General features: G+C 45.1%; 3 protein-coding genes across 4 annotated transcripts; 1 reads left to right on the forward strand and 2 right to left on the reverse strand.

Annotated features, from left to right (window-relative positions):
- The first annotated feature begins 8,997 nt into the window (after window positions 1-8,997).
- On the forward strand, window positions 8,998-14,189 carry LOC139055937 (uncharacterized). The gene is made up of 3 exons (XM_070533598.1): window positions 8,998-9,274; window positions 9,450-11,726; window positions 14,179-14,189. Exons 1-3 carry the CDS (start codon window positions 8,998-9,000, stop codon window positions 14,187-14,189), a joined length of 2,565 nt encoding a protein of 854 aa, XP_070389699.1.
- A 9,395-nt stretch (window positions 14,190-23,584) lies between these two features.
- Window positions 23,585-25,325, reverse strand: LOC135899362 (uncharacterized). Of its 2 annotated transcripts, none has more exons than XM_065428612.2 (3): window positions 25,168-25,325; window positions 24,797-25,017; window positions 23,585-24,514 (listed from the first exon to the last, which is right to left on the reverse strand). In XM_065428612.2, exons 2-3 carry the CDS (start codon window positions 24,980-24,982, stop codon window positions 23,765-23,767), a joined length of 936 nt encoding a protein of 311 aa, XP_065284684.1. In that variant the 5' UTR covers window positions 24,983-25,017; window positions 25,168-25,325; the 3' UTR covers window positions 23,585-23,764. The 2 variants fall into 2 exon arrangements, with proteins under 2 accessions (XP_065284684.1, XP_065284685.1); XM_065428613.1 differs by having other exon boundaries at window positions 24,797-25,036; window positions 25,168-25,315.
- A 7,563-nt stretch (window positions 25,326-32,888) lies between these two features.
- On the reverse strand, window positions 32,889-115,388 carry LOC135899363 (nose resistant to fluoxetine protein 6-like). The gene is made up of 16 exons (XM_065428614.2): window positions 115,366-115,388; window positions 92,474-92,787; window positions 77,828-78,039; window positions 73,817-73,928; window positions 73,066-73,150; window positions 72,882-72,973; window positions 66,415-66,594; window positions 62,438-62,531; window positions 61,319-61,405; window positions 56,866-57,037; window positions 55,056-55,138; window positions 53,372-53,494; window positions 43,130-43,250; window positions 40,528-40,717; window positions 36,289-36,431; window positions 32,889-33,332 (listed from the first exon to the last, which is right to left on the reverse strand). Exons 2-16 carry the CDS (start codon window positions 92,772-92,774, stop codon window positions 33,036-33,038), a joined length of 2,292 nt encoding a protein of 763 aa, XP_065284686.1. The 5' UTR covers window positions 92,775-92,787; window positions 115,366-115,388; the 3' UTR covers window positions 32,889-33,035.
- Window positions 115,389-144,179: the final 28,791 nt, after the last annotated feature.

The raw sequence follows: 144,179 nt of genomic DNA on the forward strand, positions 1-144,179 counted from the left end.
AAATTGGCAGTTATCCAACGTAAATTGCGAAAACAACTTAAAACATTATTGGTCCCCATGCAATGGACACTTCCATGCATTATCATGATTGCTAAATCTCAAGCTGCACGCCACAAATTTATTATTGGCATGTTAAGCATAGTAAATACCAAATATGGCTAACAGCGGATGGAATATTAATTTTGTCTACTGCTCAACAATAGAAGCCAGAAGGTCATTCTCTTCTTTTCAAAAAATTTGTTTGCTGCGCATAGTGTGACGTCTATATAGTACTCTTAGCTCATGGGTGTTCCTACTTGCTTATATTATAAATAGGAATGTCTTGTCATTGCAAGATGAGATTAATGTGTGACTGGGCTGTTCTCATTTGAAGATACTTTTTGTCATTAGCAATGATATTCTAGTTCCAGGCACATTGACCCAGTGCTAGTGGCACATAATCTTGGGGAAGTGAAAATATTCTCAAAAGTGATTCTCAAAAGAACTGCCCCTGTTTGGCAGAGTGGTCAGGGAGGTGGGACGTTCTGTGGAGGTGGGTCGTTCGGCCACTTTTTTGTTATTTTTCTAAAATACTGAAATGAAGCTTAGCATAGTGCTACAACTATACACATATTTGTCGCATGTTCGTGCCTGCTAATACATTATGGCTGAATGTTCATTACACTTTTTGAAAATTAATTTCAATTCTATTTTGCAGGCTCCACCGTCGTCCATTACTAGACGGACCAAATGAGGCTAAAAACTAGCCTTTCCTCGCTCCTTTCCTGGGAAGTGAAATAGCAGGTGATCATGTAAGAATGAATTTGCCACATGTGAGCAGTAGCCAAAGCTCCATAAAGGTCACGCTGGTGGTGGAATGCTGAGAGAAACCGCAATATGTATTTGTTTACTTATTCATTTAATATTTATTTATTCATGCCTCATGAATGCTTTACAGGTTTCCAGCAAGGAATCAGGTAAAATAAAGAAATAGTGTTGCATCAAAGTAAAAATGTTATTCGAAAAAGCATAATTCACGTAGCACAGTACCACGATGAAACGTTTTGAGCAACTAGTCTGCTTTTGATACGAGTTCACGAAAACTGCAAAATTTGAAGAAGCAAAGCTGTAAGGTTAACAAATCTTACTCATAAGTAAAAAACGAGATCACATTTCTATTGGACCTAATACCATAACTTAAGCTGGCAAATTTGAGATATCATATGCTGCTCTAATATACAGTCACTAATTTGTGAGTAGATGCGCAAAACTCTCTAATAGAGAGTTTTAGAATAGGGGCCCCAAAAGTTTTGGGGCCCCAAAAAAATAGCGTCGAAGCCACTTCGCATGCGCAAGACGCAAACTGCCTTTGGGTTTTGCGTTGGGAAAGCTATTTCACCGATTTAGCGGGAGCCCAAATAGCGGCCCCAAAAGTTTTGCGTCGGCAAACATGGCGGCACCCATCGAAGCGACGGCTCTAACCTAGCACCAAACTAGGTTCGATTCGCGGTAACGCGTGAAGTTCGCAAGCTAGGAGAAGTGACTGCGGTTATCGCTTTCTCTCAACTAGCGTGTGTTATGAAGATTGACTCATTAGACGCCGCTGATATTGAATTCGACTGTGGAATTTATGGCTCGTAGGCCTAACACGGCTAAGCTTCGTTGGTGAAGGCTAGTAAAGTTGGTTTGCTCAAAACTTTAAGTGCAACTAATTGTTTGCTCCTTACAGAATAACCTCTAAATTGTAATTAAATGCGAATGCACGAAAGTCAAAATTATTATTCCTATCATAAAATGGTATATTTTATTAAATTATTTCTAATAGCTTTTCTTTGACGCCGTAGGGGCGCTGTGTCAGCGCAAGATGCTACCCGCAAACGTAAAACCCTATTCTAAAACTCTCGACTCCTACGTGCCCCAACGCTAACACCCGCAAAGCTCTTTGGGGCCCCAAACTATTGGGGCCCCTATTCTAAAACTCTCTAATATCGCAACAATTTCATGTAAGCTGTAAATTCATATATCAAATTTTTTGACTTTAGACATAGCAGATGGAGTCTGCAGAACTGCGATATCTGTTTTTGGCACAGAGACGTAGATTGTTAAGCTTCGTGGTGTTATTTTTTTTAAACCTGCCAATTTTCAATAATTTTTACCTCTAGGCTCTAAATCAAATACAGTGAAAGCTCGTTAATTTGAACTTCAATAATTCGAATTTATGGATAATTCGAACTGTACGGTTTGGTCCGGCCAAGCTCCACAGAAGTCTATGTATAAAAAAGTCCGTTAATTCGAACGCGAGAAGGTTCCCTCACGGATAATTCGAATTACGCTCACCTGGCACACGGCCAGAGAAAAGCGCCTACTGCCTACACACAAGGCTGTATTGCCTCCGAAACGGAGAGAACGGCGAGAGAAGGCAAAATCGGAAAAAAATCTAACCGACGCGGGGTCAGCCAGAAGGCAGTGGCGGCTACCGCCTCTCCGTTCTACGTAACCTCCAAGACTTCTTGCCCGTTGCGAATCTCGGAGGCTTTGCAAATCTTGTACAGCTGCTAATGTTGTGCGGAGATGGCACGGCAAGCACAAAAACACAGCGAATCAAGTACGTCGCAGCTGCGCTTGCAATCAAGAACCAACGAATCAGGGTCTTCGCCACCTTCAAATGTTCAGCGTCTTTGTCTTGGCAGTCTTCATCGCTTGTGCACCTCTGTTTTCAGCTTAGGAGGTATCGGCCGTTGCGAATCATTGTGATAGTGTTAAGCCTCGGCTAACGTTCGTTTCGGTGGACATCGGTGGTGTGGCACAGTCGGACCCAGAGCTTCGACTTGAAGATGGCGTGTGCCCGCGGCACACGCCATCACTTTCTGACACGCCAAATTTCTGACATGCCCTATTGCTTCCAAATCGCAGTGTACTGTTGCTCTCCTTCACTTTCATTAGTTCGAACTTTCGTTAATTCGAACTGAAGCGGCTTCCCCTTGCGGTTCGAATTAACGAGCTTTTACTGTAGTTTTCCTGCATTGAGTAGAAGTTAACTTTCTCAAATGCCACAAACCTAATTCAAATTAGTCATGTGGTTGTCTCAAAGGTATTTCTGTATTCTGGATGTATTTGAGTAGGCAAATTTACAGAATTAACGGAATTGTGCTAGTTCTTTTTGTAATTTACAGTTGCAAACTGAGTAAGTTCTTTTCATTCAAGGTGCGATATTCAGCAATTTTTAATAAGAATTGATGGCGTTAATGTAAAAACTATGATTTAAAAATTTCTAAATGTATCAAACCACTTCAAGTTTGGTCCCATAGTTGCCAAGAAAAACGATTTTACTTTTCATGTGCATTGCATAGGAGCTCCTGAGCTAAATCTTTTTTTTTAGGCATTCCATGTGTCGGTATGGTTTGTATTTCTCACCCTAATTTTAGAATATTGGCTTTGACCTCAAAAATTTTTCCCTTACAACGACATTCAAGCCTTTAAACTTTATGATATATGGTGTACTTCTATATGAAGACTACTATTTGCCACATTTTGGCAGGGACTGCCAGTGCTAATTTCACACATAGACACTAAAATTATGTTGTTTCGGTCTATGGTGTATTTATCTATGACGACCACTATTTGCCACAGTTTTTGCAGGGATTGCCAGTGTTATTTTTGCACTTAAAGATAGATTAAAATGCTGTGTGATTTCGTCAGGCTCACACATTGGAGTGCACATTCATATCAGTCCAATTTGAAGCTTTAGTATAAAACCATTTAATGTGCACTGATGGAACTGGCGGTCCTTTTGCAGTTTTATTGGGAAGGTTTCTTATCCTATAGTCAAGGCTGTTATTGCCAGGTGTCAACTGTAATAGAGTCTACAACTGATTTTTTTACCCCATGTTTCGTGCGTTCCCACCACCAGCTTGACCCGAGAAGCATGTTGGCAGCTACAGTTTGTGTGTTGCAAGTTCCAGTCTGAAGCGTGTGTGTAACTTATATGAAGCATGCATCTAGTCTGAAGTGCAGTAAGCATTTCAAACTGAATACTTTGCTGTTGTAGCACCAATTTTTTTGACACTGCATATACTGTAGTCCTCATTGCCTACAGTACAGTTCTCTAGAACCTTGGTAAATTGCAAGCACATTACACACATCGGCCTAGCTTCTATAGGCATTTGCCTGTAGGGACTGAAAAGCAACTGCATAGCAATATTCTCTAGAAACTTGATTTAACTTCTCTAAAGCAACTAGATCGAAATATTTTATAGGAATTTCTCTTTATCATCTCTAACTTTCTGTTACGGATAATATAAAAAGCGCTATAGATGCCGGTTTCTACGCAGGATCACTTTTTGTCGATTTATCCACAGAATTTGAATCCATGAACCACGTCATCTTACTAAATTACGGGTAGTAGGCGTCGATGGCCCAGCATTAGCACTTATAAGAAGTTACCGAACAGATAGACAACAAACTGTGTATTTTAGTTCCTCCCTTTTTGATTTCAGAATAACCAATAGAAGGGTCCCGCAGGGGTCTGTACTTGGCCCACTACTATTCCTGCTTTATATAAATTATTTACCTGGTTTTTTAACCGAAACTAAGGCCTTCCTTAACGCTGCCGGCACTAAGCTAAACACTGATCTGAAAAATATTTTTAGCGTGGTGCCAGCTTAACTCACTAAGAATAAATCCTACCAAAACGTCTTCTATGCTTTTTTCATTCGAATCATAGGATACCAGAATTCATTCCCACTGTCAACCTAAACTCTCTTAACATCAGTGCAGTTGATGAATGCTCATTTCTTGGAATAATTCTTGACTCAAACTTAAAATTTGCGAAGCATATCGCCTATTTGAAGCACAAGATTTCTCCCGATATTATAATTTTATATAATCTAGATATTATTTAAGCAAAGCAACATTGGTAACCTTGTATTATTCCTTTATACACAGCCATCTCAATTATTGCATTACAGTATGGGGTAACACATATCCAACTCATATAGCACCACTACAGCATTTGCAAAATCAAGTCATCCGGATATTGTCGTTCAGCTCGTTCTACTGCAGTGCTTCTGATCTGCTTCTCAACCACAGAATACTTTCAGTAAAAAAATCTTGGTAAATATAAAATAGCCGTAATGTTATTTAAGGCAACACGTAATCCTCCTCCAGTAAATATATTTTCTGAGGCTACTTTGTTTAACTTAAACCGCACAAGATTTGCAGCTAACAATAATTTCTTATTGCCACTAATACATAATAAATATGCAAAACAATCTGGATATCTCGCAGCATTATCCACTTGGAACGGCCTCCCACTAGATGTCAAGCGCTCTTCGTCTTTAGCTTTCTTAAAGAAAACATTATTCACTTTTCTACTAGATACCCAAATTAATCCACATATCTAAGCTATTCATTCACTCCTGCTCATTTCCTTTCCGTTTTTCCTTTTCTTAATTTTTTTTTCATTTCTTGCCTTTATAAGTATTTTTGGATTGTTCTGTTGCGAATGCCCTAAAGTACTGTTTTAATTCTACGACTAGCTATTGACTTTATATTATTTTGCACTTTGAACTACATTTCCTTTGTATAATCTTCCACTTAGTGACTACTGTATTTTTGTTGTATGCTGTGTATTTCCTCTAATGTATATATTGTCTGACAGGAGGTCCCCTTTCAGCCACAAGCTCTGGGACCTCCTTCTGTATACTTGTGTAAGCATGTATGTCTCCTCCTTATTAAAGAAATAAACTGAAACTGAAACTCGATAGAAATGTTCTACAGGAATTTGTCTTTAGGATCTTAAAAGCAACTACATAGAAATGTTCTATAGAAATGTGTCTTTAGAGTTCCTATAAGAATGCGGTGACCGAATAACTTTTGGAACTCTATAGGGAAATTCTATTGGCAATCAAAATATACACAATAGAGTTGTATAGAACAAATTCAAGGCTTTCTAAATAAACGCATTAAAAATTTTTTTAAGGGTACACTCTTTGATATGCGTTGGTTGGCTTGATGGGCAGTGCGCATGCACGATCCTGGTCTGCTGTGTACTTGGCCGTTGAAAAACACAACAGGAAATTTTCACAGTCTGTCGTATTTTGGGACGTTGTTTCTGTAGTTCTGTTGTTTTTAGTGTGACGTCCTGTAGTAGAAAGTTCTGTAGTTCTTGATCAATATTTAATTAATAATTGACAGAGACCTCCATAAGGCTATGTAAATGTCTTAGTACAAAAAAGAAAAATATAAAAGTGAAAAAACAATTTAAAAAAATGGCTGCGCCTAGGACTCGAACATGCGACCTCACGATTCCGAGCCCGGCATCTTACCACTGCACCACACCTGCCGTGCTTTTCGAGTGTACATTTTGGCCATGTCAATAGTACGACGTGCTGATGCGCTGATGTTTACATTTGCATTTTAAGAGCCAAGATCCGCTATCACTCCACCGCGTCCAGTGCCGCATCTCTAGAAGAGCAAGAGTGTTCGTACCATCGACAGGTACATCGTGGAGTGCTAGAACATCGATTTCGATGTACGATATCCATATTAAATAAGAAATTCAGAAATAGACAACGTTGACTTTTAGGGTTATTACTGCTAGTTTCGACAGTTGTCTCTCGTTCTTTACAATTTTTAGCGCGCATATACTTCGTGTGTTCAATGCAAAATAGCTACATAAACATTTGTGAATGAGAGTTCTTTCTGACAGCATACTGGCTTTCACGGCAGCACTGTACCAGATTAATGAGACCCGAGCGAGACAGCTTTTCATGGAACTTTGTGGAACAACCCTAATCTTCTTTTCCGCTTCGCATAAGCTTGTGAAATATTCCTGGGAAATTAACTAATGTGTCAGTGTAACAGCACATGTAAGTCCACAGGCCTGTGTGCCACATCTTACAAAAAAGAAAAACGGATACGCAGCCATTCCCGCAGATGGTATGATTTTGATCAGCGGCCGATTTTAAGGAGGCCGGTAGGGCGTTGTTGGTGCCGCGTCGTCACGGCACAATTATAACTATTCGCCACGTCGACTTTAATACCGATGTCGGTGCCATCAGCATTGCCGGCTTCAGAGAAGCGCGATTGAATACCGCGCAAGAGAAAAGCACAGTGTACACCACTGATGCGAAACTAAAATACAATTTTAAAGGGCCGCGACGGAAAGCGCTTCTGTTGCGACTTCAGAACTCTTGGCCGTCGTGACCGAATGTTTCTGCTGCGACGTCAGAATTGGTGTCGTAACGTCGGAGTCGCTGTCAGGATATACAGCTGTTGTTCCGACTTCAGAACTCTTGTTGTCGCGAAGGAACGTTTCTGTTGAGACTTCATAACTATTGGCCTTCGCGACAGAATGCTTCTGTTGCGACACCTGAATTTCTGTCGTAACGTCAGAAATGTCTCTCAATTAAGAAATGTCAAGAACTTCTGTCGTACAACAGAATTTCTGTAGTTGCGACAGGAATTCCTCTTGTCTTTATCAACTGGGCACTACAGAAGCTTGTCGCATCGCACAATTTCAGTGCACTTCTGTTGTCATCATTGGGTACATGTTGCGACGATAGGTTTCCGTTGTGGAACAGTTCTCTGTAGTACAACAAAAGTTTCTCCAATACTTCAGGAACACTTCTGTTATGACAACTGGGGGCCTGTTGCAATGATAGGTTTCTGTCGTACAACAACATTTTTCTGTAGTACAACAGAAGTTGGTCGCATTACTTCAGGAACACTTCTGTTGCGACAATTGGGGGCCTGTTGCCACAATAGGTTTCTGTAGTATTTCAACAGCTCTCTGTAGCACTGCAGAAGTTTTTCGGGTTACTTCAGGAACATTTCTGTTGGGACAACAGGGTGCCTGTAGTGACGACAAATTTTTCTGTAGTACTACAAAAATCTGTTGTAGAGCTTCAGCTTTCTGTTGTAACAACAGACATACGACAGACTGTACTTCTGTAGTCACAACAAGAAATGTCTGCTGTACATCAGAAAAGTCTCTCGCTCCATCAGGAATCTGTAGTTACTACAGAAAAATCCTGTTGTACAACAGAAATTTCTGTAGTACTGAACAAACCTCTGTTGTCATTTTCAACTGGGATATATACATATATATATATATATATATATATATATATATATATATATATATATATATATATATATATATATATATATATATTGTAGTACCACTCAACGCTATTATGACGTTCATCAGGACAGGTTGAATGACGCTGTCGATTTTTATTGTAGCAATCCCAAATAAATTACACGGGTATTATATTTGTAGTGTGCCGAAATAGTTGTCTCGGTTTTACCTATCCGATTGCGTCAGTAGTATGTAGATGATACAAAACTATGCTTTCTCTTATCAAGCACTTCTATCTGATGTCCCATAGGGCAGCTTTTTAGGGCCACTTCTTTTCAAGGCGTAGGTTAACGATATTGGGCAGCCGCAAATGTTGCTTTTCTGTGTGCTATGCGCTGGTAACCCCATTGTTGAGAATTGCTAGCGACCGTCGCACGTTTCTTGCAACCGTTGTTGGGGGCCCGGCGACGCACCAAGAGGGAGCCGGCGAACGGACGAGGGGGCGCCCCGCTGGGCTGGCGTCCCGACCGGCGCCTCGACCCACAACCTGATCCGTGCCCCGTGTTTTCGGCGGACCGCCTGCTGGGCGCGAATGGCCGGCTCTTCCGAGAAGAACGAAGGCGTCGGTGCGGCCAATGGACAACTTGGATTTTATATTTTCTTTTCTCTTCCCTTTCTAGTCACTGCGATGTCTTTTGCAAAATAAACGTTCAGTCTTGAAGCGAACCCCGGCGAGTGAGAATCGTTCCTTCGAGGCTCCTGCGTGCGCGGCCGCTGTATACGCCGCCGCCCGAAAGAGTCTCACGCAGCAGCAGTTTTTGTAGTCGCACTCGCGAAGTGACCTCCACAGAGCGTTGGTCGTAGCCTTTAATTATTCTACATTTTCTGGTGCCGAAACCCGGGAGTGCTACATCTGGAATAACTTCGCCTGCATCATGGAGCGACTACAAAGGAAGCAAGCGGCCCTGCGACAAGCCATCGACACTACCATCGCAGCGGCCAGCACCTTACTTCAAGCGACAGAAGCACCAACCGGTGAGCTTGAAGAACATTTGGACATCCTTCTCGAGCAAGCTGAAGAGCTTAAAGCAGTCAACGGCGCCACAGAAAAGAAAGTTGACCTACAGGAGCTCGACACCGTATTAACAGAGTGCGCTGCGTACAGCTTGAGAATTTGCACCTTGAAAACAAGGATAAAAAGGGCACTGAGAGGTGGAGCCGCGAGCGAAATGAGATCAAGTACACCATCAGAAACTAGAAATAACTCTGATCACGTCGCACAGTCAGGTTCCGTCCAGCATGCAGTTACGACGACTCTTCAGCTACCGTCGACAACGACAAGACTTCGGAAGCTAGATCGCCAAATTCTACGGAAACCTGCTCTCAGGGCACAGATTCTGGAATCAGTTCGAGTCTACCATCCATAAGAGTCCAGCTCTACATCCAATTGACAAGTTTCAGTACTTGACGAGCTATCTCACCGGCAAAGCAGCAGCCGCTATTGACGGGCTACCACTCAGTGACCGAAATTATGAAATTGCAGTGAAGACACTGGTCGAAAGATTCGGAAAGGACGACGTTATCATTGAAGAACATATGTCGAGGTTGCTCAACATCCGACCTGTCCATAACATCCTCGACACCGAGTGGCTGCGGACCCTTTATGATGAGGTACAGACGGGGGTTCGGAGCCTCGAGGCATTGGGTGTGGCGTCGAGCACTTATGGAGTGCTTTTAATGACAGTCCTACGGAAGAACATCCCGAATGAGCTTTGCCTCGGTTACTGTAGACAGAAGACAACATCTGCAGTCGTGCCAGGAGATGACCTTGAAAATTTCCTCAGTTACCTCAAGACCGAAGTAGAAAGTCGAGAGAGAGCCGAATGTGGAACCCGTCAACAGCTGAGCACCGACAGGCTGAGTCACCCGATCCGTAAGGATATTCCTGAAAACAAGGCGTCCGCGTCGGTTTTAACTGCCGTCATGAAAGCTGAAACACAGTGCAAATTATGCGAAGCGAGCAGCCACTCAACCGCCGACTGTGAAGTTGATTTGACTGCGGATCAGAAGAGGAGAATTGTGCAGCGGGAAAGACTCTGCTTTAGGTGCGCCAAGGCAGGTCATCGAGCATACGAATGCCGCACCGCAAGATGGCTTAAATGTAAGAGATGTTCCGGCCGGCACGTTGCAGCCCTGTGTAACCTGAATCGACCACCAGCAACAGGAAAGTCGGAAGAGAAGACTGTACTCACTGAGACAATCGTACAGTCTTCGCTGCAAGTCGAAGGCACCAAGAAGAGAACCCGTGTCCTTCTGCAGACGGCTCAAGCGTGGGTTCAGGGTAGGGAGAAGCGAGCGATGGTCAGGCTGATGATTGACGGCGGAAGTCAGCGCACCTTTGTCAAGAAAGAGGTTTCACAGACGATGGGACTGCGTGTGATGGGAGAGGAGACCCTGAAAATAATGACATTTGGCAGCGACAAGCCGCCTTCAGGAATGAAGTGCCGCCGAGTGGAGTTATGGCTGCGCAGTCGACACAAGGAAAGAAAGATCCGCGTTGAAGCGCTCGAGATCCCAGAAATCTGCTGCGACATTGTGCCAGCACCTGAAGCTTCCACCGTCAACTACCTTGAAGAGCAAGGCCTCAAACTCGCCGACAGTACGCAAGAAGGAGCAGAGATAGGGCTGCTGCTGGGATCCGATTTTTACTGGGAGGTCACAACCGGTAGTGTTAGGCGCCTGGACAGCGGTCTCGTAGCCGTGGAGACCATTTTTGGCTGGACCCTGCAGGGGACAACGCACACCACAGAATCAACAGCAACGTACGTGTCCACTGTGGGAGTGTTGCGCGTAGCTGTCATCGGCGAGGAAGACCAAGGCGACACTGCTGCTCAACTGAAATCGTTTTGGCAGCTCGAGCACATTGGCATTGTCGACAAAGGAGAGGCGGACGTGGAAGACAACCAAGTTTTGCGGGAATTTCGGGAGAACGTCTCCAGGAACAACTGCCGATATCAAGTTTCCCTTCCCTGGAAAGAGAATGCTGGCGATTTGGCAGACAACAAAGCCACGGCTTTCAGTAGGCTCAGGCCGTTGACGACAAAATTTGTGAGCAACAGAGTACAGGAGATACAAGCTCTAACTGATCCCGCTGTTTGGAAACATTGCCCGGGGAGAGAAAATCCAGCAGATCTGTTGACACGGGGCATGCTGCCCTCCCCTTTGGTTGTCAACGAGAGCTGCTGGACGGGACCGAAATGGCTAAAAGGTGTTCAAACGTACGACGCGATGCCTTCACACGTCCCTGAAGCTGAATGTTGCACCGAAGAGCTCCGGAAAGTTCGCGTGCTGAACACCGTGACGATGGTAGACAAAATGCCTCTCATGGATTTTGCGCACAAGAGCTCAATGACACGGGTACCCCGTGTCACCGCATGGGTTATGCGCTTTCTTCATAACGCACGGAACGCGTCAGAGAAGCGAAGGGGAAGCCTGTCAGCGGAAGAGTTAGCACAGGCCGAGAGTTACTGGCTGAAAGTATCACAAAGAGAAACCTTTGAGAAGGACATCCATTCTCTAATCTCTTCCGGGACACTTATTCCTAAGTCCGCCATCGCGGGTCCGACTCCATTCATCGACAGCGACGGCCTATTGAGAGTTGGAGGTAGGCTACAGGATAGCGCGCATAAAGAAGAGACGCGGCACCCAGTCATTTTGTCCGCTGTGCATCTGTTTACACGCTTATTGGTGGCCTGGGAGCATAGGCGGCTTTTACACGCTGGAGTAAGGGACACTCTGACTCAGCTTCGCGAGAGATATTGGATCCTTCGAGCAAGACAGGCCGTCAAGAAAATAATTCGTCGTTGTGTTCCAGGTCAAGGACAAAGCAACCGCCACGTGGGTGAGCCGTTTGCACCGCTCCCATACGACCGTATCCGCGAATCAGAGCCATATGAAATTACTGGAGTGGACTTCGCAGGGCCAATATTTTATACCGAGCTTGGGAATTTCTACAAGGCCTCTATAGCCCTGTTCACATGTGCCACCACGCCAGCTGGGCCGGGTTGTCGAAACGTTTCCTGGAGGGGAAGGCCGAGTTCGAGCGTGCAAGATTTCTCTGCCAGACCGAAAGCTGCTGAGACGACCGGTCCAAGCCCTCTACCCGCTTGAACTAGGGGAGGAATGAGCCGACGCTCATTGCGGGGGAGGTTGTTGAGAATTGCTAGCGACCGTCGCACGTTTCTTGCAACCGTTGTTGGGGGCCCGGCGATGCACCAAGAGGGAGCCGGCGAACGGACGAGGGGGCGCCCCGCTGGGCTGGCGTCCCGACCGGCGCCTCGACCCACAACCTGATCCGTGCCCCGTGTTTTCGGTGGACCACCTGCTGGGCGCGAATGGCCGGCTCTTCCGAGAAGGACGAAGGCGTCGGTGCGGCCGATGGACAACCTGGAGTTTATATTTTCTTTTCTCTTCCCTTTCTAGTCTCTGCGATGTCTTTTGTAAAATAAACGTTCAGTCTTGAAGCGAACCCCGACGAGTGAGAATCGTTCCTTCGAGGCTCCTGCGTGCGCGGCCGCTGTATACGCCGCCGCCCGAAAGAGTCTCACGCAGCAGCAGTTTTTGTAGTCGCACTCGCGAAGTGACCTCCATGGAGCGTTGGTCGTAGCCTTTAATTATCCTACACCCATATTAACGCGATAGCGTTAAGGAGCTCGTGTCGCAGAAAAGCCGGTGTCGTCGGCGTCGGTGTCGGCGTCGGCGTTTTGCGGCGTTGACCGTGAGCGATAAATCACGGCAGGCACTCCATAAATAAAAAGCAACTTCCAAGATGGGCTGGGTGGGAATCGAACCAGGGTCTCCGGAGTGTGAGACGGAGACGCTACCACTCAGCCACGATTTCGATGCTTCCAAAAGGTACAAACGCGCCTCTAGTGAATGCGGTGTTGCCTTCGAAACGAGCCGTGGAAAGTTATACTGTGGTGTATATCGGTAATTATGAACATGTAACTTACAGAAGTCGCAATTACACGAGTAGCAAAGTGCGTTTCGCTGCATTTCTTCTGCGCTTTCCGCACACGGAGAGCCATCTTGCGGCAAACACAGAAGACCCCCTCCTCTCCATGTACGGCGCTGCCCCGACAGATGGCGCGCCACGCGCGCATTGGAGCTGTCGCGGCTCGGACTCTCTCCCCTGACAACGCTTCGCCTTGCTCCCTCTGTAGAATCAAGCGTCCTTCCTTTCTTTAGATCACTATCTCTCTATCTCTCTGCCCGTGCCGATCACGGCGTTTGGCTGGCGTGCATCATTTCCCCCTCCGGGATACCGAGTTCTTTGGTTCGCTCCGCTTGCTCAGGAGCACGTTTCGTTGCTGCGCCGAACGCCGCGTTGCTCGACCATATGGCTCGACGCTCACCGCGTCTGATGCGGGGCGCCTCGTAAGTGATGGCTGCCCTGTAGCCCATTGTCTTACACCCATTGGCGGGTCGACGGGAACGCTATCGCGTTCCACTCTTGAAGGCGAAGCTTAAGCGTCCTCCAATTTTTTTGTTTGTCTCCGCTGGTGGTACTAAGAAAATTCTTCAAAAGGCTAGCATTTCACTTTCTGCCTTCTCTGTTGGTGTTGCCACCGATTGCTGGCAACAGGTCTTGTTCGAGAACAGCGGAAAATAGGCCCGTCTAGATCAAGAGTTCTGATTAATGCAGTCTAATTAGGATGGTAAGTCAGTCTAATGTTTTAGGCGTTGCATATTCCACGGATATGAACTGGGGTAGCCAACTTAAATTGCTAGCAAAATCATTGTCGTGTGTGACAGGTTCTCGGTAGCATTGTCGTGATTTGTTTCCTCCCTCCGGTTTCAGCACCCAACCGCACAGCAGCAAGGCATTTCGGCCCTCCCCGAACGAAATTATCGCAGCAATGTGCATAGCACAACAGGCGAAACGCGCGCTCTTCGCCCGGCGCGCAGGAACTTTCATGGCGGCAAAGGGACGGAGCAAGGTCCCATGTTACCGATCAGCCTATCGCTGGCGTCGTCGGCTGGATCAAAGCCTTTCCGTACTTTAAAATCATTGCGGGACTTTACCTAATCTTTAAATCGATCTGCGATGTTTGCAGAGTGCCCGTAGTGCCGGTAGCTTCGTATGCCCTGTGCTTTCGATGTTTCTTCGCGTTGAAGCGAGAGGTGCGCAAAGGTTAATTCGATTTTTGCTGCTCCCGAGATTCCTCACTCCAGCATTTGGATAGCGAGTTTCCGCACTCATCGAGCGAGATGTAATCATATTTACCTGCGTGCAAGTGACACCGTGCGTGTTAATTTAGTTGAAACACGTTGGCGGGCTAGTTGATTTGAATCTATGGTAGAATGCGTAAGAGCGATTGAGCGAGGACGTAGAAAGGAAACCGACCCACAGAGACAGCGCTGTCTCTGTGTGTCTGTTTCTTTCTACGTCCTCGTTCAGTCGCGCTTGCATATTATATCGTTGTTAATGTAGTTATTAAAGGCACCCTGAAACGATTTTCACGATTTCATACAAACGTAATGAGCCGTTATAATAGGTCCTTCTGATCATTCATTGATGCATATAAGTGCTCCGGGTAAAGCGTGTAATTTATTATAAGGTTTTAAAGATGTACATCGCTGGCGATCGCAGCACACTGCTCGGCTGAATTTTCAGCCGCCCCTACGCTTTCACGTCATTCACCCTATTGACGTCAGTAAGGCGAGCTATCGGATTGGCTGACCTGGGCACGTCATCGATAATTTTTCGAACTTTATGGTGAAAAAATGTTCTTCGTAATAGTTGGAATGTGAGTTAATTTGTTTCTATAAAAAGAAAGTAACAGAAATAGAATGCACAAGAACAATTTCTCAGTACACTTAAGCAACTCCGGCACACAGCAAGCGTCCTCTGCTTGTGTTACAACGTGCTTCGTTTTGACGAGAGCTCCGCGATCAGTGTCGGCCTCAGTCTTTTCGCTTGCGCCATGATTCGCCTTTGTTGCGTTGTGGGCTGCAAACGTGGCGACTGGCAATATGTCAAGATGCGACATCGTGTCCCTCTTCAAGGCAGCAGACGTGTGGATGGCTCCAGCGCATCGGACTGTTGCTATACAATATCGTTTCGCGAGTCCGGTATTTGTGTAAACGCAAGCGCAAGGGCATAGGTCCTGGCCGTTTGGCCGTGCCATTTCATGGGATGGGCATAAGCGCAAACGTGAATGGTCGGCATGGTGCAGCCACCTGGTGGCACTCAGCAAACACAGCAGCAGTAACGAAGTGTATTCTTCTTTGCTGCTGGTGTAAGTATTTCGTAATATCGCAATCGATAACACGTTGTTTTTGTAAATGTTTAAAATGTTTTACATTTGCTTAGAGCAATATTAGCTCTCTCTTTGGCTGGTTAATCTCTGCGCCACCCGGTGGCTGGACCGTGTAGACCGATCAGGCCGCTCACCTACGTCTACGCTGAAGTTCCTTCATCAGGTTGAGTTTGTGCCTCCACCGCTCCATCGAAATACCCAGCTCGCCTGTGGTTACCGGTGTACCAGACACGTTCGGCGCTGTGACAGAATGCTCACAACACACGCTGCTTCGATAGAACTCCCTTGGGGTCGACTGCCAAGCAGCTGGCGGAGAGGTTGGAGAGGTTTCGCGCACTCGCTCGAACCGGAAGTAGACGACACGACGTTCGATCATGACGCAGAGCCAGTGAAGGCGGAGTTCGATCCTCGTTCCCCGATCACTCGGCGAACGAGTTGAGGAGAAAATGCATGGCTATGGAGGAGGGTAACTTGTAATCTTCCGTAACTCTCTTAGTATGAGACGCTTCACACAAATTGTGGTGCGAATGATTAACTTTAGCTGTACCCTACGCGTCTACAAAATTTGACCCAACCATTTCAGGGGCCCTTTAAGCGAATGTTTATAAGTCTACACGGCCGATAAAAGTACTATCCTTACTTCATGTAGCTATCTACGAATTTGCTATCGCAATCGATGCTTCACCTTTCAGGCGAAACTGCGACATTGTTTTGCTAGTCCATGCATTAAAAGAAGAACAAAGTCGGCACGGTAGCTTAATTAGTGGCAGTAGTGACTATGACATTGGGCTTCTAAATTGAGCTTACGGGTTCAATGCATGCTGTGGAATTTCATGGGCACGAAATGAAAAAACACTCGTGTACTTATATTTAGGTGCATGTTAAAGAACCCTAGGTGGTGAAAACTCAAACGCTGCGGGAACATGCCTCATTATGGTATGATCGTTGTTTTGCTACGTAAAACCCCAGAACTTATTTAAAAAACGAAGGTAGGATGTCTTCCGGCTTTTTTCTAGGAGTTTAAACAAAATGAAATTATTTTTGAGTTTGAGGGAAAGGGGCCGCTCCACGTCGAATAGAACCAGATCGAGATCCAGACCCAAGACCAGTAATACCGAGTCTACCAGAGCACAGGGGGGAGGAAGATCGCAGAGCCCAAAAGGAAAGAGCAACGTCAACGACCCCGCAGGACCCTTACAGGTGAGCTGGGCGGACGCGGCTTCCGGGGCGCGTGCGGAGGCACAGGCTGCTTTTCAAAATAGAGTTAAGACGCTAGAGAAAGAATTGGCGCAAATCAGGCAGAGCAATGTTGCGTTCATGGATGAAATTAAAAAACTCAGGCAAGAGAACGACCGTTTGAGGAGCGGGAAAGTGCCACGCAACGAGGAAAGCTCGCGAGTTATAAGGGAGGAAAAAGAGACAGCAATGGAGGAGGACGTAGCCCTCACCGCCATTAAACGTAAGACCGAGAACGCTCCGATTGAAACCGGAGTAAAGAAACCCAAGCCAGCCACGACGCTCCAAGGAAGACAGGAGGAATTTGAACAGAAAATCGAAACCAGCATCAAACAGAACGAAACAAAATTTGAAACTAAACTAGAACAACTGGAAGTGAGGCTTGAGGCGAAGATAGAGGCAAAGATGGAGGCGCTAGGAAAGGCGATACTACAGCAAGTGCAACAAATGATGGCTGACTTCGAAGCCAAACTAGCAATATGGGGACCGCAAACAAGTAGGGGGGGACCGGTTAAGACGGCCATTAAGCCGTACACTAGGCCGCCCGTACCTGCCGAGGGATTGGAGAACCTGTAACGCCGCCATGGACAGACGAACTAGATACACGATTTGGCAATGGAATTGTAGAGGATACGATCGAAAACGATACATTTTGCAACAACACCTTAAAGGCAGAGAAAACCCGGATATTATAATGATGCAGGAAACAAACGGGCTGGCAAAATTGTCGGGTTACAAGTCCTTTGGTAGAACCGAAGGGGAGACGAAGGCGCTAACGACGTTGGTAAAGCGAAATCACTCGGTCGTTCAACACGGCACGGAAGTTAAGTCAATCGATCACATTTTATTAGAACTCATACCCATGCGGAAAACGAAGGACAGCCTCTTTGTATTAAATAATTATAGCAGTCCAAAGTGCAGACACCATAAATTTCGATCGCTCTTTAAAAAAACCCTAGCCATAGCGGACAACCGAGCGGTAGTGATCGGAGGCGATTTTAACGCCCAACACGCGGCGTGGGGTTACAAAATCGAAACTCAAAAAGGCAGGAACCTATGGCTAGACGCGCAGCAGGAAGGTCTGACCCTCGTGACCGACCCATCTGTTCCCACGAGAATAGGTACCAGCGTTTGCGCGGGTACTACGCCAGATCTAACATTCACCAAGAACATACGGGACGCGCAGTGGACAAATACGCAACACGACTTTGGGAGCGATCACAATATACTAGAAATGACGGTAAGGGCAGGACCGCGCAAGACAAAGGGTAGACCACTTAAGATTGTCGACTGGGACAAATTCAGGAAAATAAGGGAGGAGGCCGACGACACGACACAAGGTATTGAGGAATGGACCGAAAAACTAAAGGGAGATGTGGCGGCAGCTACGAAAATGGTCCCGCCGGAGGCGCATCTAGAGAACGTAGACAGTAAGCTTCTACACATGTGGGAAGCTAAGGCAGGGTTGCAACGGAGATGGAAAAAACAAAAACACAGCCGGACGCTTCGTAGAAAGATAGCCAAATTGAACAGGGACATAGAAAAGTACGCCCAGCAGCTATGCAAACAACAGTGGGAGGAAAAATGCAACAACATGGACAGTCAGATAGGAATGGCAAAAACGTGGAACATCCTTCGATATTTGTTAGACCCGGACGGGACAAAGTCGGCACATAGGCAAAATATAAATCGGCTAATACAAACGTACCGAGGGACAGAGCAGGACTTCCTCAAGGAAATCGAGAAAAGATACATCTCGCAAGTGCTGCCCGTCATACACCCTGACTACACAGGGCAGGTAAATGACGAATTAGACAGCAAAATCGGCGAGTCAGAGGTCAGGGCAGCCCTGCAGAAACTCAATACCAAGTCGGCACCCGGACTAGACGGTGTAACGAATAAAACGCTAAGGAACTTGGACGATGAGTCTATAGCTAAGTTAACCGAATATATTAACGAATGCTGGGAGGCAGGGCAGATTCCGCAGCAATGGAAGACGGCACAAATCGTGTTAATACCTAAACCGGGCAAGCGACTGCAAATTGAGAACTTGAGACCCATATCTCTCACTTCTTGCGTGGGGAAACTCATGGAGCACGTGGTCCTAGCTAGGATGACCACCTACCTCGAAGACTGCGACGCGCTCCCGTCCACGATGATAGGATTCAGGAGAAACCTCTCAGCGCAGGACGCTCTGTTACAACTAAAACATCAGATCATAGACGATTCGGGCAGATCGACAAAGGCAATTCTCGGGTTGGACCTAAAAAAGGCCTTCGATAACGTAACACATGCAACGATACTGGATAGAGTAGGCGAACTAGGACTGGGAAAACGCACGTACGATTATGTACGCAATTTTCTAACCGGCAGAAAGGCAAAGATCACGATAGCGGACCTAGTTTCGGAGGATATCGAGATAGGCAGCGCAGGTACGCCACAGGGCTCGGCCTTATCACCGATGCTATTCAATCTGGCGCTTATCGGGCTGCCAGCCAAGCTACAAGAAATCGAGGGTCTAAATCATACCTTATACGCAGACGATATTACCCTATGGGTGAGAAACGGAAGTGACGGGCAGATAGAACAAACGCTTCAAACAGCGGTCGAAACAATCGAAAAATATCTAGAGGGGACAGGGCTAACATGCTCGGCAGAGAAATCGGAGCTGTTACTGTACAGACCGACTCGCAGAGGTCGCAAACCAGGCAACTACAGGGAAGAGCTCACTCATAGAGAGGAGATACAGTTAAAGACGGCCGATGGGAAACCCATACCCAAGGTCGATAGGATCAGGGTATTGGGGCTCCTCATTGAAGCCAAGGGCAACAACGGAGAAACCCTCAGAAGATTGGAGGGAACTGTAGCGCAAATCATGAGGCTAATCAGAAGGATAACAAATAAACATAGCGGGATGAAAGAGGAAAACACGATCAGGTTAATACAGGCCTTCGTAATAAGTAGAATAGTGTACGTAGCGCCGTACTTAAAATGGCAGGTCGCGGAAAAGATCAAACTAGAATGCCTCATTCGGAAAATATACAAACTAGCCATAGGACTACCGATCAGCACCAGCACGGACAAGTTGCTGCAATTAGGCCTACACAACACTATAGACGAGCTCATTGAAGCACAATGTACGGCACAATATGAACGCCTCTCTAAGACTAGAGCAGGCAGACACATCCTAGAGAGATTAGACATAGGTTACCACACACAGCATGGTGTCAAGGTGGACATCCCGAGAGATACAAAGGAAAGATTGGTAATACCTCCCTTACCAAAGAACATGCACCCAGAACACATTGAGTACAGAAGAAAGAACAGAGCGATGCAAATACAGAAGAAATTCGGCAGCGACAAGGACGCAGTGTTCGTAGACGCGGCTCGACACAGTCGCAGACGGGGATTTACGGCAGCCGTAATCGATAGGGATAAACGGTGCAAGACATGCGCGACGATACGCACCACAAGTAACGAGATAGCTGAAGAAGTAGCCATAGCGCTCGCAGCAGCTCAGACTAACGCAACCGTGATAGTCAGCGACTCTCAGACGGCAATAAGAAACTTTGCCAACGGCCGAATCTCCTCGGAGGCACTACGAATTCTTCTTGCAGGAGGGCAAAATTACAAAAGAAAGATATATATCACCTGGACACCCGCTCACACCCTCGCGGAGGACGGCAACAACGAGGCGGCACATGACGCGGCTCGAGGGCTTACGGACCGAGCCGCAGTCGCAAGTGACGCCCCGACACCCTCCGGACGTGACGGTGCGGTAAATGAGTGGGAGTGGGAGGACAGAATGACAACATATAATGACATTACGAAACATTATAGGTTACAGAGGTGCATATTCCCGCGACCTCACGCAAAATTGACAAAAAAGCAGTCTGTCGCATGGCGGCAGTTACAAACTAGGACGTACCCGAATCCTGCGCTCTCGCACATCATATATCCGGATGTATATCCTACGGACAATTGCAGAACATGTGAATCCAGAGCCACTCTGGAGCATATATTATGGGAATGCCGAGGGCTAAATAGCAATAAAGAAAACGCGGTCTCTAGCAGCAGCCTTCGCACGCGCTGGGAAGCCGCGCTGCTCAGCCCCGCCCTCGAAGATCAATTATGGGCCGTCCAGCGGGCCGAGGATGCCGCCAGGACCCAAGAACTCCTGGCCGTCACCTAGGCGGGCCCTTTGGCCCTCCCCACCAACTCGCAGGGCACACAATAAAGTTCTTTCCTCCTCCTCTGATTTCCCACAAAGACTGGTTACGGATATCTTATATTTCAAACCTGCATGTAATGCCGTTCCCAATTGCATGTCTTGCTCAACTGAGCAGCTTGCATATAGTGTTTCAGCGAGCACTTCCCAAATCTTTAAAGGTGGCTTGTGGCAGATAGCGCAATTCTGGTTCATGAGGTGGTCTACCCGAAGCAGCGGACCCTACTTGCAAAAACAAAAAAAAATGGAAATGCAAAAACGACTAACTAAAAAAAATTAACGGATGACATTTTTAACTAATTATGTTATCACTCATATTGCAATTTACAAATTCCAGCCGTGAAGTTAGGAAGGCGGATCCACTTGAAACGAATTATCACAACGATATCGGTCTCGATATATTAATTCCCAAACTTTGCGGAGAAATGCATCGGCGTTGCAGTTACTTGTGTGCTTCAATGCATAAAACGACGTTTGTTAACAAATTAACTAGAACGCCGGTGCATCTCTCCGCAAAGCTCGGGAATAAATATCTCGAAACGGGTGTCATCATGAGAATTCGTTCCAAGCGTATCAGCCCCGCGAACACCACCCCTAGAATTTGTAAATTGCAATATGGGCCATAAGATAATTAGTTAAAACTCAATTAGTGATTTTTGTTAATTAGTCGATTAAGCAGTTCAATTTTTTTTTTCAAGTAATGTCCGCCTCTTAGAGTATACCAGCTCATGAACTAGAATTGCGATGTCTGCCAGACGCCCCCTTCGAAGATTCTGGGTTCGCAGTGTTCGCTGAAACACTCTGTATATAAACAGCCGCTTTCAGGTATCCGGTGCACTATCATAACGACAATAATGAAGCAGATAACGGAAACGACTACTCGCTCGTATCTAATAGCGAATTCAGGAATCGCATACCATCTGAATAGCAAATAGCATTCGATGAGACTTCTATGTTTCTACTTCATTTCACATGCTGGCCCATGGAAGATTACCGGACCAGCCATGGAGATTACGTTGGTGTTTACTTTGCAGTCACCCCGATTCAGTCTGAGTACACGTAGGTAATGTTTTTCTCTCAACACTACTGTTCATGTTAGCGTGCAATCATTGCCATGATTCCATCTCTCGGAAAGCCCATTGGTATACGTGGGGTCGGTTCCCTCTAGAGTGCACTGTAAATGTTGTGCACTTTTGTTGTGATAAGGCTCCAGCCACACTTAAGCTGACATGCGCGCTCCCATGAAGAAAGGTATGGTGGTGCCATGTTTGTTACTGCAAGCACGCTTATTACCTTTCAAATTAGTGCATTTACAGTATGTGATATTTTTTATTGTATATATTTATGTCGTGAATATGTTTATGTACTATATGATTTACCTAGAAGTTTAGTAATCCGTTTCTCTTGTTCGCGCCACGCACTATAAATAAACCTGTTTTTTTTTCGCTATAATATTTTCTCCGATTATTGTGCGCACTCTTTAATATTCCAACAAGAAGAAGCGGGCGGGAAACAACACGATGAAATTTTCTTACGTAGCATCATGTTACAGATTGGTGGCTGCTGTTACTTTTAGAAATCTGTGTTGAAGACAGCTATTCATCGGGCTAAGATTACAATTAGTAACAGCCAACAAAAGCCATAGGCGCACCAAAGCAAATATAGACTTAAAATATATACCGTATAGGCTCAGCGGGCGCAACGAACGCCCGCTGGTTAGCAGACGACGCACTTCATAACGACAGCAAGAAAAAAAACGTTGAGTTGTATAATCCATGACTCTAATGTGCATGTTTGTCAAAATGGTGCGAGCATAAATTTGCAATTGAAACGAAGCACTAGATCACGTGCGTACAATGCGCAGTCGGCCTCGGCGCCCCCAGCGACAGTACGTTGAACATGCCTCGGAGCGCGTATCCGGCCCAATCCAGTTTGCTCGCGGCGCCCTCGCAAATTTTTTTCACACGCAGCACCTCAGCGGGAAAGCGCCGCCCGGCCCGCTAGACCTAATTCAAAGTTGCATGTAGCTGCGGTCTGCTACGCAGCGCAGACGTCGCAGCCGCAACGGGGTGCCGCGGACGAGTCCGCTGATCGAATGCACTGTGGCTCGCTGAGGACAATCGTGTTTGGCGCGTCAAATTTGGAAGTACTGGCGTGTACGTGAACAGCCGAAATCAAATTTGAACCACAGAACTTTTAACTGCGTGCCACAGTGACGTTCAGTAGGCGGAGCGTTGGGCACGCCCCGCTCCGCCGTAGCCTTCGCAGTACCAGTCATCGAAGATGGAGCGGAAGCACAGCGTAGCAGACGTCCGATTGCCAATGCCTTTGCTTCTGCTCAACGGATTGAAGAACTTTTGCGGTAAAGCATTTCTGAAACAGTCTAATTTAACTTCGAATGCACTTCTCGACTTCGATAAAAACTGGTTCAGGGCCTTTTTAACGTCGACAATAATCGTGAAATGGAGTACCCCAGATATTTTCACTGTGGTTGTGCGATGTGCAGAGAAAGCGGTGGAATGAAGAGGGACATTGCGAAAATATGGTGTCATAGGTCTGTTTATAGCCTCTTGTTAGACACCCCCCGCATTTTTTTAAATGTATGGTGATCGCTCACAGTTCCTATGAGAAGAGGCACGTTCAGCCCAGTCCCTAAGTGCATAATTGTTGTTCACTGCAAAAAGAAAGCCACCCGTTCAAGAGTATAGCAGAGAGCCGAGAAATCTGCTGACTGTCTCCATGACGTGCAATATTGCTTTATTAAAACCAGCATTGGTGTCTTGCGGTAAAAAATACACACGGATAGCCAGCATGGCGTCCTGGTCCTATAGGGGAAAGACACGATACAAACAGGAGCGTGGTTTCATTGGTGAAGATTCTTAACGTTGCTTGCCTCCTGGGAGCACCCCACCTGACTCAGAGGAAAGCCTTCATTCGCGGTTGACCTTCGTCATCGGAATCACCGCTAGTAGGCTGTGAAATTGTCCAAGCTGCTGATTCAGTGGGAGTCATGCCCTGGCTTTGATTCCCACGCTTGATGTACTGCAGAAGCAAACCGAGTAAAATAAAACCAAGCACTGCCCCGACGATGGCGATACACCAGATTATCGGAAATCTGTATCTATGAAACCAGCCGCGGCTACGGGCGTGACAGTAGCGCACGTAATTACGGGGCAACCAACCCACAGGTAAAGTGTCATCCTCTGGGTGGTACGACTGAGTACTAGCTACGTCCATGTCTTCTGCAATGATCCATGAACTACTTCCGCTGCCAGTTACTGTCGACTCCCTACCCGCACTAGTCCCCCTGGGATGCCCACGTGGGTTGCGCGTGGACGGCGTCGCGCTCGCCGTTTCCGCCTTCTCGAGATCTTCCTGTTGCACGGCAGCCGCTGTTCGAGCCGCAGCGGCCGGATCCAAGGGCAGGCCCTCCGCCTCAGCACGTTTGCAGGTGACCTTGATTACCCTCAGGCGTCGTGCTGCTAGATCGATCTGGCTGTCCGAATAGGTCTGCAAGAACGGCTCGCGCATGAGGTCCTTGGGCATGGGCGGCGCGGTCGCCGGGCGGCCTCCAAGAATGCTGTCACGGCTGCCTCCGGCGGCCTCAGACTGGACGTCAGCGGAACTGCAACATGATGTTGGACTCATTTCTTGAGAACATCCGGCCTGCGTTAGAAGACACAGCTGTTGGCACAGTTGGCGCAGGCCAATCGTACACGTAGTTTACGGGCTCGCTATTTACAATTCAGTTGAATTGCACGTATATGGCCTACCGCAGTCCCCGGGCGCCATATTTTTTTTTTTCTTGTAATAGCAGCAGCCCTTAACTGACACTCGCGTAAAATTAGGTATAGTTTGCGTCACTATAATTTGAGGCGCAAGCTGAAAAGACACCCATGTGCTCATCTCGTGCAAATCTTCAGCTCTGAATCCTTCCGCGATACTCACCTGCGGCAACGATCGTTCAGACTGCGCGGAATCTGAGGTCAGCTCGCGTTCGTCCTCTTCCGGCGTGTGTGAATGCCGAGGTCGCGTTGTAGAGCTCTGATGGGTGCCGTGTTCCACGCTGCCTGTTGGCGTCCCCTCGTCAGAGCCACTGTTGCTGGAGTCGTTCTCTACGGTTGGGTTATCCATGTGAACACAGGCGAAGGTCTAGGCTGCGTTAGAACCTGGTTGGCAGAAAAAATACTGAGCACTAGTATTTTAGGCATGCGACCCTCACTCGTGCCCTCCGACACAATGCAAGTCACACGCGGGCATACGCGCGAATGACCAAGCGCGCCCCTATACCTTTCATAATACGCAAAACGAATACGTACCTATATAGCCCTAGTTTCGATAAAAAGCTTTGCAGGCAGTGGCTTTCTGATCGGCAGAAACTTTCGCTGGACGCCTTTGCTCTGCTCACAACGGGTGCTGAAACGCTGTGACACTGGACACGTTAGCCATTCCTATATATCCACCTCGTTCGCGGTCCTATCTTGCGGATAATATATCGCGGCCTCGATTGGCGGTAACGTGACGCGCCACGACCAGCGCTCTGAGTGCGCACCCTTGATAACTGCACGATTTCATGCAAGGTGTAACTGCTATGTGCGGGGCATGGTGTAAGCAGCGAAAAAAGATATGCGTGGTGTCATTTGCCCTTTGAAATTCAGCATTGTCTTCATGTATGCGACGCGCGTGCACCTGTTCCAACTTCGGAGAAGTATTGGACGAAAAAATTTACACTGATCCCTCGCCATGTGAAAATCATTGTTTAGCATTTGCGTAATGACGACCTGATGCGTTGTGCTATAGTGTCATTGTCGATATTCGTTGATGCCGAATTTCACGTCTTCATTCCAACGCGATATCGAGCTCTTCCGATGCTGAATTATTAAACTCTCGGGTTTTACATGCCCAAAACATGATCTGATTATGAGGCACATCGTAGGGGCGGACTGTACGGACTGCGAAATAATTTTGACCACCTGGGGTTCTTTACCGTGAACCTAAGTATACTGACACGAGCGTTATTGCATTTCGCACCCATCCAAAAGCGGTCGGTATCGAACCCTCGAGCTCACCATCTCAACGCCTATAGTGACTAAGCGAGCGTGGCGGGCTTGTTCCGATACTTTTCACCCCGAACTTCTAAGCGTCGACGTTTTGTGCAGCAATTGCACGGCTGCACTTCGCAGTCCATCGCAGGTGTGACAGCGAGGCGTGCGTCGGTGCATCGCAAGCGATGTGTCTGTCCATTGCCGTGTACAGCACAGAAGTGCTACAAAACACGCAGCGCCGGACGCGTCCTTTCTGCCGCCGACGTGGCCCGATCTCGCGTGCGGTAGCCCGAAATGACCCGTAAGAAATGACCTGTTTTGCAGGCGCACTGGTGAGGCATCGACCGTCCACAATGTCGTGGCCAAATGTTTTTATAGCATCGAGTACATCGTTGCAGGGTATATATTTGATATAGGATATAACTCCAAACGTTGACGTGACGTTTCTTCTACAACAGAGCTGCTAATGCTATTAAGATCCCTTATTAAGTTAGAAAAAAAGCGCCAGCAATTTTAAAAAAGAAAAAAAAGAAGCATGCCCACTGAAATTCAGGACAATCTTATGCGCCCGAACGGGACGAAGCGTCATTGTGTAAATATGAGTGAAATGAATTGTGGGCTATTACGCACGAGAACCACGATTTGATTATGAGACACGCCGTAGTGGGAGACTCTGGATTAATTTTGATTACAAGTGGGCCTTTAACGTGGCCCCAATGTGCGGGACACAGGCGTTTCTGTATTTCACCCTCATCGAAACGCTGCCGCCGCGGCAGGGATGTGATCCGGCGACCTCGTGCTTAGCAGCGCAACAACATAGCCGCCAGGCCACCGTGGCTGCGTTGTGTGTATATATATATATATATATATATATATATATATATATATATATATATATATATATATATATATATATATATATATATATATATATATATATATTGGAAGGGAACCTTACAAAATACTGGTTCCAGAGCCCCACTTCCAACTACGGCGCCCCATATATAATCGCATCTTGAGTGCACCATTCCTCTCATAACAGGGATTTTAGAATATTTTTATACCATTTAACATTTGCGGTGGTAGTTAACAGCCTTCTCTTGCCATTGTTTTACTACCTGTCTGTATACTTTTTTGTTTTCAAGGCCAATAATAATATACATCATCATCGTCTACCATTACCGCCCGGCGTACTTTGTCCAAATCGCACAGGCTAAATCCTCAGCTGTCCTGCGAGGTGCAGGTGCCACGCGACTTACACCCCCTCAACAGTGAACAAATATCAAATTTATGTCTGAAAGGTTATATTCATAATTAGTGGGAATGCTAGAGTCACTAGAAAAATAAGTTTCACTGCATCGCATTCGTTTTCCGCGAGTGAAGCATGCTGACGGGAATTGTAATGCCGTCTTCGGTTATTGCTATCGGGCTTACTCGATAATTGGCTGAAACTACCAGTGCTTATACCTCTGCTTCTTCATGTCCGGCTACTGCGTGTGTGGCTCAAGCAACAAGAAGGAGGTCGAATGTTTTCTTCTGTTTTTTTTTTTTGTGTTGCTCTGTCTTTCATCTCTAACATGTCAATTTTAAAGTTGTAGAGCGCCTCAAATAACCTCGAATTCAAGCATTTTTTTTTTCGTACGAAATTTTTCTTGGTTGTTTCCGCCGAGGAAGAAAAGCCCGCGAAGTACGAAAAACAACAAAAAAAACGTGCTATGGGTGAACAAGCACAGCTGCAGCTCAACTGTGGCCGCGGGTGACGGGGCGTTACGCCGGTTGTAGGCATCTAGGATCTGGGCCTACTACAGCTGTTATCGCATAGCGGCGCAAATGCATGCTACCGGCCGAGCGCTTCCGAAGCGATAAAGCGAAAAAGAAAATAAAAAGCTTTTCATTCTGTTTCAAGGAAGGAAAGGCTGAAGCGTGTGAGAACGATGGAAGGTGATGGCTACTATAATCATTTTGGCCGTTGGGTAAACATGACCTGATAAGTTCCTACGTCGAGTGAACTCATCGAAACGAGAGACATAGTAGACTTTCACACTCGTACTGCGGCCGTGTTCGTTCACCCGTTACGCGCTAGAGAGCAGCACAACAACAGCCACACAAACGCCCCACCACGTTTTTTTTTCAATTTTTCGCGGGCTTGTATTTCTTGGCAAAAATAACCAGGAAACCGCACCAACGCCCCATCACGTTTTCTTTTTTTTTATTTCGTGGGCTTGTATTTCTTGGCAAAAATAACCAGGAAAATTTTAGCATGAGAAAAATGCTTGAATCCGAGGTTATTTGAAGCGCACTACAACTCTATAACTCACATGTTAGAGGTTTAAGCAATACTAAATGTGTTGACAAAAAACAGTATAAATAATTAATGTTTTGCGATGAAACAAATCGAGGTAGTAAGTAAGCATGGCCACCGCTAATTTCCAGATTTTTCCAGAGTTCTTGGAGTTTTTTTTTATTTTTAAATCCTGGTCCAACGTAGCAGGGACACCCAGCATAAATATATATTTGTTAGAAACGGCGACAAGTCACAAACGTAGCTTTGCGTTTTTCGTGGTACGACAATCGAGTGACGCTCTTGTTTCCTGCGCAGCACTTCCGTTTCACTTGCTGAGATGACTGGGAACGAAATTCCATATAAATAAAAAAATAGCAAAAAAATAGTACAATAGAAAATTCTTGGGTTTCATTATAGATATGATTTCAGAGAGCATAAGTTTAGTTAAAAATTTAGTTACTGAAATATCTGGAATAATTATAATTAATTAGAAATCGCTGATTACTGTACACCAAAGCACAGAATCCTAGACTTCAGAGACCCACCACGTGAGCGCGACTTTGGGGAAATTCCTGGAAACCCGGGAGTAAAAAGCAGATGTAATGGCGTCATTAATGACGACACACACGAGAAGGTGGCATGATATTTAACCGGCTAATTAGTGGAAAACAGTTACCTCCGAGTTTTGTTTGTGCGTTGCGTTCGCCTAGAGTTAACCTAAATACCACCGGCGCTTAGGTGCGAGTGCCACTAAGAGATACCTAAGTCAAAGATTAGGGTCCCTTATCATTTTCTTTTATTTGCGAACTTCTGCACTGAGCGCTATCGAAGCATTGAGCCATTTCGGCCTGCATTGAAATTTGTTTTGCGCTCTGATAAGATTACACGCGGGAGAGCAGGCTACGGCCCAGTGAATGGCACAGCACGCGCACAAGCACATTAGGATGCTCGCCATTTATTACCCAGTGGTAATGATAATTAGGTAAAAAAAGTTATGGGGCCCCTGGAATGAACGTTTGCCACACTGCAAGCGTCTAGTCTTGTATTCCAAGGCAGCGTCACGTGACCACACGAACGCTCATCGCCGGCGCCACACTGCGACTTTCCCCTCGACCGACGACTGTGGCAAGTGTTTCAGGATAGATTTTTAGACAAACCAGGTAGGATCCGCCGAGCTCCCCCCTCAGAGCCGGTAAGGTCCAAGGGGTATCGTGCACCACCGCGGCAACGCGAAAGTATGGAGGCTGAGGAAAAGAAGATGCTGGAACTATATGTACAGCCTCCAGAAGTTTGAACTATATATATCGCGCAAGCGTCGACGAGACGGTATACATCAACGCCTTACGATGGTGATAGTATGCGAGACTTGCTGTAGTACGCGCAGGCGCACAAAGCACTCTTCAGTACGAGCGTCGGCGCAGACAGTAACGTCACGAAGCTTCAGTTTTGGTAAGGAATGCGTCAGCCTGAAGGAAAAGAATACACCGACGATTACGATACTCCATAATGTGAAATTTGAGTGCAGAACATGCGCAAACAGTGCGCGTCCTGTCGTCTTTCTTGTCCGTGTGAATTCAGCGATATGACCTCAATTACTGCGACGAACGAACTGGCCGAAAAATGTGCGCTCCTGTATTTCAATTCTAGATTTGTGGGAAATCAGCGCCATGTGACGTGTATGTAAAGTTTGAAGTCTGTAGGTAAACTACAGCATTTGTTGAAAATTACTAATAGGACATTTACAGAACTTTACATGGGTATTTTTGGAGGAAGTTTCATCAATGTCTAGAAAGAGCTCAACGTCCCACAGAGTTGATATTTTCATGGAATAGGGGCGCCTGTTGCCTGTGGTGCGTGGGGAAAGTTTCAAGAGCGTCGGTTATTACATCGGTTATTACGTCGCTTTACAAAAAAAAAATTCTTTAGCTTTAGCTCGGGTGCTCCTGTCTGAATACATGTAAAAGGAGAATTCGTTTTTTTTTCGGCAACCACTGCACCAAATTTGACGAGGCTTGTTGCATTTAAAAGACAAACTGAAAATCTAGTGACTGTTTGTCTTGAATTTTAAGTTGTCAGTTTTTATTATATATTGTCAAAAATTGAACATTTTCAGAAAACGACACGATCAAGTTAACAACTCTGTAACTCAGCAAAGAAATGATGCCACAATTCGGTGAATTGCATCTCATAGTACATCTAAAGCGGACAAAATTGATATGTTACACATAATTCTCAATATATTTAGTAATATAGAAATACAGCTTTTGCAGAACCCTTGTACACAACGTGATAAATTCACGTAACATAAAAAACGACTAGACAAATTTGTGCGCTTTTAATAATCATCTAATGGATGTCGCTTACACAACCGCGATATCTGTTGTTGATGCAGAGATACTAATATATAAACTTCGTGCGTCTATTTTTTTCGAACTTGTGAACTCTTTAAAATTTTTTAAACAACATTCAGGCCATAACCCGAAATTAAGCTTCCAACAGTCACTACAATTTAAGTTTCACTCTAAAATGCAACAAATTTTTTTCAAATCTGTCCAAGGGTTATCTCAGGAAAGCGTTTTCGCGTTTTACATGTAATTGAATAGGCCGCATCGGAGTTGGGCCCGAGCTAAAGCTTTCTCTTAAGCATGTACTTGAAAGCGTTATGCATCCTTTATTCGCAACGTTTTCCAATGTCCAAGGAGAACTGTACATTATTTCAAGTTAATATTCGACAAATTTCGATGTTTCTAGCGTAATTATAATTGTCGGAAGTAATTACTGAGTATATTTCTTTTGTGCCTGTTTTCATGCATTCCACGAGGCACGTATTAGGCTCCCCAATTGTCAACGGCGAACTAAAAAAGGCACGTTGTTTATATTTGGTGAAAACAAAAGGAAAATGTTATGGGTTATGTGTAAGCTAAATATGAGGTAGATGGTTTGGTTACTGCCTTCGCAGTAAATTATGTATTGAACTTTTCCGTAGAGTTACAAGTGTGCTTTACGAACGGTGCGTAATTTAGGCTGCTTCCGGGAAATAACTCAAAGTGCCATCAACGTCACATTTGATGAAGCTGGGGCAAGCGTAATGGCCCAGGATATATGCGAAGTTATCTGCGTGTGGTTAAATTACAACCTTTGCAAACAAAAAACATTTTATGAAGTGCTAAAAAACGCAATGCGGCCATTATCCGCTACATTAGTTCATTGTAAACTTATTCTATAGCTTCGTGATATTCGAGCTGCATGAATAGCAGATTATCTTTCTCATCGCATGCAGTTTGTTTCACTTGATGGTAACAACTCCAGGGCAGTGTTCTGGTGCCATTGCTGCTTCTATTGTGCATTAATGATATCGTCACCGCTGTCACACGTGCTACATAAATTGGGCTTTTGGAGATGAGTGCATCTTATATAGCAAAATATTTTCGGTGTATGACCAAACTGAACTTCATTTAAGTTTACAGAGCATACAAAAACAGTGTGATGAGTGGGGCATGGCTTTGAGCAAAGATAAAACGGTCTGTCTTCGCATGACACCTAAGAAAAACCTGCTAAAACACGAGTACACGCTGGCCTCTGTCCCGCTAAAGCAAGTTGAAACCTACAAATACCTAGGTCTAGCATTCACTAGCACCCTTTCTTGCAATTGACATATTAACAATATTTGCTCTTCTGCTTTCCGAAAACCCTCTTTTTAAGACACATGCTCAGAAATTCCCCTGCAAGCGTTAAATTAGTTATGTCACTTTTATTACACCCAAACTATAATGTGCTAGTATTACATGGGATCCATGCACTAAACTCAGCATTTAAACAAATACTGAGAAAATTCAGAGAAAGGCTGTTCGTTTTATCTGTCCTAAGTTCAAACGCACCGATTCCCCTACACAGCTAATGGTCGCAAATAATGTACCCCTCCTCCAAACACGCAGGCACATGCTTCGCCGGAATATTTTACACTCGCTCATTAATCGCGAAATATCCCCAGACCCCGCTTGATATGTGTTCCCTCTATCCCCAAGGCACATACGTCACGATCAACCAAATGCACTCACACCGTATTTTTGCCAGGACAAATACAAAATTTGTTTCTTCCCTCGCACAGTATCACCGAGGAACTCCCCCTGCCGCGCTTACTAGCTAACTTTATAAGCGAAGTACTTTTCCTATGCTGTGTGTGCATATAACTGTGTATTTTAGTAGCATTTGCTTGACACTTTGTCATTTTCTTTATTTCTTTTGCTGTTTTTATTATTTACTATATTGAGTTCCTGGAGTCTTGCAAGGACAAAATGTTGGTCTCCGGTATGTCACAAATAAAAAAAAATTAAAAAATAAGTTCCCACACCCATCGTCACTGTCTTCCCTATAACGAATATTTATATTAATTTAGTATATAGGCCAACCAACAATACGCTGCGCAACATCATCGCATCCGCGATCAGGGAAATCTTACGGAAAATTTTTCACGACACTTCAAGGCTATCGTTCTTGCAATAAAGGGAATGCTGCAGCTAGCGGCAATTATATGAACCTCTTCAGTGGTACATAAGTGACGACAATCAGTATTTAAATGGTGGCGTGCCACTGCAATGTAAATTGCACGTTGTTGCAAGTTTCTTCACTGAAGATGCAGTTTGAATACACATTGGTGGATGCTTATGCAGCATGAAATACATGTTAGCTTCAGCAATAATAAACAGAAAGGTTGTTGATTCTTCACGTTTATTTATGCCGTAAAACACATCTGTCTTTCAAATTCCGGCTTCTTTAATTGGGGCTATCTCATGAGAACATTTGTACATAATGGCTTCTTGAGCATTTATTGGTAGGAACTCCACTGCAGACAACGAAACTATAGATGGCAGCTTACGAGACTACTGTTGCCGCGATGAAAACTGTCCAATACACTTATGGTATCCGTCTTCGTTGCAGTTTCCTTTTCGGCCTTGTGGAACGTTGCGCCGATGTGCGGCAGTGTTTCTTCGGAACCGAAGACGATCGGCAGCTCGTCACCGGCTGTACTGTCGCTCTTTGTACACCGAGCCTTGAAGAGGAGCTCCGTCAGTCTGCACGCTGGCGCCTCGCAGTACACGTAGAGCAGGTAGGTAAGAAGAAAGCCCCAGGTGAGTACGGCCATGGCGAAGGACGTCTGCCAGAAAAGCAAGAGAGAACGTCATGGTTAACTGAAACCGCAGTGGAAGGAATTACCGGTGGCCTAAAACGTGAGCCGAATTCACACAGCTTTTAAATACTGGGAATTCTTCGTCATAGCCCATACGATTTGTGTGTTGACACTGATCAGTGCGAACCGGATTGTTTTTTTCCGGAGCAACGATAAACGTTAAAGGTACTTCCGTAGTTTGAATTGATGTACAGCGTTATGAACTTCTCTGTACGTACGTGGAGAAACAAAACAAAAAAAAACGCTCTGTTCAGGGTTCAATTACGCGTCTGTTGCCTGCCAGCAAGGAGTACAGTGGCAGTGCGGGTGCTTGTGGTTTCGACACAAAAGTTCCTGGAAGACGATGCAGGGAAGCATAGAATTTATGGACATCCACTTTGAAACGAGATGTTACATAATCTCATCCGGTCGTTATTTTTACCCTTGTATTGGGTTTATTCTCCGTCCCGGCAATCTCTGTTTTGTGCTAATAAATCTACGAATCAGCATTAAGGCAATTTACTTCCATAATAAAATAATGTCTTTAATGTCTTCGCTTCCTGGCTTTACGCCACGTGTCGTTTTCCCCACTGCCAATTCAGTCACGTCTCCTTGCTATCTTTAATTTAAAAGGCTTCAAGTAATGTGACTGCTTCTTCATTTACCCCTGGATATGTAATGCAACATGCTAACATAACATGTTTAAGAGAACCTGCGCTGTTTACGCACGCTACGCGTCAATAGTAGTCGACCAGTGGCGAATTTTCAATATCACCTCTTTCTCCGGCACCTTTATCTGGCCTCGAACAATGCAGCACTGCCATTCAAAGTATCATGTAAGTTTTCTCTTTTGATTTCATGCTTTGCTGTTTAGTATATAGTTCCACAGCTGACGTGCTCTCAATTGTTTCTACCCAGTGAGACACACTGAGAAACAGCACATTTGGTCAGAGTTGGAAGCTGCATTAGTTGGTTTTCATTCAACATGACGAACAGCGCAGACGTGCGGTTATCTCTTGCCCGGTCGTCTGCGCTGTTCGTCATGTTGGACGAAAACCAACTCTGACCAAATCTGCTGTTTCTCAGTGTGTCTCTGAAGTTACATTGTATGTCCTTTTCCTTGCAGTTATCCACGCCGTTAACGCAAAAATTACAGCTTTGTTTCTCGATTCTTTGTCGCCCCTGTGAGTCTACGTTTCCGGCGGTTTCATGCGGGCGACAAATTGTGCCGAATGCGAGACTCACTAACAGAGAAGAAAGAAGCCTTTGGTGCGCTTCTTTGGCTTTTTGTACTAGGATAAATATTCAGGCCGTTCAACCTGTCGAATGTACTGCGAAGTGCGTTGCACTGGTGACTTTTTTCCCCCGGGAGAATGCCTTGTATCATGGTGCCTTGATTGTTCCGTGCTTGCTTGTTTCTGGATATCTCTGCTGGCTGCAATTAAGCCGCAGGATCGAAGCGGAAACGCGAAGACATAAGCGCACAGCAGCAGCCACTCTAAACGCCGCATGTGCAAGTAGCGACTGTCGAAGAAGTACCCTGTTGAGGTCTAATTGGTTCATACTGAACGAGTAACGTACTACGCCTATTACAAGAAGGGAATAACACAGACTTTCCGCCAACGTTCTCTGCGCAGTACGAGTTACTTGTATGGTGACTGTGGTGCGTTTTTATGTTTCTTTCGGATCCCTACTATTGACGCTGCGATGTTATTTAGTGCATTGCTAGGGCAACGTCACTTCTTTTCGGTTTCTGTAGTAACAGTAGAACGTTACTCTTCATAGGTAATTAGTTCTATTATTTTTTTTCTCTACAGTCCTATAATACTAAAGCAACAACCTGCCGCTCTAATCCCTCCCACCCCTACCTCCTAAGTTTATCTGAGTAGTGTCACTTAAAAGGAGATTAAAGAGGAATATTAAGTTAAACTGTACAGATAAAGTGATTCTCTACAATATCAGAACAGCCACTCCTACCATAAGAGAACGCTTTGTAAGCTATATGAAAAACCGCATTCGAGGGCGCCCCGCCACTGCAAAGTTTGAGCATGAGCTAGCTTTACAAAGCACATTTTGACAGAGCTCGCTATAATGCAGTTTGCTGTTTATCGTTAAAGAAAGGTAGGCATTCTAATCCACATGAATCAAAGACACAAGCTATAGCAAGCTTTGAGACCATTTCCAGACCCAAAATGGCACGAATGCAAAATAATACCGTGATGATACGAACGTGAGAACGACGTGCCTGCGCTGAGGTTTCGGAAAGTAATTCAAGAAATAAACGTCTGACCCTGATTTTTTTTAGTAGTAGCACTCGATCTTTTACTGCCACGTAAGGAAATGCAGAGTTTTGACATATTAGTGTAACCACCTAAGCCGATGTACGGTTGGTTCTGAGTCTATTGCCGCCGTATTACCTACATCACCTCAAAACTAGCATTCGGTGTTTAATTCAGAGGAGCTTCGTAATTCTTACTTCAGCGTAATATCTACTCTCTCTCTTACGTTTAAACGTACTTTTCAGTTTGTTGCGCTATTAAATACGGCATTGTTGTATATATTTCTGCAAAACTTCTCAACTGTATTTGGTTGTACTGGCGCATACGCGTATGTATACATAATGATCATTTATTCGTTTCAGTGTTATCGATTGCAATATTGTATTACTTTCCCTCGATGCCATAATACAAAGGATGAGCATCCGCGCACCGAAATAACTAAATCAAATACAATGGAATTTACAAAAGGCCCCTAACTTTAGTGTCTTGCAAGAGCACGCCTAATAGTAAAACTACTTCATAGCAGTCATTTGCTTTTATATACTGACACTTGGGTTCCTTAGTGCAGTTTTCGTTTCTCGCTGAGCCACAAATCATTATACAAATCTTGCAACCTCCTCTGTGTAAAAATAACGCAAGTTCAGACGCACAATGTAAGCACTCACCACGAAGAAGTGCGAGAAGAACATCCGTTCCCTGGAAATGTTCAGAGTGAACTGCATGAATGGCATGTGCACGACGTACATGCCAAAGGCCAGCCTGCTGAGGGGACGAAGGGCGCGCCAAGAGAGTAAGGAGGTCACGAAGCCTGTGGAATCCCAAAATAAAGCAAAAAAAGTTAGAGAGAGACAGCAACGAAAACGTTTTTTGAGATATTCACTTCAGCAGTACCATTATCGGTAAAAAGAGTTTTTTGACCGTGTTTACGGCGAAACACGTTTCAACAAACATGCGGGCCGGTAGACCTCTGGAGCAGGTCGGCTGTATGCTTGAAATGACTCCCTTAATTAAACTCTGAATTATTTCCCCAGGTGATTTTCACATGTGTTCATGTGTTCAGATAAAAAGGTAAATTAAGGGCAGCGATATTAATCAAGGATGAGGCCATGTTGGGCTAATTTGCATTAATGGAAGGGAGAGAGAGGAAAACATGTAGCGAGTGGCGCCAAGCTTATACGTTGCAGCGTGACAAGCAATCAGGATAATTACGCTCATTTTAACTTATGTTTAACATGGCACTTCTAGACGGACTAGGAAAAGTGATATGCAAAATAGCGAAGGTTGCGTTACTGCAGTCACTCTGGAAGTGGAACGTATCCCATCGGAAGCTATGTATTCTCGAAAGGTAACTGCTTCCATTCATCTTAAAACGTTTTGTGCGCAAACAAACAGGGACGAAGAATAGGAGCAACACAATGACAGCACCTTCTAACAACTGGTTTTATTTTTGAAGACCCACCTGCTTAAATACCCATAGATCTGCGCGATCTAGTCAACAGAGCACGCCTATAGCGCATAAATACCCATAGATCAGCGCGATCAAGTCAAGAGAGCACGTCTATAGTTCATATAACACTTGTGATAAAAAGACGTGGACCAAAGCCACCCGGTCAACATAAAATCAGCAAGGTGCATGAAACAACCACCTACAATAACATGCGTCAAAGATGTGATGATAGAAGCGAATTTTCTTTATCCAACAATGAAACAGAAGGATGGCTTATGCATTTTTCTTTTGGTATTTCAATCCAGTGTGCTTCCACAATTTCCCTCGCGGTTTGATTCCTATGCCTATACAAAATGTCGCTGCTACTAAGACATGGTGAGCAATCATGTTCTAGGAAATGCATCGCCAAATGCGTACTAGGGCGGCCTTTCAGACTAGACAAGTGTTCCCTTAACCTCGTTTTAATGCATCTCGCAGTCTGCCCTACGTAACATGACCACACGTCATAGGAATCTGATAAACAACGTTCTTCGCGCAATCAAGAAATCGGTTCTATCGCAGATGTTTAACACTACATTCTTTCTTTACATCATCCTTACTTTCGAACTTATTTGTGACCTTAGAACACACACTACCTATTTGGTTTTTTGCCGAAATACCACTTTTACTGCGTAACTACCAGCCACCTTTTTAAGTCTGTGTGAAAGGCCGTGCACATACGAAATCACTGAAACCTTGGAAGCTACATCCTTCTGCTTTGATTTTTTGTGCATTGTCCTTTATCCTGTTTCATTTTTTTCATTAGTCCAGCGCACGACGCCAGCATCACAGAGAGCGGGTAACCAGCCTTTCTTAACCTATCAACTTGCTCAAAAAATGCGATCTCTACAGTGTAGTGGCATGACTTCAACAACGCTGGCCGGAAACACGAAATGACTATCCCATTCTTCGCAAGCCTGGAATGGTTTGAGGCATAGTTCATTAACGGTTTTCCAGCTCGGGGTGAGAATGACCAACACACATGTTCCGGTAGGAATTCTAACTTGACATCACGAAACTGTAACTTATTATCTACCGGTACTTCCGAAGTAAATGCTAAGCCCTTGCCCAGAGAATTGAAGGCTTCTACAACCCTATTCCTGAAAGCACCATTGTCTACATGACAGCCTAAAATCAAGTATTCATCGACATATCTGTATACCTTATTTACTACACCTTCTAAATCTTTGGCCAACTCTCTGTCTATGCTTCCCAAAAAATGCTGCTTAGGATGGGAGCTACCTCTAACCAGATGCACACACCCCTTGCCTGTATATACGTTTCACCACAGTATCCTACATGTGTATTCGCTAAATAAAAATGCAGCAGTTCAAGAAAGGATTCAGCGGCCATGCCGCCCGGGTTACGGAATGACACCTCGTCATTCTCATTTGTTATGCAATCTTTAACACTGCACATTAGGGGCCCATGCGGTAAGGAATAGTAGAGATCTTGAAAATCTATGCTGAATCCCCAGCTGCAGCTTGTACTATATTATGCAAGAAAATTCACAAGGCCTTCAAAGTTTTTCAATAAGTACGGATTCTGTACTTCTAAGGAATTCAACATTTTTTGCAGGAACTCTGCGACCAGAACCTGCCAACGCCCTCGCTCGGACACAATTGGCCTAAACGGAATTCCTTGCTTGTGGGTTTTTGGTGTAAAAAATAAAAGAAGGCGGTGGAGCTATTGAAAAAATGTCTCCAAGAAAAGCTTGCGTCACATGTAAAGAACTCAAAAGGAATGAAATTGGATATATTTTTTTGTTTGCGCACAAAACATTTTAAGATGAATCTGTTCCAACTAGGCCGACTCGCAGTTATGCTTCCATTCCTAAAGGAGAAATTGTTTTGTCTAATGCGGAAAACAAAGAAAGCCGGAAATTTGCTGTGCTAGCTCGTAATAAAGCAAAAGAAGCAACGTATGACTAACGAGCATGAGATAGTTACATTGTGCCCGTTGCCTGCCTAGAGGGATGAGGGGCGGCATTTGTGAATAATCGATCGTGGTTCACGACTCACTGCCCGCTCATTCCCCATAGTGAACGTTCGCCAACACTTGCGGGGAAAATACGAACCAAGTTTAAGTAGTGGTGAAAAGTCTGACTATTTTTGTTACACTCAGGAAAGGAAAACAGATTTCAGTACAATTTGAGCAGGGGAGGATGTCAAGATCCCCACATCAAGTTCAAGCGAGCGTACTAAAAAGAGGGGTGTATATGGGAGGGTGGAGAGTGCAAGGTGGTTTTTGCTAGTTTTTTTTTGTTTAGTTTTAAACGACATGCAATATTGCAATAGTACTCAAATGCCGCATAAGTAAGTAGGGAAGCCGCGAATCCATTCTTATTAATTTGTTGATTTTATTTTTCTTCCTTTTAGTGACACATATATGCAGGAGACCTTGAAATCAGAGTGATGATGGCTACTACTTCTCGCTCAAAGAATGCATGCCCAAGTTCGGTTGGTTCAAACAAACAGAACGAAACAAATAATAATAAAGTAAAATGCAAATTATAGTCGGATCAAGTCGACGCATTGTTCATAGAAAGTTGGAGTAAGCACTTTGTACGTCACACCAAACACAAACAGCACAGCAAGTAATGACAATTCCTAACGGCACAAATCAAGTAAAAAATTGTCGCAGTCAGTTCACATTGAGTTTGAGTAAGCCCCATTGCAGCACAGGAGTGTGCATGTCAGAGTAGTTCATAGAGAACCCACATCGCTGTAATTGTCAGTAATTTTTATCCCTTCAAGGAATTCTTCATTCTAGAGTCTCCTTTTCGTTTGACACTTTCATTACGTCTGCCAACTATTACGCCAAAATTTAATTATTTGCACTTCAAGATCTTACCGCAGGTGTAGCCAGGGTTACGGTGCGTTTTTAAGGAAGGAATCGACGTTTTTAAATGAAATTTAATGTCTTTTAGAAGGGCGTCCGAAGAAAAACTTACAAAGTGAATGTTTTCCCATTGAAGAAAGAGATCTTTTTTTTTGAAGATAAATTTCGCGGTCTCATTCACTAATGTGTGCCATATCTCTCAATGTTTGTGCTAGAATAGCTCATGTGGGAACACGCCAGAACTTAAACTTTGTGTTTACAGCTAAACGTAGGGAGAGATGAGGGCTTTATTCTGAAATTGGAGATATTTGCCTGGCTGACGGCCTGGCATGGCTGCTGCACCTTTTCATTGACAATATGATATGTAAGCAAAGGGCGTGTAAGGTAATGCAGAGCATTTTCAACCACCGCGGAGGGTCTTTTCGAAAATTCTGTTGGCAGCACTGCCACGCGCTGCTTATCCGTAGAGCGCGTGAAGGTGGCACGGGGCGGATAGTGTAGCGGTAAAGGTGGAGAGGTAGCGCTGCGCTAAAGCACTCTGGCGTTTCGTGCGATAATGCGTGGAGGTGGATCTTACCTCCTCGCCCCGTGGCACATGCGAAAGTGACCCAGGCCAGGAACACGGACCACAGGATTCGGTCGAAGAACGCCGTGCACAGCTTGCCTAATTCGTTGGTCGGGGCAGTGGTTCGGTACCAAGGCCCCTTAATGCACATGCAGCACAAGCCACTGGCAATGGCGAAGCACCACGCCGCCTTTTGCAACGCCTGGAAGAAGGTGGTCACGAACAAAATACAATTTATTATAATTTTTCTGCAATTGTTTTGCATTGTTATTATTATTTGAGACGTAGTGAAAATTCGGGTGCGGTTGTGCTCCGTGGCAAGGAACATATGGGCGCGTCTGGGGGCCTGCGCTCAAAGCAACACCGAATAGATGTAAGCGTCTCTGAAACTAACGGGCAAGGAGGCGCTTAGAGAGAATCCTTAAGATGCCAGCAACCGTCTGCTGGGCAGCTGTTATCACGTTTACGCTGCGACGAAGTTAGTTTTGCACTGATGTGCTTCGTTAAAGAGTCGATTAGATCATCATACCTCCTAATATACGCGCACGAGCCGCTGAAAACTCAGTGTACAGATATTTAACCCAATGAAAGTGACGAAAGAGAAATAGTGAGTTTACTAGCGCACTGCTGCAAAGCATTCATGTTTTACATCACCGATGGTGGCGCGGCAAACAGCATTACCATTGCTGTTCGCCAGCAGGCTAGGGGACTACTTGTCACCACCCCGTTTGAAAGGAGACGTCAACAAATCATCATAATCATCATCATCATCATTATCATCATCACCACCAACTATTTAGGAGATGCCAATAAATCGTAATCATCATCATGTGCAACTTCAGCAAAAGGACTGGCACTTGTCGTCTGCTACGCTCCGGTCGGAATCAACGGATATTCATTCGTTTGCACCTGCTCTCGGTACATGCGCGCTTAGTATTGTTAAATTATTCTCGATATTACTTTTCGACTGCTAATATTATAATACTGAGGCCTAAAAACCTCACATGAATCACAGCACAACCCCGTTCCCCGCACTCAATTGTAGAACACAACGCCAAATAAGTTACATATACAAGCTTTGAAACCGAAGTACTATCTCATGGCTCAGTGGCATGATCGTGCTTCAACTAAATCGTGTGGAATTGATTACTATGTGTACGTTTCACTTGCAATTCCACTTATTCGCTATACATAAATCAAGTCATTTTTTGCTGCCTAATATATGAAATTTTCATTGAGAGTGGTTTATTCTAAGTAACACCAAGATTTATCACGTTTAGTAGTAGTGAAGCGTACTTCAAATTATTTTTATGCAAAGAAATCTCATCATTTGCCATTGCAGAAGTTATCATTAGTGTGACTTGGTAGGCGTCAATGATTCTTTTAAGCTTAAATCACTCTTAAAGCTTTAAAAAGAATAATAAAACACTATGGTTGTAAGTGGAAGAAAAAAAAATGTTCTATTAATTGTGAAGCAAGCGGGCAAGCAAGTTTTTAAAAATACATTGCTGTGTAGTAAATCTGACATCTTAGTTTTTAAATCCGCATGACATGCTTACACCAAAAAAAATACTGGGTGTCCGAACTATCATGCACGTAGATTTAAAAGAAAGATAGTTCATTCTACGCCAATAAAACCAAATGCATGTTTTCGAACTCCATCTGAGAAAGCGCCAGTAACTCTTGTAGTCCCCTGCCTTCAACTAGTGAATGAAAGATAATTAACCACCTTTAAATTGCAGTTTTAATTGTGAATAGAATCGTAACAGACAATGTCAAAATGAAACGCTTCCATCAAGCTACACATCCCGCCTTTTTTCTTTCTTTTTTTTGGGCCACGAGAGAAAGAATTCGTGTGTCATATTCTTGTGCAAGCGCACTTTGCTATCATCACCATTTAGCCGTTAGAGTATTCCATGCTTCTTTATACATGCTTTCCTATGCGCATACTAGAAAACAAGCCCACAGATCCAGGCTATCATTTGGGGACTCACTGTCAGGAAATTTCCTTTCAGGTATTTTTTAACATTGAAAAGAAAAAAAAACAATTTTACTGCGTTGCTTCCGTGTTTTTCTTCCTTATTTATTTATTTATTTATTTATTTATTTATTTTACTTGAACGACACCCTTTTTCCCCTCGCGTAGTTTTTCCTACTCTTCAGTGTGACCCTTCATAACTTCGTGGAATAGCGCAAAACAGAGGCTGTATTTTTCTAGGGTTCCTCCCACCGATTGTATTCGTTTCTTAATATACCTGATTCCCGTGATGGAGTAGTAGTTTCGTGAGCGCAAAAATAATTTCAACGTACAGCGCCAACACCTCCTAGACTAGTTTTGTCTAAAAGGTGTTCACAGCGCGCGCAGAGATGACACATAATGACAATATGGTACATGCACACTTTTTAATCTTTGTGCATCGCCCAAGTGTGCGCTGTATATTGAAAATCATGCATCACTGACTCTTCCAAGCTACCACCCTGGTGAAAAGAACGAAAATTAAACTGTTGCACCATACGGCACCAAATACCACAGGAACTGCGCTCCTCAATTTACGCTCTCTCGCAGCCTGCCTGGCTGAGAAGCTGTAGGAGAGAAATGAAGGAGAGTACTAACATTGGGTATTTTTCTTTCCTTGAAGATCGCCGCAACGAAATACGTTAAACACCCACTGAAGCAGCACACGGCGTGGTAGTACGGGTAAAAAAAGTAGTAGGAACGAGTCCTCAGGAAGGTCCTGCAGAAAGAAAAACACATTACCGAATGAGACGATCTTGTTCACTGAGTTTGGAACGTGTGACCCGTACTGTATGAACTTGAAAATGGGGGGGGGGGGGGTGCCAGCGAAACACAAAGGACGCGCACACAAGGAAAAGGTGTCAGACACGGACCCCCCGTTGTCCCCCGGTACCCTACTTTTTCAAGTTCATCATGCACCAACTGGCGCAAGAGCTTGCGCTAATGCACCGTACTGTATATTACCTAAGGTCACTTTACCTTCGAAGATGCGCTGCCTTTGTCATGCTGTGTGTGATATCTGCATAGGCAGTAGTAGCTGGTGTACAGGACCTTTTTCTGAGTGCTTTGCTTCGAAGATTTCAATGTAACGGCTTCAGTCAGCATCATCCGAGCAGCCATAACTGTTTAGCTTTACTCTGAGCTTCGTTCTTCCGCATTTAGGCTCCGTCGTGAGTTGGACGTGAATTTGAAGAACTGCTCTTGAGATAAAAGAAAAATACTGTTGGTAACTAGCAAGAGCTCGACCTAAACCTCAGAGAGTGTTAGTGAAAAGTCTGACGGCTGCCGCTGCGACTGCTTAGCAGCTGCGGAGGTGTACGAGAAGCCAAGGAAAAAAAAAAACGAAAAGTCAATGTGGCGTTGAAAGGAGCGGCATGCAGCATTTCTATGTAAGTTCCCACAAAGGTCAATGTCGCGCTTCGGTTTTCCATGTGCCGCTCGCGCCATCATCCGCCGGGCGACGCTACTCTTGTATTCAACACAGATGTAGACTCTACATAATGTAATGCTCACGCTGGGCTAGCATCAGCGCCACCGACAGCGCCTACAATTGGTTTGCTGTTCATCCTGTTCATTTATTCCAAAATAATTTTACCGTTAATTTTCCAATGCAATATCAAAATTGTAGAATAGTGGCCGGTGCTATGCTGCGCCAAGCTTGAGCGTCACGTCTGCTGCGACGCCATCGGGTGCACTGCATACAAATGTTCCTCCGTGGGCATTGGTAGTGACTTCGTTCGTTCTTAAAGTTAGCTTACAAATGACATTTTTTATTTTCCTTTGAATGAAATCATGTGCGCTGATGAAGCATTCATCATTCACTCAAACAGATCAGAGTACGCCGCCAATAGCACGGGGCACTAGCGTAATCAGCGCAATGTTCGGGATCCTCGGCGAGCAAAAAGTTGTGGCACCATCTGTTGGCGAGGGACACCTTTGCTGCCGCGGCATATAAGTGTGCAGTAAATTTTGCGTATTTTAATTTCATCACAAACAATTTTGAAAAGGCTCAATTTCGCTCGCACTTGGCAATATCATATTCTGTTAACATGCCATAAATCTGCATTAGTGTGTCCGGCAGAGCTTATAAGGTTTTCCCCACTCGCCTCTGTAAGACTGTATATCTCATAGGTTTGGTATGCAGACGCACGGACGAAGGTATCGAGAGCCTTGTGTTAGCGTCTTATAAGAGAGCTGCTTAGCTAGTAGCGAAATATAAGAGAAAAAAATCAGTGGCGATTCAGCGGTGTATGCGAGAGAAATGCGTTGCCACTACGTCGCACTTCTTGAGGTCCCGAATCCGCGATTTAAACTGCGTTCACCTTGTACATTGCAAAATGTTGTTCAGGACCTCACTCGGCAAATGTCTGGTCTCTTCGAGAAGCAAAGTGCAACCGATGGTGGCCCGGAGTAGGCCACCGTCAGTTGCACTATATAATATATATATAAAAGGCGTTTATTAGTCACCGGCGTTTGGGACCAGCCTTTAGAGCAGGGCGCGGACTCCCAGCACGAACAGCGCTTACCGAGCAAGAGCGCTGAAGAGAACGACCCACTAGAAAGCGCTGGAGATGACAACCCATTATACCGTTCCAATCCTCCTCTACAATTACCCCCGGGAACAAAAAGGGAGCCACCCGGTGACCTAACAGCTTGTCACTATGAGTGGGTCATAGTAGGTCTTGAGGTGGTTGGCGTTGAAAATGTCTCGTCCACGACGGCGCACGTCCAAAAACGGTTCAGCGGGTTCGATCACGTAGTTCACGGGGAATGCGCGTTCGACGACATGGTAGGGCCCTTCATACCTGGGTGTAGTTTTAAAGAGAGACCAGCTGCAGCGGAATGAACGAGCGAGAATGAATGAATGAACGAGATTGCGGCACTCTTCAGCATGTCTTGCCGTGTCAGAAATGGGAACACATCCAGATGCATCCGGCCGGCACGGCATAATTGTGTCGATGGTGTGCGACGGCTGCCGACCTGTACAGTAAGGAAAATGGTGAAAAGCCGGTGGTTGTCTGAGTAGCGGTGTTGTACGTGTTCGTCACGAAGGGCAGAATGACGTCCCAATTTGTGTGGTCGGAGGCGACGTACATTGCAAGCATGTTGTAGAGCGTACGGTTGAAGCGTTCCGTAAGGCCATTGGTTTGAGGATGGTACGCCGTAATTGTACGATGAACAACGTGTCACTCTTTAAGAATGGCTTCAACTACTTCGGACAGGAAGGCACGTCCGCTATTACTGAGCAGTATCCGAGATGGCCCATGACGCAGGATGAATCCATGAAGCAGGAAGGGGCGAAGGCAACATCGCGCGCTGTAGCTGCCGGGAGGGCGGCAGTTTCGGCGTATCGCGTGGCGTAGTCGACTGCCACAATGGCCCAGCGGTTTCCAGCCGATATCAGGGGAAGGGGCCCTTGCATATTGATGCCGACGAGCCCAAACAGCCGGGTAAGGCAAGCTAAAGGTTGCAAGATGTTTAGCGAGAGGCGGGGCGAAGATTTTCGGCGCTGACAATCGGTGCAAGAGCGAACGAACTTCTGAACGTAGTTGTACATCCCTCGCCAGTAGTGCCACTGTAGAAGGCACTGGTACGTTTTGAGAACTCCCGAGTGTGCACACTGTGGATCGGCGTTGAAAGCTGCGCATATCTCGGAACGCAGAATGCGAGGTACTACTAACAAACACTGGCGCCCGTCGGGGTTATAATTGCGCCGATGAAATAGGTTGTCGCGAATGGCGAAATGGTGAGCTTGACGACGCAACGCGCAAGTGGTTGGTCGTGCTGATGAACCAGAAACTAAGTCTATAAGGAAGGCAACCCAATGGTCCTTGCGCTGCTCAGAAGCGATGGTCATAAGGTCCAGCGAAGATAAGGTAAACTGGGAGAGTGAGCAGCAGGCATTGTTGTCAGGTAAGGGAGAGCGCGAGAGGGCATCGGAGTCAGAATGCTGGCGTCCGCTGCGGTACAGCACGCGGATATCGTAGTTATGCAGGCGAAGTGCCCATCGGGCAAGACGGCCTGAGAGATCTTTCAAGGACGACAGCCAACATAGTGCGTGGTGGTCCGTGACTACATCAAATGGAAGGCCATACAAATGAGGCCGGAACTTAGTATTACTGAGCCCAAATGATGGCCAGACATTCTTTTTCTGTCACAGTTTAATTGGTTTCAGCTTTCGTAAGCGTACGACTTGCATAAGCTACGACATACTCAGGAAACCCTTGTTTGCGCTGGGCAAGCACGGCGCCGAGGCCAGCACCACGGGCATCTGTGTGCACCTCGGTAAAGGCAGTCAGGTCGTAATGGCGCAAAATTCGTAAAGACGTTAGCGAACGACGGAGCTCTGTGAGGGCCTCGTCACACTTGGACGACCACGAAGGGCGGGGTCCGTTGCTTCTAAGTAGCTTAGTCAGGGGCCATATGATGGCGGCGAAATTACGGATGAAGCGTTTGAAGTAAAAACAGAGACCTACGTAGCTGCGCAATTCTTTGACGGACGTTGGCTTAGGGAATTCGGCGACATCCCGAAGTTTGACTGGATCGGGGAGCATTCCATCCCTGGACACCACGTAACCTAGAATTGTCAGCTGCCGAGCTGCGAATCGGCACTTCTTTAGCTTTAGTTGTTGGCCAGCGTTTCTTAAACAAGTCAAAACACACCGGAGCCGTTGAAGGTGAGTGGTGAAGTTAGGAGCAAAAACTACAACGTCGTCAAGATAGCACAAGCACTTGTGCCACTTCAAGCTGCGGAGAACTCTGTCCATCATGCGCTCGAAAGTTGCCGGTGCATTACAAAGTCCAAAAGGCCTTCGCTCAAATTCGTATAAGCCCTCGGGTGTGACAAAAGCTGTCTTCGGCTGATCGGCGTCAGCCACGGGTACTTGCCGATACCCTGAGCGCAAATCTAGGGATGAAAAGAATTCTGCGCCTTGTAGACAGTCAATCGCGTCGTCTATGTGCAGGAGAGGGTAGACGTCCTTGTGGGTGATCTTGTTGAGGCGTCGGTAGTCCACGCAGAACCACACAGAACCATCTTTCTTCGTAACAAGGACAACAGGGGATGCCCATAGACTCTTGGAAGGTCGTATCACCTTGCGGCGAAGCATGTCGACTTGTTCGTTGACTACGCGACGTTCTGCAGGTGGTACACGATACGGACGTTGGCGAAATGGCGGTTGCAAGCCAGTGCCGATCCGATGAGTCACAGTTGACGTCCGGTCCAGGGAAGGTCGCGCTACGACGAAAGAAGAACGAGATTGTTCTAAGAGGCATAAAAGCTGAGACCGCTGGACCGATGTAAGGTCATCGGTAATAGAAGAACCGAACACATCACTGGGCGATGGGTCCCGCGTAGAAACAGTACTGAGCGCACTGGAACTAGTACATGCAGTAACGGTCATCGGGCACGTTCCTAACTTGCACGTCCTCGATCGCTTCTACATTGCCAAGACATTCCCCTCGGATCAGCATCATAGGGTATGGGAACGGATTGCAAACGATTATGGTACTGGAGCCCTGTGTGATGCACACTGTCGCAAAAGGTAGGAGCAGACCTTTCCGAGTGAAAAAGCGGTCAGATGGAGCCAATTGTGCACCAGTGTCCGAGATTCCGCTGCAGTACATGGGCATGACCGTTGACGCGTTCGGGGGAACGTGGGAGTCGGCTTGTACAAGTAGTTTCCCCGAAAGCGAAAAATTGTCGGTGAGCGGCAAATCTAACAGCGGCCAAAGTTCTATTTCGTCCTGTGCGCAATGGATAACGGCAGTGTGGCGCAATAGAAAATCCCAGTCGAGGATAACGTCATGGAAGCACGAGAGAAGGATTACGAATTCTTTGGCGTATAGAATGTCGGCAATGACAACACGAGCAGTGCAAGCCGCTAAGTGGTGAATATTTTGAGTAGTGGCTGTGCGGAGGGACAACCCAGTCGTGACTTTCCGAAGTATACGGTAAAGCTTAGCGTCCATAACGTATACGGTGGCTCCAGTCTCCAGGAGTGAAGATGCGCGAACACCGTCAACAAACATTGCGATTACGTTCGAGGGACTGCGGTCAAGATTTTCACATTTCGACGGTGCCGCAGCCCTGGCCTCTCGGACTGCGACGATTATTTTTCCTCGTCCCGAGTGACGGGGCGATATCGCATCGACGGGAGAGAGCGACGACGAGGCGACATAACCTCGGCGACATAGCCGACGAGTGGTGGTCATATGGACGGTCGGGCTGGCTAGTCACGGGTGGTGCGGCGGCACACTGTTACAAAAATGTGCGACGGGACCAGCCTAGCCACACGTGAAGCACATGGGCCGGTTGTCAGGAGGACGCCACCGGTTCGCTGCGGCAGGTCCCATCCATGTCACAGGACGCGTAGTACAGGACGGCTGCTGAAATGACTGCATGGCGGGCTGCAGTTGGGGCCTAGCCACGACGTCGGCATAATGGAGAGGCATACTTGGAGAGAGTAGTTGGGTCCGCGCGGTAACTTCAGCGTAGCTTAGCGGAGCAGCCGCAGGAAAATGATGGCGCTGGTCAGACCTCGGAGATTGCCTGCGCGATCGCGCGATGGAGCGTAGGCGTATATTTGAGGCAGGCTGTTGTATACGCCGTGGCTGAGCGAAGGTCATCAAGGAGAGCTGGCGTGTAACTTCTTCCCGGACGAACACTTCAATTTCTGCAAGCAGCGCTGACTATAGTCGGAGATGGTAGCCAAACCAGCAATGTGTTCGTCGCGCGAGGAAGGGCGACGTGTTAACGAGCGCTACCTGCGTAGCTTCTCGTAGTTTTGGCATAAAGTGAGGTCACAGACTGAGGAATCTTTGCAGGAAGCATGTTGAAAGCATCGTCCTCTATCCCTTTCATGACATGCCCGATTTTGTCGGGCTCTGGCATCGTCGCGTTGACTCTCTTACACAGGTCGAGAACATCCTCAATGCAGCTGGTAAATGATTCACCCGGTTGCTGTGCACGTTCTCGCAAGCGTGATTGCGCACGCAGCTTGCGCACAGCAGGGCGACCATACACAGCCACTAAAGAGGTCTTGAAGGAGGACGACGTCAGAAAATTCGACTAATGGTTGTTGTACCGGAAACTGGCCATACCTCTGAGATAGAAGAGCACGTTGCTCAGTTTTGCGGGGTCGTCCGATTTGTTGTGGACGCTTACCGCCTCATATGTCGTGAGCCAGTCCTCCTCGTCGGTGTCGTCCGCGCCGCTGAATATGGCAGGGACCCTGTGGCGAAGCACACCAGAGCACTTGATGGACGGAAGAGGCACTTGCTGGGATGGAGTAGGAGGGGTTTGCCGGGATGCGTCTTCAGGCATGGACGAGCGTAGTGTACGGAATCGAAGTTCCAGGATGGATTTTGTAGGCCGAAGCACCCTCCACCACTTGTAAAGGCGTTTATTAGTCACCAGCGTTCGGGACCGACCGTTAGAGCAGGGTACGGACTCCCAGCACGAGCAGCGTTTTCCGAGCAAGAGCGCTGAAGAGGACAACCCACTATACTGTTCCAATCCAACTCTACAACATATATATATATTATATTATATTATATTATATTATATTATATTATATTATATTATATATATTTTAATTTATATATATATATATATATATATATATATATATATATATATATATATGTATATACCTACACATACATGCTCTTCTAAGCTTTCCCATGCCCTCTCTACCACGTGACCGGCTTCCCAGACTTCACATAAATACACTTTTTTCCACTTCAACTCCTCCTAATGCGAGCGGATTAAAATGGAAGGATCGACAATACAGAACTGCCTTTGAGCCGCTGTCACATAGTCTGTGAGGTGCCGGTTAGTCATACACAGTACCAATGTTCCGCTGAGGCATACATCACACCACGTGCAGTCATTATCTGTCACAGAATCCGGTATGTCTTAGGCAACGCTGCAGTGCCTTTAAGCTGCTAGCATTGATGTCAGTGTATGCCCGTGTCTAAGAATCTTGCTTTCTGTGAGTGAGTGCTTGTCCAGCTGGTGTAGGGTGGCTCAAAGCGCTCCACTTTGCTCTTTAAACGAAGATCCTCGCAAAGAATGTGCGTGATCTTTTCGTTGCCCCTGCAGAAGTTCCAAAATGGGCTGCTTGTCATTCCAATGATAAGGAGTACGCATTTGAATCGCTACTCAAAGCCATGGAGTAGCATGTTTAAATTCCACTGATACAATGTTAGGTTGCGTGCAAGCGCGATAAGTTTTTTCCGCTGTGTTGGCTCTAGAAAGAGGGATAGCAACACAGCTGACCATGTCGTGGGCAGATCGGGCGGCTGCGTCCACTTGATCATGTATATGGATACCACAGTGAAGCGGCAACCACTGCAATATTCCAACGCAGCTTTCTAGAGTTTACTGTCCACACTATGACACCACGCATACCACGAGCAGCTCGTTGCAGATACCAGACAAGTTCGCCATCGCACAGTTCACAAAGGACCTAAAGAAAAAAGATGGGCCAGTACAGTGCGCCTAGTGATTAAGCCTCCAGACGAAGCATGCATGATTAATAGCGCTGAAAGAACTTAGGAGAAATAAGATATTGAGAAACTTGAAGAACAGCCTTTTTTTCTGATAGTTATTCATGAATACCTGACTGCTCCAACTTCCGAGGGTGCTTTTACATGTCCCTTCATTCATTCACGCGATCATGTCGAGATGAAGCATCAGCAAGAAGTGTAGAAGGGAATCTCGCAGAAGGTAGAGTGCGCCTATGCGCTCACTGGGCGAGTAAGAACGTCGAATTGCTATTTGAGGTGGACCTGCCACAATGGTTCAATGGCCGTGACGCTCTAGTACATAGCACGAGGTTGTATACAGTTCGATATCTGGCCGCGGCGATCCCATTTATATGAGGAAGAAATGCGAGAGCTCTCGTGTACTTTGATATAGGCGCACTATGAAGAAACCCATCTGGTCAAAATTGATCCAATGCCCTACACTATGGCATCCCTCACAACCCATCGGGGCGTTTTGGAGGTTAAAGCCCAGAATTTATTTTTTTGTTTAGCGCTAATAGAATGAGTTTGGAGCTCCCTGTATTTAGCACCAAACTATTTTTGTTCGATTGTTTTCTGAAGACAAATCGCACGATTTTACGCACCGAAGTCAAAGACTGCAATTACGTCTAAGAGTGGTGCCTGTTGAATGGCGAGATTTTATATCAATTTTGCGCGTGTGTCGAAAAACCAATAGGCGGCCCGCAGTGATGTTTAGATTAGGAAAAAAAAAAGAAACACTGAACAGTGCGTGGTGCTCAGTAGCAGTGCGACAACGAATATCCTGTAATTTTGTGCAGCAAACGCTTGAATCGAGCCACGTGCACGAAGCTATAGCACCACCTCGAGCTGTGTGTAGTAGCTTGGTGCATATTATGAGGCACGGCACCAATTTACCCAAGAGTATTGGCTGGTCTTAATTATGAGGGTCCTATAGCCTTGAGCCGCCGCCTTGTGCCCCAAATTCGGCGGCCCCACTTTGCTCGCAAACAAAGCACGTAAAAAATACGTACGAAAGGTACGACACTGAATGCGCCCAAGTGGTTTTGGGACAAACTACTTACATCTATATGTGTGGTCTCTCTCTGTACGTGCGTTTCGACTACCTGAAGTGTTCGTTAACGTGAACCCAAAAGGGCGTAGAAGAGAACTTGGCATTACGTTACTATCGAAATGTAGCCGCCGCGAGTTGAACCCGCGACGACCTGCTCCGCAGCAGAACGCCATATCCACTCAGCCATCGCGGGGGGTTTGATTCCGCATTTTAATGAACCAGGTTGATGCCGTTTATACGTAAGCCAGGCGAAGCCAACGAACGTTTCACGCAATTGTGGTAGGTCTCTGTCGAATGGTACGTCCACACTAGCGACAAAAACGCGCGCGACACAACGCGCGCGGCGAGCGGTGCTGTCGCGCGCGACAAGATTCACGAAAAGCGGCAGCAACGCGCGGCAAACGCGCGAATGGGTGCGAGACCCATTTTTCGCGGCAGACGCGAAACGTCCACCAATCAGAAGCGAGCCGCTTTACGAGCCGCGCTGTTGTGGCGCCACCTGTCGCATAAGCAAAGAATCATAATCTATGGGCTCTGAGACTGAACAGTGACACGCGCGCCGTAAAATCTCAGAGGCCATTTCCAGTCAAGGGGGCTGTTTTTGTTAAGCCTTACCACACCGCCACTGAGGCGTCGACGAAGAATTCGCCTCGCAATGGAGGCGTTTTTGGAAACCGTTCGCGGATATGCGTACCTCTATGATAAATCGAGCGTCGGACAAGGAGCTGCGCGCCAACCGCTGGCACATTATGGACAGCAGTTTGGCATGACAGGTGAGTAATTGGTGAAGGTGGGGAAGCAGAGTGCGCGCCTTGCCCTCAGTGTCCCTGTACCGCACTCAAAACTTTCTCGTCCGCTGTCTGGCACGTCGGCGTCGCACAAGTAAAGAACAAACAAGTATTATAGTGTTCACAGTCACCAGTAGCTCCTCGTCCGTATCCGACATGCCTGAGCGTGGCCGGCAGTGGCGCAAAAAAACACAGACACTTCCGATGGAAGACGAAATGGGCAGAACGGAGAGCGCGTTGTCGCGAGAAGTATCGAATGGAACGAGACAACGCGGGACTCCACGGGACGCTGCCGCGTGCCGCAAAACGCGACTGTGGACTTGCCAGCACGCGTCTGCCGCGCGGTCGCTTGCCGCGTGCGGCGTGTCGCGCGCGTTTTTGTCGCTAGTGTGGGCGTACCAGAAGGCAGTGACACTGTCGCGTAGCTGATAAGAGCCCAAGTGAGGGAATAACAATGATTTTTCTTACGATGGCGCTTCGGTCAGAGGCACGACGAAGGGCGTCATCTCGTTCCCGGCCACTTGCCATGTTGCCACAGAGCATCCCACCAATGAAACGAAGAAGAAAACGGTCACGGCAAGCCGTGGCCTACTGAAAGAGGGAGCAAACAGAGTGGAACGATTAGAACTTCCAAAATTACGTAAATGAAGAGAAGGCGAAATAGATACATTTGGCGTTATAATGTATACTTATTGCTTCAACTCAATTTTATTTCTTTCTCTTTGTTTACAAACTAAGACCGGCTGATCCTGGTGATAACCCATGCGGAGCTAGCGCTGCCCAGACCATTGACGTAGCGCTTAATAGAAGAGAACTGAAATAGAATCGTTGCATTATTCTGGCCCTCAATGAATGTGATGCTTGCGTCTACATCGTGTACTTCGTGCGCGTCAGCACTTGGTAAAGAAATAAATTGTCGCTCTAGATACCATTCTAAAAACAGCAACCTAATACGAGTACTATTGACGCAGTTCCTGCTCACTCGTACTGAATAATTCATTTTTTTCTCTTGCCTGAGCAAAGGCGACCATGCCGCATGAGTGTTTATTGACAAGAAGCATTGCCCTGTATTAGTCGTTTCTTTATCACGCCTTGTTGCGTGTGTCGTCACTAGCGGCAATACACCGAATATCCTTTCATAAGCTGCCCGTGGTACAGGTCGCAGTAAACCTAGGGTGTACACGTTCAGTGTAGTCATCGACGATGGTTCTACGATAACAAAAAGCTTATAGTTAGCAATAACGCATCGGCGCAATAAAACGAACCTGAGAGCCTTGATATTGTTCGCAAGCGCTAGCGATATGGTATGTAAGTATTGACGTGCAGTCAATTCTTCACAATATTTACATATCACTCCTTCGATGTTTGCCCATAGCTTTAAATTCATCATAAACTGAGACTCGAAAATCTTTTTTTAGGACAGTATCAAGCACCTTTATTTGCAGGTCTTACCATACCAAATCGTAAACCCATTGATATGCCTAATGATAAACATCTCACCTTTCCTCTAAGCACTCAGTCTATACCCAAAGTTTTTTTATGAGTGCCCGCGCAAAAATATGTGCAAAGACGAATTGCCTGCAGTGACGTACGGCGCAGCAGTGTTAAAAGAAATGTTCTAAAGGAAACCAGAAAGTTACGATAATTTCCCGAAGATGGGAATTCGTTTCTTCGGCTTCCTTAACGATTTGTAATTCCTCCAATCTGCATTAAAACCAGAACTATGCATGCCTATAGATCATCTATAGCTATTGAGCATTAAAAAAAACAAAGAAACACAACTGAATTTCTTTTTTTTCTTTTTTTTGTGTAATGCGAGGGCAGTTGTCTCGGAGACTCTGCTGTAGGTTTGTCTTCCACAAAAAGTGCTGAGAGAGCTTGAATGAATTGTGTGAATTAGATTTATATGAACCAGCTTGCTCTAAAACAGCACGCGGATATTCAGAGAAAATATTTACGCTATAACTATGCCAGATGCACCGAATTTTAAACATTTGGGTATTTGCACCCAGCAAAATTTGCAGCGGAGGTGTTAAACTGTATTATTTGGTGTGAGTTTGATCGACATTGGGGCTCAGTTGATCACAACTGCAAGGTGACTCGTGCAATGCATATAACGCGCCTTAGACCTATTGTAGGGTTAGTCACTTACTTTTTCACCAGAAGTAGCATCAGTAGACACAGAAGGAAGAACTGGAAATCCAGGGACACATACCATAAATACGTAAATGGCGGCTGCGGTGAAAGAAAAATAATAGGCAAATGTTTATACACTTTTTTGAAGCTTACATGCCAGTGTTCATATCACTGTTCCCAACTGAAACTTGTTCTGAACTTTCTAAGAGACTGGAGCATAGTGCGAGCAGCAGCGTGCCTCATATTTTGAGTATGCATCTATATTCAGTCATGCTACAAAATTGCAGTGTCACACAGGCTGCTTCGGCGAAACAGGAAAGTTACTCGTAATCGCACAAGTTGGCTCCTCGCATGGCTGAGATACTGTCCCTCGGACTGGCGCATCTACATCGTTTTCAATTTCATTTTTACTCAGATGACGTCAAATTTCGTTCGGCGTCTTTTGTGGATAAGTGCGAGGTGATTTCAAAGCCAAGGTTACCGCTTGCAGCTCGATAGTCTGCCGAAATACTTTGCTTTTCGCACTGGAATGGTCGACAGCGCTACGTGTGATGAGTGTGGTCCCAAGGAGCCCTTTCAACAAGTACTGTGTGACTGTCCTCGCCACAGTGTACAGAGGCGATCGCTTCCAATGGCGCTCGCTCGCTTTGATCGCAGACCATTATCAGAGCAGCCTTGTAATGCTTATCGTGCTAATTTTACCGGCTTAGTAACCTGTTCGAACACGTCGATGATGACAAGGCTGCATATGACAAAGATAAGTCCACATATCCAAATGGACTTAGCATTTTTAAAGAGGTGCACTGGTAGCCGAAATTTAAGCAAGTCAAATGTTAGGACGCCGTGGTGCGATGAGGCGAGCTATCCAATCGGCAGCAGAGGCTTTCACTTGTGGCTTCGACCAAGACGCGCAAGTGAAATTCCTCTTCTGCCTTTTCCCAAATCGGCACCGAGGACCAGCTCCTATTCTGTTCGCAATCACCGCTCTTGCTATACCTGCCTCCTTTATTTTTTACCCTTATTTTCTCGCAGTGCAGGGCATTTCCAGAAGCGGCTCTGGCACCATGAGCAGGGCGTGCAACCACCACACGTGACACCATCTCGATAGCTGGCTCAGTAACTCCTTTGATAATTAAAACGCGCCGGCTTTTGGGGTCTTGAATTCTCAAATATTTTCGAGACGTACGTCGCCGTAATACTTTGCGGACACGATCCTCTGCGCACGATGCAAGGCGCTTTAATGAAGTCATGAGAAGCACTTAAATATCTCGTACTTCCCAAGTGAGGTCCCACTGACGGCGCCTAACCAAAACTTGGAAGAATATGAGAACTTCATGCGTTTGCTCTGCACTTGTCAACTGTGCGTACGAGCCAGTCATTAACTCTTGAAACATTGTGCCCTCGACTTGTGCGAGATTGCACTTGATGTTTAACTTGAACTCTGAACTTATCAGTTGCTGTGACTGAGCTTTGTCTCTTTACGTTAAAATATTTTTCCAGTCTTTCATCTGGACGCCCTGGCCCCACACCCTTTTTATTTATTTGTCTAGTTCTACACTGTCCCTCTCTCATTCGCTTGACAACCTTGAATGCTCTCTGTATTTTTGATTTGGGAACTCTATAAAGTGAAATTTATTATTGCAAATATTTTTTATGCATTCATTTTATGTAAGGAGTGACCGCGCCAGGCAGAGTCACCAAAAGCTCCTAACGACCACCTTGTTTATATATATGTACTCCATGAACGGCTTCTATACTAAATAATTATCAGACAGGAGAAAACTAGTTAATCCGTACAGTAACAAACTTGCACTCTCAGAACTCACAACATTGGGGTCCGCAGAGACAGCGTAATTTTGCACTTGCAACAGTAGAAACAGCCAGTGTGCAGTCAAGTCGTTGTGGATCTTGGTGAAGTATTCTTTCGCGTTCGGTCCCGACGAAATGAGCGGCAAGAGGTACAGACACATTATGACGAAGAACGTGGGCACTGTGGTCCTAGAAGAATGCACCATCATCCGTTGTAAATTCACGCATGTAGAAGCGAATATTGGTTTAGGGTACTTATAGAAGGCAGTTCTGATTGCCTACTATTTGCGATCATTAAATCTTTGTGTGTTTCTGTGATTGACGCGACTTCAACCTGGGTCTCGTTTCCCGAATCTATTTTCTTACTAAACAAAATAGGATGTGACCTAGACTGCAACAAAATTTTTAACAAACTTATTAGGGCAAAAGCATTGATGGCTCATGGGTCGGAAAATCTGTTGTCCAGCCTTAAGGCACCAAAATTCAAGCGAACCAACTTGAATATATGGGCGAACCGGCCATATCTCCAAGTTTTATTCCAATTGACATCTTGAAGGTCGAAAGCCAAACCCGCTACCTTTGGTGTTAATTAAGCCGAACGTGATTAAGGCACACCTAATAGAGTTAATTAAGGCACTTGAGCCCACGACCTTTGGTGGGAGGTGAACCCTCGACCTCTTGTGTTAAGTAAGGCGAACCTAATTAATGTACAGTTAATAAATATATATTAAATTAAGGCACTTGAACCCACGACCATTGGTGGGAGGCGAATCCACGACCTTTGGTATTAATTAGGGCAAAATTAATTAAGATACGGTTAATCAAGGTGGAGTTAATTAGGACACTCGAACCTACCACCTTTGGCGGGAGGAAACAATATGAAGTAACTACGCATTCAAATGAAAATGTAATGTAATGAATGTCTGGAGAGCGCACAGGCTTTCGCCTTCATCCTCTTTAGCGTATGCTAAAGTGACTGCCAGCTTTTTCGCTTTGCACCAGTATGCCACACTGCCACGAAGGGAGCACGCTCACAAAGGTTATTGTAACTGCAGCGATTGGTGCATTTATCGCATAAAACCTCTCCATGACTGAAGCTTGAGACTCGCGTAGCCCCTGAGGAAGGGTGAAACCATTTTATTGCGATAACAATTATACGGACACTCGAGCTGCATTCGACACTATATATTATGCGACGCTCGAGCAGTCGTGCTGTCCTGGTATCGATGGCGCATGCGCGGCTTAGCGCATGAAGTGTTATAAAACTTCCGGAGACGCGCAGTGCATTTGGCTGTAAGAACCATTAAGCCAAGTGAACATACCGTCACAATCTGTTTAATCGGCTCTGCCGCAGTCGGGGCAGCGTTCTAGCTTTCGCTGTTGATATGTCGTTGCGCAAGCACATTAGCGTTTGTGCTGAGGGGCTCTGTCCGTACCACACCGTGGTGCATACGCTTGTCTGAGCGGAAGGGACAGTAAATGTCTGTCTAAGCTAACAAAGTATCATCTCGTGCACCATCGATGTGCGACACCTATAACGCCTCTTGCGGCGTTCCTCATTGCACCTGCGTTGGGACACGCCTGGTATCTCCCATGGCACGGTTCTGAGGCGCAGCAGCAGCTGTCTCGCGTGCTTCATTGCGCCATGTCACCTTTGCACAGTGTTAGAACACCGTGCAAGGAAGTATAGCGCCAGGCTAAGCTTAGCTATTTCTTTTAATGCTTCACTTTCGAGCAAAACTCCCCATTTTTTTGTACGAAATGGTGTCATTTTTGGAGGAAAGTTGATCAGCGTATTAGCTTTTAATTTAGCAGTAATGAACGCTTTTGCATGTCAACTGAGTGCAATTGTGCATTAAATATACTGCATTCGTATATTAGAGGATGTCACTTTATAGTTAGTAATGTTGTTTTTGGTAGCGATAGGATGCACCACGTTTCACAGTCTGACGACGACTCCTTCTGTAGCCAAGCTTCCTGTATTTCACAGCTAAAAAGCAAATCGACCCGGCCTGACCGACAGATCAACCAAAATAATTAAGAGTCGGCTCAAAGGTTAGTAACTGCAGGTTCATACACCTTAAAGGAAAACACCTTATGAGCATTGCAGCAGTAATAGCAATGTACATTTAACATGAAGATCTGCAGAATTAACACTTACTAATGACGACAGCGAAAGGCGTCTTAGATGAGCAACTTTCCCTTACATACCCAGGAATTTGGGACATCGGGTTTACTCCGCATGTTCCGCAACCTAAGTAACTCAAACATTTTTTTTTCGCCTTCATAGTGGTCATTGCATCTCTTTAATACCTCCTATCTGGGACCTGCTGTTTTATTCACTGTTTGCCGAGAAACTTGTTTCACCTTGTTCGTTCGCACCTCTATTCTATGCGTTCCTTTTACTGCATTACGCAAGAGCTTTGCTGTTAGGTAGATTCGAAGAATTTCGAAGAAAGCGAATCTCACTTGCAAAAATTTGTTTACCTCGTGATGTTTTCGAAATATGTTTTCACCTTTCACATACGCTACTTTACATAAAATCGTTCCAAATTTCATGTGTTTTGGGACGTCTGGTGATCTCATAAAAGGCACATGCCTCTGTAAAGTGGCTTCACTGCAGTGCAGCTTTTCTTATTATTATTGGTATGGAGTTTTACGTGCCAAAACTACGATCTGATTGATTATGAGGCACGCCGTAGTGGGGGGCTCCGGAATAATTTGGGCCACCTGGGTTTCTTTAACGTGCACCTTAATCCAAGTACACGGGCGTTTTCGCTTTTCGCCTCTGTCAAAATGCAGTCGCTGTGGCCGGGATTCAATCCCGCGACCTCATGCTGAGCAGCACAACTCAATGTAGCTTTACAAAGGTACTTTTTTTTTATTCTCAGAAACATTGCGTAATCAACCAAACTTCACATATATGAAGAGTTCGTCATAGTTACTACGTAGTTTGGATGATTTGGGCTGATGAAAGCGCATTTCTCTAGTCTCAATATATAAACTTCTATATGGAGTTTCCAATGGTGCAACAAAGTGGCCGTTGAACCCAGAAAAGTTAGTGCACCAAAGCCAAATTTTTAAGGTAGTGAGAACATGACATAACTTATATTTGATAGGCCTGGGTGTACAACGAAGTGTTGCTTTGTAGATAATTTGTGAAATCCTTTTCTAATTGAGTAATGCGACCTCACAGCATGTAAGTGAAGTAGTCCTGATCCCTTTTGACTCAGGGCAGGCGTTGGCGGTGACCACCTGCCACCGACAGATGGCGCGAGTGGTGCATGTCTCAAATTTCTGGACATGAATTGCAAGAAGCATAATATTGTATTGGTTTGACTATTAATTAGGAGTTCATTTTCCCTGCTCATGGTTTTGTACAACACTTTGCACGAAACGGCATGTTCGTCTATGTGTTCTGTGTCATCCATGTACAGAATTAGAGAAACTTATTCTATGTTTTGTTCAATTTTATTGCGATAGCTATTATATGACACTCCAAGCGCATTTCTGCCGTCGGCGTCGGTGTCGCCGTAATGCCCCGTATAGAGTCCAAGTGTGATAACATCGTCCCCGCGCACTGTATGTTGTATGTGTGAATCAAAGCGTGCGAGGGTGAGCCGACAATGGCGGCTCAATGTCGCCCATGCAAGCGTGGAAAGCGGGGAGGAAGCACGCAGTCTTTCGTCGCGCGCTTCACACCGGGGCGGGGGAGAGGGGCGTCGTGCTTCGACAGCGACTGCGTAGGGCGCGGCCACGCGGCATTTATTTTGGAGGCGATCTACGATGGGGAGTGAGTGCTGATAGCGTCGTGTGCGCAGTCTTTTCGCCACTTAGTTCGCGTTGAAACGAGAGGCAGCGCGAAGGTCAATTCGCTCGCCGCTGCTGCCGCGCTTCCTCACTCCATGGTTTAGACAGAGAGTTTCCACGACCATTGAATGGGATGCGTTCTTGTTTGCTTGTGAGCGCGCGCCACAATGCTTGTTAATTTAGCTAGTAATCGAATGTCTCCATGTTTATACGGCTGATAGAACTACTATCTGTACTTCATAAAGCTATCTACTAATTTGTTATTGGAATCGATATATCGCCTTTCGGGCACAACGGCGACTTTCTTCTAAGCACTTCGCCTAAACATCTGTATGGAAATATCTTTGTGAAGGGAGATTTTTTTTTTGCCGAAAAACTGTTTAATAAAACATTTTTCATCTTTAGAGGTAACCATAACGAGCACGAGAAATTCCTGATCTTGCATGATTCTACGCTGTGTTATGTCAAATGAATGTCCGCGCATCTTAACTAGACACACTGCGTGAAATTTTTTTTGAAGAAAATAAGAAAATGGATGCAATATATCAATAAAGTTAAAAGCCATCGGCTTGCATCCAAATTTTGGATCATTTCTGAGCAGTGTACAATGCTGCAATAATGATGTTATATTTCCATATATAGATGTTAGTAAAGACGTACCTGATATATCTTTTTGTGACTTCATACAGAAAAATGGTCAATCTAGACCCCTTGTGTTTGCACACGACGTAAGCTAGAAGAAATCCACTGAAACAAGAAAAAGTCGAACAAGGGCGATGAACACGGACTTATTTCGTAAATGGACTGTACTGTTGAGATGGAAACTATAATTTGTTGATCAGTATCTCCTCTTAGTTGATTAACTGATTGTTAATTTCCTGTGCACTATGCATCAAAACACTTGGACTGACACCTATTGTCAGTTACGGGAAGGTGAAACGTGTGAATAGGTGCGCTGAAAGGGTGTAAGATTACGCAGGTAAGAAAATGTGGCGAAAAAGAACAAAATGGTACCAGCGAGCCCCACAAAATCGATAATGCGCATTCACGTTTATACAAGTTGAAGTCGTGTGCAATAAATCCAGGGGTTAAGAAAGGATGCTTCCGCAAATGTTGACGTTACGTTAAAGGGAGGCTGACATGAGGTCTGATCTACAGTGATGAGAGAAGCTACCGTCCACCATGATTTTAAAAATTCAGGACATCACCAATCAGCGTCTCTACCCAGCGACACTACAGGACGTGCGATTTCTCGGAGATAACGTTGTCCTTCGTGAATAAATAATCCACCATGCTGGTGGGATGATAGAAAAATTGAACTTACAAATGCACGTCATTGTGCAGTTAGACATCACTATTACTATTACGTAATGCGAAACTATAGCCGGAAGGTATCTAGCAAATATATTTTAACTACTACTCTAAAATAAGTTTACGCCCTTTGAGGCGCATCATGTTCCCAAACAATCAACATCATCTTTCTCACTTCCGTTTGCGTTTACGTAACTCTGCGCACGCTATTTTCCTGTCGAGAATGCTATGTCACGCCGATAACGCGCATGTCATTCGTGTCTTGGAAGTACTGAGCGCGCAGCGTTAGCAATAGGACTGTCAGGCAAGAGAGATGATTATTGCTTGCCGAGAAGATAAGCCTCAGAGGGTGGGGGGGCAAACTTTTCTTAGACTGCACAGTCGGAGATGTCCCCCGTCTCAAACTTAATGCGAGCCCTTTGCATTGCGAAGCCACCTTAAGCGGGTGATGTGAACGTGTATACGTACGTCAGAAAGAAGAGACTGTCGAAGCCGATAGTTCCCAATCCTGCGAACACACTTGTCCAGCCGTCGGCGTACAATACTACGTTGACCATGCGGGCTGTAAACGGAAGGAGGCATTTCGAGCGGAAATTTGGGCAACTGCAATTCTTGCACCCTCTTGTTTCTATACTATACCGTTCTCATACTTTTTAAACGTATCTGTAACACCGGCTCAGCCGCTACTTTGCTTTTACACCCGCTCTCTCTCTCTTCTTTAATGACCACACATGCGTTCATTTAGATCATTTTAGCGCCTGTGATGCTTCAATACTCGACCAGCCATTAACAAGCGCGTTTTGTCTTTCATTGGTTTCTACTTTTCCAATCAGGCCGATTAATGCGCTAGCCCACCAACGGTGCCATTCGTTTTCAATCGGGACGCCAAGCACGAGACATCATCAAGGACTCAGTCCTCAGAAAAAAAGCCGACGCAGATTTTGCAGAAAAAGAAAGAAATAGGCCATTTCCGTTTGCATTACAATCATTGTCAGTTGGAATGTGTCTCCTAAAGAAATGAATTTCTTTGGAACTGAAGAACTGAAGAAATGAATTTCTTTGCTAAATACAGACACACTGCTAGAAATAATCAACCAGAAAAAAATATAGACGTGATATTCGGCGCAGTGGTTCTGTGGCCCTTGTGGTATCCTGCTGTTCAAAAGGTCGTGGATTCATTTCCAATCATTATTTTTAATCAGTCAGAACGAAAAAAAGGTCTGTGTTACATTTGGGAGCGCGAACGGTCACATTTGTATACCAGCATCTTCGTCCCTCACAGACTGAAAGCACGCTGCATTCAACACCTTTGAGAAAAGTGTAGAATGCGTTTAGTGCCATAGATTTCTTGTGGTTTATTTAGTTGTACCTGGGCATACTTTTTACCCAAACACATAAAATTAAAATGAATCGGTACTTCATGGAATAAAAGTCAACGGTGGCATAGCCATCGTGGACGTATTGAGCAACTCAGAATAGCTTCTGTCCTTCAAAGTTTATTAGGTAGGTGGCCTAGAGTATAAATTTCTTCAGTATACTCATGTAGGTGGCCCAGAATATAAGTTTCTTCGGTATACTCATGTAAGGCCACAGTTTCTACTTGAAATGCTGCGGAGAAAACACCTCATATCCAGCTATAGAACTGACTTTAGCGCCAGTTATGCGTTGGCGGGAAAACGTTTCTTTTAGAGCGAAGCTGTTTATGGCTAGGGTTCCGTTTATTTTTCGTGTCCGTCAACAAATCTGCGTGTGCAAAAGCTTATACGTCTCATGCCTTGGATATGCATTTTCAGTACATTAGTTATCAACAGGCACCCTTTTCAACATTAGTAGACGCTCCGGTATATATATATTCCCCTTTCTTACCGGCGTATGAGCCATTCTTTAAGGGGGAAAGATCCATTAATTGTGCTAGGTGTCGAATAAATTTCTCGTTCGGTAGGCGTAGAAATGCTTACCCATTTAATAACAGAGGTGATACGAGAATGTGTATGCGTTTCTGTTGTGACGATGACCACCGATCAGCACAGTATATGTGTTCGTAGCTTCGTTCAAAATTCTGTGTCACCTCTGTGTCATGTGCTAAACATCTTCGCTGGTCATCCATCTTCACTGAGTGGAACAGCTAATGATTTTTTCTTCGAGCTAAGGCGAGCGTGAAGCAGAGTATGAGGAGGTGGCCCGATGATGACGCAATAACGAGGATGACTTGACGATAACGACGCGGTTGCTGTCGACATAATGGAGAGCACAGACGAACGGAGGCAAACCGAATTTCGCACGTTTGACTGCTGTCTCAGTTAAAACAGTAGCAGAATATCACTTAAAGGCAAGCTTTGAGAGCCACCCAATGCAGCAGTAACGGGCCCGGCAACTGCCGCACGACGATAGTTACAAATTAAACACACGACGACAAAATGAAAGAACGAGACACCGCAAAGAATGCAACTTCATCGTTGCGTGTTTTTGATGGAGTTACAACAATGCAGTGGCAACAACAATACAAAAAAATCCTATTCTCCAACCTTGTGAACGACGTCCCGACGTTAACGGCAACAGCAGCGCGACGGCGCCGGTACAACGGCTCACACGTGGTGGAGCCGGGATCGGATCCCGGCTAGGGATAGATAGTTTTTTTTTTCTTTTTAATCTAAACTCCTTATTCTGAGAAAATATTGCGATAAACATGACGGTACTAGCTACAGACACCGGAGACGTAAATGAAGAGCCCTTATCGGTGACGTACTCTAAAACTCCACAATTGCTCCTAATCCGCTATAAAAACCCATTACATTATGTATTCTGAGTTGCTCAGGATGACGATGAACAACGTGTCGTCGGATTCATCTACAACCGTCAACGCGGGTCTCAAAAATTTGTTCACGGCGCGGTTAATGTCTCGTCGGAGTTGTCCATTGTGGTTGATATAGTGCGCGGGGCAACAGGCCACCCGTACAAATTGACCCTGAATTAAGGATGTTTAAAACTATACAAAGACACTATCGTGCAAGGAATTCCTTGATTTACCTTTTTTTCTGTTTGTCTACTTGCTTTCGCTTCTGAATGGACGATTTATGGCAAGGCTGTGCCGCACCGCATGAGCCAACACAAGGTTTCTCTTGATTTCGTTCGGAACCTGCTTTTAGTGCGTGCAGAAGAAAGTTTGCGCATCCTTAGGATGATCAAATTTAAGTTTGTCTGTGTTTACATTGCTTTAAGAAAATGTTTACTTGCGTGTTCCGTGACGTGTGGCAAAAATACTCCGCTGTTCAGGGGCAATATATTCGCCAAATGGTTAAGCGCAACGGAACGAAGGCTCAGTATTTCGTATTTATCTGCACTCCACACGGTTGACTCGGTGCGAGACTTCCCGTTCGTTTGTAGGCAACCCAAGGGTGACGGGTTGGAGGGTGGGCGCGCTACGTGCGTGGGCTTTTACATATCACGAAGCAAGCACGCTTCACCACGTTGCGCGTGTGCAGCAGGGCAGGCATTGTAACTCTTCATTCGTTCCTGACTGTGTGTAAGCAAGAGTTGTGCGTTTTTTATATGAGCCCTATATAGAAATGACGTAATCGCAAACTTGCCTCCCTCCTGGCAAAACACCAATTGCAAATTTATACACCCCTCGGTCCAAAAACAACCCTACTTGAACTCTTGTCTCGTATTTCAACATGGGCTTGCTGTTCTTTTATTTGTCGAATTGACCGGATCGTTTGCCTATTCTATACTTAGCTCTTTGGCTTTAACGCTTTCCGCGGCAGTTGCTCGCGACCCTTCTGAGCGTCGAAATGATAAGGCTCCTTATTATTCCAAAGTGATCGCGAGCGCTTTCAGGACGATGCGGTTTGAACAAAAACAAAATGCTACGCGATGGACGATGCTCAATAAGTCTATAGCGCGAATGCGAGTGTCGTATTTCTTTTAGCATGCGAAAAACCTCCGCACGCTGGCACGATTCCCGCTTGAAGTACGGCAGATTTGTATGACCGCCAACCGTGCCAAGAAGCGAGACAAGTCAACAAGCAAAAGGCCTCACGTAATTGGCACTTGGCGTAGCGCGCTAAAATGTTGCGACGACTAATTTCGCTAGGCGGAGCAGTTCACCCGCCTCGAGTTCGTCCATTTGCACAATTTTTTGCAGGCGACTGTGTATGTCTTATTTGTCATTTTCATCCGTTCATTACGCATACCTCGCTGGTACGCCAAGTCAGTGTGCTTGTGTGCGCGTGTTTGCGTGTGCGCGTGTTTGTGTGTGTGCGCGTCCGTGCTTGCTCGTCCATGTTCGCGTGTGCCTAGGTGCGCCGTGTATACCGCGACAACCTCCATAGCCTCGCGCTGTTGTTTGGGGACGCAAAACCCATGGGTCGTCAATGACCAGTGCTATTCCCAGTCGGGTCAACGTTCTTCTCGCACTCGACAACAGACACCTTGGACTCACGTACACCACACGTGCGAGTTTGAGACGTAGCAGTGCCCAACAACTATCCAGATGAGACTGACGGCCTTCATGCCATGCAGGAATCCCAGGCTGCAGTCACCAGAGATTTTGTCTCCCGTTGTTCTGAATATGCTCCGAGTATTAGCCACCATGGAAAAGGACGCCAGAGCAGTGACTAAAATGTCTGCAAAAGAAAGAAAACGACGGACGCCATCTTGTGAACACATTATTTTGTTATACTGTTATTATTATTATTATTATTTTATATTATTATTATTATTATTATTATTATTATTATTATTATTATTATTATTATTATTATTATTATTATTATTATTATTATTATTATTATTATTATTATGGGATCGCGCCTAGGAAACTTTATCGTATGGGTAGTACCGAGTATACCATTTCGCGTAATCATACAAGAAATATCAAGCATTACCCAGGCTCAAATATAGAAAATATAAAAGATGCTTATATATTAAATTAAAACTGAGGTGTAAGTAGAACTTAGTACACGTTCACGCATAATTCACATTCAAAGAAGCACATTGTACAGCATATCAGCTACAGTTTTATACTGTTAGTCGGGATGTTCCAAATGCTGTCGTTTAAAGAATAAATAACAATGAAATTAAAATTGTGGGGTTTTGCGCGCCAAAACAACGATCTGATTCTGAGGCGCGCCGTAGTGGGTGACTCATGAAGTTTGTACCATCTGGGGTTCTTTAACGTTCTCCGATAAACCTAAGCACACGGATGTTCTCACGCTTCGTTCCCATCGAAATGCGGCCGCCACGTCCGGGATTCAATCCGGCGACGTCGTGCTGAGCAGCCCAACACCATAGCCACTAAGCAACCACGGCGGGTTTAAAAACAATTGCAAATTAAAACGCCTTTCTGAACACGTCATGCATAGTTCCAGTACACATAGTGCTAACATACCAGATACCTTTTTTTTTTCTTCTTACACTCTAAAAAAGTTTACACCCTTTGGGGTGTATATCTGCCACACAACGATAAACGCCATCTGCGTTGCTTGCGTTTCCTTTCTTCAAAACGCCGCGCCCACTACTTTCCTGTCGGCAATGCTATATCCTGGTGGTAATGCGCATGCAGTTCGTTACTAAGAAGTACCGTGCTCGCAGCGTTAAAGAAAGGAAATGCGGACAAGATAGATGACGTTTATCGTTGTGTGGCAAGATACGACTCAAAGGGTGTAAACCTTTCTTAGAGTGTAGACTTATACCACATGTTTTAGAATCGCTTCTGTAAGATAGCACAATTCTAGACATTGAGCTGGATTACTCGGAGACAGGAAGAGACTGGTGTGGATCAGAGAGCAAACGGGTATAGCCGATATGCTTATGGACATTCAGAGAAAAAAATGGAGCTGGACAGGTCATGCAATGCGTAGGATGGATAATCGGTGGACCATTAGAGTTACAGAATGGGTGCCGAGGATGGGTGCCGGGTGCAGTCGAGGATGGCAGAAGACTAGGTGGCGTGTTGAAATTAAGAAATTCGCAGGCGCTAGCTGGAATCGGTTGGCGCAGGACAGGGGCAATTGGAGATCGGAGGAAGAGGCCTTCGTCCTTCAGTGGACATAAGAGATGATGATGATGATGATGATGATGATGATGATTTGAAGAGGCGGACATTGCATGGGGAATCGAAATGCGTAATCGACTATTCAGGAAAATTTCACGAATTTAATTTTTAACCAATTATATTACGGGGTATTTTGAATTTCAATAATTCTAGCCAGTTAGTTTGCAGGGTGTACCTACGTGGAACGTATCCACGGGATTTTCAAGACACTTTGTGTCCATAGTGTGCTACGAAATACATTCGCCTTCCAGTTGCTCTTGTGCTGGAATGCATAAAACGGCGTTCTGATTTAAAAAAAGAAACATCCGAGGACACCTAAGTACTTCTTCTGAATCGTGAATGCGAAAGCATTAGCCGCTAGGCGCTCCTTGGAGTTACGAACTCCTCGCGGGCAAGCGAGCTCGTTCAGGCTCTTGGCGCATGTTCAATTGGCCTCACCGAGACGTAGCTAGAACGCAGGCGAGAGCTTGCGCGGACAAGGAACGCGCGGTTAACACGGGCTTGCGAGGGCGAGGGTAGCGTGTCGTCGCGGCGATGCCCTCTCCCCTAACGCAACACCTGGTGCACTGATGCAGGTGTCCCCTCTCGCCCGCTCTGCTCCGCCGAGGCGCGCTCGCGACGTGGCGTCACAGCCGATGGGAGTCGGGATGCCGTTTCGCTGCTACAGGCGTCGGCTTTTTCGCTCAACGGGAAGTTTGACGCTCTCGCGTCAATGGTGTATGCGGAAATTACAGCGCACTTTAAAAAAAAAATTAAATTATGGGGTTTTACGTGCCAAAACCACTTTCTGATTATGAGGCACGCCGTGGTGGAGGACTCCGGAAATTTCGACCACCTGGGGTTCTTTAACGTGCACCTAAATCTAAGTACACGGGTGTTTTCGCATTTCGCCCCCATCGAAATGCGGCCGCCTCGGCCGGGATTCGATCCCGCGACCTCGGGCTCAGAAGCCTAACACCATAGCCACTGAACAACCACGGCGGGTAGCACACTTTTTCCCATGAATTTGACGGCGATATATCATCCACGGAACTCGTTCAATTGGATATGCCTTGCAAACCGGCTACAATTCTTAAATTGCAATATGTGCCGCAATGTAGTTAGTTAGCGCATAATTAGGGAAAACTTGTGAATTAATCAATTATGTATTTCGATTTAGTGTGCAAGTAACGTCGGCCTTTTCGAGGAATCCAGTTCAAGGATTATAATTCTGGCATTTGGCGCAGGTAATCTTTTTTATAACTTTCTAGAACCATCGCTTCCTCCCATTTCGTACGCCCCACTCCGCCAAAAAAAAACGCTTAGAAAAACACCTTTTATACTGAGCACAACTCTGGTAAGCACATCTATAAACACCAAACGTCGACCTCATTCGTGGCGAAAGGGACATAACTGCACATTTGGCAGATTGAGTATAAAGTAAAAGCTGCTTCGAGAACGAACCTATACAAGCCACATGGGCCTCGCTACCGTCGCGTTATGTTATTCGTACGAACACAAGACTTCCTTAGAACGCAAGCACATACAAATAAAGCTGCCTAATTAAAGATACGTGCCATCAATTCCATGTGACAACGTTCGAGGCTTATGGACTGCGTGCATTCATTTAAGCTTGCTTTCTTTCCTTCTTTCTTTATTTATTTGTTCGCAAGAACCGATTCTCATTATCTCACTACGTTCGCTGTCATTCCCTATAATGATCAGTTACGGCGTTCTTACGAAACATTCTTTCGTTAGGAGCCACTTTGCGAAACCGACTGCGCACCCTGCCTTCGCTGAGAATAAGTTCGGAGCGTTTATGGCTTGGCAGAGAGAAATTTTTTTTGTCAAATCCCTGAGGTTTTACGTGCCGAAAACCACGATCTGTTTAGGAGACGTGTCATAGTCAACGTCAACTAATCCACAACCGCTTCTCCTGTCCGCTGTTACTGTCAGCTATACCGTTCTGCGTGCCTCGCCCTAACCTGCTTAATGCGAGCATTTTCCACGTGAATTCCTCTTGCACCTCTAACGCTATAACACGTCATATAACACAACAAAATAGCGTGATGATCTCGGTATATTCAGCTCTACTATTTGCCCATCATCTGACTTCTGTCTCTGAATAATTCAATTTTTTGTCGCACTTCGTACTACTGTTGTTTAAGGTATACTGTTTTGTTTTTACGTTTTACGTTCTTTATGTAACACAAGTGCACCAATACTGAGGCGTAAAGCTGTTCTTGGGCAATTTAAGAAAAAAAAAAAGAAAAAATGGGAGACTCGGTGTTAATTTTGACGGCATGCTGCTCTTTAACGTGCACTTAATTGTAAGTGCGCGTGCGCTCTTGCATTTCGCCTTCATCAAAATTCTACCGAAGCAGCCGGGATCGAGCCTGCGGCACTGGGCCACGGCGGGGCGGGGGGGGGGGGGGGGGGGGAGCAGCGACGACGGCAATCCGATAGAGGCGGAACCCGGTAATACCTGTCCGCGTGGCCTTGAGTGCGGGAACGCAACATTGCCGGAAAATAGGCGGAGGCCTTCACTATCCCGCATCTCAGAAGCCCGAGTGCTTATCGCTCTAGCAATATATATGTTACACAATTTTCAATTGATCTTGGTACACAATGTCACGTTATGTGGTAGATGTGGATTCGGTACCCACCGGCGACACGTTATCTTTTCGTCCATTTTAATTTTCCTTTACCTTATGGTTCAAAGATTTAAACTTGACATAAATTTTCTCGTGCTTAGAGCAGAAACTTGGGACAAAATGGACAGAATGCGATCCACGTGCGAGCCATACTTTTTTGTTGACTGCAGCACTTGTGCGTGTATCGACTCCTGTCCGTTTTGGCTCAAGTTTTTGCACTGTGGATGCGAAGATATGTCGCACCAGAAAGGCCGGAACGCAGCCCTTGCAAGGTTCATCAAGGTTCATGACAATAAACTTCCCCTGTGCTTTCTCTGCCTTAAGTGTTTCTTAGTTCGTGTTGTTGTGCCTACCAAAAAAATGGAGCCCCTCGGGTTCTCTTATGTTTCTCGCTGATTGCATAGCGAGGGCCTCGAATTTATCCGCCTTGATGCAATAAGGTATAGAATACTAGAGCATATTTGCCTGTTGCCTGTTCCTATAGAAGCTCACGAACTACGTGTCGCCTGCGGTTCAAAGGAGGTTCCATGTCCGCCGCCTTGGCCGTGAGCTTACACACCCAAAGCTGATGTAACACAAACACCCAAGAAACTGGCCGGAGTAATGGCACTGGCCGGAGTAAGGGCACTGGTTGCGTAATGCTGAGCGTGTGGTTCTGTCGCAAACTAAGGCCGGTTATCTTTTCGTCCACACTAATTTCCCTTTACGTTACTATGCGTAAATTTTCATTAAACATATCAAACTTCCCCTACGCTTTCTTTGGCTTCATTGTATGTTACTTCGCATGGTTGTGAGTAATAAGAGATTGAGCCTCTCGGGTCCCGTTACTGCCCTCGCTAATAGATGATGTTCAGATATCCGCCCGAGCGACGGCTCCCGCTGAGTGACAGAAGCCGATTTCGAAGGCTATGCTTTTGCTGACTACATTGTAAGAGCGGGAAATACATCATGGGTACCATATTTTTGACGCCACTTATCGTATGAGCTGTTTGTAGGAGAAATGAACTCACAGCGGGGCGCATTTCATTTACTCAGCACCGGTCACGTGGAGCCACAGGCGTTTTGTGAAAATATTGTCGCCCAGAGAGGAATGTCGTGGATAATACAATAATCAATGATGGGCATACTTGGTAACAATGGTCGAAACAAGGGGAGCGTCAACCGACAGCGAACATTTCGACAATGATAATTTTCTCCGTAATCACAAATGCCGTTTTTATTGTCCTCGTCAAGGAAACAAGGCCGGAATTCACTAAACTGCGCCGTTCGTACGCAATTTCTGAGTCAAAAGGTTCTTACATTGCAGGATATGAGGGTGCAACCGAAGTGGCACCGCATTTAACTTACGCCGTCGTATGAGAGCGAGGAGCAAGGACTGCTCAGATTAAACTAGATGGAATGAAAGAAGCGCTGTCCACTGGTGGCACGATTACACATCATGCATATGCAGTCGAAGCTATATTGTTACGACAAATTACTGCGCACCCCTATTCGACAGCATCTTTTTCCGGGCGTCTGCTACAGCGCCGAAAAAAGCAACGGCACTCGCGCATTCATCGCACCACCGTCAAAATAATTGCTGTTGAAGTGTTACGCATTCTTCTCGTATTTCTGCTGCAAGAGACACGACTGATGGACACGTGGTGACATATCTGGCGCAGGAAGAGACGCTCACTCGGAGCAATTGCCGGCCAACTGTGCCAGGTTAACCCGCCTGCTACATACCCACCACCACCACCACCAGCACCATATTACAAATCAACTGAATGTCATACATTCAAGGAGCAAAAGCCCCCAGATTTCCACTCTCGCGCCCGCTTTTACTCGCGCTTGCGCACCAACGGTTGGCGATCCCTCAAACGAACGTCTCATCTATACAAGCGCTTGCGTATCTCCTTTCCTTTTCTCCCGCTCTCCCGTGGTGGCGGTCCCGTCGAAACGTACCACGTGTCTAGTTTCATCCGGCTCCTCGGGGCGGTGGTCCTGTAGTCCACGCGAATGTATATAAATATCACTGTAAATGAGTTCGTAGCTTTGTTCAAAATTCTGTGTCACCTATGCCTAGTGTGCTAAATAAACAGCTTCACCGGTCATCCACATTCACAGAGTGGAATGAATCATGATATTTTTAATACGGGCCCTGGCCTACACCGAAGCAATTTTAGCAACAAACACGTTTACTAACCCCTGTCCCGTACATCGAACACGTTGACCACGGACTTACTCTGTTTCTTGTTTTTCTGAAAGGTTCTTGTACTGCGGACATCTGCGGCTGTGCCAATCGCAATCATAGCCGTTAGAAAAGCAATAAATGCGCTGCAAAGAGAAAAACGAGAAAGAACCCATCAGATTTCACATCTTCGCGATGCTTCGCTTACCATTTGACGACGCGCATCTCAAGCACTTACACGATGACAAGTTGCGTTCTTGTCCAGCCAGGAGAAATTTCTGTTACGCAATCCGATATGGTGACATGTATTCCGGGAGGAAGCACTGAAAAATACAGAAAAACAATGAGTTCATCTGTGGTGTTCATCTGGGGTCGCATAAGGTAACCATTATTTTCATTGCCTTCGCCCTACATCATTGGCTGGCAGGACGCCACGCCCCCATTATCGCACGCCCCCATTATCACCATTATCGGCCACCCGTTGCAATGGGTAAAAAGAAAGGAACTGCGATGAAAAAGAACCCTGGCATAATCCGGGCCTTGAACATGCGCCTAAATTCTTCAGTTTCGCAAGCGCAAGAAAAAGAAAGGATATAGGAATTATACTAAGTGTTAAAGTTTTCTTTTTTTTTTCACACGCTAGAGAAGAGATGGCGCAAGAATGTAGCTCCGGTCACTCGTTGTCTCATAAAGAGTGTTTTATGCATATGGGCGCTATGCACTCTGATGCCCTCACGTGTAACATATTGCATAAGTCGTATTGTATAGAACGTTCACATATGAAACACACAAATATAACTACTGTAACGTAGTTGTGCCTTCAAATGTATGCAGCGGCCAAAATACACTAAAAGGAGGTCGATTCGAGGCGACAGATCTCAGCTGTAAAATCTCATTTTGAAGGTGACCCTCTGTTGTTCCTGTATGAATTGATCGTTTTTCTACTTCTTTTTTTCGCGAAACAATATTTCTTGCTAACTCTAACTTACCTGCTCTCATGAGTGCCTCCATTTCTCGTTCATTGCAGGCGCTCATCACGCAAATTCCAATGCGCGCGAATGGGATTCGCCGCTCCTTAGCATGCGCTTTGAATCTTCCGATCTGTAAGAACATGATTTTTTTTATGCGAAGGTGTTAAATGGCCCATTGAACAAAAAAGCTGGTGTCTGGCGTCTGTATCAGCGAAATGGCAGGTCAATTCCCATTTGCTCCGGCGCTACGTCACGAGCACGCCTTGACGGAGCAAAACGAGCGAAAGGGGCCACCTGTTGCTGAATTAGCGCGCCAGGTGTTGCGTGAGGGGAAAGGCCATAGGTAAACAGCGAACTTGTGGTTCTCGATGAAAGAGAGTTTCGTCGACGTTGGTCATGCCAGCTAGCCCCAGTCGAAAACTTATTAGACGTTGGTCAACACACTTAGGAATAATTAGGAACAAACGCACGGCATTGCCCATGCTGCAATATTAGTCTGACTTGTGTATCATATCCGATTTTTTTTTTGTTCGCTACCATTTTCTTTGTGAAAGTCTTTGTGAAAGGGAAAATTGTCATCCACCCGAACGTAGCACGAAGCTACGAAGCAAACGTCTACGGGTTTCTCAGTGAAAATTGTATTACCGGACCAGGACGAATTTTCTTCCACTGCGTACCTTTATTTCTGAGAAACCCGCAGCACGTTCCTTTTTAGCTTTGTGCTACATTCGGTTTGACAGCAAATTGCCCTTTCATTAACTTTTCTCGGCCTTGCGGGATTCCGCAGAACTGACCCTTTCTGACACCTTCTTCAGGAAGCGTACCAACAGAAGGTGAACCTGGAAAAGTCCTAATGTTGAAACAAGAAAGGAAATTGATTTCATACTTTCTGCCGAACCCAACATAGTGCAGGGTGTAGAAGTGTTAGGTAGGGTAAAGTGCAGTGATTGTAGGTTAGTGAGGGCTAGGATTCACCTCAGTTTGAAGAGATAAAGAGTAAAATTGGTCAAGAAAAAACAGGCCAAGCTAGATGCAATAATGGTAAAAGCAGACAAACTCAGGTTAGTACTTGCAAACAAATATCAACAAGGAGAAAATAAGGGATGTTCGAAATTTTACCGTCAAAAAGACTGAGGAAGCCGTAAAAAATGGACGCAGCATGAAATCAGTGACAAGTAAACTTGGCATAGGACAAACCAAGATGTATGCACTGAAAGATGGGCAAGGTAATATCATCAACAATCTTGAAGCTATAGTAAATGCAGCGGAAGACCTGTACAGTACCCAGAGGAGCCACGATTCGAAGCAGTAATGAGCAGGTCGCACAGACTCCTTCTATAGCTAGCGATGAGGCAAGAACGGCCTTGCAAGACATGAAACGCACAAAAGCGGCAGGAGAAGATGGAATAACAGTCGATTTAATCACATATTGCTTAAAACCTGGCGACTCCCTGTACGAAGGGTCTATCGACTTCAAAAGTCCGAGAAAACTGGAAGAATGCAAACGTTATACTAATCCACATAAAGGGAGACGTTAAAGAATTGAAGAATGATAGGCTTTTTAGGGCACTCCCAGTATTATATAAAATATCCACTAAGGTAATTTTCAATGGAATAAGGGCAACACTGGACTTTAGACAACGAGGGGAACGGGCTGACTTCAGGAAGGGATACTCTCAAATGGATCACATACATGTCATTAATCAGGTACTCAAGCAATCTGCAGAATGCAATCAGCCTCTATATATGGCTTTCATACATTACGGAAAGGCATTTGATTCAGTAGAGATGTCAGCAGTCATAGTTGCATTACGTAATCAAGGAGTACAGGTCGCTTACGTAAATATTTTGCTAAATATCTACAGAAATTCCACAGCTGCCTTAATTCTACACAAATAGGAAGGTACCTATAAAGAAAATGCCAGACAAGGAGACCCGATCTCTCCAATGCTATTCACTGCGTGCTTGGAAAAAGTATTCACGCTATTAAACTGTGAAGGCTTACGAGTAAGCATCAACGATGAATCTCTCAGCAACCTTCAGTTTGCAGATGACATTGTCCTGTTAAGCCACTCCGTAGACGAGTTATAACAAATCATTGAGTACTTTAACAGATAAAGTGTAAGAGTGGGGTTGAAGATTAATATGCAAAAGACAAAGATAATCACGAATAGCCGAGCTGGGGAACAAGAGTTCAGGATCGCCAGCCAGCCTCTAGAGTCTGTGAAGGAGTACGTTTACCTAGGTCAATTACTCACAGGAAACACTGATCATTAGAAGGAAATTCACAGAAGAATAAAATTGGGTTGGAGTGCATATGGCAGACATTGTCAGCTACTGAATGGAAGCTTACCATTATCACTGAAAAGGAAGGTGTACAATCAATGTATTTTAGCGGTGCTGACTTATGTGGCAGCAACTTCGAGACTGACAAAGAAGCTGGAGAACAAGTTAAGGATGGCGCAAAGAGCGATGGAACGAGGAATGCTAGGCATAACGTTAAGAGACAGAAAGAGAGCGATTTGGATCAGATAGCAAACAGGTATAGCCGATATTCTAATTGACATTAAGAGAAAGAAGTGGAGCTGGGCAGGTCATGTAATGCGGAGGTTAGATAACCGGTGGACCATTAGGGCAACATAATGGGTGCCAAGAGAAGGGAAGCGCATTTTAGGACGGCAGAAGAATAGATGTGGTGATGAAATTAGGAAATTCGCGGGTGCTAGTTGGGATCGGTTCACAGGACAGAGGTAATTGGACATCACCGGAAGAGGCCTTCGTCTTGCAGTGAATGCAAAACAGGATTATTATTATTATTATTATTATTATTATTATTATTATTATTATTATTATTATTATTATTATTATTATTATTATTATTATTATTATTATTATTATTATTATTATTTGCCATATTCACCGCTTTATTTGTTGACTGTCCTTGAAATTTCCGCTTGCACTCCTGGAGATTTGAATCCTAGAGCCTCCTTCAAACTGTTTATGTGTAATGTGGACTCTTTGTAGTATGTTCATTTCTGTTGGTGGCTTTGGAGAACTCTTTGTTTTTATGTCTCTTGTCACATTACTGTCGCTAATTGTTGACTTTGGATGACTTGATATATTCTGTTAAGACTATTAAGCTTGTCTTGCCCCAACCGTCACCTCAACTTTGAACATGTGTAGGGGTGAGCGCGCGATGCCGCCGAAACTCTAACGACGCACTTGCGCCACATACGGACTGACCGTCGCATCGAATATACCTATGGCGCCTGGTAGCCTCCGGAGTGCTGTTTACGCTGGGCAGCACCATAGGCCTCGCGTGCTTGCTATCGCATTCATTGCTTCGCCCTCTGAGCGAAACTGCAATGAACAAAATACTGCGCATTTAGGGGTTTTTACTTATTAATGTGCAACGAAGCTGCCACTGGTTCTTTGAATATTATGATCAATTCCTTTGAAAGAGGAATGAACCAATTTTTTTATGCTTCTTCACTGACACATTGGTGCCTGTTCCATAACTCCCATTGCAAGTGGGCCTGTCAGTGGTGGCCGCTTTGCTTTTATGGCCAGGAAACAATCGAAACAAAATATGTTCACAGCCAAGAGAAGCCGTCATGATCATTCTATTTACGTCCGCTGCAGAACAAAGGCCTCTCCCAATGATGTCCAAGTACCCCCGTCTTGCGCGATCTGACCCGGTCTTACGCCCGGAAATTTCCTAGAGATGCAGTGGATAACTGCAGTGTTAGAACACAGGTTGCTATTTATGAGGCCATGAAACATACGTGTTTCATGGCCTCATAAATATTAAACAAGGCATCCGAGCATGTGTGCCCCAACGCGTTTTTCTTTTAGGATTAAATTTTTGCGCCACTTCGCAGCTGTCAACATGGGAGAAGCAGAAGCAGACACGTGAGAAATAGCCTGACAGGTGATTATTTGGCAAATGAAATTGGTACAAATTGTCACCTCACTGCAGTAGAGGGTAATGCAGAGTAGAAATGAAAACGTACTCAAACATAACGTTACCCTGGGGTGCCTAAGAGCAATGGCTGCCATGATTCGGTCGTCCAGGTCGCTCCTGTTCCCTGAGTAAAGCTGCAGGTTGCAATACTGGCCGCGTACTGTCTCGTGCCCAAAGTCGTTTAGCACCACGGTTTCGACGCACTCGTCAAAGGCGCCCAGGTCCGTTCGCGAAACCTGGAGAACGCCGGTGGGGTACTTGCCCGTCGCATCCAACACTGCGCGCAACATAATGGCCTTGTATGATCCCTTCTGCTCAGAAACATCAGAAGGAAAAAGATTCCAGATTAACTTGTCGTGAGTACTACTTTGAGATGTTGCAGTTGGGGAGAGCCGAAGCCTTGCGTACGAAGGCCCTGCAGAACATGACAAGGAATAAGATGTGCACTGAAAGATATCTCACTTACACAACACCACTACGGCGCGAAGCCGAGGATTGCGACGACGGTGATTAGACAACTCATCTACCGAAGTTACCTCTAGCAGCTAAAGTTGTGGCACTGGGCCTACGATGACAAATGAAAACACCACCGTGGAGTAGCAATCCCAGTGGTGCCAACAGAGAGTAGTCTTGTACAAATAGCTCAAATGTAAGGTATAAATTTGAAAACGCATCACTAATGGGTCTCCATCAAGATACTTTCTTAAAGAACTAGTCATTACAAAACAGAGCCAATCGATTTATTGCAGAGTTCACTCAAACATGGTCTTTGGCTCGAACGATTAGAGACCGGACGGTGAGTCACCCGACTTACCTATTTTGACAACTTATTTCGCTACCCTTGCACTTATGCTACAGCTTTAGTAAAATTAATTAGAATAGTTCCAGGAATTCACGAATTTACTGCATTTCTATGGTTAAACCACTCTTTGCACGTAGTGATTGTATCCAGTTTTCATTTCTTCACTTATCAATCAATGAATGTAATCCCCTTCCGAGGTCAGTAGCTAAGACAACTACCATTGAAAAATTCGCTTAGTTATTATTTTTTCCTAATCAATCAGAAAAAAAAAGTGGTTGTAAGCTCGATTTCTGTTATTTTTTTCTTTCTTGGTGTGCTTTTTTACATTAACATGCCACTGCGGTCGCCGCCAAATTACCATGCTCGGTGACCTCGGCGTCTCGTTTGGAGTCCACTTCGATCCCGCCAGTGTTCGTGCTGTCCTCGGTTTTTCAATCCTGGCCTGTGCCAAGGGCGTCCGAAGCATCGTGGTCATTTGCGCTTACATCCGCCGATTTGTGAGAAATTTTGCGTTCATCGCCCATCCGCTGACTGACCTCCTGAAGATAGGAACTCCATTTTACTGGGGCCCCATCAAGCTACTTCCTTCTCGTGCCTTGTCACGCGACTAACTACCCCGCCAATTCGTCCGCTCCTACATAGGCTCGCAAAGGCGTTAGTAGTCATGAAATGGGCACTGTTTTAGCCCAGTGTCAGTGGTGACATAATCGTTATTGTCTACTACGCAAATCGTATCCTCTTCCATGCCGAACGCAATTATTCTATTGCGGAGCGTGAGTACCTTGCATTTGTCTGAGCAGTAAGCAAATTCCATCTCTACGTACATAGCCGAACTTTCACTTTTACGACCGATTACCACGCCTTCTATTGGCTTTCGACCCTCAAAGATCCCACTACGACCTTCCCACTACGACCTCCTCACTACGAGCCACCTTGGTCTTTCCAGGACGTACGACCATGTCCGGCGAAGATTTTTCTGGCCTGGGCTCCACCATTCCGCGCTACCTTATGTCACTGCCTGCGAATCGTACCAACGTCGTAAAAAGCCTGTTCCTGCTGGTTTCCTCCAGCGAATTGATGTACTCACCGAACCATTTCATCGTAATGGCTTCGAACGCCTTGGCTCCTTCCCCATCTCGAAAGCTGGAAATAAGCGAATTGCCGTTGCTAGGAATTATTCGACCCGTTACGCCATCACACGAGCTATGCGCATCCAATGTCGCTGACTTCCTTGTACAAGATATATTACACCATGTAGCCCTTTCTCACAGAACGGGACTGCTACTTTCTATCTAGGCCACAACCCTGAAACTAACGGCCTTACTGGGGGCCTGAATTAAAGAAATCCCAGATATGCTGTCGATGTATGTTCAGACCATCGAGACTGGGACACTGTCATTGCCCGCCGCTGTAGCCCAGTGGCGCTGCTGAGCTTGAGGTCACGGGTTCGATGCCGGCCGCGGCGGCCGCATTTTAATGGCGGTGAAATGCACAATCATATCCCTGTACTTAGATTTAGGTACACGTTAAATAACCCCAGGTGGTGCAAAATTAATCCGGAGCCCGCCATTACGGCATGCCTCATAATCATATAGTGCTTTCGGCACGTAAAACCCTATAATTTGCGGGGTCAGACGTACTCCTCGCCAGAAATATGCAGCAGCGGTTAACGTGAACGAAAGCTATTTGTTAAGTGAGCCTTACAGACTGGAGAGAACTGCACTCACAATCAACGCATTCGATACTGCTAAACTAACTTGTCCAATTCTTCTAATAATCGTCACTGTTAAATGGCTGATTAACCTTGGCCTCGACGGGGCGCATGGTTCGCGGACACGCGCTTGCGGCGAAGGCCCGTGGCAACCTCCCCCTCCTCCTTGGCGTTGGCTTATGAACCCGTGGGGCCGCTTCCTCCGAGGCGCGCCGAACATCACGTGACGAGTCTGGTACAAGCATCCACGCAGTATCGTCACGGGGAGGCGGCTGCTCATTTCTCATTCTGATTAGAAATCGGCGGCACCCCGGCGATCCCGACAAGTTCCATGATTTTAGTAGCTTTACATTGCCCTCCCTTTTGTGACGCTTGTGCGCAGCTGTTCACGCCGCGATACCGCATCGCTACTTTCCTTTCTATCCCTACTTTGGACGTGAACCAACGTTGCCTTTCCATGCGCTCTTTCCAACCCCTGTCGAGGCCCCGTCTGGGTACGCTCGCGACACCATTGCCGCAGCAGCAAAGTCACACCAGATTCCCCGCCTTCTCCTCTCTGCGGCACAAACACGGTAGAAGTCGCCTTATGACAGCTGCCATCGAGCCGTCAACTTGAGCGTGGGCAACCTCGTTCTTCTATGGAAACCTCCACACTGCGCGGGCCTATAAGAAGAGCAACTTTCCAGATACTCCGGCCCCTATCACGTCCGTCCGAAAAGTCGGCGACGTCCCGTGAGAAATATTCCCGCTCGATGCTTACACATCGTTCCGTTGTTCCAAGCCATACCATTCGCCCGACTTCTATACAGGCAGTGGATCGGCGCTTTCGCCACCGGAAGTATTATCATGCTGCTACGAGCAGAACGACCGACTATGACGGCGATCATCAGTGGTGCGAAAAAGAAGATGCAGTGTTTTGGGAGAGACTACCGTCATATTAGCTGTGCTGTGATAGCTTGTAAATAGTAAATGCTTTTTATTTCACTTTTGCACACTACAGGTAACACTTTGTTGGAACCAAGCGGTATATCTGTGCTATATTTCTTCGCAGAAATCATTTTACCTGAACTTTTTACCTAGGTGAAATAATTATCTGTCCCTGTTAAAACAAGGTTGAATCGTTTTCTAACGTTTCTAATTAGATGGCGCTACTTGTAATCATCCGAGTGATATCCACAATTGCCTATTATGCCGACAAACATTTGCTGTTACCATTGTGTTCTTTTTTGTTATTTTAAAAGTTTTCAACAATTGGACAATGAGTGCGTTTTGCCGTCTGTCCACGCGAATTATATTGTATTGTCCGTATATTTATCACAGTTTTCGTAACCTTTGGATGTTATTTAGTGTTTTGTGTAGGTATGCATTATGCCCACAAGGGCCCTTCGGGTAAATAAAGAGAAAGGGAAAAAGAGAACCATCCAACAAATCTAATGTCGTCTTTGTTCAAAGAAAACTTAAATGCCTTCTCAATCGATGCAGAGCTTGCGTTATGAATAGCACAATATTTGTTTTCAACTGACTTATAAATTGTTTAAGCCTGTAAAATCAATCGATACCCACTAATGGGCGTTACCAAACTACAATTTCTTCCAACTATTAATTGGTTGCTTTGTGTCATCCACGAAATATTAAAACGAATACTTATATTTTCGGGCAACTTTCTTTTACCAGCTAACAAATGTTAAGTTATCGCTCACCGCAAGACGCGCCTTTCATCGGACGTTTCTCGAATGTTATCGCTGGTTTTATTTGTTGCCTATGTTGTCGCAGAGCCTTGCGTAATCAGAGTGCCTGGGCGATGCATATGGCGGTGTAGTACGTATTCTAGAACTTACGCGAGCGCCAGCGATTCGTTGACTCATTGAGTCAAGTATATACATTAAATAGCCGACCACCTTGACCCGAAGATCAGATTTTCGCCGATCACCGACTGTACTCGTCGTTATCATTGTGCATCGAGTGTGACCTGTTTTCCGGGGCGCAGGTTCACCCAATAGACAGTTAGTTTTGTGGCTTGCCCTTAAGGGTTACAGTCTAAGTTTCAGCGACATGACAAAGTGACAATATCTTAGTATGGGAGCAACTGTTACAAAAATAATGTTTCGTTTGACGGTATAAAAGTGCGAGACCCGAACTTAGTGTAACTACATAGCACAATTAGCGTGCAGGTGTCTCGCGTTGCATTGCGAGATGCATAACATCGTGGCTGCAGAACCGGCCCAACGAATAAACGGTGCGGCTTACTATCAGGCAGCCTGAGAAAACCAAAGTTGCATTCTCGCCTTCAAGCGCCATCTTTGTGGCGGTGTAGTCGTGAGGCGGCTCTATATTGCGAGGATTGGCGATCGTCGGCGTGCGGCTATTCATGACTCCAAAATGCAGTGATCGCCTTCATCTTCCAGCGACTATTGACCTGCGAATTTCACTGTGCCAACACGAATGAACGAAGTCACGCAAAGCGGTTTTTGCTTGCTTGGACATTCAGTATCCGTCCGGGCGGCATTCTCGAGAGTCGTGCTACTTCGCAAACGGAACCTACATCAAGCTTCTTTCGGCGACGACGTGAGCTGCAAACCTGTGAGAAGTGGAAGCACCGGTGTTATGCTGCTATTCGTCGAAGCTGCTAATAAAGCTCCATGCGCGCAATTAATGAGCACTGTAATTTCTCCGCTCGCGTTAGGTTCTCGCTTCGAGTGTTCGAACTGAAATTGTGCAAGCTATATGGCACGTGTTTGCCTTGTGAAGGAGGGAGAACAAACGTGATCGGCAAGCTGCATTGTCAGCCCTTCGGCTCGGTGGCTGCTTCAGGTTCTGTGCGCTGCCTCTTCCTTTCGCCGCTGCACCTATCAAGGTCTCGCATGACAGGGGTTCTTTGGCGAGTACCCCGGAGAAACCGTATCTGTCTCGCAGCTCCTTCTAATTGGGAAATAAGTACGTGACTGGTCCAGTTAAGACATTTCATCCTTATATTACACTGGTCACGTCACCGTCGCTTCGACATACTCGTGTGATGCAATAAAAAAGTATAAAATGATAAAAATAACTGGTTGGTAGGTGTGGTTTGGCAAAAAATGTGTTGTGGTAGTAGTTAGAGGCTCACATTATACGGTCACCTTGAAGGGGTTGGATGTGTCGAGACGAGTTGTTGGAATGGCATAAACAAGCTTAAGCTTGGTGAAACGGACAAAGAGGCGTAGAAACGCTGAACGACAAAGGGAATGTTGTAGTCGGCAGAGGAGGAAGAAGGAGAACAGCGACAGGTACCGTAAATACCAGAATATAGGTCCATTTTTTTTCAGAAAAATAAACGCTGCAAAAAGTCGACCCCCGTCTTACATGCCGGTTAATTTTCTCCAGTTTATACCGGCTTTCGTTGTTTCATTTTTTTTAATTAATTTGGGGGGGGGGGGAGGGGTGTCGACACCTACATTCCGGCCCGATATGTATTCGCGTTTTCAGGGTACTCTAAAGGAAATAATCAACTACAAGGAGAGGAAAGGAGGCGTTCAGAAGCGGATCGGAAACGAGGTTATAGGGCGACGCTCGATACAAAAGATATGCTAGAGAAATTCTTACAATTGTCTCCTAATGCGTAATCAGTCTTTGACTCCGGGAAAATCGACAGATGGACATACATAAGCTAGCAACATGAGCAAGCAAGAGCCAAGTAGCAGCCTAGCCAAAGAGTGCTTACGCATTGGTAGACAATTATCACAATTTCTGCATTTTCTCACAGTCGCGTTCTGTTCACTGGTTAATTAAACCAGGGTACTAAACCAGACACAGTAAACACACAGACATAAGGAAACTAGATGTAAGAGAGAGAAGAGAGAGAAGGGAAGACGGAAAGGCAGGGAGGTTAACCAGACTGAGTCCAGTTTGCTACCCTACACGTGGGGAGGGGAATGGGGAGTGAAAGAGGAAGAGAGAGAACTTAAGTGTAGGATGTCTATAGTCGGGCACTCAAGTCCGTTGCCTTCAGGTAGCGAAAAAGCGCTCGAACTGCTTTCTGGGCCAATGAACTGTGAGGCCAGGCTCCCAAGATCTTCGCTTCCGTAAATGGCCTGTCATCCAGTCTATTTAAGACACACTGGAGAGTCCCACGTTGATTATCGAAGCGAGAACAGTGGCACAGAAGGTGACTGATGGTCAACTAGATGTAAGTTATGTGCTACTGTTACGTGCTAGTAGCAGCCCTCGATTCGCAACGTCTACTGCGTCGGCCGTGGTTTAGCATGCAGTTTTGATTTCATTCGCTCATTTTGTTGTGCCCATGGCTGAAAAAAAAATGCCTTAGGTTGTTGCCTGCATTGCCATGGATTCCTTATTTCTATTTACCATTCTGTAGTTGCGTGACCTGCAGTAACCGGCCCTGCTGTGTGTGATTTGTACTGTGTGTTCTACTGTATTCTGTTAGATCTGTCCTCTTGCTCTTGCTTTCCTCTTTCCTCCCTTCCTTCCTATAGCTTCCATTTCTGTGTTGCTGCCCCCTCCCTTCTGAAGAGTAGGCAGGCGTTGTGCCCATCCGGTGACAGTTGCCAGCCTGCTTCTCACTTTTCATTTCCTGTTAAATGTACATATGTTTTCAAAACAAATAATACACAAATTGCTTCGCTTGCAGCAACAAACGGCAAAAGCACCAGCTATTCGAATAGTTATGCTGTTGCTTGAGCAATTTCATTTTGCCGTGCCGTCAGTAATATGGCGGATGGCGCTTCACTGCAGTCGATGAATGGCGCTTGACATTTTGTATATCCCCTATTCCTCAATGCTCGAGTAAGAAGAACGTGGTGCGCACGTTTCTTGCGCAGGCCTAGACAGGACGGTAGGCGACTACTTGATCCTTAAGCGAGGCTCCTACTTTCCCACAGACACGTAGGTCGTCGTATTTTGCTAAAGTTGCGGTTCCTACGCCCTCCGTGCCCCAATGTTTCAAGGCGCGGTTTTTTTTTTTCCTGTGACCTCTTTTATCAATGCCCCTGCGCTTGCTAGAGCAAAAAAAATGTAATAATATGATCCATAGGCGCAGTCATGCGTCGCTACCTATGTGAATTTTTCTCCGCTAGTGAAACGTCTTGCACTCTTTATGACGAAACGACTTGACATATGGCCTCCTGTGCTAGAAATATGAAAAAAAAAATAAAACAGCAGAACGTCAGCGCGAAACTAGGGGGAAATAGGATACATATATATATAGGCCTTGCCAGTAAAAAAAAATTTAAGGAAATTTTACAAGAAGTACTTGTATCTGCGCCTTCATGGGCCAATTGCACAGCCCCAACTAAGCAGGAAGTGGCAGGATTGCAGCAGCCTGGCGGATTCGACTTCAGAGTTTTTTTGGCTGCGAAAACTTTCTGAACTTCGTGCCTGTGCACCTAGGGTTCCAAAAGCCAGCAATGATATTGTCAAAACCTTGGGCGACGTGAACCTTCCCGACCGCATAAAGCGTGTTTTAGCCAGAAGACCAAAGTTCGCCGTCGAATCTGAAAAGACAGCGTCTGAGCTGCACAGCTTGGTGAGACAAGTGCCTGCTATAGCTCCGGAAAAAGAGGCTGACAGGTGTGTGTCCGAAGAACTCGATGTTCTCGCGAAGTATAGAAAGAACTATGATATAACAGTTAGACAAACGAGATCATTTTGAGAACTAAATCGCTATTCCTGTTACCCTCGGATAAGGAAGGAGGTTTTTTTTTAGTTTTATAGGAAAACCTGTCTAACTCCAAAGCTCAAGAAGCAATTCTATCAGCTTTCACGTTACATGGAAAATTTCCCCTGCAGAAAGTAAAGGCACAGGCTAAAAAGCTATGTAAAAAATTAAATTTGGATGGTTCAGTTAAATCCATAGACAAAAGCGAACGTAAACGCATGCATAAGTTTTTCAGTGCGAGAACCCACAGACTAGGCATTTCGCTAATGACAATTGTGTCAGAAAACGGTACGTGGCAAAAAAAGCGTACCTTTGTTTTTGCAGAAAAGCTTAAACCTATTCAAAGTAAATGACCCGTTCCGTGTGCGTAAATCGGAATATGTCATCGCGTTTTCAGACAAATGATAAGACAAAATCTACATAGCATGCTCATTCGACATTAGGGACCTGTATTACTCTTTGCCACATCGTGAAATTCTGTCCTGTGTTGAAGATTGCACAGACAAATGTGGTTTCGTTGCTTTTTGGGGTGCTGCAGGTTTGGCTGGACAAAGCTTTTTGAGAGCTTTTAACGATGTACTTTAACTCGACATTTAAGACATGGGATGATAAGTCTTAGATTCCGACTAACGGTATCTGCATTGGCTCCTGCATAGCACCCATTCTGAGTGATTTTTACTGAGCAAAGCTAAACAGCCGACTGCAAGACCAACTGCAAATTTCAAAATTAACCGAAATATCCCGTTGCGTTGATGATTTTCTAGTAATTTTTAATATTGACGAAGCGGACCTCGAACCATTAATGATTCAGGTCCTGAATCAATTCCGTGAAAGTTTTAAACCACTCAACTCCACTTTTGAATTACCCGTGGCAAGATCAATCAGATCTTTAGATTTGAAGCTTATGTTTTCGAAAACTCACATTTGCTGGTCGTGCGACCCACGCGCCAGCAAGCCACTTCTTCCATTCGAATCATCTCACTGAAGAGAGAGAGGGAGATAATAGGAAGGCAAATATGTTAACCAGTCAAGACTCCGGTTGCTTACCTTCATTCAAAACTCGTAAAGAGGTCTGTAGCAACAAGGTGTTTTACGAAGTCTTAAACAAATCATGCTTTCACTCAATGACAGATTACTTTAGCGAGCAGATAGATCGTCTTCAAATAGCGGGGTATCCGAAGCAGCTTCTAATATCCGTAGTGGAATCGGTTTTAAAAAAGTTAAAAAGGAAACCGCAGGACAGCCAAGCATGCAGCATTAGAACACAACAGAAAAGAAAATAATAACTTTGACACCCTACATACATAAGTTAGCCCATAATTTGAATAAGATAAAAAAACGTGCCAACGTAAATGTTGTGTTTTCATCTCCTAAAACACTTTCGGCAATTTGTTCAAAAGTAAACAAAACAGCAAGTAAGCCAATGTCCTGCTCCATGGAGCACGAAAACCGGTTTTTAATAAAACTGTGTTGAGAGTGTAGTCTATTTGGTCCCGCTGTTCTATAGAAAGAAATATGCAGGACAGACAGGTAGATGTACAAATGAGAGACTAAAAGAGCATAGCTACAAATTACGTAGAGTGATTAGTGGTCCCCTAGGTATCCACTGCAGGGATTGCGTTTGCAGTCCAATCTTTTCAGGAACAAACATTATGGAAAAAAAAACTGAGAAAAAAAAGAACTAGAGAAATAATTGAAGCCGCAGAAATGGTACACCTAAAAGAAACTTGTGTTAGTATGTCTTCTCTGACCCTCTACCAAAGAGAACTCGATTTTTTGACTATCAAATAACACAACACGTGCTTGTGACGCAAGTCGATGATGTAGTTTGGCGAGAGATAGGGATAACTGTATCATCCTATCTTAGTCTTAATTTCCTTACATTTTTTTACTGTTAAGGTTATGCCACATGTCGAAAAATAAACATCATTTGTAAGTCAGCGCCGTGCTCGTCCTTTCTTCGTCTTGTGCTCCGTCAATGTTGCGCTGTCCCCCTACCTTCGCGCCCTGAGCCAACTAGCCCGAGCCACAATCGTAGCAGACTTCAGTGATTCCGTCGGCTCTGAACTCATTTGCTGCGACAGCTGGGTTCTCCCACAACGAAGACCACCATCTTGTTTTCGCTTGCCTGTTTTTACTGAAATAATATCGCTCCCTCGCTTTCGGGAGAATGGCTAAGAAGCCAGCGCGGTTTCAAGCTTATTGGTTGAGGTGCAGAATGAGTGCCGCGGTATAGGACATTATTTTAGGTAAGAATTTGACAAAAGACAAATATTTAATATAACTTTTAAATATTAATTTTGTCTCGAGCGAAATGATGCAATGCTGCCTACTATATTTCAATGAGTTTGCATATTTTTCCTGCGCATTTACAGTGCCACTACATCGGGCGCATGGCGGCTCTGAATCCTGTGAGCTCCTATGCAATAAATTATGTAGTTCGTAATTGTAGCGACAGTCATTGTCCACACAGCGACGCCATCGATGCTTTCTTCATTGTTTTCCACCAACCGCCTGGTTTTGGGCGCATCCTCTATTTTATGTATGTGACATGTTTGAGAGCTGATCATTGTCATGTACGTCTCTCTTGTGCCGTCGACGGGGCTTTCACGTGCATGACAGAGAATTACCAGCCGACAAACCGCCATCTCGCCAAGAACAATTTCTATGCGGTGCAGTCATTACCATCATCCTCGTACAGTGTTGCTTGTATCTACAGTGCTTCATTTTCTGTCCTCCGAAATGTATGCACAGGCGCCACAGCTCTCAAAACGTTGCAGCAATCGCTCAGCACTGTAGTGGTACGATACCTAATGAAACTATCCTTTCTGCATTTCGGTCTTGCATAGCCGTTTTGATTACGATATGCTTCCCCATTAGTAGAAACATATCAAATAGTAGATTGTCACACGGTCCATCAAGTTACGGGATATTCTGAGAATTTAGATGACATTATTTCTTCAAACACCTATAGAGAACACGCCAGAGGTAAATCGCATATTTAAAGTTTATAAAGTGGGGTTCAATAATTTGAGACACATTAAAAAGGCGACAGTGAATAAACGAAACGAAAATGTCACACTTCTCTAAGCTATGTTCTTTTAATAAAAGTACATTTAGGACACATGATTATGCACCTGAAGGCCATTTATGATCAAAATGAATGTCAGCCTGACTGGTATCAAATTTTGATAATGTGTTTATCTTTTCCTTTCTAGTTTATAGTGCGATGTTGCTTTGTACCACATTAGTTTTCTTTGCACGTTCTGTTCGCTGTCCTGTGAATGATTGACTATGACTATCTGTAGCTCACAATATGGTAAATGGTTATTTCACAAAGATGATTTTACTCATTGTAGGAAATGCCGTGAAAGGGAAAAAAAGATGGTGCATAATAGCTGATTGATTACCTCGCCCAACTCCCAAATGCACGTAACTGCAGTGACGTGGGTTCGAATCCCAATGGTGGCCATCGGGCACAGAGTTTTATTTTTTTACCCTCAATGTCGAGGATGAAAGTGAGAATGAATAGGCCGCTTGGGACGACGACAAAAGCGTGTCGATGACGGCAATGGTCGTTGTCAGCATAACGGAATCAACAGACGGACGGACGGACGGACGGATGGACGGACGGACGCACAAAGCTGACCTAATTTCCAGCAATTCACTGCTTTCTCAGATAAAAAAGGAAGCAAACCAAAGAGAGAGTATTGCTTAATGCCTAAGTACTTCTAAATGTCAAGACAACAGTGCTTATCGATCACCCAGGTGAGAGGCTGCCCAGGCGAAAAGGTTGAAGGATATTTGGTAGACCAAATATACGTATGCTACACCTTTTTTTTTTTTTCAGTGCACGTTTTCATGTTAGCTGAGGAGAAGAGGGCGTAAAAGAGGGGCGAAGACAAACAAAGCTTCAGACGCTCAGCTGTGCCTTTCTCCTCCACCTCATTTCCCTGTTACGGCACTTGAGCAGTGAACCTATGGAAAGCTCCAAAGCAAGCAATGCTCTGAAACTTCCGGGGGTGCCCCACCCCCCTTTACCCATGTGTGCGTTAAGCAGTACAAGCGGCACATCAGTTTTGTCGCCCTCACATTGTTATGTCGCATGAACAGCAAGCGCAGAATGGGAGTAGCGGAAATTGAGCTCCAGACTCGGCGTTTCCTGCCTTCTTGTTGAAGTGGGCATACGCAGCTTGCCGCCTCACACTATTTGGTGACTTGAAAAGCGGAGACAGAAGATAGGGTTAAGAGCAAGCAAAGTAACACACGATCCGCTACGTTTTCCTCCATTTAAATTGTATACTACGGTGTACAAATCATACACTGGGTGTTTCAGCGAACACTTTCAAAAATTTTTAATGTTTCCTGTGGCAGATAGCATAATTGTAGTCCATAAGCTGGTCTGCTCGAAGAGGCGGACATTACTTACACGAAAAATGGAAACGCCTAATCGCCTACTTAGCAAAATCTCACTCGATAAGTTGTTAACTAATTACCTTATTGCACATATTGTAATATACAAATTCTAGCCGGGAAGTTCTCAAACCGGATCCTCTAGGAAGGAATTCGCAGGATGACACCAGCTTTGAGATATTAATTCCCGAACTTTGCGGAACAGTGCATTAGCGTTCCAGTTACTTTCGAGCTTTAATGCATAAAACGGCGTTTTCTTACGAAAGTAAGCGGAGCGACAGTGAATTTTTATCGCAAGTTTGACGGTGCATATTTCGTAAATCGTGTCATCTCCACAATTATTTTCACGTGTATATGCCTTGCAGCCTTACCCGCTAGAATTTGTAAATTGAAATAAGTGCCATAAGGTAATTATGCAAAAACATAATTAGTAATTTTTGCTAATTAGCCGATTATGCGTTTCTATTTTTTGTGCATGTCCGTCTCTTCGGGTAGACTAGTTCACGGACTAGAATTGTGCTGTCTGCCACGGGTAATGTAAAAAAAAAATTGAAAGTGTTTCCTGAAACACCCTGAATATAGGGCCGGTATTCTTGGTCGTTCGCTTTCGACGATACCGACACTTTCGTGAGATTTTGCGCCATTACAGCACCGGACGCGTCAGCGCCTTAATGAAACAGCATTGTGTAGCCACAGTGCCAAACACGCTTTCTTAGCACAGCACCTGCATTTATGTCGTCCACGGATGCCTAGCCTCCCGTGCTAGTCACGCGAAATCACGCGACATTGAATGTATCCACGAAAGCGAGCGACATAGAATACCGCACCTGATGTTCCCACCTAGGGTAGGTACGTAATTAGGTCGCTTCAAAGGCGGGCGCCAAGTGTAAAGGGACACAGGTGAGTGCAAGTTAAGCACTACATGCACGCTCAACCATTTCTAATGGGTTGTCCAAGCAGTATAAATGGTACAGTATAAATGGTACAGTTTCGCGCCGCTTAGTATTGTCATATCACTTCAATGTCCGGGGCATTGTAAGAGAAGGAGGGAGTGCGGTGCAAAGGCCCCTGACGCTTCCCTTAGTGATCTCGCAGGGGAGTGGTGGAAACGCCCACCCACGTGAGCTAGAATACTCGCGCGCCAGCTGAGAAATTGAGCGCTGGAGTCTAGAAAGAAACTTGACCTATGGATGTAGGTAGGCGCTGGCGCGCAGCTTTGTCCTTGCCCCTACAGAACTCTCGAATGAACAATCCGTGTTGCACTCAAAGTGAGCGTATATCTATAGGCCGTAAGAGAAAGTGCTTCTCAGGTGACGGCTTCTAGCAACGACCATAAAGAACGAGGATGCGTCGCCATCCGTTGTCACATCATCCTCACCCTTTATGCATCAATTTAACAGCAAAAATTGCGGCAGAATCTCAGTAAGCTGCTAACGACTTTTTTCTTTATCGCTGTCCTTCGTGGCATCGCCAATCCACCGGACACGTTACCTTGACAAGATTGTTTTTCAACCGTTCGCCGCCACTTACAGCGTATTTAAATACGGTCTGCGTGCAACAACAATAATTCCTTCTAGGCATGTGTGAGGGCGCTGACATCAACGCGCAAAAGCGCCTTGACACATGGGCCCTTTCCAGATCTTGCCCACCGTTCTTTGTAGCTCTGCAAAATTTAACTCACATTAGACGTGTTCGGGAAAACGAATCGTTTAGATGTCTCTCAGTAGGCTCTCCAACTCTTGTATATAAGCTCTTGTCTTTAGATCGCTGGTCAGAAAGAGAGATAGTTAACATTTTCGTATAAGCAAATAAAACTTCTGAAGAAAAGTAGTTTGAGCTGCTCAAGGGAATTGTGAGCAATATTGTGTTTGTTCTGTTCCCGCAGCCCCAATTGTTTTTTTTTTTTTAGAGTGGACACAAATTATTTGAAACTATATTGCAGTGCTTGACGACTTTATCCATGGCATAAATCGCTCGCTGTTTGGGGCAACCGACATTAACGGCATCTCTCGCGCGAAATAAATATAGGGCTATCAGCCCTTATTTACGTCCTCTTGCGCAGCCCACAGAGTACAAAGAGCAGCAAGCCTCTACCACGGAAAAAGACAAATGCCACACGGCCCGCAAGCACTCACGTCTGAGAACCCACGGTTCCAGGTTGCGGATCCCACGCACCAGCTTGACGAGACCGAGGCTGCATTGGACCGAGATGTCCGCGGCCAATACCTTGCGCATGAGGCCGCGCGGTGCCCGGTCCATGGCGCTGGCGATCCACTGCTTGAGCGTATCCAAATACTTAACTTCCGGCTCCTCGGTAGACGCGATGAAAGTGCTCGCGTCCTCCGTCCTGGCGCCGCACAACGTCAGCCACGAGCACACAAGCAGTGCGAGGGGCAGCACGGCTGTGGATGCATCCACTCTCCGGAACAAAATCATAGTGCCGCCCAACCTTGCAACAGTTCGAATTTCGAGAAGCCAAGAAAGATAACTGACTGAGCCGATTCGTTAAGCAGCCTGTACAAAATACGTTTAAATGTTCTTTTTTTTGTTACTTCACTTTCATAGTGACCGCATTGTTCGTTGATTCGGGCCGGTTGGCGTGCGTCTTGCCAGCGGCACGCAAATGTCTAAATTCGCCCTACCACGACTTCGCTACACACGCTCAGCATCAAGAGGGAAAGGATGGTGAAAGGCGAGGGCATAAAAAAGGCGAGAGCAGAAAAAAAAGGAGAGGGCCTTCCCTCCTGCTGTTGGGCTCATCGTCAACACGTTGGTGCAACGTGATGCGCTGCCAAAGCGACAGGAGATAAAGCTGCGGAGAAGGTGAAGGTTTCGCTCTTTTCTCTCATTCTCTTTCAGCGCATGTCGTGAAACTGGTAATTATTGCACTTGTTTTGGATGAGCGCACCAGCCATCGACTTTCAATGATGCCAAATTTCAGTCGCTCGCGATTAATTTACCGAGCATGCAGCTCAACCGCATGATTATATTGCGCCCTGAAACATTGTCTACAAAGTCTCCGTTACATGCGAAGTCCTTCTAGAAAATCCTGGCCGCTGCTTACGTAACTGAAATGTTGCGCCCCATTTATTTATTTATTTATTTATTTATTTATTTATTTATTTATTTATTTATTTATTTATTTCAGTACTCTCAGGGCCAGAGGCATTACAGAGAGGAGGGGCATACAAAATCGGCAGCAGATTTCTTAAATTTGTTGACGTCGGTGATGGCAGCCATGAAGGCAGGGAGGTGGTTCCAGTCATTTCCAGTTCGAGGAATAAATGAATTTATACAAAGGCTAGTTCGGCATTGCGGTATTCCTACCTTGCAGTTGTGGTTAGTGCGGGAAGATATATAAGATGGAGAGAGGAGTAACTTATGTTTGAGAATAGGGTTGGCATAATAAATTCTGTGAAAAAGACACAAGCGAAAATATTTACGACGCAGAAAAAGAACGGGAAGACCAAGTGCAGATTTCATTGCAGATACGCTCGCTGTTCGGGAATAATTTGAAACAATAAAACGGGCGGCGCGGTTTTGAACAGATTCTAAAGCGTTAATTAAGGTTATCTGATTAGGATAGACTGTCGCATTGTGGTGACACTCCTGCGATAATGCTGTTGAGGGAACTGCAGACACATTCTGAAAGCAAAGAGTTCTTCCTGGTCTTCAGTTTTTCCGGTAACAGATGCCAACTTCATTTGTTTCCTTTTCTTTTGTTTTAATTTTCTGATTAGGTTTATCCAGTGCGACTTCTCTTTAGAGTGAACAAGTGTGACGCGCGTGATGCGAAAGTTACATTCTGTGGCTCTATCACACTAAATTTATTGCATGGATACTGGTGTTGCATTTGTGTTGCTTTTCTCTACGCATCACGCAGATCGAACCGCGATTGTGATGCGAATTCAGACGCTTCTGTTCTAAGTAGCTGCCACCAGCGGGTTATGTATATAGCTCCTGCTGTATACGTTCAAGGTCATCCAGGTTTCTTCACCTAAGATACGTTTGTGCTCAGTTGGCAGCTAATAGGCATGTCACTCCATGCTGAAATAACATTGGCAACGACCTTGCATTCATCGGTCACAGCGCATACAGCGAAGCCATAAGAAAAACGAAATGGGAAAGCATTCAGATCGTTTCGTACGTTGCTTTTCTCCGTGGTAGGTGTCTTACTTCAGCCGTGCGTACGCGGTAGCTCTCTCTCTCTCTCTCTCGATATATATATATATATATATATATATATATATATATATATATATATATATATATATATATATATATATATATATATATATATATATCATGTTTCAATTTGGTCTTTAAAATTAGCGCGACATGCATGGGCGCTTAACCGATCATTTCTACCTACCAAATGCGTTCTCTTGCACCCTTCGGGACAAAGTTACACCGAATGCCTATGCATTTCTGGAGCATTTTGGGCACTGGTGTCTCAAATTTCTGCTGATCTCGATAAGAATCCCGCTTAACGTGCCTCGAGGACTGACCAGCTTCCATTCCGCAACAATAACATCGCCCCAAAAGTAAGGTTTATTTCACTGGAAATTCGGTAATTAATTACTTGGACACTGCGATTCACAGTGAACGTGATGTTCACCCTGTTTAAAAGACGACAACAACAAAAACATTGGTATAATATTGTAACGGCGTATAGTGACGGTGCACGAGCATAAACACTAACCCAAGAGATGATGAAAGAGATCGTTCATTGTGTGAACTCGTGCTTAGGAAGCAAGCCGACCCTTACGTTACTTAATCTGTGCCCAAATGCAGAAACGCTATTGTACTAAAATTTAGGCACTTGTTAAAGAGCCCCAGGGGATCAACGTTAAGGAGCAGCCCTCCACTATGTTGTCCCTCATAGTCCACCGCACAGTTTCGGGACGTTAATCCTATAATTTAATTGAACACGTATACGGTACAACGATAGCAGCGAGCATAGCCGATGGTGTTCGAACCCGGTCCCACTGCTCAAGCCTGCTACTGTTTATAAGTGTATCATCGTACATACCAGAAAAATCCTCGATACTCGCATGGGAATGAGAACGCGCTACACTATTCCTGTCGCGCGTATGCGGTCTGGTTAGACAGGGTCGTCTCGCTATACCGAATTCGCGACAACATTCGCGAAGTTTACAGTGCAGTGAGCCTGCCGTGTGCGAAAAGCGATAACACGATAAGCGAAATAAGTATGTCAGTGCGATCAGCGGAATACGCACTGATGGCAATGTAATAAAATTTATTTTGATGTAAACGTGTAGCTTCGTGTTTTCCTTCGATGTGTCTCTTTGCCATGAACGGCAGGAAAACTGTTCACATGTACATAGATCTTGGCCCGCATTCAGGAAACTTCTCTTACATACTAACATTTCCGTATTGGAAGGCATTCGAGAGCCCTTCGCTCCTGATAGCGATCTGCGTGATAGCCAGACCATCTCCACACCGATGGCCAATTGAGACGCGGCACTTATATGTAAACGAAGCTACGCGAATGCAGGTGCTGCCGCTTTAGAACACAGCAAATCTTACGATACTTATATATATATATATATATATATATATATATATATATATATATATATATATATATATATATATATATATATATATATATACTTATTGTTTGATCACTGATCAGTGGCCATTAGTGGAAAAAGGGATGTCTCCGGGGAAGTCAACATTCCGACACTTCGTCAGGAATACAACTCCCCTTGTCGGAACGTTGAAGACCTTGTTCGGTCACATATTCATCAGCACTTCAAGTATCCGTCTTTCTGTGAACCTCCGATTTTATTATAGTCGTATGTCGCTCAGCGGATGGGTATACTTACTACTTTGATAAAATCCCCTCCATGCTTGGAGCTTTCGAGTATCTTGAGTATTTAATACTAAATTAAATTGTGGGGTCTGCTGACGTCCCGAAACTGCACAGTGTGACCTTTAGGTATACGTCATATTTCAGATCCTCGGAAAATTTTTGACCATCTGGAGGCTCTTTAACATGCACCTAAATCTAAGTACACGTTTGTTTCTTGCATTTCGCCTCTGTCGAAATGCTGCCGCTGCGACCAGGGGTCGATCCCGCGACCTTGTACGGATCAGCAGAAGGTTGTTACCAGTAGACCGCCGCGACGGTTTGAGTACTTACATTATGTTGACAGTATGACGTGAATTTTTTTCAACTGTGCATGCGAGAAAGCTTCTGTTTGAGGACGAAAAAAAAACAAGGAAAATGGACAGGAGGCGCTTCAGACTTGTTGATTCGTCTCATGTTACGCTTCCACTCGTGTGGACACGTCGCGCCTGAAGGCACTCTATAGTAGCGAAGTGCAAGATAATTCCTCACTATCGCGCGTTCTCTTTTTGGACGCGGAAAAGATGCACTCGCGAAAGTGAGCGCCGACAAACAGTTTAATTGGATGTTTTCTAGGATAGCCTTAAACTTGTTCGTTCACAGACAACCGAGAAAAATAAAACAACCGCATTATGTACCGATCGGTTTGCTAGAAAAGAAAATTATCGTAAGTTGCGCAAGGTTACTGCCTACTACTTTGCGTCAGCCTTACCAACTTAGATTTTGCTAGTATTGTTAAAAGTCTTAGCTAAGGTCAAATGAGACACTCATCATAGACCGCATCACTTGTCGCATCACTGCCAGTCACAATGGTTCAGTTTTTGAATACCACTAGTCATAATTAAAACCATGTATAGTCACGACATTATAAGGACAGTAAAAAAAACACACACACAGCCCTGTTTACCGACAGTATACATCGACAGCGATGGCTGGATGTCATCCCTGTAACAACATGCCTTGCCTCAGGGATTACTTGAAGCAGAAATTTGACTGATACTAATTTATTTTCTTTCTTTTACACTTTTGACCACCCTCGTAATTTTCACTCCTCACGGCGCACAAATTCAGGATTTGGGGCTCCACAGGCGTTGTTTGCCGAGCACGTCGAGCAGAGACCGTAGCAGGACCCTGTGCAGGAAGCAGGACTCTGTGCTCCGTCGGGCACAGGGTCCTGCGTCGCACATCGGGACAGTGCAGGCGCCCTGTTTCGAGAAAATGTGGCCCACATGCCCTAGGAGGCATGTGTGTACTGCAAGCTTCGATGCAGATTCTGCGCAAGGCAGAGTTTGTGAAATTGTGGCGACGACAACGTGCAACGATATATGCGGCGGAATAGATGGCGTTCCACCCATCCGCCTTTTTTCGTAATCAAGCGCGTCGTGTGCCTTGGCGTTGTTGTTGACGCTGGACGGTGGAAGGTCATGTTGGCACTCGACGTTGAGTCGGAACGGGCAGGAGCTTATTCTGTCTAAAACTAAAAAAAAAAGAAACTTAACTAAATGAAACAAAAAAACCAAAAAAAGAAAAGAACGAAAAAAAGATACAAGAAAGGCAACGCGGAAACCATAATCCCCGCTCGCACATGGGTGTTTGTAATTCAGAATGGGCACTCGCAGCAAGCTTGGAGGTTTTGGCCGCATAATGCAGCCAACTCAATGCCGATTTTGGCTGCAGGCGTGCGGAGGTGCCTGATCCCCTAATAAAACACTGGATAAATGAGTTAGCCTTGGATGAGCTTTCAGTTCGACTCGGCAACGTGCCCCTTTCGTTGCTGCCAGTAGACCCTGAACGGCACTGACAAGTGGCTGCTGTGCCATCACATGTCGGTGAACAGAGCCAGTCTGAAAGTGCCCTAGCGCTTCCCATCAACATGCATTTTTCTCGCGCTTTTGCATTTTGCATGCCTTTGCGATAAGGCATGGAATATTTTGTTCTGTTTATTGCTGCTGCCACCTTGGTAGCTATAAACGTCGTATATAGGATGTACGTTTCTGTACGGTCAGCGTTCTTGTGTAAGCGATACCGCCAGCTTGCTACGAAAACTAAAATATTCACCAAAAGACGTATGAAGTTATCGATGTGTGAATGACAAAATAATTATGTTTGATATTCAAGAAGAGTGGTCACTTAAGGTAAACATTGTGTAGAGATTCACCGAGAAGTGACCCAAAAATCCCTAAAGGTCCGAGTATATATAGAGTTTTTATACACGAAAGTGGGAAAATAAAGAGGGTAGGGTTTGGCGCATTCACTGAAGATACGGAACCAGCTCCCGGTGATATGTTATCTCCCGAATATGACTGACCAATGATAGTCAGCCATTGATACTAAAGATAAAAATAATCCTACAAAAGTGCTATGAAATTGTAAATACTTAAGTCTTGGAAGGTAAAATTTCCAGTCATTGACCGCGTCATGCGGTGAAAGAAATGATAAGGACTACAAGAGAGGGCGGTTTGGGCTTGACGACATACTGTACAAGTATACATACTCGACGGTTGAAAGTGGCCAGCTGGCCTTGAATTCTGCCTGAGTAGTGACTACGGTACGCGTATCGAGCTGAAGCGCTTTACACTATACAAATGAGTCATTACATAGCAAGTGTCAGCGCGGCGTAGCGCGTTAAATACGGAGGAATCAGTTCTAAATATCACGTTTTATTTATTTTTTCTTCAGTTACGAGGTTCACTGCCCGCTCTGGACCATTATCATCAGCTTCCCTCGGTGACCGTTGTGGTTGAGGCGGCTTTAGCAATGGGAGGGTTTACAGAGCCGATCGAGGCCGCGAAATTTTCCGCCTGTGCATCTTTTGCATTTTCACCACATTGGCTATGTTACCACAAGTCCAACATATTAGTGTTTTTTATAGCAATGCGTGAAGGAGCCGTTAAGCTTGTTTGCGGACTATGACGGACACTTACGAGAACACAAGGTGTTGTTGGCACACAAGGTCTTTCTTTTGAGAAAGTCATTGTTACCCGCCTGCCATCTCCTTTGTTTCACTGCCCCAACCGGATCTAATTTATCCTATTCTGAGCACTACCCTCATCGTCAGCATCTTTCACAACCCCTGCCACAGTGTCCCAGTGGATGCAGCGTTCCGATGTTATGCACAAAGCCACAGGTTGGATTGCCGCCTACGGCGGCAGCATCCCGCCATATGGAGTGGTATACAAAAGCGACCGTGTGCATAAATTTGAGTATGCGGCAACGAATACTACGTGACCGGAAGCATAAAGAGCGCTCTTCATAGCTCACCGAGCAGCTTTTGGAGTGATAGCCCGTGATCGGGTACTCATCTTCTTTCTCAGTGTGCTCCACACTAAGCGTCGGCCGCTTTCCCATTCAACTATATATAGTTTAATGGGAAACTACGTACACCGGTAGGTACAGCGCCTTCCGTCAGAAGCTGTTGCCATCCGGAAAGATCCCCTGCAGCTGTCGAAATACTCGCTGGCGGGTAACTATTCCGCAACAGACGATAGACGACACCTCCCTTTTTTTAGAATTTATATTGCTACGGAACAGTTGCTTCATTGGCCAAGAGCAGGCCTATCATGACTGACGAGACGATGAGAACGACGTTAAAACTTGGCACAGTATGTCTGTTCTGGGCAGGGCTATATGCACATGCGCTTGTAAGTATATGTATAGTCATTCCCGTGCATCTTCGTACGCAACATTTTGATGGAGGTTTGCGGTTTTTGATCAGATTTTTATTTCAGCGCTTCTGCGTTCATGGAGCCTGGTGAGAAGCTGACGAGAAATCAGCAGCATGTGCTACCAAAATTTGTTTCTTCCGACCGCTACGTTCTGTATTTCGGTGCTGCTGTTGGCGCGCGAAGTTTCAGTGCTGGTTCTCTTTAGTAGTGGTGGCGTAGCGGCGTTGCCCTACTACGCCCCCAGGGCGCCGGATCGAATCCCGCTCGCGGCGGACGCATTTCGATGGTGGTGAAATGCAAGAATGTCTGTGTACCGTAAATTCTATACACCTCAAAGAACCTCAGCTGGTCAAAATTAAACCCCGACTCACCTACTACGGCGTGCCGCATAATAAAATCGTGGTTTTGGCACATAAAATCGCAAAATTTAATTTTTTTAGTAACACATGCTGCAATTGAGCGTCAGTAAATTCGCCAGTCATTTTGAGGCAAATGTGTCCAGCGTCTCACCTGACTGGGAATATGTGTGCTGGAATGCAAGAGCGCATGCGCTTTGTGGAAGACGCATCCCTATGGACTGGACGCGCTGAGCGTTAGCAAGCGCCGATACATGCAAGCATGTGATATCGTTCAAAATATCATATTTTTGTGACCTCCTTACCGGCTGGCGTCAGCATATTTTAGCATAGTACACTCAAGCTACCGTAGTGCCTTGTGGCGCGCACTGCTGCACAGGAGCACTCTGCTAACAGCACCTTGACGGGAAGTCTTGTATATCACATAATTCGAGAGGCAAAAATCGTCACGGATTCCTGCCTCTTGAAAGCCAAGTATTGGAAAGTTGTATTGTACAAGCAGTTTACGAAAGTCAGCACATTTCCTTCGAAGACCGTTGGAATTCCAGTGAAATATGGAGACGTTTTTGTAGCGGTTATTCATGTACTGCTTGCTGCAGTTTTGTCCCGGATTGTTGACACAATAGGGCTTCCAGAGGCAACAAGGCTTTCACTTCTGGTAGGTTGTTTGCTTCCGGAAGAGCAGATAGGATTGCCTTAAGAGCTGCGAAAAAGCATTGGCAAAATCAGTTGTGTCATCGATGCGGTTGTATGTTCGCTATTAGCTGGCGTCACTTCTGCAGTAGGTGCGTAAGGTCGCTGAGAATAATGTGTGCGAATATTGGGCTTTTCTGGTGTATTACTTTCTGCCTGTTGTGTGGGTTTCGGTAGCATTGATGCATAAGACTGCGCGCTTGACTGTGATCCTCTTGGTTGGTCTCTTGAGGAGGAATAGCTTGTTGGATCTCTTCGCTGTGGTGGTTTAGGTGCCCGCTGAGGTGGGTGACCTTGTACTGGATGAACAATCTCAAGCTTTGGGGCAGGTTGATTGCACCGCGGTTGTCTTCCATGGATAAGCTCATGTCGACGCATACGTGGTACTGCCTTGTTCTGAGGGCAGCCTGAGTAGGAGGCGGCATGGTTTCCCCCGACAGTTCACACATTTAGACTGAAGGAGTGACTTGCACTCCTTGTGGTCATGATATTCTCAGCAGATTTTGCATCGACGTGTGCTGCGGCAGTTTTTCGCCATGTGCCGAAATCGCTGGCAATTATAGCAGCGAAGTGCTGGTCCTGATATTCCTCGACAGGAAGATGGGTGAAACCCAAGTAAATTCCTCCTGGAATAGGGCGATCGTCTCTGAAAGGCAAAATTACTGTGGGAAGTGGATGTGACCTTACTGCTCCATCTTCCTGGTGGTAATACTCTATCTCTCTGCGTGCCGATATAACTCCTGCATCTTTCAAAAAGTATATGTGTTGCTCGTCTGTACACTGCGGAGGTACACGTCTTACTTTCCCAACACTTCCCGTGTATGACTGTGGGATGAAAGGCTTGACTTCCAGGCCGCCTACACTTGAGAGCATCACAAGGCGTTTTGCGGATGCAAAGAAAGCAACGCTGACACTGAAACTTCCAACTCTGGTCGTCCTGAAAGACTGTGCTTTTTCTTTAGCAGCGGAAACTATTTCGGCAGACACTCCGTTTGGATTCACTTGCCAAAAAGTAGTATCTTCGCTTGTTGGGCGGAAGACAACCGGGATGCCTTCTGCTCGTTTTATTACACGTGACCAAAGCAAATGGTGCATCCTCATTCATCACTTCTTCATCACTTAGCTCTTAAATCTATGTTGTATCATCCTATTTGCTGTCCTCTAGACGAGGTTTCTTGCTCTCAGCTTCACCGTCAGCCATTATTTCTGAAGTCGCCGAAGTTGATTCCGAGTTGTGAAGAACCAAACGCGCCGGCTTTATGAAGCCTTGTGTCGCCTGCAAGGCCCCAGGCTTTTTATTACGGCCTGTAGTATCATTCATATGGCTTGCTACACTTGGACGAGCACAAGGCTCGTGACGATATTCTCGGCTTCCGACCACGTAGTGGCCGGGTAATAGCCAGGCTTCAAAAACGAAACGTCGTACCTGTAAGGCGCCTGGCCCACTGAATCTTCACCCGACGTCTTGTTAGTCAATCGCCGTCAATGCTGACCGTATATGTGCAAAAAACCAGAAAAATCAAAGCACCACACAATGACAGCGACCAAACAGATACACGTCTTCTTTCACTTTGGGCAGGCACACATTCGTTATGCTGTGCACGCACATTCCAACAAGTACGTTGGATCGGCTAAACGATCGCCTTACAATCAGGCTATTTCTATAATGTCACATGCGAACGCTTTTGCAACGTGAATAAAAGAACAGATGTTCTGCACAATAGGTGGTTATGAACAAAGGATCCCACAGTTGTTCAACGTGCGCTCTGCCGCATTCCTTTAAAAAATTGAAATAAAAAGAGATGCGTTATAACTTTACTCGCAGAATTTCCCAAATTGTTTTATAAGGAATGTAGCGTCAGCAAAGATTGACTCCCTTGCTTAGTGATTGAAAGTAAACCTAAAGATAATTCATAAATGACCAAAATGGGCTACATTGTGGTTTATCAACGCGATAAAGACGAATTCCCAGTATAGTGTTAGCCAATGTCATCGCCTCCAAGATTTTCAACATAAGCTGTTGCTTGCCTCGATGCTCTGGCCCCTACCTCCGAAGAACCTCAATCACGTATGCGTACGGCCTCTATAGGTTTCCAATGGAAAAAAAAAATATTGGGCATGTTACGTTTCTCTTTGTTTACGATTCTTCACCCGAAAGAAACTTTTTCTCAAGCAAAAATTACAGTTTTGACGTAACGCGAAGCAGTGACGCGATATCTGGCGAAATATGATGCGCAGTAAGCTTTAGACTGTTTTGCGCGGTGTTTGTTGGAGTGAACATGAGCAGGGGGGGGGGGGGGGGAGGCGAGCGAGCAGACCTCTTTCAAGAAGTAAAAGAAGTGTTAGTCGCATTCGTTTGTGGAAGCTTACGCCTCCAAGTGGTGAAGTGGAAAGACTCGGCTTTTCTTTCTCGTGTTACCTACGCCGACAATAATGTCAGCGCCATCCAGTAAACAGGACAAGAACCAGAGCGCTAAAGGAAAACTAATGAATACTATGCAGATGAGCTCAATTATTGTCATTATATGTGGAAGAAGTAAACTTACTATACGACCGCCTCTGCAGCCGGGAAGGTGACGCAAGAGAAGGCGTGGACGCCAGATCTATATCCAGCACGCATACGTTGTGCGGGCGTTAGCGAATCGTGACAGCTGCTAGCGCGATCGGGCACTCCAGGATCAGTATCATCCCACTGCTGTAGCATCAGCGTTCTTTATTGAAATGACCGTCCACCTGAGAGATCTATATGTGCACAAATTCAATATCTTCCAGATCGGGTGTTGTGTATTGGCAACGTATTTACCATACCGGTATTTCAGTGCTCCTTGTGGAGATCGAACCTTGACTGAGCAGCACGTTTCAAGGATGAATAGGGACTCTATGGCGTTCTCTGTATGTGTCTGCGTTGCCGTGCTAGTGGAAGAAACCCATTAGCTCGTTTATCTGTTTGTTTCCCTCAAGAGCCTTGTGCGCAAACCAAATACATTGAAAAAAAAGGCAGAATGGCTGAGACAGAATCCTGGACTTCCGATTTGTTGGTCGTAAGTTTGAACCTTCACGGCATTATGACATTTATTTCTTAGTAATTTTCTCACACATAATTTTGACATTCCATCGTTCGAGGGCGGCAAACATCGGCGGATGTCAAAACAACCAGGGGAGTGAACCCATAACAGCTATTGTAGGAGCAACGTATTGGTAAGCACAAGCCAGCGCAATGCGTTTAGAACTCTCTGCTTTCTTTCTTTTGTGTGTGCGTTTTGTGTGTGCGTTTCTTTTGTGTGTTAAATGGTATTGTTGTGCCTGGAAAAGTTGTAGTAGAATCGATAGTCTGGTGAGTTGGTACGGTAACAATATTATTTCCAGCGCGAGAAGACGAAGACATATACGATATACCCCCGTATTCAGAAATGCACCTTAACTTGAAGCCAATGCTTGACTTGATTTTAATGACGCCTGTCGCGGACGCACTGAAAGAAACGCAATGAGCATCTTTGGCGCGTTCTCAACAGGCGTCATTTATATCAAGTCAAGCATGGGCTTCAAGTCAAGATGCATTTCTGAATACGGGGGATAGGCAGGACGAGTGCCCAATCTCAAGTGAAGATTATATTGAAAGAAAAAGATCATATATATAAGCGATTGCAACCCACATACAATCCAAAGAAACACGTGGTCCAATTCGTATTTATATCTCACCAGGCGTTCCTTTGGAATTTAATGTGTGTTGCAGTCGCTTACGTACGACCTTTTTCAATAAAATATTCAGTTGAGAGTCAGAGCTCGTCCTGGGGGTGTATCTCGGATACGTCTTTGTCCTTTCACGCTGCAACGAAATCGTGTCTGGGGAAGTTCTTGCGTCTGCAAATGAGGACGTTGTCGATGCAGTGCGATGTATAGTACGTAACAATGGACAGCGCCCGTGGTGTTCGGTGTTCTCTTCTTTCGTTTGTTTTACTTGCGCTACCATGTCTTCACCGAGTATGCACCAACTTAACCAAGAACAAGTTATCTTGAGTTTGCAACAATATGTACCGGTATTGGTCACGCAAGTAGATGATGCAGGTGCGACAGTAAGCTTAACGTGAGCATTCACGAGTCAACATATTACAAGCAAAATGCTTGTATGAGGATGTTGTCTTTCTGGTGAAGCGACATTGTTGCGACATCCCTCGCGGGAGGAATAGGCGATAGCGCGTGTTCATGTCCCCGCCACAACGCAATAGTAAGTTCTGACAGGAGTCGTGAAACAGCATCGCCGTGTTGTTATGTCTGTCCTGGAGCTGGGGACACGAATCGATCGCAATGTTGACATTTTCTCCGGCTCGTAATTGACGAACTTTTTCGAAGCCGCAGTTTACGCGGTATTCCTTGAGTCTAAGCCAGGATAATTGATCTTATACGCGAGTATACGAGAGGAGAAACACAATGTGCATTAATTACGGCGGTATTTCTAGACAGACAATGCAACGAAAAATGCGTGGCCCTCGGCTCTTTGGTTGCCTTGGCGAGGTGATGAAAAAGGAGGTTTGAGATCCAAGTGCGTTTCGGTTGTTTTGGATTCTTTAGGGGCACTTGTGGGCACCGCGCGTCTCCTCGCAATCAGATCCGTTGAGTTGTGAGCAGGTGATGCTTTCGAAGGACGAAAGCGAGCGGCCACAGCGTGACTTCGACCTCGATTTTAAAAGCGAAGCGTACCCCTGAACGGCTATTTTTCGATACCATGCCCTGTGGCATAGAGCAGGCGGTGTGTTTTAGATGCGGGCATACATAACTGGTTCTCTTCAATAAAGTCCCAGTTTGTATCTATGGTGTGCACCTGGCTGCTCACCGCAAATAATGAAAGATAAAAAAGACACTGTACAAGTAGTTATAAGACCTATCGTGTTAGTTCGTCGGCCGTCTGACGACCGAACACCGTATAGGTCTTATAATCGTATCTTGCACTGTAATTTTAAATCCAACTTTTTTTCTTCATTGAACAGCTTGGTTAATGTTAGCTGGGACACCCCGTCTAGTACAACGATATTTCATTGTTTGACGTCCTTGAGCCCTTGTAACAGCTAAGCAGCTTTCAAAGGAAAGTCATCTAAGGCGACATCAAATTTTAAGCCTCAAACAACACATACCAACATACAGAGACGAAAAATGTGCGTAACCTTAACTTTGGCATTTAACGCCCCGAAGCTGCTCCATGGGTATCGAAGCACGCCGTAGTGGAAGGCTTCGCGGGTTAATTTTCGGCACATTATGTTGTTTAATATATGCACCTAAACTCGAGAACAAAAGGGTTTTTTTTTTACATTATGCCCCTATCGAAACGGGGGTCGCTGCGGCTAGAAATCGAGCACGGGACCTGGAGCTCAGCAGACGAGCGCCGAAACCGCTTGAGCGCTGCCCTGTTGGATGTACTCGGTGAAATTAGTTCTGCAACTTCGCCCCTCGCTAGCATTTGCCGTGTAACACAGATACATCTCCTGGACCGTCGGCACTTGACGGTAGCTCAGTTGCACATTTCCCCAAAAAGACTCCTTCAGCGACAGATGCACGCTTCGTGAATAAGAAAGGCTGCTCGCTTCGCGGGATTCCTGTCCTAATGCGCATACAGAGATTAGCATATTAAAACACTTCAATCAAGCCTGTGCTGAATGTTGCAAGAACTCGTAAGAAGCAGAAGTTATATCTATGAGTGATAACTTATAGAAAACGTATAAAACGATAGAGCTAAAATGCATGCGTCGCCGTATGTTACTACAATAACATATTTCTATACAATAACATATAACGCCTGTAAAACACGCGTTTTAGATTTTTTTTTGTTCAGACGTGGAATTTCTATTTCCCTATTGGAGAAATGTGTATCTTAGTATGTACGTTGGTAACCCTTATTTTTGTTCCTAGTTTTGTTTGTTTCCACATTGAGGATGTTCTGCACTCATGCTGTCTCAATAGTGACTGCTTCTATTTCTGTTATTCAATATACAGATACGCTGAAGGCCATCCAAGCGGTGCCAACTACGCAGCAAGGGGTACCACTTTGTCTGCCTGTCCCGAGAAATCCTGTAACGGTGTCCTCCATCTGTTCGCTCTTGAACTGAACCGAAACATCCGATTGAAATTCCGACTGGGCGACCTCCGTTCTCCGAGGCAGAAGTTGTGGTCACACAGCCCGCTAAGGAACCGTACGATCCGGGGAGCCTTGAAACGATGCGGATCGCGTCGTGTTGCAGCAAAAACGCACAAGACCTGCTTTAATCTCGCGTCTTGTGCTTTCGTGCGGTAGGGATGGAGTTTCGTAATAAATTGACAACTTCCGTTTTTCAGTGGAATCGTTAAAGGTTTCTGCCGCTTGTTGATTTATGTCACGATCGGGAGAAGCTTTTTGGCGTCGGTAATTCATTGGACATAGAGAACTGTTACAAATAGTGTCCTAAAGCGGTAAAAAGCCAATGATTTGGCCCCACATTTGCTGAACAGTGGGATGACACAAGAATTGTGGCCCTCTCACGAGCTTGCTCCTTTGATGTCGAGAAATTCCTGTATGCGACTCTTGTGTCGCTGCCTACACGAAGATGCTAGCCTCCTGTGCACGTGGACACAGAGAGGCCACGTAAATAATGCACCTGTAGCACAAGATAGTGCCTTAAGAGGAAGCTTTAGCTCAGGCCCAACTCTGACGTGGCCTATTCAAATACATGTAAAACGCAAAAACGATTTTCTGAGATAACCCCTGAACCGATTTTGTTGAACTTTGTTGCATTTGAGAGAGAAAGTTAAATTCTAGTGACTGTTGGAAGCGGAATTTTGATTTAGGGCCTGAATTTTGTTACAAGGATTTTCAAAAATTCGGTAGTTTTAAAAATCTAGAAGCCCGAAGTTTAAACATTGATATCTTTGCATTAAGAACAGATATCGCGGTGCTGCAAACGCCATCTATTAGATCATTCAAAGCGGACAAATTCTGTGTTTCATTTTATATCTTACGGTAATTCGTTACGTTGTTTACAAGGGTTCTGCAAAAGCTCTATTTCCATATTACTAAATTTTTTGAGATTCATGTGTAACATGTCTATTTTGTCCGCTTTAGATGTGCTATTTGATGCAATTGACAAAATTGTGTTATCATTTTTTATTGCTGAATTACAGAGTTGTAAACTTGATAGTTTTGTTTTTTGAAAGTTTTTGATTTTCGCCAATTTTTAGTAAGAAATAGACGACTTGAATCAAAAATTCCAAACCAACAGTCACTAGATTTTAAGTTTTTATTTTAAATGCAACAAACCTCGTCAAATTTGGTGCAGTGGTTGCCGAGAAAAACGAATTCTCGTTTTACATGTATTTAGATAGGAGCACCCGAGCTAAAGCCTCCACTTAAGGTAGCTGCTCCACGCAGTTACTCGGCTGTCGGCCTTCTTCATGTGACAGCGTCCGCTGTGCAGTGGTGCCACCTTAAAGGGACACTAAAGCGAAACAATAAATCACTTTAGACTAATGAAGCATTGTTTGAGAAGCCCGCAGGCAGTCATCTTAAAAAATTATTTGATTATTAGATGAGAAAATGAAGGTCCAAGTATCAGTATTCGAATTTCGCGCCGAAACCCCAGCCCCGGTACGTCAGCGTGACGTCAGGGATTCTAAAGTATGTTTTCGCATTTCGGCCGCGTTGGCTGAATAAAGGTTCCCGAAACATGCCGTGTTTAATATTTGGTTCCTTTAAAACATAATGCAGTCAATCTGTACCACTATATATAATTAGTACACCCTAGAAGATGCCATCAAAATCCAAAACGTCACAGCCCTCAGCTGCGGGAACTTAAGTAGGCGTCGCCACCCGTATATTGTTCTTGCTCTTTTTCTGGCTTACCAAACGCCTTATCATTGTAAGAGTGGTGTCTTTGGTGTTGTAGAACGGTAATTTACTGATGCAGAAGAAATCATTTTTCACTTTACAGTCCCTTTAAGCAGCGCGCGAAAGCTTAAGGGCAAGTCTTTAAGTTACGGAAGGTTTTAAGGACAGTTCATGATACCATAACATTATTCATCAGTGCTAGAAAAAAGCACCATTGAGTTTTAATCGACGTTCTCTTTGCAAAATTTTAATGATTATATGGAGCAACTGAAAACTGGCCCTCTAATGTTTTTTGGCGTTCCACTGACTTACATCGAGCGGAAATGCCATTCTCCTTTCTATTGATTATGCTGTGTTGTGTAACTACGCTTTGTTCACATTCTGTTTTCTTTTTGTTTTTTTGTCATAGATAGCCTGTTGATGTAAACAAGCATAATTTTTGTTTCGCCTCTTGGATTTCTTCGCTCGATCTGTTATTCTAGGCGAGAATATAAAAGATTTCTAACTCAATTTTTTTGCTTCCAACAAGTGTAACATAAAGATGCATTTGGTATCTAGCCTTCGACGTTGAGTATAAACTTCGACATTCATGGGCGCCACAATTTTTCGTGGATACTAGACGCAGGTGTTAGAAAAAAAGGAAGTGGAAAAGAAAATCACATTGCTACTTATTCACTACTTCAAGTAGCCTATTAGATACGGCACATCTCTTATGTGATCATGTGCTCATGCTAGTACGTTGCACGTGTGACTGGCAAGAAATGTGCGAGCGGCATTGGGTCGATGTCAAAAGAGAAAAACAATGAGAAAAAAAAAGAGGTCTTATCAGAAACAAAATAATGTAACCCTACGGGGAAACAGTTCTCGTTGTATTTCTGCATACGGAACATAGTTTATTTTCTTCCACCTATCACATAAATAAAAATGCGCAACATTTATTTATTTTTTAACGAGGTCAAATGTCACAAAATTCAGTTGTTTTCGTTAAAGAGGAGCGATGTGCAAAACTTTTTTTGCGTAAATAGAGTGCATGAACATGGGAGCGCATCGTGAACTATGTGCAGAGATTTTGAACGTAATCAGCATTCAGCGTATGGGAACTGAACAAAAAATACATTCGCATTTATTGCAATTGTAATTATCTAGCAATAAACCCAACAAAAGAAAGTAGGTCGTTCCTTCCGCTTCAGACAAACTAACTCTATGGACATAGGCCTCACACTTTACTGTAGTCTCGTAACTCAGTTTGTAAATAGCAGATGTCAATCTTTAATGCATACCCGCCGTGGTTGCTCAGTGGCTATGGTGTTGGGCTGCTGAGCACGAGGTCGCGGGATCGAATCCCGGCCACAACGGCCGCATTTCTATGGGGGCGAAATGCGAAAACACCCGTGTATTTAGATCTAGGTGCACGTTAAAGATACCCAGGTGGTCGAAATTTCCGGAGTCCTCCACTACGGCGTGCCTCATAATCAGAAAGTGGTTTTGGCACGTAAAACCCCATAATTTAAAAAAAACATTATTAAAATCTTTGATGCAGTTACCTCTTCAGAGCGTGGAAACGGTCGTCCGTACATTTTAGGAAATGTGACTTAGCTGCATCGTCATTACGATAATGATATCCCTTCAAGTTAATTGTCTTTTTTGTTGTTTACCACTGCAGTGGAAGTGCAGTAATAAACATAAGTAAAACAGTAGAAAATGCGCACTACGCTAATAAAAGTACCGCAGATGTCGCCAAAAGGCAGGCGAACTTCGACGTCAGCAGGAACCTAAAAAAAGTAACTTCTTAACGAGGAAGGAAGAGCTACACATTCTGATTACTTATTCACCCCTTATGTGCCAGAGCAATCTGAGTTGGGGGCCTTATTGCAAACCTGACCCCACAAGCTGCAGCTTTATCTCTTTTTTTTACTCCGCAAACATTCGCGTCAAACTCAAAACACTCAAGCTCGCCAGTACAACACATGCAACCGATCGATGTTGACCTGGTCGATCTTTTTTTCACTTTTCCATTAATGCCATCCCGTGAGAAAGTGCGCCTTGTTTATGAAACGAAAGCCGATAACACGGAGCTCGACACTCTCCCAAATTCGAGAATTGCTGGCTTTTAAGACACTGTGCAGCCAGCATTCCGTGGCATTAGTCTGGAAGCAAACATCAGCCATATATATATCATCCGCAACTGATAGGTGAGAATGACCGCACGACTGACGTATATATATATATATATATATATATATATATATATATATATATATATATATAGGTCGTTATAGATCGAACTGCTTTTTTTCTGGTATATATATATATATATATATATATATATATATATATATATATATATATATATATATATATATATATATATATATATATATATATATATATGTATGTATAGATAGATATGTAGAGAGAGAGAGAGAGAGGGATAGAGAGAGAAATTAGGAATTTACTTGACACAAGCTTTTCCGTGCACACAGGGATAGCATTCACGTTGCATATAACATCCTCTGTTGCGTTTTTAGTCAAATCCCGGCTAGCAACGTCATGCCAATGTCTTTTGTACACATCTACCCAAGTAATTAAAAACAACTTGCAAGGACAGGCATAACATAGTCAGTGCACGTCTGCTCCCGGCGGCCCCTTAAAGGGTGCTCATTTGCAGTCCTTTGAATTTCTTTAAAATACAGCGCATTTGGGTCGAACTTCACTGTATCTCATTGAAAAAAAAAGCTTTTTAAAGTCGCATTTCTCTGAAATGAAATAAACAACAGGCACCTTGAAGAAACCTCTGAGGATAGCTATAGGGGCCTGTTGGTGCGGCATATCTTATTTTGTTGTAGGGCAAGCTGAACGACAAGGACAGCAGAAAGGCACATATGTACACAAACGCTGTGTATTTCAGACGTGCCTTTCTGTTGTTCTTGTCCTCCAGCTTGCGCTGCAAACTCTGGTTTAGCGCATACTTTGAATTATATTCCAGTGCTTTGCTAACTCATGGGTTACCTGTGTACTTACAAAGGCAGGTGCAATTGCGAACCCCGAAGACGTTAGACGAGCTACTACATGCACTACACTGTGCGTTGCCTGGATCACGTATGGAAAAGGACCGATCCGAGTGCAGAGTTCCCTACTATCGCAGCGGCTTGGAAAGTGAAGCTCAGAGTCAATGCAGCCGTTTTGAAGTAGTGGAAAACGAAGAAACTGCGTACGTCATATCATCTACTACATGTTCCCATCAAGGCTGACGGCATTGAGATGAGTGTCCTTGTGGGTATTGGAGCCACCATGTCTATAATTAACAGAACCTGTATAGACGACCACGTTCTGAACACTGGCAAAACATTGCGCGTCCAGAGCTGCGATGGTACGCCAACTTCATGTAACGAGTGGGTTTTCTGTAAACGCTGAATTTCAAGGACAACTTGTTAGTAGCGAAGCGTTAGTTATACTTGATGTCAGCTACAACTTCTTATCATCTGGGCCCGAAATGGTAATAGCTAAAGATTATAACCTTTGCCGGGACGATCAGGCGTTAGTTGAAGACAACGCGATGCATGGAGACTCCAAAAGAAGTGGCAAGTGCTCCACGATTATTTAACCAATTTAATAAGAGATCCAAATAAAGTTCCTCAAGCTTGTTTTGATCGAAAGCTACCCTCCAGCGATGAAGACTCATGCACTTCCCTTCGTACTCACAGATAAAACAGTGATCAGAAAAGCCCCTTACAACAGCTACAGGGAAAAGGCATGGTTAAAGAAAGAACAGCCAGCAATGTTGGACGCTGACATTGTTCGGCCATCGTTATCGCCTCTTGCTTCAGCTATTATTATTGCTCCTAAAGAAGATGATACCGTTCTGTCTATGTACCACGTATTGAGCAACAGAAAGCTGCATCGGGAGCTTTTCAAGTTCCTGTACAATTTTCTCATTGACACCTTTTCATCTAATTATAATATTTGATAACTTGATGATATAAATTATGAAATTAGGTAGAATAAATAATAATAATCCAAGTATCACCAAGCGACGGCAGACAACATTACCTTCGTTGTGTCTAGCTACGTCGCATTCGCATATTTTAAACTCTGAATAAAGTTAGATGGGACACCCTGTATAGTGCCATATATTCAAGGGTGCCCCATTCACTTAGTGACACGTTGTCTATAGAGTGGGCGTAAGTTTCCGTGCCAGTTGGGGTAGACGTGTGTAGACACTGTCCGCGAAACGTGTTATGACAGGAAGCAGCGCTACTCTCTTTGTCGCTGTTCAACGATTGGTATTCAGTCTTGCCGAAGTTCCGGAGCTGAAGCATTTTCTTTGAAGCTTAGCAATACAACGCTGGCGGATGAACAAATTTCTGTATCCTCGAAGAAAGCCCTACATCTCGAAGTGCCTGGAAGACGTACGGACAGTTGCAGCAACGGTGCGCGAACTTGGCTACACAGATTGATTCCATTAATTCACATGGCAGTCACTATTTTTGCAGCCAATTACTGCACACGTGTTCAATCCACATGATTCAATCCGACAGGATTGGAGCGCCGTGCGTTAGCGAAGGCTCAGTTTCATTTCCGACAGCTGATCGCGCAGAAGCGAGGTGGAAGCGGTAATGCCTTCGTATTCGTGCTCTGTCGCTGAGGCGACATGAGGCGCGCCGCCGAAAGCGCCATCTCGTTTCTCTAGAACAAACTGCTCCGCGAAAATGGTCAATACCAAAAGAAAGCAATCTACAGAAGGTAGTTTCGACTGCGGGTCTTTCTAAACCATAGGGTCACTGAACTTGCTTCAGTGTATCTGTCGCTCTTTGTATTCTGCTTCTGTAGACATATCTTGTTGAACTACTTAGCTTAATCCTGATTTAGTTATTTTACGAGAAACCTGGTTAAATTCTGGGAATTTTTTTCAAATTAAATTTCTCGGATCATTTCATCTAGACCGTCCTACTAGAAGCATCGGATTAATCACATTTATTTCATTTAACGTTTGCCATAAGGCCCAAATTTCATTTCAACTTCCTGCTCCTGAGTTTGAAATCCTAGCGAGAGAGCTGAATATCCCTTGATGTTGCCCCTTTGCAATAGTTGAGGCAGAAAGTCGGGCTAGTTTGTAACGAGCATGATAAGACATGATTCCTAGCGTAACAGGACCGGGGCTAAAGAAAGAACGTGGGACCATGTTGGACTTCAACTCAATTTATTACCTGCACAAGCAACCGCATATAGCACACGAAAGACGTTATCACTGTACACTTATATCAAGACCATGCGCCGGTCTACTCTTTCGCGGATAATTGAGTTCCTCGTCCGAAAGTGCAAAAAAAAAAAAATACTGCTAACGCAGTACTTTTTTTACAATTGTTAAAGCTTCGAAGATTTCCCTCTCATGTTGCGACACGGCTAAGCACACCAGTCTTATCATAATAATATATGGGGTTTTACGTGCCAAAACCACTTTCTGATTATGAGGCACGCCGTAGTGGGGGACTCCGGAAATTTCGACCACCCGGGGTTCTTTAACGTGCACCTAAATCTAAGTGCACGGGTGTTTTCGCATTTCGCCCCCATCGCAATGCGGCCGCCGTGGCCGGGATTCGATCCCGCGACCTCGTGCTCAGCAGCCTAACACCATAGCCACTGAGCAACCGCGGCGGGTGGTCTTATCATAGTAAGAGCGACAAGGGCATCTTCTACAATTGTCCGCGAGGTGCCCACTCCCCCCTATCGTCCGTACTTCCGCAGGATGCTCCCGCAGCCTTATATTTATGCACCGGCCAGTTTGACCGACGTAGCACCACCCACATGATAGCGCAATCCTGTAAACTACTGCAGTTTTGCACTCAACAAAACGCTTGGCGTGGTTCACATTGCATGCCTTGCCTTGACTATGCCCATTTACTACGCCGTACATGCCTGCAAGCTTGTTGGGTGACGTTTCTGTCGTTTTTACGGCGCCCAACGCGCGAACACACGAAAATATTGCCACGCGTCTGGCCGCTCGAGCACTTTGCATGTATCGCGGGCTTCTCTCATACTTGGACAAACCCTTTTATGCAGCACGTATCGAGTTGCAGAAAGCTGTTTCGGGAATTCTTTTTTTCATGTTACTGTACTATTTTCTCATTTACACTTTTCATCGAATTATAATTTCCGAGAAGTTGATTAATTATTTCAGACTAATTATGTAAATAGACGCAATGCAAAAATACTATGAGTATCTCCAAGTGACGGCAAACAACATTACCTTGGTTCTGTTCAGCTGCGTGGCATTTGCATTTTTTTTTTTTAAGTTTGGCTAAATTCACGGGGGACACCCGGTATATGCTGAGAGCGATCTGCCGCATAAGAAAACAAACACATCCAAGTTGGTATTGTTGTCTGAGCATACGCATCCGTGAAGCTGCGTGGTCTGTTAAAGCTTGTCTCGTCAATAAAGCAACTGGTCAGATGCAGTTGGTTACGGGAAGAAATGTAACTGGAATATACCGTGACCATTACCAAGCAACCAAAGTAATCAATCACTTACAACACTACCAGAAAATGTAATTGATCACAAGTAATCAATTACATGTAATTCGTTACTTACAACTCGCCAGCACGGAATCGAGCCATTCCCCCCCTCGATACCGCTTTTTCTTCTAGCTTGATCTCTAATAAGTCCTTTTTGCAGGCGACCTTAGCACGCAAAGAACCCGTGAGTCGCATCCGGCGCATGCTGTGCATGTGCTTGTGCAACGCCGAAGGCTGAAGGCAAGGCTGGTGGCGTGGCACGTGTTCGTTTCGAGAATTTCACAACGTGATTAATCCTTGAGCAATGTCTTTCTTCTATACTTTGCAGCACAAACGTGTTCTCCTCGCTGAGAGTAGATGGAGATAACCTACGCGTTTCAACTGGCTGACCTTGCGCTGTTAATGCTGTCTGCTCATTGAACGCCTGCGTGTCGAAATAACCCAGTCTTATGGGCGTATTTTGCATAACAAATTTCGGGCGCCAAGTTCGCCTGCAGCGCTCGTAACATCAGAACACGCAGGTTGTCGCGAGCCTGTAATGAAGCCCTGAAGCGGAGCTTAGGCGATGCCTGGATCAGGGCAACAAGATTCTGGTGCGTAAAAGCGATTAACCGCCAGGCCCACGGTAAACTGCACTTGCGAATCGCTACATCTTCTCACTGTGGTAGGAAAATTACCCGACTTGTATGCGAGAGTCGCATATATCGCACCGCTTTCCCTTTCCTGGCTCTGACAAGACAGCGACAGCCTGGCAACTGACTCAGAACTATATATATATAATATCGTCACGCTTCAATGATACTATCGGGTTTGAACTTACTTACTACGTCAGTAGTTGTTGTGGCCGGAAAACCTGGCTCGTACGTGAGAGCGGGTTCGCATGGCTACACAGGAGGAGGAATGCATAGCAAAGAAGGAAAGCAAGAAAGTAGGAATCAGCTAATAAAAGGAAAGTATTTGGTGCCACCATGGGACCATTCAACTTTATTTCACCGCACAAGAAAGAGCGCACCACTATCAGCGCCCCAATCAGCACAACTTTCCGGTCGCATGAACTTGTGCCGAGCTGAGTGAGAGAATGGTCCTACGGCTGGCACCCAACTGAAATGCACCGAAACACGAGAAATTGCAGTTCAGTGTAATTCAACCTCGTTGCCTTGACGGAAACTTTAGGAACATTCTGCTGCGGATGGAAAGCAGGAAATTACTTATTCTTTTCAATAACGATTTCTTTTCTTCCTTTTTTTTGGGGGGGGGGGGGATGCGCACAACGTTGACAGATCGTCCATTACAAAATTGGCGGCTGTGGCCTTCTTTAAACAACATAATAGAAAGGACGTACGGACACTACAAACCCACTGCGGAGAATTTAAAGGTTGTTGCAAAAAAGTAGGTCTAAATTGTCACGTGGATTTTGCGCTATGTATATATATATATATATATATATATATATATATATATATATATATGAAGGCATTTGTACGCATTGTACGAACTATACTGGAGGCGATGTGACACGCAGCCATCCTGCACGCGCAGACCGTGGTGTTTAGTCGCTATTTAGAAGCTGCGCGTTTGTATGCATGTTATTCGAAGATTTCAATTTTACAAATAATAGGGGATCTTGTTCTTGATAATTCATTCTGACTCTTTGCAACTTAGCCTTCAAGCCGCGATGCAATTTGGCGGTGGCACAAAAGATGACGAGCCTCGATTTACTGACCAATCTGGCGGCACCTCGCCGTAGCCAGAGACGTGTCGCCTACGTTTCCGACGGAAGCGAGGAAATATGCACGGCTGCAATGACGTAAAAAACGCGCACGATTCGTATCGCTATTGACATTTGACGCCACGACATACGGTGGCGCCATCCTCCGTGATATACGATTCGCAGCTTAAAACGGCGCGCTCCTCATACTTCGACTGCTGGCGCTCAAATAAATCAACGTGCGGACGCCCTTCGGGACATTTATGTGAAGCAGGGAAATCTGAAGCTGGGCCTCTGCAAACTGAAAATACCGAACACTCTAGCATGCCGTATCTTCACAAAATACGATGCACGGCCACTGTCTGCAGTCGTCGCAATGGAGTCCGCCTAGCTGGTTTCTTTTTTTTTTATTTTTTGCGTCAGAATTACAGGCCAATATATTCGTGCTATACGCTATCTGTAACACAGCAGCCAATGTCGTCTCAATGCCGTGATTCCAGTGATTCTTAACGAGCGGTTACACTTGCACATGTATGTTATCGCGCAATATTTATATTTGGGCGCGATATATTGCAGGCATGATATCACGCGCGATTATAATAGCCATTTATAGCGCGATACTTACACTTCGCTGCTAGCGGAGCCTCTGGTGCGTCTCTTCATTATTATTTTTTTGTGGTTTAATTTTTTTGAAGATCGAATGGGAAAAAACGAACTTCGGTTTATTTACGTGGACTATATGAAGGGACGCCCATTATACTAGCACGACCAATTAAAATGGCCGTGTAGCTAATTAGATATATGCACGAATGATTTTTTTAATACAGATCTCGTTGAAATTGCGTAATTGAAGCCGAGGCACGGTGAAATCATCTCTGCGTAGGAGAAATTCTGAGGCATCACTGGCATGTCTTTCGCCGTAATGTGCTAAAATATGCACTTCCGTTTCAGGTATTATCATTTAGAAATCACAGAAAGAGGCTCATGTCAACCTGTTAACAGGAGTGCCAATATATTCCGTACCACATTCTAAAGACGCAGATGTCAAAATTGGCGCTAGTCTTGGGATTTCCGCTTAGCAGGCATGAATTCACCACTGCTCAATTTCACAATTTCATCAAGTAGCATAAAGAGAACGTTAAAGGTAAAAAAGTTGGTGAATCTTTTCATTGACAGCCGGCTTACAATACTATTTGCCATGAAAATGATGTCCGCATCTTCAGATAACCTATCTGAACAAGTCGAACCATCAAATGCGCCTGAATGATCTTGGTATACGGCTTTACGGCCAAAAACCAATTAAAGCGGGTCAATAAAGAGCGTCAGGAGCCGTCACGATTGTCATTCGTCCCAATCCCAGTATACCTATGCGTAACGTACGTATCTGCACCATATGTCGCAGCATATGTGAGCATTCCACAGGACAAAAGCAAACATTGTTGTGCGAACGCCCTTCCCGGATAGAGAGAGAGAAATAGAAGAGAGGAAAGGCTGGGAGGTTAAGCAGACGCACGTCCGGTATGCTTCCCTGCACTGGGTGAATGGGTATGTGGGTGTAAAGAGTGAGAGAGTAGCTATAGGGAGCACAGTTGTCATGGGTGACAGTTTGAATTTAATTGTAGTTTTCTTAGCCGGAATGACAACGGCAGCTAAAGAGCTGGTAGATGAGACCGAACCATCGGTATAGATGTGTATTCGTTCCCCGTATGTCTCATTGATTAATAACAGCATCATCTGTTTTAGAACTATTTTTCCGTCATTTGCCTTCTTTACATCCGGAATACTTAGGCGCAACTAAGACTGACATGTTGGGTCACAAGAGAAATGAAGGCATTGCTGCTGGGGTGTATCCTGATGGAAGACAATATATGGGCGATGATAACTTCATAAAACGTTGTACGAGATCTCTGCCAAGGAAAGAACGCCAAGTGATGGTCGGAAACACAGGAAAGATGCCGGATATGCGTTATGAGACAATCCACAACGCATATTTTGTCATGATGGTCTTTGACAAGCACATCTGTTGCAGGTGTTGACGCGCAGCGAGGAAGTCTTAAACACGGGTGCAGTGCTTGGCTCTGTGAGCTCTCCAATGAGCGGACATTTGACTTGCACGTACTGGGCAACACGGGAAAGCTGTAGCATAAGCTTCCTAGGAATAGAGCTCTTACAACTGAAGCATGGAGCGTACAGATGTGTCCCACGTTTTCCCGCACATGAATCTCAGTACCTGGGCAATCGACAAGTTTTTTCTTCAGATACGTGCAATGAAGGAAACAGGAAAAATTTCGGTTGATTGTTACACCCAAGAATCGATGGGTCTTTCCATAGATGATAGTGTGATCCTTAATGGAGACGAGGTATGTCGTCATAGGTTTACTTGTGTATGCAATCAATGCACATTTCTCGGTCGATACAGTCAAGCCTTCTGTTTGAAGGTATGCTGATGTCAAGGTGGCTGCCCACTGCAATCGCGCGCGAACCTGAAAGTAAGTGAACGCAGAAGTCCAAAGGCAAATGTCGGCTGCGTATATCGAGAGGTAGATTGTTTTAGCTAAAACTTCGTTGGTACAATGAGTGTCACATTGAACAACGTGGAATTCAATACTCCTCCTCGAGGCACGCCGCGGTACGTGTAATATTCAGCTGTGGGGCCATCTTTTGTTTGCAGAAAAAACGACCGGCGAGTGATGTAGTCGGATAATAAGCGAATATAATAACCCTTCCCGGAGCTGCTCGAAAGAACATCCATTATGCAGCTGGAGATTTGGTAGCCCACGGGGACGGGGATGGCCCTTCGGAATAATTCAAAGTGCTTTTTTTCTGAATTCATCATGTTCAATTATTTACATAGGTAAGCTGAGAGCCACAGCGCCGGCTAGTCCTTCCTCGTTGCTTAAGCTTTCGTTCTCAGCCCGCTCCCATACTGCCGACGCTGGCAACGTGGCAGTTGTGCCTGCGTGATCCCTCATGCTACGTCACACCGATTGCAGCGCCAGTATATTCAGTGGTGGAAGTTGCCCCCAATATTAAAGCAAAGCTTTCCTCGCAAACCCTCCGGAACCCACAGCTATGCGCTGCCCTCTTACTGTAGAGCTCATACAGGAAAAAAACGAATTATGTGCTCAATGGTGATCGAGCCCCGGTCCCCCAACACAGGAGCGTAATCCTCTCGGAGCACTAATTTTTGCTCTATTTCTTTGTGTGTGTGTGTGTGTGTGTGTGTGTGTGTGTGTGTGTGTGTGTGTGTGTGTGTGTGTGTGTGTGTGTGTGTGTGTGTGTGTGGCCGGGTGCACGCACATTGGGACATATGCGTTGGCTACGATAAATATTGTTTTTCGCGGCCACCATGCTTCCTAAAGATTTTCCTGTCATGGATGCAATCTGCGGTACAATCTAGACCCTAATGAAAATCCACGCGCTGCTATTATCAGGAATATAAAGCGCAGCTCAAAGCATGAAGTGACATGCACTGTAGCTTCAGGCAGTTGTGTTTAGTACCGTCAGAACGATTACAAAAGTTTGTGTTGCCTATGCAATGAGTGGCTGTAGGCTGCCTGTAGGAGAGAAAGGGAAATAAAGAAAATAAAAGTCAGAGACTTCTGCCTTCTCGCACCTTTTTTTTTTTTTGCTGTCACTGTGGGAGCAGAGAAATGAGCACACAGAGGAAATCAGACAAGAAAAGCACCAGAAAGTGACACACCTGACACACACTGCCTACACTGCGTGCTCAAGGGCGCAGAGTTTGTATTTCTAGACTAAATCTGCTTAACACCGTAAGTCATTTGTTGTATAATAATGTAACGCTCTTAATTTAACAGTATTAATTTGATATAATGGAACACTGTAAATTAAGCATTGCCTATTTACCTTCCTATTTACAGATGGTATAGAATGTGAAAATCTAGGGAGGGGGGGGGGGGGGGGGCAAGAAAGTCCGTAAGGCATAGATAATCCTCAGAATACCTAAGCCAATTTTTGTAACGTAACTTGGCGTAGCCTCCATCATGACTTTTTCGCGCAGTACCACCGAGCACTACTCACCCATTCACAAAGAACAAAAGTGTGCGTCTTTTACTGGCCCATCCAAGACATTTCACATAGTCATTAGCTTCCCACCTTTCTTTGCTATCGTCCAAGTTACTGCCCCATCCATTAATACTGGCAGAAAGCATTCATCATATAGTACTTTTGTACAATATCGTTAAGCTGTCATCGGTGAATTGAGTGTTCCTCTTATACGCGTTCTAGCCCAACTTTTTTTTCGGGCGGGGGGAGGGGGCACATTTCCTTCTCTCTATCCGGGTCCCCCGTGCCTACTTTGCGCCAACGTACTCAATCACAGTTTCAGCATGCTGACTGACAATCACAGTCTAGTTTTCTTGCCAGACTATTGAGCGTTAGAACTGAAGGCTAGGCAGTTTTTTCTTTATTATGGGTTTTTACGTGCCAAAGCCGCTATCTTATAATGAGGCATGCCGTAGTGGGGGGCTCCGGAAACTTGAACCACCTGGGGTTCTTTAACGTACACCTAAATCTAAGTACATGGGTGTTTTCTGTTTTCGTCCGCATCGAAATGCGGCCGCCGTGGCCGGGACTCGATCCCGCGACCTCGTGCTTAGCAGCCCAACACCGCAGCCACTAAGAAGCCACGGGGGGTGCTGGGCAGTTCACCAATCTTTTGAGCATTAATTTAGTATTCTGCATAATAATCTTCAAACCACCGTTAGACTTTGTTGGTTCAATTCCAACCGTGTTTATGCATGAAACTAACCTAAGCCTTCATGAACCGATTTGAACAGAAATACCAATTGAACAAACTTTAGGAGACTTACGGGAGGTCTTCGCTCAAGTGATCTTTGCTCACTTGAGCAAACCATATGCTTGCATATAATTAGGGATTAGCTATGAACAAGAGAACGGCACCAAACGAGATTTCTTCACCATAGCTCAATAGCTGTGGAAGCACTGATAGTGGCAACGTGTAAATGTTGATGGCGTTACTGCGACCACTCCGCTTAATGTCTTCTAGTGGACGCCTTATGGTAGTCGTTCACTGGAGGCCGCCAGCGCTGAATGTCTCCCTTGAGTGAAGGGAGAGGGGGGTGACTCATAGGGCGACACCAGTATAGAGCGCGCACACTCACATACGCTTATATATATATATATATATATATATATATATATATATATATATATATATATATATATATACACCTACATATATATATATATATATATATATATATATATATATATATATATATATATATATATATGTATACATATATATATATATATATATATATATATATATATATATATATATATATATATATATATATATATATATATATATATATATATATATGCACAAAACATTACTAACGTTTCGGCAGGCGGTCCTGACCTCATCAGAGTGAAGGCAGGCCCGCCTGCCGAAACGTTAGGAAGTTACCTTTCGTACGTATGTGCCTGCTATATATATATATATATATATATATATATATATATATATATATATATATATATATATATATATATATATGTGTGTGTGTGTGTGTGTCTGTGTGTGTGTCTGTGTGTGTGTGTGTGTGTGTGTGTGTGTGTTTGTGTGTGTGTGTGTGAAGAAATTGTTACGACCATAAAAAGCCAACAGACAATGAAGCCAAGGAAAGCGTAGTTGAAATCGGCCACTGTGGTTGAAATTGAACCCTAGAAAAGGAAATGAACGTTGACAAGAAAATGCGGGGAGCATTTTGGAAACGTTTTTTACTCTCTTTTCTTTTTCAAAAATAACTCGAGAGGTAAACGGTTAAAGATACGTGAACCCAAAGCGTATAAGTCTAGCTGCAACACAGAACATTACTTGCCTTGTTTCATTTACAACCTCAGGCACTACAACAACATAATTTTATGATTTCATGCCTACTCACCTACAGAATTGGACAAAATATATGCGTCTTTGGTGTAACAAAGCACCCATAATGCGCAACTACGCAAATGCAGATTAAGTGGTAACCTAAAGAAACCAACATGAACTTTCACTAATTCACGAACAGGTAGCTTCACACTCGGGAAGCTCATCAGAATCAGAATCACATTTATTCATGACAAAATGGGGATGATTACAATATAAGTATACACAAAAGGAGGTCCCGTAGTTAGAAACTGAAATTGAACCTCCTGTGCATGATGACTAGAATTAATAATACAAACAACAATGGCAACATGTAAAATTTACGAATACAGGTTTTTATATATTTATTTATTTGTTTGTTTGTTTGTTTGTTTATTTATTTATATACAATGACCTTACAGGACCCCGTAGAAGCATGATGTAAGGGAGGTATAAACAGAAACAGTACTATAAGAGCTAGTAAACATATTATGTAACAAGTGGCACTTATACATTTCTACTATAAAGCATTCAAACACAAGAGATACAGCACTTTCAAAATGTAACTGATGCGGAGTACAAACCACGATGCAACTGTGAAATAACAATGAAAAGCGAAAGATGACTGCTGACTTGGTTGCGGAAGGACAAAGCATAAACGAACAGACAAGGCATCAATGAACATAAAATGAGCATAAAAAGACAAGGCATAAATGAATAGAAAAGAAGCAGAGGAATGCAATAAACAATAACAAATCTTCGGATTAGTCAACAAAAGGTGAAACTACAAAGGGAGCGTAAGGAAATAAAGAGAAGAAAGGCGGAAGACAAATAAAGAAACAAAGTTAAAGTAAAAAATACAACTCATACTACACTCACATAGGAAAGTCGGGGGAAGCTAAAAGAAAGTGCTTAAGTTCGGTATGAAATCTGTGAGCCATGAGCAATTTTAAAGGAGATGGTAATGTGATTCCAGAGAGATAGCGCTGAAAAGTGCAGTGGTTGCTTACGGTAGTTAATGCGAACGAAAGGTAAAATGAATTCGATATTGCCTCCAAATATAGTATTGTTTATATTGGTAAGGGATGTCTTTGGTATGATGGTTACCTGAATATCAGTGTTTAGGTAATGTTTAACAAGATCAGTCGCATTCGAAATATTATGCCCATCTAACAGCTGATGTGCGCTAATGCTACGCGATGAAAATGTTATTAGGCGAATAGCACGATTCGGAATTACTTGCAACGAAGTTAGGTGACTGTTATAAGTAAGTGTTTCCCCATGCTTCAATGTTATAGTTAATATGAGAATGAACAAAAGCATAAAAAAGCTACGGAAGAATAGAAAATAAGATATATGGTAGTGCTTTGATTAAAACGCGTATTCCCTATGCCATTTTCTTTTTTTTTACATTAGCTATGGGAAGGTGAAATTTAAGGTGGCGATCAAATTCCACAGCTAATAGGTACAATGATCAACTGCAATGATAAGGTGATTGTTGATGCAAATGGACTGAAGGAGCTCAGGCGATCACTGATGCTAGGCAAAGACGACAAAATTGGTCTTATTATGCTTAATCTGCAGCTTATTAAGTTCACACCATGCGTTAATTCTCCCGAGATCTTCGTTTGGCTTACTTGTTAGCGTTGTTACACAATTGTTAGAAATAAATATAGTAGTGTCGTCAGCGTACAGAATGCACTTCGATGAGGAGAGGCGACAAGGCAGATCATTACCTGTGGTACACCAATGTTAGTATTAGCTTCTTTAGAGTAGTACCCAAAAATGTTAACGACTTGTTTTCTATCTTGTCAGTAATGAAAGAGTATGCTAGCGTACCAAGAATTTTAGTCGAACAACGTTCGTGACCGTCATCTGTAGTGCCTCGGGGAAATGGATGCAGCAGCAGGATCATACCTGCTTTCTTGGTTTTGCTCATGACAGATCGAACAATTAATCATGATTTAATCATTAATGGAAACATTGGATAGTTAGAATCGCCCCATATGCAAGGCAATACTGGCAATATAATCACCTCCAGCGCGTGTCGAATGGGTGTCGCAGTGCTACAGTTGGAAACACGCGATTGTTCAGCAACTAGATTCAAGTAAATTAACGCCTACGCTGCGCTAGATCAGTTCTTGCCTGCGGCAGTGGTTACAGCAATGACTTAAGTAGCAGCCATGATGCAGTTGTAGCTATTGATATCTATCTGGCTAGGTTAGCCACCCTAGTCAGACCTCCATTTCTATTTCAAGCTCGCCCAACGGACGGTAGGAAGGCCGTGACTAGCCGTGACTGATGGCGCTGTGTGGCGCTGTTTTTGAACTGCACGCTGTTTGAAACGGGAAGTCTTAAACGCAGAATATGGTAACAAAAAAATAAAGAAAAGAAAGAAAACCTCAGGCGACAAAAAGTAATCTCAGCGGAGCAAGTCTATGCAACTGAACTTTGACGCGCGCTAAACTTTGTTCCAAGTTTATTTCATTGCTGCTTCGACATTTTTCCGACGACGCTGCGGAAATGATCACGCGTGGGCACAGCGCCACCTTGGGCACAAGATGATAAGTACCAGTCACAGTCGTAACCTAGCGCCAGATTCGAATAAGCAAGTCTTGCCGTGGACTACTTCAACCCTCTTAAAAAGCCTTCCAAGCTTTTTGAAAAGTGGAGAGTCGTTCAGGGCATCCCACTTTCGACGGGCTGTTGCTAGCGAGATCAGTCTATAAAGCAGTGGCCTCAAACTTTTGTCACCGGGCCAAGTTCATATAACACGGCTCTCAACGGACGGCAGTGTGTGATTATGATTGATACCGGCTCTAGCAGCCTTAGGGTTCACAAGGGATGGATTACAGCCTAAAAGGCAAGCCAAGGTTTTGTGGACCCCGTGTTTGGAACTTCTGTGTGGAAGTACGAGAAAACAATCGTAAGGTGCCGTCTCTATGGTCATTGAGCACTATTTTCGTTTTAAATGTCCACAGCCATTCGCATCGAATAGACATAAAATAACTGGTACTGAGTTGGCTCAAACAGCAGGTAATGCAGACCTGTCAGAAATGATAGAATTGCATCTTTAACAGCGAGCTCAGCAAGTATGACCGTTGTGAAGAAGAACCTATAAGGAAGAAGTAATAAAAAAAGTACTAGTCCTTACTTTACAGGCAAATGCTAGTCGGAATCAGTTAGCGCAGGACAGCGGTAATTGCAGATCGCAGGGAGAGGCCTTCGTCCTGCAGTGGACATAAACTAGACTGATGATGATGATGTTACCAAGGGAGCTCGCTTTACCTAAGTTTAGCTATCTATGTGCATATGGACAAACGACATAGAAAATGTGATTGCAGGAGCGTGGGGATCGTCAGATGGAAAAACACTAAAGGTCGTTGGAAGTAGGGCACTATAGCACAATTCTGAGTAAATGCTGGGAATAGATATATTCCTGTATGTTGATGTTATGTGTCGATGTGGGCTATGCGTCGCTGTTACGCTGCCCCCGAATGCAATGGTTCGCCCGTTTGCTATACCTATGCTGGCGACGCTACATTGTTTTCTCCTAAACGAATAGAAACGTATGTTCAGCAACTTCTTCATGCAGATGTGCCTAATGTAGTCGCCAGTACGTTAGCACTACAGCAACTTAACATAGGTGAATTGCAGTCTGGACATATTGGCGAGTCAGACTGCTGAACTTTAAGTAAAATGACTGTTAGTGTAAGCTACGTTAAGTACAACTCTCTGAAAGCAGTTTTGTCTCGTCTGTCAAGGCTGCGCGGCCTATGAATGAACACGTACCTTGTGTCAATTTTGTCACGGCAGGCCATATGTATTGTCCGAGTTGCGGCAGACAGAACGCAATAACGCCACACTAGTGCATATCCACTTGCCACCACGCCTCTTCTAATAATTGGTATAGGGATCGAAATCTATTCCAATCCCTATACTTATGTCATCTTGGCTACTTCAGAATCCGGCTCGCCCAATCGAAAATTGTGATTCGGATATGTCGGCTATACAAGCTCAACCATCGGCTCTGTTCCGGCGGGAAGTGCAATTCTCCCGTCGCACTGGACGTCATCGATTTGTACTCTTATGTGCAAGAAGTAGTGGCCATCAGGATACAGACAAACAATATATTGATAAAAAAGTCAGTAACGCGTTTGTGCACGTCTCTGAATAAACGAGATTCCTGATGAATGAATCACATTCTGTCTACATCAACGCCTGTCCAATCAGGTTATCTCAACCTTCCAGAGGAATGCGAGAATAATCTAGTGCATTGGTTTAATAATATCTTGGGTAATTAGAGACATACCAACGTCACGTAAGTTTGCCTGGGTAATGCGGAAAAGACAGAACAGCCTTCACCTCCATTTATGGCGACCGGTTTCCCTTGCTCTCTGCGTGAGGAAACTGATGGAAAAGGTTGTATCGCCAGATTGACATAATGGCTTGAACACCATGGGCTTCTTTAAGTGTGTTGGATTGTTTTCCGGCATCCTCTGAGCTTTCAAGATAACATCATCGATTTGGTAGGCCACACTTAGCACCAATGTGTTGACAGCTTTTCTACTCTGGCAATATTTCTTGGTGTATCAAAAGGTAATATTTGCGCTCTCGAGGGCTCAATAATTTGTCGACTGATGTACTACGTGAGCGTCATAGTTTATCTTTTGCACTTTATACCTCTGCGAATCTGTCACTGGCAGACGCAAGTGAAATTAGAAACGCCGCTGAGTACCGCGAGAATACTCTCGCGGTACTCACACTTTGTAAGTCAAGTGAAACCATAAGCGCCCAGCATTTGCGTCATCATGAAATTCTATTGGCATGTAGGGACGAAGGAAACCGGAATAAGAATAAGCGGGGCCCAGAATAACCTTAGTGATCGTAAGTATACCGGTATAAGGCACCATTGTGAAGCCTGAATCGAGTAAGTTGGAGTTGTATGTGACTGTTTAGTGGACGTCTCGAGCCACTTAGCATGCTCAATAAGAGAGCGGCAATACGAGCAATTGTGTTGATGCAGGATGAGGGTATTCAGCATACAGGAAGGGAAGGCGTCTGTCGGGGCTAAAGAGCTGCCGTGCGGAGTATATCCATGATCCGCACTCTTTCCACACTGGCGGCGCGCGCGAACCCTTTAGTATATTTAGCACGAAACTCTATCATGGTGGCGATCTACCCTCGGTTTTTCGTTTCACACTGAATACATAGGAATGTTGCACAATCCAACGTTTCTCATCGAAGTGGGAAACACGTGGGTACTGAGGAAGAACACTGATAAGGTATACTTGCATAATAGTAGCTGCTTTGGAACCGAATTTGCGCGCCGTTAGCAAGTGGACACCTATTTTAGCCCTTCTCCCTCCATACCACCGACGGAAATTGACACTCCCAAAGAATTGGAACAAAAACAGATGGAGCCACCACTCGGTAAATGCAGTTGCTTCGCCCGAATGACGTGAACTCGAAGTAAATATCCAAACCTATTGTTACACTCAAAGTAAATAGCCAATACATCATGGCACTGGCAGCAAGTCGCTAATCCAGTATAAAAAAATAGCCAGAAAGCACAGAATTATATTCCTTAGCTTCACTGTGGTTTCCGCAATGCGCTGCCAATATTTTTTCTCAAACCTGACAGCAAAACTGGTCCCAGAGTGTATAGAAGCGTGATATTCGATATTTATTACTTGTGGTGGCGTTCCTTGTATTCATATTTTGTTTTTAGTCGGATGGGAAGAGATGAGAATTTTTTCGTAGGCTTGCATCACATCACTCAATTGTATTCTTGCAACTCTACCTGCTCCATCAACTCTTCAACGTGCGGCGACCACAGAAAAGTGGTCCTTTGTATCTGCACAGTCCTCGCATACGTTCCCCATGCCGCGCAGCCTCACGCCAAAAACAAATCGTTCAAGGTGAAAACCTTACGCCTACACACCTTAGTGACCAACTGTGGTGTCGAAGTGCACCTCCGGACGAAGCAGTACCCTCGGAGTTCTGTACTTTCGTTCCCTCTTTGTTTCGCTTATCCCTTTAAGGACGGTAAAAAATGGATAAAAGCTTCAGAAAAAGACTGAATTTTTATTTTTGCGTGCAAAGAAGTCAGTTTATCAGAGAAAGTAGGACCATGCTAAACGTTTGTGTGAAGAAGGCGAAGTTTATTAGAAAAGGTTACACTGTAATGAAGGTGGCTTCACTACTCCACGGGGGGCTTCATTGCATGTGTGGTTTGCATGTTCCCAATTTCACTCTTCAACTGGCTCTTTGTGCCATATGGTGTTGTTTACAAAAAGCACAGAGCAACGAAAGAACACAAGTGTACAGGAATCCGCCACCCTTCTAATGGGCTGAGCGCCATATTTAAGTGAAATGTTTCACGATGCCTAAGGTTGGCTTTTTTCCTTCGCCTTGTCGTTCGGTGGTAAAGCCCATGGCGTCGGCGGAAAGTCGTAGCACTTTTTTTAGTGTGAAGTGAGGTTCACTTTTGCTTCGAAAAATAAAGAAAATTTTCGGTATATTCGTGCAACAGCGGTAGCATGCTCAACCAAGACTAAACTGCATCGACAGAAAGCTTAACGCTTTACTGCTGATGTCACAGCCATAAGACCCTTCAACGTAAATAGGGTAACTAGACCGGCGTAAATGTAAATATTGTTTTATGGGCTACTAATGACACCCGTCTCAGCTAAAGCTGTTGACGTATGTATAACTGCACATATTTTTCGGGCTGTTATCGATGATACACTGTTTACGGAATTCATACAGTGGCAGCCAAAGTAACATTGGTCGGCAGCCAGTCATTCAGCACATCCACAAATCCAGCTACAATTCTTTCAACTAGGAAGTGTAACTTCTTTTAGGATATTCAATCATTTGCGCGTCTCAAGAATTTTTGGTGGCTTCATACCCATCCGTCTTAGGCCGACTCTTACATTCACAAATTGTAGTTTGGAAAAAAAAACACAGTCACTCTGCCCGGCGAAGGTGGATGACCAGCGCAGCTGTAAACATCGGGGTAAGAAAACTTGTGGTAAACCCTTTATTGCATCACTCATTCTCACTTAGTAACGACGGTCACAAAGTCTATGTGGTCGCTATGCTATACGCTGATCGGCATACTCGCAACTGCAGCCACATTCTTTGATAATGTCAAATCAATGCACGTACGCCGTTGGGTGGTCGGTTGGGCCGAAACGGTGTAGCATTGCAAGCGATATGTGTGCAACACGAAATGCGTAAACCACTCCACTTTCGGTCCCTACCCATCGGCACCGCCAACGACCACAGGGGTAGTGTCATCGGAACTAACCCACGCAAAGTGAGTAGCCATAGATAGAATAAACTTTATTGTCCAACGGATAAGGTGATCTACCCACTCCCCGACACGCAGGTCAGGGGGCGAGTGCCGCCGCCTCAGATGCAGGCTGGGAGATCTTGGGTCCCAGCAGCCTCTTCAGCCAGTTGGACGAGCCGGAGCTGGAGCTCAGAGTCCGAGCTGCGCAGCAGGGTCTCCCAGGTGTCTCTACTACCTATTTTGTGCTTTCCCCCAGGAGAGTACGGACGTTTCCATATTATGTGGTCGAGGGTTTCTCTCGCGCCACAAAGATTACATCTATCGCTCCTGGCCTCAGGGAACATGTGGTTCGCCATAACAGGGTGCGGATAGGTATAAGTTTGCAGTCGTCTCCACGCCACTGCTTGTCTGTTGTTTAATTTTGGGTCTGGCGGGGATACCAGTCTACGAGCCAATCTACACTCTTAGAAAAATTTACACTCTTTGGGGCGTATCTTGTCCCACAACCATAATCGTCATCCGTGGTGCCCGCGTTTCCTTTCTTTAACGCTGCGAGCCCGGTACTTTCCAGTCACGAACGGCATGCGCCTTATCAGTGTGACGCAGCATTCTCGACAGGAAAGTAGCGAGCGCCGAGTTTTCAGGAAAGGAAACGCAAGCAAGGCAGATGACGATTATTGTTGTGGGACAAATATACACCCCAAAGGGTGCAACCGTTTTAAGAGTGTATAATGCTGCGTGATCTCCCCATATTTTAGCATGCGCTCTCCGCTCCCTCGGTCATCGAGGGGCCCCGTAGCGGCTCGGCGGTAGAGATCTCGAGCCAGCTCGTGGGCCGCCTCGTTGCCGGGGACGGCTTCGTGCGCCGGAGTCCAAGTTATATGAAGTTTTCTAACTTTCTCTGGCCTAGGATTCTGGCCGCTAAGGGCGAGATCCTTCCCTTGCTAAAATATGGTATGGCAGTTTTGCTGTCACTGATCACAAATTTCGCGTCCGTTCCAGCGCAAGCTAATGCGATCGCGATTTCCTCGGTAACTTCTATGTTGCGCCCGCGCAAAATGACAGCGGTCACGGGAATACCCCGGCCGCTGACGGCCGTCGCCACCGTAAAACTGCCGCTACCTCCCGCCGCGTCTACATAAGCCACCTCATGTTCCGAGATATTACCGAATCTAATTTTTAATGCTTCGGCTCGTTTATGCTTCCTGTCTTTGCTATGTTCCGGGTGCATGTTTTTTGGCAAGGGAGGGGGGGGGGGATAATCAGTTTTTTTCTCACTTCCCTATCTACTTCCACCTTTTGGGTGGGGCCTCTGTCCAGATTTATTCCAACTTTGGCCAATATGGCTCTTCCTGTCCTCGTGGTGCTAAGTCTCTCAATTTGAGAGGTTCGCACCGCTTCCGCCAGTTCTGCCCATGTGTTGTGCACTCCTAGAGCCATCAGTCTCTCTGTTGATGTACACATGGGCAGTCCCAGCGCTCCTTTTACGCATTTTCTCATTAGAAAATGAATCTTTTCTCTTTCCATCACTTTCAAATCGAGATATGGCGTTGCACAGTTCTCCCGGCTGAATATGTACGCCTCTATTAGTTCAATTAAATTTTTCTCCTATAGCCCTCGGCCTTTGCTGGCCACCCGCCTAATTAGGCTCAGGGTCTGTATTGCGTGATTCTGAAGCCTCTTGACGGTCTCACCATTGTGGCTGTGTGACTGGAGAATCAGGCCCAAGATTCTAATTTGCTCGACTGTTGGTACCTCCTTACCCGCCACTTTAATTTTGATCTCCGACGGTGCCTTGCACCTTAAGTGTTTCGGATTGTATATAAACAATTCTGATTTCTGCGGCGAGCATGCTAGGCCTCTCTCGGCCGCGTAATCGACTGTGATGTCGGTGGCGGCCTGGAGCAGGCTTTCGACAACTGAATCATTTTCCCGGTTGACCCAGAGGATTATTTCATATGCATATATACTAAATTTTAATCCCTCGAGCTTTGCCAATTGCTCGGAGAGTTCTCTCATAGCCACGTTGAAGAGTAGGGGAGACAGCACTGATCCCTGGGACGTACCCTTACTCCCTAGCTCAATTGTGGGGGATTCCAGCGTTTGGAACCTCACGCAAGCAGTTCTTCCGTCAGGAAGTCCCTCATGTATCGATATGTCCTGGTGCCTACATTAATCTTGTTCAGCTCTTCCAGGACCGCCTCATGCTTTACGTTTTCAAAAGCCTTCGTGAGGTTCAGTCCCAGAATTGCTTTTGCATCTTTAGACCTTGAGTCTATTATATCACGTTTGATTTGGAGCATGACGTCCTGCGTACACAAGTGAGGTCGGAACCCGACCATCTCATGTGGCCACAGATCGCCCTGCTCCATGAAGTTCATCAGTCTGGTCTGGACGACGTGCTCCATCAATTTCTCCACGCATGAAGTTAAGGAAATTGGCCGTAAGTTTTTCAAATTGCGGAGGCTTCCCGGGTTTCGGTATTAAAATAATGCTTGCCGTCTTCTACTGTTGTGGGAGATCGCCTCAAAAATATCAACAGTGGCTGGTTGCGTGAAATTTTGAGGACCTTGCGAAGCAGAGCCCTGAACCTTACCTTCCTTTGCCTGGGTGAGCTGTATAAATTTAGAAGGAATAAACTAGGGTCCTTCTGTTTCCCGGTTAGAATTTCGACAAACACGTTCTCGATCTCTCTCGACTCTAGATCGTGTTCAATGGCCGCGATATTTCTTTTCACGAGCGTTGTGACCGAGGATTTCTCCCCCCTGCCACTATGAAATGCCTGATAGTCTGACAGGTTTGCGGTTCCTCCAGTTTCCTGGAGGGCAATCGCCAAAGGAGTCTCATCTAATAGCGGAAGGTACTGTTGCAAAATCGACCGCTTGCGCCGGAAGCCGCAACAGTTCCACGGCCAGATTTGATTTTCATTTGCGCGCCTGGCCATTTTGCACTTGCGTGACGATCTGCTCCATATTCTGTTGCCACCCGTTCATGGAGACCACCTCACTCCTTAGCCTTTGGCATTCCTCGGCCTGTTTCTGAACTGCCCGAGGACAGCTTGAATTCGGATGTTGATATGTTCATAAATTAATTCATCTTGGCCTCTAACCTTTCCAAATTTTCGACCCTTTTTTCTATAGCCTGAATAGGGTCGGCGTCTTGAATTTTGCGTTTCGTTGGTAGCGGGAGGGACGCCTCTGTGACCATCTTATCCTCTCCTTGCGGCTGTTGACGTGCCGCTGGGGGGGTCATCTGTCTAATGGGTTGTTGCGGAGGAGGGGTTGCCTGCCTCTGTGATTTCTTTAAGTTTTGGATTTCGGACCGTTGCGAATCGACTATCACCGTTAATTTTTCGACCATTTTCTTTAATTTCTCAATTTCCTCGTCCCATTTATCCCTCTGATTACTTTCCTGGGAGACCTTGCCCGCAAAATTCACAGCCTTACGCTCCTTGCTCCTACCTCGTCTCCATGGGTTGGCAGGGTCCCTTGAGCTCGAGCGCCCCCTGGACTGGCTCCTGGCACGGGAACCGGAGCGTCCTCTGAGCGGCGGTGATGGTCTGCTCTGATTTGCTTCCAGTTTTGGGAAAGAGTCCTCGCGGAACTTTTACCCCTTTGGGTTCGCGTTGTCGACTCTGATGTCCCCCAGCAGTCGTCGTTGCTTGTTCCATCTTCTCCCACTGACGCTTCTTAACTTCGTAGGGAGTGCGGAAGAGTTCTCAACACTTGGAGTCTCCTAGGGCGTGGCCTTTGCCGCACAGCTGGCATTTCAGCTCACACCTGTGGTCACTTGGCGGGTTCTCGAGGCGGCCCCAGCCACGCCACTTGACGTTCGTCGGGTCCGGGCACACGTCAGCGCGATGCCGGAGTCGGCCACAGGCGACACACACTTCGTATTTTTTACGGTACAGCTGGCATCTGTGCGGTGCCCCGTTGAGGTAAATACATCTTGGCACTTCTTTCTCCTCGTAAAGAATAAAGATCGACTGTGAATCTTTGCCCAGCCTGCGGACGCCTCGAATCTCGGGGTTATCCTTGCGGTCTAGGCGGTACAGAATTTCTTCGATGAAGTATCCGAGTGGAACCCCGTGGATGACTCCCTACAGGACTACGAGCCATTGCTAACGGGGGTATGAGCCATTGATGATGACACTTTTCTACACGCTATTCTGTATGTTGTATGCATGATTCGACAAAATGTAAGCACTGTTCGCTTCACTTTGCTGAGTGCTTGTAGCCTCTGCCTTACGGGACTATCAGCCATTGCGTTTTTTGCTTTCTTGCGATGGTATGAGTTCTTACGGGGCTATGGTATGGTGTGGTGAACTTTATTAATGTCCTGAAGATCAACCCTTAAGTTGACGCAGGCGGCTCCCACGTCGGGACATAAGTGCTGTGTTGGGCAAGAAAAATTAATAAAAATAAAATAATTAAAATGGAAAACTAAGCCCTGCCTGCTGCACCGAAGTATTGCAGGCCCCACGTCGGGACAGTAAGGTTCAACCTTACCGCCGTATTGTGGGCCTTCTGGACGGCCTGTACTTGATCGAAAAGAACTCCACTGTGTAGGACTCGCCGTCACAGGTCTCTCTCCTTGTCACAGTCTGTGAAAGACACACACTTAAAATTTTCACATCCTTATGGGTGTAATGCGGCGATATTTATCTTTTCGCCCATGTAAACACCCTTGAAACACCCTTTTTAACGCAAAGTGGTATTAAATAAGAAAACACCCTTGGAACACCCCAGTCTTTCAAATTTACACCCTAATTTTAAGGGAGTAAGTGAACAAGCTTACAGTATATGATAAATGAACGTTGGCAGTTAACGCGTTGATATTGGCTATACATGAAACACACGCTACCTTCGCTTGAATCAGGTAGCTGGAGTGATTAAATCGGGGCATCTAGGAATCAACGCTCTGACTCTGAAGAGCGGTCAAAAATGAAGTTTCCCACGAACATTCATGTCGAAGGGATGACACTAACGTGCCGACTTTGCATAGCCAGATATCTGCAAAAGGCTTCGCATGATCAATGGCAAAATATTTACAATGCTATCACTGAATACATAAAGGTATGCAACCAGTTAGACTGGGAATGGTTAGGACTGAGGGCTAACGGTAAATAGCTCACCAACTTACGGTTTGTAGATGACATTGGCATACTCAGCAACGCTGCAGATTATTTGCAACAAACGTTTCAGGACCTTAGCGAAGAAAGTGTAAGAGTCTGATTGAAAGTTAGTAGGCAGAAGAGAAAAGTAATGTTCCGCAGCCTCGCGAGAGAACGAAATGTCATGGTCGGCAGTCAGCCTCTAGAACCTGCGCAGAAATACGTTTATTGAGGTTAATTATTCGCAGGGGCCTCTGATCAAGGAAATTAACAAAAATAAAAAATACTTGGAGAGCTTACGGCAGGCATTACTAAATCATGACCATGGAGCTTACTGCTAATCATTGCTTTCTACCGTTACTAACGTATGGGGCCGAAACTCGGAAGTTACCGAAGAAGCTTGGGAAGACGTTGAGGATCGCGCAACGAGCGATGAAATGAAAAATATTGGGCATGACGATAATAGACTGTAAGACAGCGATGTGGGTTAGAGAGCGAACGGGGATAGCTGATATTCTGGTTGACATTAAGAGGAAGAAGTCGTGCTGGGCAGACATTGCAATGCGTAAGGGAGAGAACGGCTGGTCTATTCGAGTTGCAGAATGGGTGCTAAGCGAAGGGAAGCACAGTCGAGGACGGCAGAGAATAAGGTGGAGTGATGGAATTAGGAAACTTGAAGACGCGTGGAACCACTTAGCACAAGACAGGGGGATTGGAGATCGCTGGAGAAGCTTTCGTCCTGCGATGTACATCAAAATAGGCTGATGATGATGATGTCACGACAGCCATGCCAGCTTCGTGGCATGTCATTTATTTTATGTCATGCATGCGTGCCATGCACATTCTGATGGGTCGATTCGCGTCGATTGCGGGGGGGGGGGCGAATTACGGCGTAGCCTAGGGTGGCACGCCGGGCACTTGTAGCGCTCACGAACAGTCAATTTTTTTCCTACTATGGCAATGGCCCAGCTCCTTCTCCCCCCCCCCCCCCCTATGGTGAATTGGGACCCCCCTCCCTCACACGAAAGATATTCTGGCTACGCCACTCTGGGGAGGGGGGTAAAGGATTGCTCTAGACCTCTCCCCCTAACTTGTCAACGGAAACGGGGGAAGGGAGCTGCCGCTGGGTCGCAAACCTTAGGCAGCCCAATTACCAGCTGCATTTCCTTTTGGACGTGAATACTGCTCTAATGCAGCGGTGGCGTAGAGGTAGAACACCCGACTCACGTGCAAAGAGGTCCGTGGTTCGAATCCCGGTGCCTCGCAATTTTCAACCGGATTAAAAAAATCCGCGTGTTGATAAAATTGCATAAACAGGCTTGGAGTGGGGCCTGATCCCGGTGACCAGAACCGGTAACGCACTCCTTCACCAGGGGCCGTATCCTGCAGCGGTTCCTTTTGAAACCGGTTCCTTTTGACTGTTGCCATTGGTCGGCGCTTCGTTGTCGTCGTCCCTGGTGGGCGGGACGACAAATTTTGTTGACGTCACACAGGTTGCCAATCACCTGGAAAGGAACCGGTTCCCTGCTAGGAGAGGAACCGCGGAGAAGTGGTTCGCTCGAGGGTCGCGCGCGGGGGCGAGCATGATGTCGAGGGTTGCTAGGGCAACCGTGGCTGCCGGCTAATCTCGCGCCAGCTGAGGAGCCGGCACCTAGACGAGACGAGGCAGAGACGGCAATTGCGGCTCCTTTGGTTGTGCTGCTGACGAGTGCCGAAAGACAACGACGCGACGCGTTCGGCATAGCCGAAGAAGAGTTTCGAAGGCATTTTAGGCTCTCCAAAGACATAGTGCGACGTCTTTGCGATGAGCTGGAAGGACATCTCGGGCCTCAAAAATTTCGTGGTGTCGACACTACGATGAAAGTGATGTGCACGCGTCGGTTTTTTGCCACCGGGAGCTTTCCAGTGCGTCGGAAATGAAGAAGCGATTGCACTGTCGCAGCCTTCGGTCAGCCGGATCATTACAGCCGTCGCCAAGGCCATTACGGTTGTGGGCAAAGAAAAAAGATGGGTTAGATTCCCATCCACGGCGCAACAGAAAGCCGCCGTCAAGGAACGCTTTCTTAGCCGTGGAAAAATTTCAGGAGTTCTAGGATGTGTGGACGGGAGTCTGATAGTCATCGTTCGCCCTAAGAGGCTCGGCCCCGGCGAAACGGAATCGTACTGGAGCCGTAAAGGGTATTACGCCCTCAACTGCATGGTCGTGAGTATTGTTTATTGACAAATATTTTCGATATGTGTTTGCGCGAGTGCACGTTGTAAAAAACTTGGTTTCGTTATTTTTCATCAATTGCCGGTAATACTTGAGTTCCTATTAGAGAAAGTAGCGTTTGTGTTGTATGTGTAATGGCGACTTTGATCTTTGCATAGAACACGGCCGCACTTTTTCAGTGCTCTCCAATCACAGTTGAATAGCCTTTTCGATGCTACAATGTAAACACATTGCGCGCGACTTAAACCGGAATAGACGCCGTAGCAGTGAAAGGAGTCTTCGTCTGCGAGCGATCCTAACAGAAGACGAGACCTTGTGATTCTTATTCGACGTAAAACTAAAGCATTGTGGTCAACAGACTGTAAACGTGAAAAGGAGCATCCCATCAATGAAAATGGTGCGAGGGAAAATGAGAATGTGTGGACACCCATTTGCTGTAGCTGTTAATACGGCACATGCTGTTTCCGCGTTCTTTCGCTTGTAATAGGCACTTTGTCTGAAAAAAAGAAAACACAGGTGGCACTCTTTAGCAGAATCTTATACAATATGGACGGAAGAAACCAAAGGAATTATTTTGCACATTGTGTTGTGACCGCTCGCCATAAATGAGCATGTGTACATATGCCAACATTGCATTTGTAGGTTAAGATGACATTGTTATCATGCTGATCATTAGTTCAGCTGCCTACTGCCTATGTTGATATCTCTTCTTCTCTAATTGTGTTCGCTGACTGAACAGTAACTGATCGGCAAGTGGTGTTGCAAGCAAAAGGTTGTGTTACATATTTGTTGCAGTGGCACTGACACCTTCTCTTTGCTTTCCCTGATGAGGTGTGTTACGCGAAGCTGAACATCCTGGCAATTAACCCACGGTTTCCGGGGTCGTGCCACGATTTTTTCGTCTGGAGGCATTCTGCATTTCGCCGCCGCCTCACTCGTGGCCTGTTACTTCATGGAGAAGTCTTGCTTGGTAAGTGCACCTAAAGTAGCAGTGCTTCTTCCACATGTAAAACATACACAGTCAAATAGTTTTGCATCCTAGCAAGCTTTAAGAAAGCGTGATTTGCTAGAAATGTGTTGTGAATGCAGCAGTACCTAATGAACCTGCAGCGGCTATCGAGAGAAACAAGTCTCTCTTAAAAGGCAGATATTTGTACCAGCATGTATACAACAGCTGACATGTTATGCTGTTTATTTAATAATTTCAATACTCTGAATGCCACGTGGAGCGTTACAGGCAGGGATGGAATTCTACAGAACACGTCGAAATGGCAGTTTTCAAGTATGGTGGAATAGGGTTGGTGACAATGCACTCGGGGAGCTGGTCCCTGGTCACTGTCCTTGGAACAAAGGAATAAGCGTGTGCGTGAAACTTTCGGCATCGACGTTAGTGATCGGTGTAGTATATATTGTATAATGGTGCAAGTTGCGCTATTTTTCTTTGTGTCGCAATGTGTGCGATTTTTTTTTTGTTGCAGCGACATGTGGTGCTGGAGTGATTAGAAAGGATCAAACGGGTAGCTCGATTTTGGGTGCCTTCATGAGAAGAGGTACGAAAGGTAGAGCAAGGATCCCAGATACTGGCAGCATATTCGAGAGTAGAACTTAGAAGTGTTTTATAAAATAACACTTCTGAAGACTGTCTGACTGTTCTGATGACTCCTGTGCCTTGCCACCCAAATCGCCTCAGGGCAGAGGGGCGCTATAATGAGGCACACGCATCAATGCGAAATGCCGTTGAGCGGTGCACAGGAGTCGTCAAGAGCCACTTACAATGCCTGCAGAGGTATCGGGTGCTCCACTACTCGCCTCAGAAAGCAGCCAGTATTGTTGCAGCTTCTGCAGCGCTACATAACCTCTGCCCTGCAGCAGGCGTGCCTCTGCCAGACGACCCAGATGACGACGGTGCACATGACAACAGCGCACAGGGGCCAGCCCAGGCACAAGTGCCGCTTCAAGTACAGGTGCCACCGCAGGCGCACCCTGTACAGCCTTCTCGAGCTTTGTTTCAAAGAGGCCGTGCGGTGCGCGAATCCATAGTTGGTGTGTTTCGGCTGCCCAGAAATTTGCGCATTGCCCACCTGCAAAGTGTGCGCCGGCGCATTCGCTGGCAAATGAGACGGAGACATGTGCAGGTGTAACATGTTTTATTTTTCTTTTCATGAAGTAAATAGGCCGTGCATTTCAACATAACACATTGCGTGTGCTCACATGTGGCCAATCGTAGTATGCTGCATACTGCGGTAGTGAAAAGCACATGATTTGTCTATGTTGAGCATGACAGATACACATGCAGTGACAAATAACCATGTGCCATTATGTTACTCCTTTGCTTTGTTCACTGTGCTTTTGAATATTGTCTCTCCAGGGAATTTTCTTTAAATAAAGGTTATTTCCAAGGTGAATGGAACCAATCTTGCATTGTTGAATATTGCTTTGCGATGCCTATTTTACTGTGCAGTATGCATTGTTCCAAAGCTGAAGATGTCTGTTCATGTGTGACAAGCAAGCACAGCACGAGTTACACAGCAACTGAAATGTCGTTCAGAGCAATCTGTATAGCACATATTGAAACGTATAGCAACAAACGAGACATGCCAAGCACTTTTTGGAGCAGAATTTCTTTAAATAGCAGACACTCATGCTTACTACTGCTTTGTTTAAACTCAAGAGCTGCTTCAACATTGCATTTCTTGCACGCATGATTTCACAAAATGCTCGTAATTACTGCTTAACAAGGTGCAACTACGCTATAACACAATATAAACAAAATCATGACAATGAAACATTTCTTTATTTTATTCATTGGGTACCTGCTTCGCCATTCAGGCATTACAGCAGGGAGGGTACAACTCATATAAATGAACATTCAAAATTACATTCATAAAACATGGAAGAAATCATCATTTGAACAAATACAGACAGTGTCAGGTGGTAGAGTATTTCAATCTCTTATAGTATGAACATAGAAAGAGTAGCGGAAAGCGTCGCTTTTAACCCTTTATTGCATGGCGTCCCATATTTGGCACATACCGGTTACCATTCTTTTTCGCGTGTGTGAGATTCCCAGTTCAGAATGTGATACCGTCAGAGAAAACCTCATAGTTATGTGCACTTATTATGGGCAAGTGCTGCCATCTCTTGAGCGATACGCAAAACAGAGGTGAAGTAGATTTTGGGATGCGACGTGAAACTCGGAGGGGGCAAACACGAGCAATTGTTTTTTTTTTCTCTGAAAATTTTGACCGCAGAAACATAGAAAAATTATTTTGGCATATTTTTTGGCCTCGCCAATTCAAGGCAGTTACTAGTTTTCTCAATTTTGCCTGCAACTGCAGCAGAGAAACCGAAATCGGTGTGTGCCATATTTGGCACAGTATGAACTTGAAATACAAAATATGGTAACGTGCTGCCATCTGTTCAATAGCCCGAAGCTGCAGGTCACTCTATCACAAGATGGAATTTTGACGATTGGTACGGTGAGGGCGAATTGTCTACCAAACAGCCACCTGAAAGGCGAAAAGGAACTGAAATGTAAAGGACGTGGTGCTTCAGAGGCACTCACAAGCGCGATAGATGACGTGGAGTTATCGTGTGTGCGTTGATACGATAACCGCGCCGTGACATTTCTGTCGAGCTTCGTTGGGAGAGATCCAGTCCAAAAGACTAAGCGCTGGTTTACCTCCGCCAAGGTGTTTCGTGAAATTTATTGCCCCAGCGTAGTAAAGGTCCATAACAGGCACATGGGTGGTGTTGACCTGCTGCACTCACTGTTTGGACTTTGCTGCATACATATCAAAGGTCGAAGAAATGTCACTTTCGAATTTTTACGCCTATGCTAGACTTATCTGTAGTAACAGCATGGGTATTGTACAGGAGGGTGCAGGAGCAGCTTAGGAGGAGACAAGTACTACCGCTGGCACATATAAAAGCAGAAATTGCAGAATGCCTTACCTCGCAAAACAAGTGCCTACCCAACTAGCGACCAGGAAGGACTTCTAGTCAGGACATCGAATTCCAGGTTCAAGTCAAAAAAGCACAGGGACCAGCGGCCGCAATGCCACCCAAAGACGACCGATCTGACCAAGTCGGCCACTGGCCAGAATTTGACTAGAAGAAACAAAGATGTAAGCAGCCACCTTGCACAAACAAGTCGTTGGTAAGATAGAGGAAGTGAAACATTCATCTGTGCCTGAACGCAGCAAACAACTATTTCATTTCATTCCTTACATCGCACTAAAAAGACCACCGTCCGTGAAGCTTTGTTTTCCGCCCATGGCAGCAAGAGCGCTCAGCCATCTTCATGGTGTGCCATATTTGGCACAAAGCTTTATTATTACAGTCGTGTTTGTTCATTCAATCAATAATGAAAGCTGAAAAAATGACTTTTTATAATTCATGCAATAGAGGGTCAAAAGGAATCTCACATATTTTTAATTTGTGATCTCGCCTTTTAGAAACATGTGTGGGCGGCTGAAAATACAATTACCTGGCTATCCCCGTATTAGAGTGGTATATGTTATGAAGAAATTTTAATCTGAGATTTCGGCGACGGTGTTCAAGAAGATGCCAATTTAATGCTTTTTGCTTTCTGTCATGCTAAGCATCCTGTCATAATTGCCAAGGACAAACCGAACTGCCCTGTTCTGCACTTTTTCTAGTTTATCTACAAGTTCTGTAGTATATGGATCCTAGCAAACACACGCATACTCCAGTGTACTGCGCACATGTGTGAAATACAGTTGCTCCCTAAGTTTCTGTGGCAAACTACTAAGTTTACGTTTCCAGAAACCTAATGCTCCGACAGCCTTGTTCCTAACATGAGTAACGTGTCTGTTCCACCTTAGATCAGCAGAAAAAAATACACCTAAGTATTTATATTCTGACACTTGTTCAAGAGTAGCATTATTTATAGTGTTACGATTGCTGTCATATGAGCGCTTCCCGGTAAAGGTGACGTGGACACTCTTTTTCTCATTCAGTGACATTTTCCATTTTTCACATCATGTGCCAATCAAATCCAAATCATGCTGTAGTGCTTGTTGGTCAGATTCGCTGTTGATGACCCTATATACTATACAGTCATCTGCAAACATTCTAAATATTTATTTATTTATTTACATGTACCTTAGAGGCCTTCGGGAAGGCATAGTGTAAGGGGGAAATACGGTAACATATTAGTATGGAATCGGGAAAGAAATAGACATCAGCATAATGAAAGGAGTGCACACAGAACATGGAAAATTAATACATTAGCAAATACAATATGTAGAGCAATAACAATAAATGGTAAACAACAACATAATAGCATAATAACATTATAAATGTTTTTACATGTTATACAGTAGTAAGTATTGTAAAAATATTGGGAGCGCTGAAATTCTTTAACTTGTAGAAAAAATGGAAGAAAATTACAAAAGGCTTGACGTGTTTAGACGGTTGAAATGGCATATTGATTGTTTAGCAGTTTGCGAAATGCAGTGTGTTTAGATTGGCATGCAATGGTATCTGGTAGTGCGTCCCATACGGACCACACGGGGCAAAGTTGAAAAAATAAAAGCGTGTGTGTTGCCATAAATTCGGGTGTAGCTGAACTGATAGTTCAGTCGTTGTGACGTCGAGGATGCTTCTTTCAGGTTTGATAAGGTTAGGCCAACTGTGTGAACAAATCTGTGAAATAATAATCGTACAGAAGATGATATATTGTTCGGCAAGTCGTTAATGTAAATTAAAAAGAGAAGAGGCCCAAGTACACTGCCTTGAGGTACACCAGAGGTGACGTCAGAGAGGCCAGAGGAAAAGTTAGCAACAACAGTGAACTGTTCGCGATTAGTAAGAAAATTACGAATCCATGATAGGGTTAGTGAGTTGAGTTTAATTGCTGAGAGCTTTGATATCAGGCGACTATGGGCTACACGATCGAATGCTTTCGAGAAATTCAAAAAGATGCAGTCAATTTGTTTATTACTGTTCATATGACAGTGTAAGTCTGACGTGAATTCTAGTAGTTGGGTTTCGCAAGAAAATCCCTTTCGGAAACCATGCTGTAAATGATGATGTAATGCCCGAAGTGGTGCCATTAATGAACAACAAGAATGTGACTTCTGGGGTACCCCAGAAGTCACAGGTACGTATTCAGAGGAACATCCGTTGAGAGCCACAGACATCTGTCTTGAGCGAAAATACTCGGCAATCCATGCGATAACCTTCTCATCCAATTTGTAAAGTCGAAGTTTAGAGATCAGTAGACTATGCGTAACGACGTCAAAAGCTTTTTTGAAATCCAGAAATATACAATCAAAAATTTGTTTCTTGTCGACTGCTGAGACTAGCTCATGAGTGAATGCAACCAATTGTGTCGTACACGAAAAACCCTTCCGAAACCCATCCTGACTAGGATAAAGAAGGTTATTGTTATCAAGATGAGACATGATGCAGGTATACACATGTGCCATAACCTTACATACATACAATGCTAGTTAAGGATACTGGTCCGTAATTCTCAACTCTGTCCCTCTGTCCACTCTTATGAATGGGCACCACTCGCGCTAGTTTCCAATCACCAGGAACAACGCTTTTAAGGAATTTTGAAATAAGCGACAGAAGTACAAAGATGCCCGAGCAATTTATAAGGAATGATGTAGGGTTATCATCTGTA

Source organism: Dermacentor albipictus, chromosome 1, assembly GCF_038994185.2.
Source record: "Dermacentor albipictus isolate Rhodes 1998 colony chromosome 1, USDA_Dalb.pri_finalv2, whole genome shotgun sequence".
NCBI lineage: Eukaryota > Metazoa > Arthropoda > Arachnida > Ixodida > Ixodidae > Dermacentor > Dermacentor albipictus.

Bases quoted from the DNA above. Each gene is read 5' to 3' on its own strand.
- LOC139055937 (XM_070533598.1), top strand. From the start codon at position 8,998: ATGGAGCGACTACAAAGGAAGCAAGCGGCCCTGCGACAAGCCATCGAC. The intron at 9,275-9,449 runs GTGGAGCCGCGA...ACCTGCTCTCAG, and splicing joins GATAAAAAGGGCACTGAGAG to GGCACAGATTCTGGAATCAG.
- LOC135899362 (XM_065428612.2), bottom strand. From the start codon at position 24,982: ATGGATAACCCAACCGTAGAGAACGACTCCAGCAACAGTGGCTCTGAC. The intron at 24,515-24,796 runs GTGAGTATCGCG...CTTCTAACGCAG, and splicing joins CTGAACGATCGTTGCCGCAG to GCCGGATGTTCTCAAGAAAT.
- LOC135899363 (XM_065428614.2), bottom strand. From the start codon at position 92,774: ATGATTTTGTTCCGGAGAGTGGATGCATCCACAGCCGTGCTGCCCCTC. The intron at 62,532-66,414 runs GTACGTGAGTCC...TTCCGTTTACAG, and splicing joins CTCAAACTCGCACGTGTGGT to CCCGCATGGTCAACGTAGTA. The intron at 33,333-36,288 runs GTGAGTGCTTAC...CTTTTCTGGCAG, and splicing joins TCTTCTCGCACTTCTTCGTG to ACGTCCTTCGCCATGGCCGT.